At 37.9% G+C, this 144,179-nt stretch overlaps 6 protein-coding genes, 1 long non-coding RNA gene and 2 pseudogenes across 9 annotated transcripts; 4 read left to right on the top strand and 5 right to left on the bottom strand.

Moving 5' to 3' along the window:
- Nucleotides 1–13,510: 13,510 nt before the first annotated feature.
- Nucleotides 13,511–15,519, top strand: LOC145914246 (uncharacterized). Its single transcript, XM_083002047.1, has 4 exons — nucleotides 13,511–13,632; nucleotides 14,130–14,399; nucleotides 14,684–14,879; nucleotides 15,141–15,519. Exons 1-4 carry the CDS (start codon nucleotides 13,572–13,574, stop codon nucleotides 15,334–15,336), a joined length of 723 nt encoding a protein of 240 aa, XP_082858173.1. The 5' UTR covers nucleotides 13,511–13,571; the 3' UTR covers nucleotides 15,337–15,519.
- Nucleotides 15,520–29,400: 13,881 nt separating this feature from the next.
- LOC145913950 (uncharacterized) lies at nucleotides 29,401–30,114 on the bottom strand. The gene has a single exon (XM_083001720.1). The coding sequence runs from the start codon at nucleotides 30,112–30,114 to the stop codon at nucleotides 29,401–29,403; it is 714 nt and encodes a 237-aa protein (XP_082857846.1).
- A 3,397-nt stretch (nucleotides 30,115–33,511) lies between these two features.
- LOC145913689 (uncharacterized) lies at nucleotides 33,512–116,369 on the bottom strand. Of its 3 annotated transcripts, none has more exons than XM_083001433.1 (11): nucleotides 116,238–116,369; nucleotides 115,912–116,067; nucleotides 115,724–115,856; nucleotides 115,561–115,663; nucleotides 115,459–115,498; nucleotides 35,813–35,955; nucleotides 35,167–35,580; nucleotides 34,862–35,038; nucleotides 34,412–34,601; nucleotides 34,189–34,357; nucleotides 33,512–34,042 (listed from the first exon to the last, which is right to left on the bottom strand). In XM_083001433.1, the coding sequence occupies exons 2-11, from the start codon at nucleotides 116,033–116,035 to the stop codon at nucleotides 34,003–34,005; spliced, it is 1,533 nt and encodes a 510-aa protein (XP_082857559.1). In that variant the 5' UTR covers nucleotides 116,036–116,067; nucleotides 116,238–116,369; the 3' UTR covers nucleotides 33,512–34,002. The 3 variants fall into 3 exon arrangements, with proteins under 3 accessions (XP_082857559.1, XP_082857558.1, XP_082857560.1); XM_083001432.1 differs by having other exon boundaries at nucleotides 115,561–115,666; XM_083001434.1 differs by lacking the exons at nucleotides 115,459–115,498; nucleotides 115,561–115,663; nucleotides 115,724–115,856; nucleotides 115,912–116,067; nucleotides 116,238–116,369 and adding exons at nucleotides 36,732–36,830; nucleotides 37,150–37,290.
- LOC145914734 (uncharacterized) lies at nucleotides 80,367–80,843 on the top strand. Its single transcript, XR_014403394.1, has 3 exons — nucleotides 80,367–80,388; nucleotides 80,488–80,537; nucleotides 80,709–80,843. It is a non-coding gene; the product is annotated as an uncharacterized LOC145914734 (long non-coding RNA).
- LOC145913713 (uncharacterized) lies at nucleotides 88,026–89,708 on the top strand. The gene is made up of 6 exons (XM_083001461.1): nucleotides 88,026–88,242; nucleotides 88,507–88,740; nucleotides 88,865–89,011; nucleotides 89,077–89,209; nucleotides 89,400–89,434; nucleotides 89,512–89,708. Exons 1-6 carry the CDS (start codon nucleotides 88,026–88,028, stop codon nucleotides 89,706–89,708), a joined length of 963 nt encoding a protein of 320 aa, XP_082857587.1.
- LOC145913714 (uncharacterized) lies at nucleotides 99,788–102,907 on the bottom strand. Its single transcript, XM_083001462.1, has 6 exons — nucleotides 102,425–102,907; nucleotides 102,078–102,314; nucleotides 101,267–101,443; nucleotides 100,576–100,717; nucleotides 100,431–100,480; nucleotides 99,788–100,089 (listed from the first exon to the last, which is right to left on the bottom strand). The coding sequence occupies exons 2-6, from the start codon at nucleotides 102,169–102,171 to the stop codon at nucleotides 99,788–99,790; spliced, it is 765 nt and encodes a 254-aa protein (XP_082857588.1). The 5' UTR covers nucleotides 102,172–102,314; nucleotides 102,425–102,907.
- On the bottom strand, nucleotides 104,639–105,255 carry LOC145913715 (uncharacterized). Its single transcript, XM_083001463.1, has 3 exons — nucleotides 105,200–105,255; nucleotides 105,071–105,120; nucleotides 104,639–104,897 (listed from the first exon to the last, which is right to left on the bottom strand). The coding sequence occupies exons 1-3, from the start codon at nucleotides 105,253–105,255 to the stop codon at nucleotides 104,665–104,667; spliced, it is 339 nt and encodes a 112-aa protein (XP_082857589.1). The 3' UTR covers nucleotides 104,639–104,664.
- Nucleotides 116,370–128,815: 12,446 nt separating the features above from the next.
- On the bottom strand, nucleotides 128,816–129,405 carry LOC145913952 (uncharacterized; annotated as a pseudogene).
- Nucleotides 129,406–130,222: 817 nt separating this feature from the next.
- LOC145914404 (uncharacterized) lies at nucleotides 130,223–131,461 on the top strand (annotated as a pseudogene).
- The last annotated feature ends 12,718 nt before the right edge of the window (nucleotides 131,462–144,179 follow it).

The raw sequence follows: 144,179 nt of genomic DNA on the forward strand, positions 1-144,179 counted from the left end.
GGGTAAGTTTGTTAAACGTTAGAGTAGTCACGCTATACATTGCACTATGTCTATGATAGGTAAGTTTGTTAAACGTTAGAGTAGTCACACTATACCTTGCACTATGTCCATGATAGGTAAGTTTGTTAAACGTTAGAGTAGTCACGCTATACCTTGCACTATGTCCATGATGGGTAAGTTTGTTAAACGTTAGAGTAGTCACGCTATACCTTGCACTATGTCCATGATAGGTAAGTTTGTTAAACGTTAAGGTAGTCACGCTATACCTTACACTATGTCCATGGTAGGTAAGTTTGTTAAACGTTAAGGTAGTCACGCTATACCTTGCACTATGTCCGTGATGGGTAACTTTGTTAAACGTTGAACAATTAACGAACTTACCTATGATGGGCATAGTGCAAGGTATAGCGTGGCTAATCTAACGTTTAACAAACTTACCTATCATGGACATAGTGCAAGGTACAGCGTGACTACCTTAACAATTAAGAAACTTACCTATGATGGACATAGTGCAAGGTATACCGTGACTACCCCAACGTTTAACAAACTTACCTATCATGGACATAGTGCAAGGTATAGCGTGACTACCCTAACGTTTAACAAACTTACCTATCATGGACATAGTGCAAGGTATAGCGTGACTACCCTAACAATTAAGAAACTTACCTATCATGGACATAGTGCAAGGTATACCGTGACTACCCCAACGTTTAACAAACTTACCTATCATGGAAATAGTGCAAGGTATAGCGTGACTACCCTAACGTTTAACAAACTTACCTATCATGGACATAGTGCAAGGTATAGCGTGACTACCCTAACAATTAACAAACTTACCTATCATGGACATAGTGCAAGGTATACCGCGACTACCCCGACGTTTAACAAACTTAGCTATCATGGACATAGTGCAAGGTATAGCGTGACTACCCTAACGTTTAACAAACTTACCTATCATGGACATAGTGCAAGGTATAGCGTGACTACCCTAACGTTTAACAAACTTACCTATCATGGACATAGTGCAAGGTATAGCGTGACTACTCTAACGTTTAACAAACTTACCTATCATGGACATAGTGCAAGGTATAGCGTGACTACCCTAACGTTTAACAAACTTACCTATCATGGACATAGTGCAAGGTATAGCGTGACTACTCTAACGTTTAACAAACTTACCTATCATGGACATAGTGCAAGGTATAGCGTGACTACTCTAACGTTTAACAAACTTACCTATCATGGACATAGTGCAAGGTATAGCGTGACTACCCTAACGTTTAACAAACTTACCTATCATGGACATAGTGCAAGGTATAGCGTGACTACTCTAACGTTTAACAAACTTACCTATCATGGACATAGTGCAAGGTATAGCGTGACTACCCTAACGTTTAACAAACTTACCTATCATGGACATAGTGCAAGGTATAGCGTGACTACTCTAACGTTTAACAAACTTACCTATCATGGACATAGTGCAAGGTATACCGTGACTACCCCAACGTTTAACAAACTTACCTATCATGGACATAGTGCAAGGTATAGCGTGACTACTCTAACGTTTAACAAACTTACCTATCATGGACATAGTGCAAGGTATACCGTGACTACCCCAACGTTTAACAAACTTACCTATCATGGACATAGTGCAAGGTATAGCGTGACTACCCCAACGTTTAACAAACTTACCTATCATGGACATAGTGCAAGGTATAGCGTGACTACCCTAACGTTTAACAAACTTACCTATCATGGACATAGTGCAAGGTATAGCGTGACTACCCTAACGTTTAACAAACTTACCTATCATGGACATAGTGCAAGGTATAGCGTGACTACTCTAACGTTTAACAAACTTACCTATCATGGACATAGTGCAAGGTATAGCGTGACTACCCTAACGTTTAACAAACTTACCTATCATGGACATAGTGCAAGGTATAGCGTGACTACCCTAACGTTTAACAAACTTACCTATCATGGACATAGTGCAAGGTATAGCGTGACTACTCTAACGTTTAACAAACTTACCTATCATGGACATAGTGCAAGGTATAGCGTGACTACTCTAACGTTTAACAAACTTACCTATCATGGACATAGTGCAAGGTATAGCGTGACTACTCTAACGTTTAACAAACTTACCTATCATGGACATAGTGCAAGGTATAGCGTGACTACCCTAACGTTTAACAAACTTACCTATCATGGACATAGTGCAAGGTATAGCGTGACTACTCTAACGTTTAACAAACTTACCTATCATGGACATAGTGCAAGGTATAGCGTGACTACCCTAACAATTAACAAACTTACCTATCATGGACATAGTGCAAGGTATAGCGTGACTACCCCAACGTTTAACAAACTTACCTATCATGGACATAGTGCAAGGTATAGCGTGACTACCCCAACGTTTAACAAACTTACCTATCATGGACATAGTGCAAGGTATAGCGTGACTACCCTAACGTTTAACAAACTTACCTATCATGGACATAGTGCAAGGTATAGCGTGACTACTCTAACGTTTAACAAACTTACCTATCATGGACATAGTGCAAGGTATAGCGTGACTACTCTAACGTTTAACAAACTTACCCATCATGGACACAGTGCAAGGTATAGCGTGACTACCCTAACGTTTAACAAACTTACCTATCATGGACATAGTGCAAGGTATAGCGTGACTACTCTAACGTTTAACAAACTTACCTATCATGGACATAGTGCAAAGTATAGCGTGACTACTCTAACGTTTAACAAACTTACCTATCATGGACATAGTGCAAGGTATAGCGTGACTACCCTAACGTTTAACAAACTTACCTATCATGGACATAGTGCAAGGTATAGCGTGACTACTCTAACGTTTAACAAACTTACCTATCATGGACATAGTGCAAGGTATAGCGTGACTACTCTAACGTTTAACAAACTTACCTATGATGGACATAGTGCAAGGTATAGCGTGACTACTCTAACGTTTAACAAACTTACCCATCATGGACACAGTGCAAGGTATAGCGTGACTACCCTAACAATTAAGAAACTTACCTATCATGGACATAGTGCAAGGTATAGCGTGACTACTCTAAAGTTTAACAAACTTACCTATCATGGACACAGTGCAAGGTATAGCGTGATTCCCGTAACAATTAATGAAGTTACCTATCGATGACGCAGTACAGGTTAAATGATTTTAATTACTCCCCTTGGATGAAAATATGTACCCTCCCTGTTTTCCGCTGCAGTCACGTGTTTAGGTTACTGATTTTGTCCAATTTACTGATCTTGGACCCTTACCTATGTTAGCCGTAACGTTACAGCCCTATATGGTCTGAATGCTGCCACAATACCAGACCGCTACAATATACCGCACATTCAGGACTTTAGTTCTCGTCTTGATGGAGCAAAAGTGTTTTCAAAAATTGATTTGGTGCGTGGATACCATCAGGTGCCAGTTGCTAAAACCGACATTCCAAAGACAGCCGTCATCACCCCCTTTGGTTTATTTGAGTTTCTTCGCATGCCTTTTGGATTAAAGAACGCTGCTCAAGCTTTTCAAAGACCTATGGATTCTGTTTGTCAATCATTAGATTTCACCTTTGTTTACCTAGATGACATACTGGTTGCGAGTTCCTCGTTAAAGGTTCACCGCACACATCTCAAACAACTATTTCAACGACTTGCAGACAATGGCCTTGTCATTAACGTGAATAAATGCGTTTTCGGAAAAACGCAAATTGATTTTCTGGGACATCGAATCGATTGCAACGGTGCTCAGCCACTTCCTGACAAAGTTTTAGCCATTCAACGTTTTCCGCCACCAATTACGATTAAGAGCCTACAAGAGTTTGCTGGTATGATTAATTTTTATCATCGCTTCATTCCTGCGGCTGTTAAAATCATGTCCCCAATCTTTCAACAATTTTCTGGTAAAAATTTACAGCTGCAGTGGACACCTGAATTAAATGCCTCCTTTGAAAACACAAAAATGGCTCTGCAACGTGCAACCATTTTGTGCCATCCGCAACCACGGGCTCCAACGGCATTAACCATGGATGCGTCGGATAAAGCTATTGGCGCGGTATTGAAGCAGCAAATCAATGGAATTTGGAAGCCGTTGACTTTCTTTAGCAAGCATCTGCGACCCGCAGAAACAAAATACAGCACTTTTAATCGTGAGCTTTTGGCGTTGAATCTTTCTGTTCGCCACTTTCGAACTTTTCTTGAAGGTCGAACGTTCACCGCGTACACTGATCACAAGCCTTTAACGTTCGCTCTGAAGAAGCAGTCGGAACCTCTTTCTGCTCGACAGCAACGCCATTTAACTGCTGTATCCGAATTTACAACGGATGTTGGACACATAGAGGAAAAACAAAATGTTGTTGCAGATGCATTGGCCCGGTCGTTCATTGCCTCTGCAGATCAAGCATATATTGACCTTGATTACACGCCCTCGCTGCTGCTCAACAAGAAGTACAAGCATACCGCACAGCGCCTACCAAGTTAAAGCTTCAAGACATAAAGTTTGAACCTGGTTTAACGCTCTTATGTGACATGTCAACCGGTTCCCCTCGACCAATCATTCCACAACCATGGCAACGTCGTGTATTTGATGTGATTCACGGGTTGGCGCATCCTTCTGTTCGAACCACACATGATAGCCCGATTTGGCGTTCCATCTCAAGTTACCTCCGATAGAGGTTCGCAATTTACATCGGATCTGTTGGTGATTGTTACCAATGTTATTGGTATTAAGCGAAACTGCACAACAGCTTTCCGCCCTCAAGCAAATGGTCTTGTGGAACGTTTTCACCGACACTTAAAAAGTTCCTTAATGGCCAGACTGAACTCTTCAAATTGGATAGATGAGGTGCCATGGGTGTTGCTGGGAATCAGGGCCATGCCGAAAGATGATCTTCAATCCTCCAGCGCTGAGCTGGTATATGGCGAACTGATCACTGTACCGGGTGATTGCATTCCGCACACCACCACTGCCGTTAAACCCTAGCAATTTCTTAAAACGCTTCGCAGTTCCGTTTCCCGTGTTCTACCTGTACCAATGTCCCGCCATCGAACTTATCGTACTTTTGTTCCTGATTTGCTTTTTACTTGCGAGTATGTGTTTGTTCGGAAAGATGGATACCGTCCTCCTTTAAATTCACCATATCAGGGACCTTTTCATGTTGTAAACCAAAACGACAAATATTTTGTGTTAGATATTTTTGGAACTCGGCAAACAGTCTCCATTGATCGCCTTAAGCCGGCCTTTATTGATGCAACACAGCCAGTTACACAAAAGCCTAAAAAAAGAGGCCGACCTCCAAAAAGTGCAAAACCCGCTTCTGGGGGGGGGGGGGGAGTAATGTAGCGACATAATATGTTGTAAAGATGTACCGTCGCGGGTTGTGTAAGTTTTAGTGCGTGTTGTGTCACGCCATGTTCGAATCATTCGATTTACTACGAATAAGGAGCAAGCAAGCCACAATGCTATATTTAATTCATATACGTATACGGATAATACGCCCAAGTTAGGCAGGTTGGTAAGTTGTTCATAAGTTTATTAGTATAAAGCTTCGTGACACTGTATCACCGAAACCCAATGAAACGAATAAACTTCAAACAAAATCGTTACTAAAATACATATCTTGACAGACAGTCGTAAAAGTGACAACTAGTAAAAGACTTACTGCGATCAAACGCATGTCACCTTGCAAAAAAAATCACGCTAAAGGTAATTTTCTGTTAGTAATGTGCCGTTATGTGCGTAATTGCCGATTTATCTAAAGCTATTTAATAATTCATCAACATATTTTAGGTTTTCAAAACTCACAAAGGGACGCAACTAAAAACGTTTTGGCAATGCAGCGCTTTGTTTGGGAAAAACATGCAACGACCATTAACATGTCTAAAAAAGACTTATCGGTAGTGGCAACAATTCTACTAATCGTTCGGTAAGTTAATGTCTGCATGTGTTCATACAACATGCTTATGTAATGTTGACAATGTCAAGTTGAAACGACAAAATTAATCAAAAAACAACATCAAAGGGGAAACTGCTAACACGAGCATCCTGCTTTCATCACAGTTTCCTGTGATTGTGTGTTAACATACCGCGCTGCTACGTATACGCACAGTAAGTTGCTGCGGGCATGCAAAATATAAAACATGTGCAAATAACGACGTGTAGTTCATTGACATGGCACAAACGCCGTAACTGTGTACAAAGCTAATACAATGCCACTAGAATAAAAAACAATTACAAAATGACCCAACAAATGTTTCCATTGGTATCAATTTAAAGCATGGACATTTTCCTTTTTGAAAACTAAGATACACTAATCAAGTTTATTTATGAAAACACACTTTAATTAACAAAATCGAAGTTGCAACTTACGGTGATGTCGTATGCAACGTGCAACGTGTATTATTGAATTTGAAAACAATAACATTGCAAGCAATACGATAAAATTCCATGAGTAAATTCTGTTGTAGTAAGACATAATGTTTGTTGTTTCCTTACACTCGGGATATAACATCCATGCTTAATGACAAATAGTAAATCCACCACTTATTATCACTTAAAATTGTTACTTGTTTATTTACATGTTAACATCACATTACGGAACAGGTCCGCAACAAAACACATGTCCTTTAACGTAACAAGGGTTGTACATTGCAGTAAAAGGTGGACAAGGACCAGTTGTGTTTCCCCAGCTTGGCAGCTTGTTATACAACACAGAGTAACGCTCACAAAGTCTTGTTGAGTTCACTATGTTGTCATCACCAATTGACATCCAGTCGCCCACTTGGTCTCTAAAACGTTTTGTACAGGTAAATCGAAAAAAATATTTTAAGTACAAAAAAGGCCTGTATAAACCCACTTTTATATACAAGGAACTTTTCAACAAAGTTGTGTAGTTAAAATTTAATTGCACTATACGTCAAAGTGCAATAAGACCGTAGTGCGTGGATAAATTTGATAATTCACATTAACTTCACAGCCGAGACAATGCTGTATAATAAGATAAGTGTAATAGCTCTGATATTTTACACAGGGCAGCCATCATATACCTTACAGGTGTCCAATTGTTGCCAAAGGTGGTTTCAGTAATAAGGACTTTCTTGTTTTGGCAAATTTGTGTGCTGTTGCAAAGATCCCTTGTAGGTCTTGCATTACAAACAGCCCTTGCACTTTCCCATGTCAAGTTCTTGGCAATATAGTGGGAGTAGATTTTGTATGATCCGTAGGTTTCGTTTTTGCCCAAACCTATTAAAATCAATTTTTATTTTCAGAACATTAAAGATTGGAAATATTGGGAAATAATATGTTGAAACTTTACTTTGGCCACATGTAGCCGCTATTTTTAGGCATGGAATTAACGCCCAGTAACGGACGTGACTTCATCGGTTAAAATAACCTCTTAAATTATAGCTCTTTAAAAAACAAACACAGACGTACTGCCGTTAAAGTAACGCTTCCAATAGACATCAATAGATGTTTGATTCCACCCAGAAGTGCTATTCGTTCTTGTTATAGTGGCTTCAAAAGATTGAAGGTGAACTTCGAAGACGTAGATGTCAAGTTTCAGTGATGACGATTTGGTCGTGTTTGCTCTCGCATCCACGTGCTTTGCGATTTGTCTGAAGCATCTTTGATATGCTACAGTGACGTTGATGCTATTGGCCGTTGTACCAACGTCGAAAGTGGTTTTACGGCCTGAAGATGATGATCCAATTACTGTTTTGATTAACTAGATGCTTTGGCAATTTTGTAATTAGATCTAAATTATTATATTATGCTCTAAGGATGGTTCGTAAAAGTGTTGCGGTTGTGGTAATTACCCGGAATGGATTTCGTTGGTACGAATCATGACAATAGAACCGCAGACAGTTCAACTTGTGTCTACCCATGGTTTTAGTAACCTGCTGGCCAGATGAAAACAAATCCTCGAAGTGGTGACTGTGCAGTCACTGTCATTCCATTTTGGCATCATAACATTATAGGTACCAGCATCCGGAGACAAATAACGGTAGAATCCGCTCTGGGCAGCAGGTCAGTCAAACCGTTAGCAGTCACAATTTTGTATTTAAATTTGTAAACCATCTGTCGTTAATCTTATCTGAATCCAAGTAATAATTCCAACAACTACTTCCAGTTTACGTACCTTGACAGATGGTGGTCAAAGGGACAAAAAGCAAAATCTCAACCACATCCAAACGCATTGCTATCTTGTTATTCGTCAGTGACGGGTAACATAATGCCGTTGTCGATTGTTTGTGCAATTTACTCACGGCAAAACCAACTTCCGCTCATTTGCAACGCATAATCCCATGTTGACATATGCGAAATCCATGCTCTGTACTATAGGATAAATTGTTGTTAAGCTACAAAATTACAGAAAAACATTTCTAAGTTTTTCCATTATAGTAATTTCCAACAGTTCTGTTCAAGTATTTTTCAACTAACATGAGACATTTGATTGTGAAATTGAACGTAATTAGCGATTTGTCCAAGAGAAAATTTATTCTGTTTCGACCCTTGTGGCTTGTGAATTTCCATGGAACTATTAGATACCATAGCGTTGCTTGTTCCTGGAAGTTGGAACCAAACTGTATTGAGATGAATACACAGTGACCACAACTTGGAGTGGTTTTCATCTGGCCGTCATTTAACCGCATCCGTTGTTATGCAAATATTGCAATTTAAAGTGTTATGTTAAAAAAAATAAGCCAAAACTTATTCTTCAGTCAAACAAAATACAATATAAGACTCAATCATGTCATTTTTTTGCAATCATGTCATTTTCATTTGTCGTTTTTGTAATCAGTAAAACTGCCAACAAATAAAATGTTTTTGCAATATCGCCACACCAGTGGGTCGGTTTCAGATAACCAATTGCAGTTTTTACCGGCCCCTCGTTACTATCCAATCTGTTTCATTTATCATTTTTAACTCTGCGAAGTTTTCTGGTTTAGTTAAGCGGCAACGCTACAAGATGACAAGTATTCAGTGTACTCAATAATACTGTTTGGACTGTGTGAGCGGTCTCAAATTTGATTCATCGTTTCCGTAGATTGGCATACTGATTGAATGAGCTTTTTTGCCACATTTATGTCAAATTGTGTTTCGCTTATGGGAGTATTTTCTTTGGTGCTTCACGAAGCAAACAAACAGGTTTAAATTGGAAGTTTGTTCAGTCATCCTGGGATGTACAGTATTACGATAATGTGGAAGTCCGCTATGCTGTGATTGATTTACACCAACAATCGACAGCACCAATGCATTACCAGTCACTGGCGGTTTACAAGATAGCAATGCCTTTGGCTGTAGTCGGTATTTGGGTTCTTGGTCTTTTTCATCGTTTGCCAAGGTACGTAAATAAGTAATTGTTCTTAAAAATTATAAAAAGTGTAGTTCGATTGAGGTGATGTAGACAGAGACCATTGAAATACAAACAATGGTAATTAAGAACCAATTACTTTATGGTTAGGAATAATTACCGCCATCAATCAAATAAATCCATGGACCTATGCCAAAACGTTAAAACAGTACGTGTTTTTGTCTATTATCTACAGGTCGAACTCCTACGAGAAAAACCAGATTCGATGTTGGTACAACTGCCGATAGCATAAACGTCACTGTGCCATATCAAAGATGTGCAATTAAAGTCGCAAAGCACGTGGATGCGAGAGCAAGACCAAATAAACCGTCTTCACTAAAGTTTAATATTTTTGTCTTCGAAATTTACCTTCAGTCTTTTGAAGCCACAATAACAAGGGCGAATAGCAATTCAGGATGGAAGCAAAAGCCTATTACTGTTTCTTGGAAGCGTTACTACAACAGATGTAAGTTTGTGTTGGTGGTTTAAAGTAGACCCATAAGCTTAATAGAGTATTTGCATTACACCGTGTTCCATGAAACCAATATACGGTAACAAATTTAAACAGGAATTGGATTGTTTTAGACCAGAAGATCTTAACCTGCGGGAACTTTTCCACCAGTGTGAAATTATGGTGTTGTCGGCACCGAAATATACAAGAGTAGCTGAAAAAGAAATTTTATATTTTGTATTCACTGTGTTTCGTACCTTAATTTGCCAATTGGTCACGCAATGCGGCCTAAAAAGTTAAAAAACTATACCAGATAAGCGAAAATGCAATAATTAAATTCTCAGTTAAAATGTTTTAATACCAGTTGGAAAAAAGTGTTCCGTTTAAAATGAAAGTTAGAAATGAGATAAAAGGTTAGGAACCATTGTTTTAGACAAAGTCTAATTTACAAAAGGCTTCAAGAGCTTAGTAGTCCTTTAGTGGAATATATTTTGGTGGAGCAGTTAACTGTATTTTTTATCGATCAATTTTGTTCCAAAAAAAATCTTTAAATGTTTTTAGTTTTGCAGAAGAACCAAACATACGGATCATACAAACTACAATATTACCACCTTGGCTATAACTTGACATGGGATAGTGCCAGAGCTGTTTGCAAGTTGAAAAAGAAATTTAAACTTTGCAACAGCACACAAATTTGCCAAAACAAGAAAGTTCTTGTAACTGAAACCACTTTTTGCAACAATTGGACACCTGTAAAGTATGTGGTATCCAATAACTGATAGCAAACGTGCGAGATGTTCGCAATTATTGCAATCATTTTTGCGAAATCCTTCGAAACCTCTTAAGAATACAAGAAAGTTTTTTGGTTTCGTATGCTGCACATAACCTCGTATAATGGGAGGGGGGGTATTTTAAAAATTTGTAGTAATATATCATAATATACTATCAGTAATATAGTGGTACAACTTCCAAAAACTTTGTTTTAAAGGTAAGTGATATTAGTTCTAATGAGGTAGGATATTTTAAATTCGTCGATATCCTATTTGTTGCAACATGTCCAACACATGCATGGGTTTGGATGTTCATTACAGCAATTAATTTGAACTGTTATCTGAGTTGTTTTCAGGGATCTAGCGGGCGACTGGATATCAATTGGTGATGACAATGTAATCAACTATACAAGACTTTGTGAGCGTTACTCTGTGTTGTATAACAAGCTGCCAAGCTGGGGAAACACAACTGGTCCTTGTCCATCTTTTACTGCAATGTACAACCCTTGTTACATTAAAGGACACGTCTTTTGCTGTAAACCTAAAGCTTAAAAGTGTGAAAGTGTAAAAAGTGTGCATAGAACCGTCTGTCGTCTATTATTTTATATCAATGTTTTTTTATCGCGAATGAAAATCAGTTTCATATCCAAGCATTTCACAAACAACTGCGCTTATCAGAAATCTTCATCATCCATAAAATCTATGTTAATGTCCGCTGAGCATTCCTGGTAATGCCTAGAATTCGGTTAAGTGCGTTCGTATATTATAGGGATATGCTGGAACGTATTTGAATACGTAAAACGATTCAAAAACGACGAATTACGCATTGAATTGCATTAAGTGTGTTTAACTCGAATGTAAACTATGTTGCTTGCAATTGTACAACGTGTTCAGCGCTGAAAATTCTACAAACAATATCAACAATAACGAATATCAACAAGCGATAAGTGTGAAATATTACGTCATGGACGCGAAAGAAAACGGAACAAATTTTTTTTGAAACAACTTTGAAATCAAAACATACCAGCTTATTTTTAAGGTATCATTACGGACCCCTGAGAATTTATTGTGTCCTCCCAAGTCCCACGGACCCCGGTTTGGAACCCCTGTCATAGACAATGAACGTTGAATGCTGTTAGAAATGACTCTATTGCGTCACTGTGTCAACAACATAGGATATTATGTACAAGTAATAAACAGAACGTATATTACTTTTGGTGAGCTAGTTTCAACTTTCATGGGGTACACTAAACTAGCAGTATTCCTTTTATATGATATATAAAACCACCAAGAGCCAACTCATCTTCATTTGTTTTATAATTTTGCAAGACATCGTGTTGTTTTTCGACAGGTCGATATAATAGTGGACAGATTACCATCGACTACACAAAGTTTTTATTGAAAAATAATATCTCCATTTGATAACAATAGAGGTGTCGCCAAGCTGACACACGCCGTGAACCGAAAAATCTGAGGAAAACACTGCTTCAAAGTACAGTTCATTTAATAGTTCGATTGGTTGACAGTATTTTCGTCACAATGTCGTTTTTATGAAACCATTACTTAACATTATCTGCAAAGCATACCTTGACAAACTGACTTCAAAGCAATAACAAGAAATATTGCAATAAAAAGCGAACTCATGTCTATTTAGTGAAGCCGACAGCAACAAGTGTTGCCAAAAAGTTGCCGATTCCATGGATACACATACTTCCTGTTTATGAGAGTTCTCGAAAAAAAATGACCGTCTAATAGCAGTAATTTCCTCATCAAAACTTTATGGTTGCTTATTAAGACACACTGCAAATCGTAATTGCGCAGTTTTTGTCAAATAACCCCAAGCTATTGCACACTTGTGAAGACAAATGGTTTTACACAATAAAAACAACCAATTTTATCAGCAACCTTGTATTACAACGCTTATAAATGTTTTGCGTCGTGTTGGCCTTCAACGACTAATAACCGTTGTTTCAATGCATATCGTGTGCTTGATAGGGTTTCAGTGCCCCACACCAGTTATAAACTGTGCGCCCTGTAAAGTTTTTAACAATAAATTGGTATAATAATGCATAAAATTGTAAATCGGAACATGTTATGTTGGCAATACAAAATTATTTCGGCTTTTGGTTTTCTACGCAATCACGATTTGCAGTGTAAATGTGGATATACTGCGGTCTTTATGTTGCATGTTGAAGCTATAATTTATCGCAAAACGCTCAAGCAATCGATTTTGTAGATATCACCATTTTAGTATTTAAATCCACTGAATATACAAGAAAAGTGCCTCATAAGAAGTCCTATGCCGTGTCTTTGATGAACTAGACCTACATTAACATACTTTCTCGGACATAACAAAATCACTTTTTTATGCATACTTGCTGGGCCAAATAATGTAGCTGCAAAAAAACACTCGAAACATAACTAAAGGAAGTTCGTTGACACGAGACTGAATGTTATTGGAAGTGATCTTCAAACCCACGTATTGGAATATCTATAGTAAAAACAACGATGGTGGCTCCTGGCTACTACTTGTTACAGTGGGGAGAGCACGAAGCCAACCACAAGATCTTTATTGGTTGACATGTACATGATTTTTGTTGAAGTGAGTGTATCTAAATACGTCAATGTTTACCAATGGCTGTAATAAGTTGCAATAAAATCACTTCGCCGTCTACTGTGCCTGAATCTGCAGACTATATATATATAAATACATATATATAAAAGTTTTCAATTCTGTTTTACAAAGATGAAAACATTATTATTTTACACACTAATGCTTATGACTTTACCTTTAGGGCTGTTGGGTTACCATGTAGGAAACAACCGCAAAGTTTGATGAGGAAGTCACTGCTATTAGACAGTCATTTTATCTTAACTCTGATAAACAGGAAGTATGTGTATCCATGGTATAGACAACGTTTTAGCAAAACTAGTTGCTGTCATCTTCACTAAATAGACATGCTGAGTTGTCTTGTTATCGCAATATTTCTTGTTATTGCTTTGGAGTCAGTTTGTCAAGGTATGGTTTACAGTAAATGTTAAATAATATATCAGAATGAAAGTGTAAAAAAATACTATGTAAACGAATCGAACTATTAAATGGACTTTACTTTAAAGCAGTGTTTCCTCATATGGCTCGGTTCACTGCTGTGTGTCAGCTTGGCGACACCTCTATTGTTATCAAATCGAGATGTTATTTTGCACTCAAAACTTTATGTAGTCGACAGAAAACACTCCACCAAAAAAAGGGATTGTTTGTGCAGCGCCCTGCCTAATAAATACAAAAACATAATTATAATAATTGGCTACAGCTATGCGATCCAAAAGGGTGGGTTTAGTAGATTAGAGTTAACTGTTCTTGGACGGTACGTTTGGTGAGCTAGTACCAACTTTGATGGGATACACTTAAAAAACCGTATTCCTTTTATATCATATATAAAACCACAAAGAGTTTCAACACCAAATTATTTTCATTTGTATCATAATTTTGTAAGACATCGCGCTCTTTTTCGACAGGTCGATATAATGATGGAAAAAGTACCTTCGATATTGGCACAACCACAAATGCAATAAACGTCACAGTGGCCTTTGAAGCATGTTTTGGTTCAGTTCCTAAACATGTGGATGCGAAAGTGTCGACAACTATACAGTCTTCACTTCAGCTTGACATACACATCTACCAAGTTAATCAACTGTCTTTCGATACAACCATAGCACGTGTGAATAGTTCTGTTGGATGGAATCAAACTTCTATAACTGTCAAATGGAAGAATTATATGAACAACAGTAAGTCTATGAATAGTAATAAGTTATGTGTAATGCTTCAAAATACTTTGTATACAGCTTGGTAAGGAAATGGGGTTGAACAAATAATATGAATTGACCCCGTTAACCACACCTGAGTCAATTATCTTTCTTTGCAGATTTTCTCTGGTGCATATACAGTTTTTCATCAACCGACTAAATTAAAGATAAACTTTGAAAAGTGTGAAATTTAAAAACTAGGCTTCTCAAATAAAGTTATGTCAAAGTCGACATCTGTTTATACAACTATTTATTTTTTTTATCAGATCTTAGAAAGAATGAAAGCAACGGACTTTATCAACTTCGTTACATTTACCTTGGAGAGAACATTACTTGGGATAGCGCAAGAACTCGTTGCAAAAAATACACGAATAGAGACCTTTGCAACAGAAGCCAAATTTGCAAAAGCCAGAAAGTTTTTTCTACAAGAACCACTTGGGGAATTAATTGGACCCCTATAAAGCACGTGGTTTTACTTTCACGTTGACAATAGACCGATTAATTACATTGATCACTTATATAACTACAAACATATTTGTAATTTACGTCGTTACTTTTGTTTGGCGGTGGACAGTAATTTCAAATTAACAGTGATTTTCAAATGTTTCATTTAAGACTATCCATAAAATGGTGTTCTTAATTTAGAATTTTACAGTTACATCCAAAAATGTTTAGGAAGTTCATTAATTTCAACAATTTAAATCCGATTGCACCTACTTGCAGAGACCAAGTGGGCGAATGGATGTCCATTGGTGATGACAACATGGTGAACTCAACGAGACTTTGTGAGCGTTACTCTGTGTTGTATAACAAGCTGCCAAGCTGGGGAAACACAACTGGTCCTTGTCCACCTTTTACTGCAATGTACAACCCTTGTTACGTTAAAGGACACGTGTTTTGTTGTAAACCTGTAACTTAAATTCCAGTGTAAAAAGTGTGTATATAACCGCCTGTCATCTATTATTTTGTATAAATGTTTTTTTTTATCGCGAATGCAAACTATATTCAAGCATATTGACCGCGAATTATACATTGAAAAACATTAAGTGTGTTTAACTCAAATGTAAGATGTTGCTTGGAATCGTGCAATTTGTACTGGGATTTATACACGAAATTAAGATTGTGTATGGCCAATACTATGGGTTGGATCACTAAACTTATTAAATTATCTTTGTGTCTTTGTTACCTTATTGATAAATTGTGCCATTAGCATGTGATATTAAGCTGTTTGAGTTTATGAACATACAAAGTTGGTGGATTTTTACGGTACGTGAAAGTTTGTGACAATTGCCTTGTCAAATACATGACCACAGCGTCGACGAAGAACATGACAGACTTTTGCGTGTGGCAGTTGGAAGGTTCCCAGCTAAGGCATATAGTCATGAAAAATCACAATTCTTCGGCAACAAGTTGCTCCAAATTTAACCAAACATAGCTGAGCCGACCAAAATATTAGTTGACTCCCATTGGTCTTACAGGTTTGGTTTGTTGAAGTCACGTTACAACAAACACTAATTTTTTCGGCATGATTCTAGTACTGTTGTTTATTGCAAGAATTAAATATTGTAAACATAGTTACTCCTTCTTTTAAATCATTTTTATTATGTGCTTAACCGTACACTTGTAGTGGCAAGGTCATTTATGTCTGTCTCATCAGTGTGTTTGCACAGTACAGAAGCTTACCCTGGTTGGCTTAACCCTTTCATGATAGAACAGTGTATAGCATTTAGTTATTGTAAAAAATTAAACATTTTTTAACATAGCCAGAGGAGGATCTTTTATGGTTTTTAGATTTGCATTAGTACTTATTGTCTATAAAAAATACAGAAGCCTTTTAATCGCAATTATGAAATCTTTTGAAAAACAGCAGGTGTAATTAATTTGATTTGCAATTCTGTCCGAAGGGATGGATTGAGAAAGGTATACTTGTCCAGAAACATTCAAAAAGTTGGGCAAGTAATTCCAAGCAACGTATTACCTCGCAAAACAAGCACAAATTAAACTTACATATGGTGCAAATTACCATTTAAATAGTGAGTGATACATTTAAATAGTGTTTATTATTTGATTCCAAACTACTCTTTTGGTTAAAGTATTTAATTTTACATCCAACATAGGCTGAAAATTTAGGTTCTCATCAGAGCGAATTTGCACAACAAATAATTCTTATTCACATGGAAAGCATCTGAATTTACTGAGCGGGTTTGCAACAAAACACATGTCCTCAAACGTAGCAAGGGTTGTACATTGCCGAAAAAGGTGGACATGGACCAGTTGTGTTTCCCCAACTTGGCAGCTTGTTATACAACACAGAGTAACGCTCACAAAGTCTTGTTGAGTTTACTACGTTGTCATCACCAATTGACATCCATTCGCCCGCTTGGTTTCTGCAAAGAGCAGATTAAAATTATTTGTTGTGATTAAATGAACATATGAATTCCTGTATATACCCAAGGCACGGCAAACTTTAATACAAATCTATACCGGATGTCAAAAAACATAACGCGAACATCGATCAGTTATTACGTGGTTTTGGTAAACTGTAATCAGTGCATGTTTGTGTTTTCCGTTTTTCAAGAAAATCGAAATCATAATCACACGACGTACCCTATAGGTGTCCAATTGTTGCCAAATGTGGTTTTAGTTAGAAGAACTTCCTTGCTTTGGCAAATTTGTGTGCTGTTGCAAAGACCCCCTTCGGTTGCAAGTTGTTGCAAACAACCCTGGCGCTTTTCCACGTCAAGTTCTCGCCAAGGTAATAATAGTTAATATAGTAAGGTCCAAACGTATCCTTCCTGATAACTGAGAAAAATACAAAGAATCCTTTTGAAAAATTTAAGATAAAGTTCTGTGTAGTCGGTAGTGAGGTTGTAGCATATTATGTAATGCATTTTTTATAGCTTTTAATTGCTTTAACCAACATTCATTCATCAACGAACGCCTCTTTACGATACTCGTGCGATTTTAATCCGATAAGTTTATGAGTTTATTAGTAAGGCTTCGTGACACTGCATCACTAAAACCCAATAAATCAAATCACATTTAACTTCAAATAAAATTATTTCTAAAACTTATGCCTTGACAGACAGTCGTGAAAGTGACAACTAGTAAAAGACTTACTGCGGTTAAACGCACGTTACCTTGCAAAGCAGTCACCCAAAAAGTAATTCTATGTTTAATAATGTATCGTAATGTGCAGTGAATTCGTAAACGTAATAATTCATATACTTAATTTAAACTTTATTCCAGCTTTTATTTAAATCACCTATTCTGGTTAGACCCAACTGTTTGTGATTCGCAATTACTTTTTGGACGCAACTCAAAACATTTTGACAAGAGCACTTTGTTGGGGTAGCTGTATATAAAGCTAAAAATGTAAGAAGAAAAACAAGCAATGACGAAAATGTCACTAAAAAGGTTTTTATTGTAAAAATTTACAACATTTAAATATTCCTTTTCCAAGAAAATCAACATACTTTAAGGAAGTGAAAATTAATTATAAAAAATAGAGTTTGGTGCAAATACCTGGGGTCAGTCAAACCGTTGGCAGTAACAATTTTGTATTTAATCTTGTAAACCATCTGTCGTTATTCTTATCTCAGTCCAAGCAATAATTCCAAGAACTACTCCCAGTTTACGTACCTTGACAGATGGTGGTCAAATGGACAAGAAGCAAAATCCCAACCACAGCCAAACGCATTGCTATCTTGTTAATCGTCAGTGATGGGTAACATAATGCCGTTGTCGATTGTTATTGCAATTTACTCACGGCAAAACCGACTTCCGCTCGTTTGTAACGCATAATCCCATGCTGACACATGCGAAATCCATGCTCTGTACCATAGGATAAATTGTTTAAAATCCAAAAAATTACAGTAAAGCATTTGTAAGTTTTATCTCTTATATTAATTTTTAACAGCTCCATTTTACTAAAATGAGACAATGATTATGAAATTGGACGTGATTAGCGATTTATTTGAAGAGAACATTCACTTGTTTCGACCCTTAGCTTAATTATGACTTTCCACGGAACTATTGGATACTGCCGCGTTGTTTGTTCCTGGGAGTTGGTACCAAACTGTATTGAGATGACTGCACAGTGATTACAACGTGGAATCGTATTCAACTGACCATCATTACAACCAACCGCATCGGTTGCTATACAAATATAACAATTTAAAGTGCTACGTTAAAAATAACCCTAAAACTTGTTCTTCACTCAAACCAAATACAATATAAGAGCAAGGAAAGTAAATTACAAATCTTTCACTGTTTTGTCACCGTGCAATCTCATTTTTTCTTCAATATAAACAAGATGGCCCATACAATGGTGGAGAACCTCATACCGACGTTTCGATTGTTTTCTACAATTATTTTCAATCAAATCATTTACATAAACTCTCGAATATTATTGGCTATTTTTGTTTGTATTTAAGATTTACAAAACTGTCAGTTATGTCTATAGTTTTATTCTGAACCGAAAGCGTTTGACATTTTAATTTTTGTTGTGAAACCACCCAAAAGAATCACTCGAGATAAAACCAAACTGTTGTTAGGTCATCAAATAATTTGGACGTGGTTTTGCAGCAGTGAGTAGGTTTAATCTTACTCATGACAAAAGGTTGGCACGCTTCTTTTGGGCACTTGATATTTCATATACAGTAAAATACTGGTTGAAACGTTGCAAATACTGCTCCCACAATTTTTCAAATTTGGTTGCTATTCTCTATTGCACAGGTTGCACGTTATGAGTTGCCTTTAGAAGCTTCAGCATCAATTTTTGTTGCTTTGCGATCGACTGCATAATAGCTGTGACTTCGGCGTCGCTTGACATGTTGTTTCTGATTCCCTGTCACCACTGTTACGAATTTAGCCTTGTGTTGTTAGACTGTTTGATTGTGGCGGATAAGTTGTCAAGTCAACGTTTAATGCAAAGTATAACGTCCACACAGTTAGTTGCCACTCAAACATAGAATGAATCATGGACCAGGGTTTTCCAAACTTTTTTGGCCGCGGACCCCATTTTGTGAACCTGTTTTTTCTTGGACCTCCTGTCTTACGTCACATCATTTCGCAACGTATTCAGCGCTGAAATTTCTACAAACAATATCAACAATAACGAATATCAACAAGCGATAAGTGTGAAACCATACGTCATAGTCGCGTAGCGAAAGAAAGAAAAAATTTTTGAAACAACCTTAAAATCAAAACATACGAGTTTTTTTTGAGGTATTATTAAGGACCCCTGAGAACTTGTTGTGGACTCCCAATTTTGCAAGACATCGCGGTGTTTTTCGACAAGTCGATATAATACTGGACAGATTACCTTCGATATTGGCTCAACCGCAAATAAAATGAATGTCACAGTGGTCCTTAAAAATTGCTTTGGTTCATTTCCAAAACATGTGGATGCGAATGCGTCGACAACCTCATAGTCTGCGTAAAAAAGTGTGCATAGAACCGTCTGTCATTTATTATTTTGTATAAATGTTTTTTATCGCGAATGAAAATCAGTTTCATATCCAAGCATTTCACAATCAGATATCTTCATAATCCATAAAATCCTCGTTAATATCCGCTGAGCATTCCTGGTAATGCCTAGAATTCGGTTGAGCACATTCATATATATTATTTGGATATGCTGGAACGTATTGGAATATGGAAACCTAAAATATTGACCGTGAATTATATATTGAAATATATTAAGTGCGTTTAACTCGAATGTAATCTGTTGCTTGGAATTCGAGCATTATTCCATAGAATTTACGCATGAAAAATAGATAGCAAACACTATGGGTTGGATTACTGAAATTCTTTTTTAAGATATCTTTGTGTCTGTGCCACCTCATTGATAAATTGTGTCAATATTATGTAAAAATAGGCAGTTTAATTTCTGGACTTACAAAGTATATGCATGGCACAGAAGCTTATACCCTGTTTGGCTTAAAAGTAAAAAAATATTTTCAAGGTAGGACAGTTTTATAATGTTTGTTATTCGGGAAAGTTAAACATGTTGTGACTTTGCCAAAGGAAGATATTTTATGGTTTTCAGAATTGCATTAGCACTTATTGACTATATCCTAAAAATACAGAGGCTAATAAATCTCAATTATAGAATCTTCAAAAAAACAGTTTTAAATATTTTTATTTGCAATTCAGACCAAAGGGATTGATTAATTTGTAGAAAAAAAGCAACATATTACTTTGCAAATCATGAATATGTACAAATTGAACTTACAGATGGTGCAATTACCATTGACCAAACGGAGTAGTTTGGAATCAAATTATCACTCACTATTTTAAAGTGTTTGATTTTACATGAAACACAGACTGATAATTGAGGTTCTCGACAGAGTGCATTTCAAAAACAGATAATTCTTATTCACATGAAAAACATCTAAATTTACTGAGCAGGTCTGCAACAAAAAACATGTCCTTTAACGTAGCAAGGATTGTACATTGCCGTAAAAGGTGGACATGGACCAGTTGTGTTTCCCCAACTTGGCAGCTTGTTATACAACACAGAGTAACGCTCACAAAGTCTTGTCGAGTTTACTACGTTGTCATCACCAATTGACATCCAGTCGCCCACTTGGTTTCTGCAAAGAGTTTAGATTCAAATTAGATGTAGTGATTAAATGAACATCGAAACTCCTGCATGTGATGCCAACTAACATACGCACTGACAAAGCAAACCCCAAAAAATTCGATAAACAAATACAAGAATTTCGTACACCAACAGTCATAAGCACCTTTTACAAGAGAATTTTTCAGATTTGGTGGGATGCCCACATTACAATTCGATGGATATTAAAGTGAACCATCACACGACGTACCCAATAGGTGTCCAATTGTTGCCAAATGTGGTTTCAGTTACAAGAACTTCCTTGTTTTGGCAAATTTGTGTGGTGTTGCAAAGATCCCCTTTTGGTTGCAATTTGTTGCAAACAATCCTGGCGCTTTCCCATGTCAAGTTCTCGACAAGGTGATAATAGTAAATATAGTAAGACCCAAACGTATTCACTTTTTCAACTGAGAAAAATAAAAGATTGTTTTTGAAAGTTAAAGACAACGTTCAATGTAGTCTGTAGTGAAAATGTACTATATTGTGTAATGCATTTTTTATCGCTTTGATTTGTTTCAACCAACATTCATTCATCAACGCACGTCACTATGAAAATCGACTCCTCACGTATATAAAACGCGAACAAACTTACCGTGATTGACGTAACGCTTCCAAGAAACAGAAACAGACGTTTGATTCCATCCTGAAGTACTGTTCATCCTCACAATAGTGGCATCGAAAGAAAGTACGTTATTTTTATAGACATGGTTGTTAAACTTTATTGATGACGTTGGCGTTGTTCTTGCTATTGCATACATGTACTTCGCCGCTTTATTGTAACACTTTTCATAAACCACAGTTACGTTGATACTATTTGCAGTTGTTCCGAGATCAAGATACTTTTTCTCAAACGACGTCGGCCTGTTGAAACAGCAAGAAAAATCATGAGAAGATCTGGATTAGATTTATAGATCCTTCAGCCCATTGCTCTTCAAATGTATTGTTACGTATATATTGATGATCTTAAATAAATATATTTAATTGGGATAAAACTTGTTCACGGATAATATGCCAAGGTTAGGTAGCTCGGTAAGTTGTTAGAAAGTTTTATTAGTAAGGTTTCGTGACACTGCATCGCCAAAACCAAATAAATCACATTTAACAAAATTGTTACTAAAATACATACCTTGACAGACAGTCGTGAAAGTGACAACTAGTAAAAGACTTACTGCGATCAAACGCATGTTACCTTGTAAAACTATCCACTAAAAATAAATCTCTGTTAATATTGTACCGTAATGTGCAGTGAATACGTAATTGTCCGATTTATTTGAAGCTATCAAATAAATCATAAACATATTTTAGGTTTTCAAAACGCACAAAGTTATTTTGCGCCCAAAAGCACACAAAGTTGTATTCAAATACCTAATTTCAACAATTATTCCAGCTTTTGATTAAATCACACATTCTGGTAAGACCCAACTGTTTGTGACTAGCAAGTACTTATTGGACGCAACTCAAAACATTTTGACAATGTAGCAATTTTTTGGGGATAAACATGCAACGACCATTAACATGTTTCAAAAAGACTTGTCGGCAGTGGTACAAATTCTGCTATGGTATGTTTATGTGTGCTTGTGTTTATACAACATCCTAAAGCTGAGTATTTAGTTACTTGTTTAATGTTGACAATGTCAAGTTGTAAAGACAAAATGAATCAAAAAACAACATCAAATGGGAAACTGCTAACACGAACATCCTGTTTTCACCAGTTTCCTGTGATAGTGTGTTAACATACCGCGCTGCAGCAACGTATACGCACAGTAAGTTGCATGAATGCTGTAACTGGCTTGCAAAATATGAAAATGTGCAAATAACCCCGTGTAGTTTATTGACATGACACAAGTGCCGTAACTGCATGCAAAGTTCAAAGAAAGCCAGTGGAAAAATAAGCAATGACATAAGTGTCACAAAAACGTTTTATTGATATAAATTTAAACCATGGAAATCAAGGCAGTATAAATTAATTATAAATATACACATTAATCTGCAAAACCAAAGTTGTAACCTACGGTGATGTCGTGTGTAAAGTGCATCGCGTGTATTGTTGATTACAAAAACAATAACATTACAAACATACAATAAAATTCCATGAGTGAATTCTGTTCTAGTCAAACATATTATCCGTTGTCAGTTCAGACTCAGGGTTTAACATCCATGCCCGACATTCAGGACAGATATTCACTTTAAATTGTTTTCACTTGTTTATTTACATGTCAGCCTGAGACACATGACTTTACGGAGCAGGTGTGCAACAAAACACATGTCCTTTAACGTAACAAGGGTTGTACATTGCAGTAAAAGGTGGACATGGACCATTTGTGTTTCCCCAGCTTGGCAGCTTGTTATACAACACAAAGTAACGCTCACAAAGTCTTGTTGAGTTCACTATGTTGTCATCACCAATTGACATCCAGTCGCCCACTTGGTCTCTAAAAAGTCTTGTACATAGGTAAATCGGAAAAAACATTATTTCAAGTACAAAGAAAGCATACATAATCCCACTTTAAAATATAAAGAACGTTTGAAACAGAGATGTGTAGTTAAAATTTAAATGTGCACTATGACTGTAGCCATACCCGAAAAAATGCTGTATCGTTGAATTAATGTGACAACTGAGACTGCATGATATTTCTTTAAATATTTTACGCCAGGCAGTTAGCACATACCTGACAGGTGTCCAATTGTTGCCAAAAGTGGTTTCAGTAATAAAGACTTTCTTGTTTTGGCAAATTTGTGTGCTGTTGCAAAGATCCCCTTTTGATTGCAACTTGTTGCAAACAACCCTGGCGCTTTCCCATGTCAAGTTCTCGCCAAGGTAATAATAGTAAATATAGTAAGGCCCAAACGTATTCACCTTTAAAACTGAGAAAAATATAAAGATTGTTTTTTAAAGTTAAAGACAAAGTTCAATGTAGTCTGTAGTGAAAATGTACTATATTGTGTAATGCATTTTTTATCGCTTTGATTTGTTTCAACCAACATTCTTTCATCAACGCACGTCACTATAAAAATCGACTCCTCACGTATATAAAACGCGAACAAACTTACCGTGATTGACGTAACGGTTCCAAGAAACAGCAACAGACGTTTGATTCCATCCTAAAGTACTGTTCATCCTCACAATAGTGGCATCGAAAGAAAGTACGTTACTTTTATAGACATAAATGTTAAACTTTATTGATGACGTTGCAGTTGTGCTTGCTATTGCATATATGTACTTTGCCGCTCTATTGTAACATTTTTCATAAACCACAGTTACGTTGATACTATTTGCAGTTGTTCCGAGATCAAAGATACTTTTTCTCAAACGACGTCGGCCTGTTAAAATAGCAGGGAAAACCATATGGAGATTTTGATTAGATTTATAGATACTTTAACCCATTGCTCTTTAAATGTAGTGTTACGTATATATTGATGACATTATATGCTATAGCATGAATATATATATTTAATTGGCATAAAACTAGTTTACGGATAATATGCCAAGGTTAGATAGCTCGGTAAGTTGTTTAAAAGTTTATTAGTAAGATTTCGTGGCAGTGCATCACCAAAACCAAATAAAACAAAACACATTTAACAAAATCATTACTAAAATACATACCTTGACAGACAGTCGTGAAAGTGACAACTAGTAAAAGACTTACTGCGATCAAACGCATGTTACCTTTTAAAACTATCCCCTAAAATTAAATCTCTGTTAATATTGTACCATAATGTGCAGTGAATACGTAATTGTCCGATTTATTTGAAGCTATCAAATAAATCATTAACATATTTTAGGTTTTCAAAACGCACAAAGTTATTTTGCGCCCAAAAGCACACAAAGTTGTATTCAAATACCTAATTTCAACAATTATTCCAGCTTTTGATTATATCACACATTCTGGTTAGACCCAACTGTTTGTGACTAGCAAGTACTTTTTGGACGCAACTCAAAACATTTTGACAATGTAGCAGTTTTTTTGGGAAAAACATGCAACGACCATTAACATGTTTCAAACAGACTTGTCGGCAGTGGTACAAATTCGGCTATGGTATGTTTATGTGTGCTTGTGTTTATACAACATCCTTAAGCTGAGTATTTAGTTACTTGTTTATTGTTGACAATGTCAAGTTGTAAAGACGAAATTAATCAAAAAACTTCATCAAACTGCTAACACGAACATCCTGTTTTCACCAGTTTCCTGTGATTGTGTGTTAACATACCGCGCTGCAGCTACGTATACCCACAGTAAGTTGCATAAATGCTGTAACTGGCTCGCAAAATATGAAAATGTGCAAATAAGCCCGTGTAGTTTATTGACATGACACAAGTGCCGTAACTGCATGCAAAGTTCAAAGAAAGCCAGTAGAAAAATAAGCAATGACATAAGTGTCACAAAAAAGTTTTTATTGATATAATTTAAACCATGGACATTAAGGAAGTAGAAATTAAATACAAAATATACACATTAATCTGCAAAACCAAAGTTGTAACTTACGGTGATGTCGTATGTAAAGTACATCGCCTGTATTGTTGAATATAAAAACAATAACATTACAAACAATACGATAAGATTACTTGAGTGAGTTCTATTCTAGTGAAACATATTGTCTGTTGTCTGTTCAGACTCAGGGTTTAACATCCATACCCGACATTCAGGACAGATAGTCACTTTAAATTGTTTAAACTTGTTTATTTACATTTTAGCCTGAGACACATGACTTTACGGAGCAGGTGTGCAACAAAACACATGTCCTTTAACGTAACAAGGGTTGTACATTGCAGTAAAAGGTGGACAAGGACCAGTTGTGTTTCCCCAGCTTGGCAGCTTGTTATACAACACAGAGTAACGCTCACAAAGTCTCGTTGAGTTTACTATGTTGTCATCACCAATTGACATCCAGTCGCCCACTTGGTCTCTAAAAAGTGTTGTACAGGTAAATCGGAAAATCATTATCTTAAATACAAAGAAAGCATACATAAACCCACTTTAAAATATAAAGAACTTGTTTGAAACAGAGATGAGTTTTAAAAATTTAATTGTGCACTATGACTGTAGTCATACCCGAAAGAATGCTCTATCATTAGATTAATTTGATAACTGAGACTGCATGATATTTCTTCATATATTTTTCGCCAGGCAGTTAGCACATACCTGACAGGTGTCCAATTGTTGCCTAAAGTTGTTTCAGTAATAAGGACTTTCTTGTTTTGGCAAATTTGTGTGCTTTTGCAAAGATCCCTTGTCGGTTTTACTTTGCAAACAGCCCTTGCACTTTCCCATGTCAAGTTCTTGGCAATATAGTACGAGTAGATTTTGTATGATCCGTAGGTTTCGTTTTCCCTTAAACCTGTAAAAATCAATTATTATTTTCCGAACATTAAAGATTTAAATTATTGGTAAAAAATATGTTGAAGCCTTACTTGCCACATGTAGCCGCTAATTTTATGCATAGACTTAACGCCTTTTAAGGGCGAGACTGCAGTAAAATACTCTCATACTTTAGCGTTCTTAATAAACATAGACGTACTGCTGTTAAAGTAACGCTTCCAATAGACATCAATAGATATTTGATTCCACCCTGAAGTGCCATTCGTTCTTGTTATAGTGGCTTCAAAAGATTGAAGGTGAACTTCGAAGACGTAGATGCCAAGTTTCAGTGATGACGAAGTAGTAGTGTTTGCTCTCGCATCCACGTGCTTTGCGATTTGTCTGTAGCATCTTTGATAGTCTACAGTGACGTTGATGCTATTGGCCGTTGTACCAACGTCGAATGTGGTTATACGGCCTGTAGATGATAATTTTAATACTGTTATAATAAACTGGATGTAAATTACTATGCACTAAGGCAATGTATTTCAACCTGTTGGACTGTCCGCACTATTTCATTATGATAATTTGTTGTGTGTATGAGTGACATGGTGCGGATGAGTGCGGATGACAATTGCCCGATAAATAGTCTTTTAAGTTTCGTTTGAATCATGCCCGTTGATTTGATGCCATATTGTTAATTTAAGTTTATTGTAAGAGTTATTGGAGTAGTTGTAATTATTCTGGTGGGTTTATCAAGCTGATTCTTTTGTTTGTCTCGTTTCATTACAATGTCGAACAAAAAATAACTGTAATGTAAATCTAACATGCTTTTATAACTATAAATTATCACACAAAAATCACAAAAACACATACCTTGTGTAAAAGTCGTCAAAGCTGCAGAGAGGAAAATATTGACTGCAGTCAAGTCCATTGCTGCTAAGTTATACAAAAACCTTTAGCAATGCTTTTTATAGTAAAAGGACAACCACAGTCAAAGCTTCCGCCTTTTTTGCATTATCCTGCAAACACAAATGAATGATAATAAATCGACGAATGGTGTAAGTGGTGGATAATTAGTTTTGTAATTAATTCATGACGTATGTATTATTTGTGTTTTGTAATCTGTTACTTGTTTTTTAATGCCGAAACTAGAAGTATATTTTAGTAAAATCAATTGAATTTATAATTTATACAAAAAAAATGGCCAAGAGTTGTCTTGGATTATATCATTAGCAAAAGAATTGATCCAAATCTGAATAAGCATAATTTGCCTTTGTACTGCAAACTTCTCTTTCGTGTAAAAATATAAGATATTGCTTCACGAACCAGGTTGGAAATATGTTTGGTGCTACAATAAAGGATTCTAAGACTTCGCTTTTAAATACCTGGTCCCACAAACAAAATATGATAGGAATATGGCAAGGTAAGGTAAAGTTAACCATAATACTGATGGATTAAATCTGCTGACTACAAATGTAAAAAAGCCGAAAGAAATCCTTCCGGCAGGAATCAGGATCTGCATCTGTGGTTTCCACACCTTGGTTGGTCGAGAAATGAAACCACTGAGTTAGTTTGGGTTATACCGAATTTTTAAGGCTACGTTACATATGGTCCTGGTTTAGTGAACAAATTGCTTTGATTCGGGGCAACCTGCCGGCAATTACCTGGCTCTGAGTAATGTGCGATACAAAAGTTTTTTTAAATGATGCAAAAGCATGCAGTAAAAAAAGGGCTCCTCAAAATTTTTTTTTGATCAATGGTTGTGTTGAAAGTGACGATTTCACTTAATACTTAAAGTGAACATTTTTCTGTAAATTTTCCAAAATTTTGTTTTTTCCACAATGTTTAGTATAAAATTGATGCTTCACAATGTGTCATTGAATTTGGTCCAAAATAATGTTATTAGCTGCGTCGAGTTGAAGGTATTATTATGAAAATACATCAACTTAGCAAACAGTGATCTGCGTCACACGACAGAACAGCGTTCTGCTTTGGGACTATCCTGGTTTTGTGTTAGTGGCATTATGTCGTCATGCAAAGCTGCCAAATACTTTTGTAGAAGTCGCTGAGCGCTCAGCAATATATTTGGTTTCCGAATAAATGCAATCATATGACGTAATAAAGGTGAAAAATAGAAACAAACAAAAAACAGACAAGTTACACTGAAATGCAGTAATGTTTCATGCTGCCAACCATGCTATTGTATGAAACATTACTGCGTTGTCAGGTTATAGTGGTAGAGATGTCCTTCGTATATGTGAAGATCGCCTGGAAAGTTGTGCTCCATAGTGTACCTTGGCCACAATATACCCCTGCAAAGCCGCTGAGCTCTCGCACCGACTTGTCAGGAAAAAGTGGCTGATCCAGCTAGGATGCCACTTCTGTGCTGCGCAGCCAGAAAAATCAATTGAAATGAATACGAAAGCACGAAATACAAGTGATGAAGAAACACATGCAACTTTACACCGTAATGAATGTAAAATTATTAGGAATCCAAGTAAAAAATCACAACAATATGTGGTTTGATTGCAACGAATTAATAAAACTACTAAAAACTACAAAAAAATCAGTATAGTTACGGCATTCCAAGAACCGAGAATATAATCAAACCAAAAGCTGATTTTTCGCCTTTGTTTATTTGGTGCAATGTTACGTTCAATGCTTGAGAATTGATTCTGGGAATCATTTCCCATTCTGTTGCAATTTGGCCCTGAAGATTTCCACCTTATTATATATATAACAACTGTCTAGGAAACTTTCGTTTCAGGTTAAAATCTTTCAGTTTTCTTTAATTAGACATATATATTTCGCTTCGTTAAAAGCATCATCAGTGTCTATAAAAGCAAATTAAGAATTAGGTATAAATAAAATAAAGTAAAGGCTCTCCACTACCTCACAACACTCCCTTTACACAACTAAAAACCTGCCACATGCAACGGGTGGAAGCGTTGAGAAACCACGGATAAGATAAGGACACAGAAAAAAAAATAAAATAAAAACACGGGAAAGATAAAGAAACAGTATCTGCTTAAAGCAAAAAAATGTAAACAAAAAAACATCATTTGCACCGCGGTAAAATCATTTTTTGTATATTAATTTTAGCGTTTATTTTATTTAACCATTTATCTTCAGCCATGTCCAAATCTGCGGTGCGTGGTTGTTCAACGAAAGTGACTTCGTAACATTGTTCAATGGGTGGATGTTGAGAAAACGAGCGTGGATGGCAATCTTTAAAATGATGCAAAAGCGCTGTTCCATCGTTGCGCTGTGAAACGTCGAACTTGGACCATGTGGCACGGTGACCCGACCAACGAGTGGCAAACCTGTTTTTCGTTTGTCCCACGTATTGTTCCTTACATATGTTGCAAGTAGCAACGTATATACCACAACTTTTGCATGTTAAGTTTTGAATAGTCTTAACTGTGCCAGTTGGAGTTTGTAAACATGTTGATGGTTTAACCATGCTTGTTCTATGTCGACCGTGGTTGCCACATAAGGCACAATGCCCGCAGGGATATGATCCTGTTGCAGAGCTATCTGCAGATTTTCCAATGGCAATTTGCCTAGGGCGTATCAGAAGGTTTTGGAGAGATGGTGGTCTCTTGTATGTCACCATACAGTTTGGTTTAAGTTGTTTTTCTTTTTCTGAAAGTTGTAGTAGCGCTGGAAACTGCGAGGCCCAATTGATTTTCTTAATATTTGCCTTTGCCTCTAGTCCGTCAATGCTGTTGTTATAATCGATTTGTAGCTGATTGAGGTATCTCAATCTCATTGTTGGGTGGTGTGATGTTGCATTGAGGTACAATCGATTAAAGCTAGTTGGCTTAGTGTAACTACACGTCACAAATCGAAACGGATGCAATGGTGTAGTTCTATGGAGCACATCCAAAAATTCCAGGCTTTTGTTTTCTTCCCTTGTGTTCAACGAGCGCCAGGTTAACTTTAGTCCGAAGCGTGCAAATTGCTTTATAAGCTCTTTGGTGATTTGCTCGGACAAAGTTTTGCCAATGCAGATAAAAATGATATCATCAATAAATCTCTTGAACATTTCGGCCTGACGTAACACATGTGCCACTCCGGAAACAACATGATGTATTGCTATATTTGCAATAGCAACTGAGTGGTTGTCACCACATTGGTTAACGCTTAAAACCTGTCACATTGGTCAAACAAAGAATACCAGAGATGGCAAAAGATATAGAAACAGGAAAAAGTTATCAATGCGCCTTAACAAACAGCAGGTAGCTGAAGCTTCGGTGCTCAACAAATCAGACATTATGCTGACATCGACAGACAAGGTTTTACTGGCTCGTGGTTTAAACTTTGTTCCCACGCCACGCTGGACAGCTTCGTTGGAATCAACTGAATGGCTGGAGGCGCTAAAACATGTGAGGAGGGTTAAATGGGACTTCATTTTTTCCGGAAAAGAATATGAGGAATCAAAACACATCTTTTCAGGCAAGCTTGCAATTCCACATTTTTCGAGACTAAATACTGAATGCTTAGATGAACAGACAAAGACATACACGGAATCAAAATTTGCTAAACTACGTAATCTGGAAGTAAAGGTGCAGCAATTGTTCAAAAGAAAAAACAATCTTTCCTATGACCTCCGGTGCAGTTTACGGAAAATTTTAAGTTTGGTAATGAACAATGATATTGTGATATGCAAATCCGATAAAGACGGCAAAGTGGTAGTTCTCAACGAAGCATCGTACTTTGCGATTATGGAAAGAGAGCTACAGCAATTGCACAGGTTAGACTTAAACCAACAGTCTATCAAACCTCATTTAGAAAATATCAAAAGCAAGTGTGAAGAATGGATGACAAGTCTCCACCGATCTGGTGCGATAGACGATGCAACGCTGAAACATGTAACAGGTATGAAGATTGTGGATGGAAACTACCAACATATTCCTGGTTATATTGCCAAATTTTTTGCTTGTCAAGAACCTGCCTATACCTATCCGCTTTTTAAAACTCATAAGCTGGAAGCAACACAGCTAAACCCTACGCAAATTGAAGATATACCGGTCAGACTGACTGCAGGAAACATAACCACAACACGTGTTACTGCGTTTCTCCAGTACATTCTGCAGCCCATAAGTGAAGATTTTTGTCGCACTACTGTAAATGAATTTTGTAAGGATAGCAGACAATACATCAGCAATCTGCTTGAATGGGAAGAGGCCAACGTTAACACCTTACCAGCGCAGTTGGAAGCACACCCGCTGTATATTGTTGCGGCTGACGTTGTGTCGCTGTATCCGAATATACAACACTCCCTAATAAAATCTTCACTAAAAAACGCGCTTGATCATCACTCTAAATATTCACCAAAAGTAAAGCGTATCATCATCCAACTCACGATTTTCACGGTTGGAAATGTTGTCACACAGTTCAAGGAAAGGTTTTATGAAATAACCAATGGTATAGCAACTGGTGACAACCACTCAGTTGCTATTGCAAATATAGCAATGCATCATGTTGTTTCCGGGGTGGCACATGTGTTATGTCAGGCCGAAATTTTCAAGAGATTTATTGATGATATCATTTTTATCTGCATTGGCAAAACTTTGTCCAAGCAAATAACCAAAGAGCTTACAAAGCAATTTGCACGCTTCGGGCTAAAGTTAACCTGCCGCTCGTTGAACACAAGGGAAGAAAACAAAAGCCTGGAATTTTTGGATGTGCTCCATAGAACTACACCATTGCATCCGTTTCGATTTGTAAAGTGTAGTTACACTAAGCCAACTAGCTTTAATCGATTGTACCTCAATGGAACATCACACCACCCAACTGCCATTTTCAAGTCCATTGTGCTCTCTGAAGCAATGAGATTGAGATACCTCAATCAGATACAAATCGATTATAACAACAGCATTGACAGACTAGAGGCAAAGGCAAATATTAAGAAAATCACTTGGGCCTCGCAGTTTCCAGCGCTACTACAACTTTCAGAAAAAGAAAAACAACTTAAACCAAACTGTATGGTGACATACAAGAGACCACCATCTCTCCAAGACCGTCTGATACGCCCTAGGCAAATTGCCATTGGAAAATCTGCAGATAGCTCTGCAACAGGATCATATCCCTGCGGGCATTGTGCCTTATGTGGCAACCACGGTCGACATAGAACAAGCATGGTTAAACCATCAACATGTTTACAAACTCCAACTGGCACAGTTAAGATTATTCAAAACTTAGCATGCAAAAGTTGTGGTATATACGTTGCTACTTGCAACATATGTAAGGAACAATACGTGGGACAAACGAAAAACAGGTTTGCCACTCGTTGGTCGGGTCACCGTGCCACATGGTCCAAGTTCGACGTTTCACAGCGCAACAATGGAACAGCGCTTTTGCATCATTTTAAAGATTGCCATCCACGCTCGTTTTCTCAACATCCACCCATTGAACAATGTTACGAAGTCACTAATTCTTAATTTGCTTTTATAGACACTGATGATGCTTTTAACGAAGCGAAATATATATGTCTAATTAAAGAAGACTGAAAAATTTTAACCTGAAACGGAAGTTTCCTATACAGATGTTACGTTCAATTTAGAAATATGCTGCGATAACTAAGATAGCCGTAGTTGTGAGAAGATCAAAAATTTTTCGCTGGGCTGAACAAATGTTATTCATTGTAAGATTCAAACAAATGTATACTTTATTGCCTAGCAAAACTGAACTCATGCCATGAAATTTGGTTGTCGATTTGGTTTCGGGTTGCGATCTCCAGTTTTCAAAACCCTGGTACATGGTATGTGGCTTTTAGGGCGTAGACTTTACTCACATATTGGTTATCCGAATGCTGAGTACGATTACGCAAATGGCAGTCACTGTTGGTTCATTGGAAAACAAGGCGCACGGCAGTTTTTGGTTTAGATTGAAAAACCAAGCGGTCAAAAGTGCGACAGTAGGATGGTTTATCAGTGTTCAGGATGGTAATCATGGGGTCTGCTGTTACTGTTAACGGATTTTGATCTCTTTAATTTCGTTTTACACGTACTTCTGGAATATGCAAAGAACAAACCTAAACTTCCATCCACGGGAAATTATAAAAATACGGAAGAAGCAAAATTCATACTTTTCATAGAAACAGGTGACAGGCTTCATTACATTTTTCTACATGTATTATACTATATATATATATTTAAACACCGATATTGACAAACAGAGTTAAAGCAATTAGTAAGTGAATGGAAGCAATAAGCCAGTACATTATAGCAAGAAAAATGCATTGAGAACGTAAAGTAAACATAAGTTAAGTGCATGCGACAATGGTACGAATAAACACTTCAAAAAACACAGTGCTTGATTCAAACCAATGCATGTTTCATACAAAGTAAGATTAGACACGGTGCTTGTTCGTAAGATTAGGCAATAAAAGTTCTTTAATCATAGCATAAAATAATTACCTTAAAATTTTTGTTTTTATAAATTGCGGCAACAATATAAAACATACGATTACAAAGATTTAAGGACGGTTTTCCAATTTAACACCTCCAGGATAGGTGGCGTTCCCAGCAATGTTGCAGTTGGTACAATTATATATTTCACGAAAAACACAGTGCTTGATACAAAACCATGTATAATCATAGAAAGTATGTACATGCGATTAGAGCATAAAATCTCTTTAGCCTTCGATCCTTGACTATTTTCTTGAAACCTGATTTTTCTCCTTCACTGTCAATCTGCCACCACAAAACAAATATATTAAGTTATTTTGAACTAGTTTGAAACCATGTTGTTGTGTGTTGTTTTCATTATTTTAACCACAAATGTGTTGTTGAAGTCAGCTTGTTAGGTCATCGGCAGCTTAATGCGTGTTTTAGCTTACCTGTCTTTGATTATCCGGAACTTTCTCTTTTCAGTTTTACCATAAACCACAACCAACACTGAATGGAGCATGACATCAGGATTCTCTTTCAAAAAGTCTTCGCGAGTTTTACCTTTGAGACCATCAAGGGATGTTTTAGCCGCTTCCCGATCATCGTCACAAAATATGTCTAAAAAGAAAGGATGTTTTAACCTAATTCTAAGGTGAGTTTATCACCAAATACCGTTGTACGTGGTACTTTTGTACGCCCTTTTCTTGGAGCTAATCAGGCAAACCTTGCCAGGTCCTATGTTTGCAAAAATTCTCTCCAATTCACTTGTCGATGTCTCCCCTACCTTCTTTCCAACATCTCTGAATCCTTGAATTTTCACAAGCGGCCTAGTGTATTCATTACGTTCGTGGCTTTCGTTTCTCTACAACAGATTTGTCGGTCTTTTGATTAAGGGTATTATATTAATCAAATTCAATTCCGGATAGAGTTGTGTTGCTTTAGTGCGGCTTCGGTGAATTAAACAAAAAATATCTTATTAAGTCAATAGCCAAGCAAGACTTCATATTTGTGGTGACTATGCTGCCGCAGTAAACATTTAACTACTAAACTAGATGCTTATTGCACTGATTTGTCATATTTTTATTACAAATTCTTTCATTGTGTAAAACATAGCAGCCATACCTTTCCAATAAAAGGATATTGATCGGAGCTATTGATTTTGTTTTCCTTGATAAACTTACACGCCTCTTCTGGGTACGACCGTTTTTCATCTTTAAGATGCAAATCAACCAATTGCTGCTTGGAAAGTCCAATAGGTTGTTTTGTACGAATATATCGATATGATTCAACCGCTCCAACCTACAATCACATGAACGTAAAAGGATAAAAAAATTACTTCAAAATATTGCAACACGCCTCGAAAACTGTTTGCTAAGCCACCCACACACCACGCGCAGAGGAATTAAGAAACCCACACTGGCACTTACCGCACTGAATATCCAACAAGTAGGCAAAGGTCTTTGATCTTCTACATCTGTCACGTAACCATCTTTGTGCCAATCCACACTCCTCTCCACTCCCTCTCCCTGTCCTGGTTCCTGTCCACCTCCCAATCCTTGTCTTCGTCCAGGCCTCCCAGCCGAACCCTCTAATGGTGCCCAATTCATTCCCTGTCCTCGACCCTGTCCCTGACCCCCGCTCTGTCTCCGCCCACGTCTGTGTCCAGGATTTCTTCCAGGTCCCCGTGTTTTTCCCAATCTTCCATCCTCGTACTCTCCGAGTTCCTCATCCCGACCATCGCAGCTTCCTCCGTCCTCATCCTCGTCCCCGCTCTCATCCCGACCATCTACGTCCATTTCCTCATCATCTGATTCATTGCCTGAAGCAAAATCGACGCCATTCTGCAAAAGCATTTTTGTACTTCAAAGACAAATATAAACCAGCAATGAGCCAATAATGATCAGTGAGCTGCAGACAGTTGTGCTTCGACCAATCAGGTCTCATCAATGCAGCTTAACTGATGACAAAAACAAATATAATTTAAGAACCATTTTCAGAATCAAAACAAATCAATTCAAATTTAAAATGAGCATTAATTTCCGGTTAAAAGATTAAAAATAAGGTAATTCTCGCCTGGTCGCTGAACGGAGTCAAACCAATACTGAAGGTAAACCCTCCGTTCGCATATTTTATATTGTGTTCAGCAACTTTCATTTTGTTTTCCTCCCAAATTTCCTCCCGCCTTTCTTCCTCTTTTCCATCCACGTACAATTTTTCTGCAATGAATGAATACTGACATGTAGCGGTTTGTGGTAACGGTAATAACGAAGTTTTGACACTACAACCACCGTATATTTCTCACCTCCTGGTAGGTCGTCAACTAATTGTTGGCTCGAAAGTTTTACCAAGTTATCATTTATGAGAGGGGAAAAAGTTTCGCTGATTTTAATTTTCTAATATAAAATATTTGTGGTAAACATTGCAGTGTATGTGGGGATTATTAAAGAATTCCCACTATATCAAAATCTAACATTTTCGTTGACATATTCTGCTAACTAAAAACATAGTGTCGTACACGTTTAAACTGGGCAGACTTGTTTCTTGGTTCTTGCTCAACTTTCGGACTCATCAAAAGACAGTGACAAGGAAAACTATGCATAACACTGGTGCTCTGAGATCTTTTAAATTATAAGCGAAAATGCACCACATGCATTGTAAGGTAACAAACGTTTCATAAACATATTATTTCATATCGGATGAAAGCTTTGCTATCTCCTAGCTTGCGACTTATTGTTTTAAATTGAATCACGAGAATGGAAAACTTTAAACGCAAAGAATGTTTACCGTCACTGCGGCCAAATAATCGTTTGAGCGTGGAAAAAAATTAACTGTTCCTACAATTCTAACTGATAACGTTTCTCGTATCTCGATCGTAAAATTTTATCTTCTCGTTAAACCCGTCGTTCAACTAGTTGCCGTTCCACCTTCCTAACTATTCTATTCCCCTCTCTTGGTTTCTACGAGTTTTCTATTTTAACTTGGATGGACATACCTTCACTGTAGTAGTTTTGGGTTATGTTGACATTTATTTGAACTCCAGCAATGCTGTCAGATATGCTTGTCCCCTGTGCTGCTATTTGCTGCGAAGGACCTCGAAAAATAAAAACTTTTTTACTTAGCTTAAAAATAAGTTTTTTTTTATATTTGCTGCCAAAAGAGCTTGGAATTCATTAGTCTAATAATATTCACCAGCATACAGGGAAAATTACAGAGATTTCATATTTCAGTGTTTTCTATTTTGGTTTCTGATCATAGCAATAATGTAAAAGAAAAAATATAAAAGTTTTGCCAAAGAGCTGTGTTTATTACTGCCAGCTTATTGAATTTAAGTGTTGTTTGAACTACTTGCAATATGCCAACCAAACAACGTTGAATGTGTTTTTAGATGTGGATATCAAAACTCTTCCTACCTGGTTTCTGTTTCTTAATTTGAGAATCATTCTGACATTTTGTGTCAGACGTTTTTTTCATCTTGCTTTCTCTGTTGATACTTGTTGGTTTTAAGCTTCTCTCAGAAAGAAAATCACAATTTAACAAAAAGTAACAAACAATTCAACTGTCAACAAAATCACATCACTGTAAAGGTTTAGTCAAACAATGTCTATATAAATCCTAATGCTGTACAGATTAGGTCAACAAGGTCATGGACACACTTTGCCAAACATATTAACATGTCAGGACCCTTTAATAGGTTTTATCGGTTGCCATGTCATTATTGTTTTGAAATATTCGCTTCGTATTTTTTATGTTTATTCCTGAAAATCAAAATAATTTCATTATTTCCTGGCCTTGTGTTTTTGATGACCATGCGGAAAACATGTGGCGACCCAGGGCATTGGTCGGTTTGCAGTAGTTCTGAGCGCATGGTGAATTCTACTATGAATTATATTTTTGCGGAAATAAATGAAAAATGCAGAAAAAATTATACAAACACGTTTATGCAAAAGAAAATTGCATTCGTCAAATGGTTTTCATTTAAGCGTTGTGCATCAAGCTAGGGAAAATGTCATAAATGGCCACAAAATTCAGCCTGTGCCTGTGCAAGTCAGATCAAGCACTGGCTGCTGATCATCTGTTGTTCTCTTTTAAGTTTCCGGAATGGTGTGCATTAATACAGGTATGTCAGCTCTTAGCTATTATATTCTTTATTTGACGGAGTAAGCATAAGCGGAATAATTAGGCTACCGCAAAAAAGACAAACAACAATATGCGTTTCCTATGCTGTATTTTGGGTAAGGTACACTCCATCCAACATATGACTGTGAGCACGAACATGCGGAGATACATTGAACACAAAGAAACAGTGGAGATACTCTCAACACTAAGCCCAAAAAACAGTGGAGATACTCTCAACACTAAACGAAAAAAACAGTGGAGATACTCTCAACACTAAACGCAAAAAACAGTGGAGTTACTCTCAACACTAAGCCTAAAAAAACAGTGGAGATACTCTCAACACTAAACGCAAAAAACAGTGGAGATACTCTCAACACTAAACGCAAAAAACAGTGGAGTTACTCTCAACACTAAACGCAAATAACAGTGGAGATACTCTCAACACTAAACGCAAAAAACAGTGGAGTTACTCTCAACACTAAACGCAAAAAACAGTGGAGATACTCTCAACACCAAACGCAAAAAACAGTGGAGATACTCTCAACACTAAACGCAAGAAACAGTGGAGATACTCTCAACACTAAAAGCAAAAAACAGTGGAGATACTCTCAACACTAAACGCAAAAAACAGTGGAGTTACTCTCAACACTAAACGCAAAAAACAGTGGAGATACTCTCAACACCAAGCGCAAAAAACAGTGGAGATACTCTCAACACTAAACGCAAAAAACACAGTGGAGTTACTCTCAACACTAAACGCAAAAAAACAGTGGAGATACTCACATCAGTAAACGCAAAAAACAGTGGAGATACTCTCAACACTAAACCCAATAAAACAGTGGAAATACTCTCAACACTAAACGCAAAAAAAACAGTGGAGATACTCACAACACTAAACGCAAAAAAACAGTGGAGATACTCTCAACACTAAACCCAATAAAACAGTGGAGATACTCTCAACACTAAACGCAAAAAACAGTGGAGTTACTCTCAACACTAAGCCCAAAAAACAGTGGAGATACTCTCAACACTAAACGCAAAAAAACTGTAGAGATACTTTCAACACTAAACGCAAAAAAACAGTGGAGATACTCTCAACACTAAGCCCAAAAAACAGTGGAGATACTCTCAACACTAAACGCAAAAAACAGTGGAGATACTCTCAACACTAAACGGAAAAAACAGTGGAGATACTCTCAACAGTAAACGCAAAAAACGGTGGAGATACTCTCAACACTAAATGCAAAAAACAGTGGAGATACTCTCAGCAATAAGCCCAAAAAACAGTGGAGATACTCTCAACACTAAACGCAAAAAAACAGTGGAGATACTCTCAACACTAAACGCAAAAAACAGTGGAGCTACTCTCAGCACTAAGCCCAAAAAACAGTGGAGATACTCTCAACACTAAACGCAAAAAACAGTGGAGATACTTTCAACACTAAACGCAAAAAACAGTGGAGATACTCTCAACACTAAACGCAAAAAACAGTGGAGATACTCTCAACACTAAACGCAAAAAACAGTGGAGATACTCTCAGCACTAAGCCCAAAAAACAGTGGAGATACTCTCAACACTAAACGCAAAAAACAGTGGAGATACTCCCAACACTAAACGCAAAAAAACAGTGGAGATACTCTCAACACTCAGCCCAAAAAACAGTGGAGATACTCTCAACACTAAACGGAAAAAACAGTGGAGATACTCTCAACACTAAACGCAAAAAACAGTGGAGATACTCTCAACACTAAACGCAAAAAACAGTGGAGTTACTCTCAACACTAAACGCAAAAAACAGTGGAGATACTCTCAACACTAAACGCAAAAAACAGTGGAGATACTCTCAACACTAAACGCAAAAAACAGTGGAGATACTCCCAACACTAAACGCAAAAAAACAGTGGAGATACTCTCAACACTCAGCCCAAAAAACAGTGGAGATACTCTCAACACTAAACGGAAAAAACAGTGGAGATACTCTCAACACTAAACGCAAAAAACAGTGGAGATACTCTCAACACTAAACGCAAAAAACAGTGGAGTTACTCTCAACACTAAACGCAAAAAACAGTGGAGATACTCTCAACACTAAACGCAAAAAACAGTGGAGATACTCTCAACACTAAACGCAAAAAAACAGTGGAGATACTCTCAACACTAAGCCCAAAAAACAGTGGAGATACTCTCAACACTAAACGCAAAAAACAGTGGAGATACTCTCAACACTAAACGCAAAAAACAGTGGAGATACTCTCAACACTAAACGCAAAAAACAGTGGAGATACTCTCAGCACTAAGCCCAAAAAACAGTGGAGATACTCTCAACACTAAACGCAAAAAAACTGTAGAGATACTTTCAACACTAAACGCAAAAAACAGTGGAGATACTCTCAACACTAAGCCCAAAAAACAGTGGAGATACTCTCAACACTAAACGGAAAAAACAGTGGAGATACTCTCAACACTAAACGCAAAAAAACAGTGGAGATACTCTCAACAGTAAACGCAAAAAAACAGTGGAGTTACTCTCAACACTAAGCCCAAAAAACAGTGGAGATACTCTCAACACTAAACGCAAAAAAACAGTGGAGATACTCTCAACACTAAACCCCAAAAAACAGTGGAGATACTCTCAACACTAAACGCAAAAAAACAGTGGAGATACTTTCAACACTAAACGCAAAAAACAGTGGAGTTACTCTCAACACTAAGCCCAAAAAACAGTGGAGATACTCTCAACACTAAACGGAAAAAAACAGTGGAGATACTCTCAACACTAAACGCAAAAAACAGTGGAGATACTCTCAACACTAAACGCAAAAAACAGTGGAGATACTCTCAACACTAAACGCAAAAAACAGTGGAGATACTCTCAGCACTAAGCCCAAAAAACAGTGGAGATACTCTCAACACTAAACGCAAAAAAACTGTAGAGATACTTTCAACACTAAACGCAAAAAACAGTGGAGATACTCTCAACACTAAGCCCAAAAAACAGTGGAGATACTCTCAACACTAAACGGAAAAAACAGTGGAGATACTCTCAACACTAAACGCAAAAAAACAGTGGAGATACTCTCAACAGTAAACGCAAAAAAACAGTGGAGTTACTCTCAACACTAAGCCCAAAAAACAGTGGAGATACTCTCAACACTAAACGCAAAAAAACAGTGGAGATACTCTCAACACTAAACCCCAAAAAACAGTGGAGATACTCTCAACACTAAACGCAAAAAAACAGTGGAGATACTTTCAACACTAAACGCAAAAAACAGTGGAGTTACTCTCAACACTAAGCCCAAAAAACAGTGGAGATACTCTCAACACTAAACGGAAAAAAACAGTGGAGATACTCTCAACACTAAACGCAAAAAACAGTGGAGATACTCTCAACACTAAACGCAAAAAACAGTGGAGATACTCTCAAGAGATACTTTCAACACTAAAGAGATACTTTCAACACTAAACGCAAAAAACAGTGGAGATACTCTCAACACTAAGCCCAAAAAACAGTGGAGATACTCTCAACACTAAACGGAAAAAACAGTGGAGTTACTCTCAACACTAAGCCCAAAAAACAGTGGAGATACTCTCAACACTAAACGGAAAAAAACAGTGGAGTTACTCTCAACACTAAACGCAAAAAACAGTGGAGATACTCTCAACACTAAACGCAAAAAACAGTGGAGATACTCTCAACACTAAACGCAAAAAACAGTGGAGATACTCTCAACACTAAACGGAAAAAACAGTGGAGATACTCTCAACAGTAAACGCAAAAAACGGTGGAGATACTCTCAACACTAAATGCAAAAAACAGTGGAGATACTCTCAGCAATAAGCCCAAAAAACAGTGGAGATACTCTCAACACTAAACGCAAAAAAACAGTGGAGATACTCTCAACACTAAACGCAAAAAACAGTGGAGATACTCTCAGCACTAAGCCCAAAAAACAGTGGAGATACTCTCAACACTAAACGCAAAAAACAGTGGAGATACTCTCAACACTAAACGGAAAAAACAGTGGAGATACTCTCAACACTAAACGCAAAAAACAGTGGAGATACTCTCAACACTAAACGCAAAAAACAGTGGAGATACTCTCAGCACTAAGCCCAAAAAACAGTGGAGATACTCTCAACACTAAACGCAAAAAACAGTGGAGATACTCCCAACACTAAACGCAAAAAAACAGTGGAGATACTCTCAACACTCAGCCCAAAAAACAGTGGAGATACTCTCAACACTAAACGGAAAAAACAGTGGAGATACTCTCAACACTAAACGCAAAAAACAGTGGAGATACTCTCAACACTAAACGTAAAAAACAGTGGAGTTACTCTCAACACTAAACGCAAAAAACAGTGGAGATACTCTCAACACTAAACGCAAAAAACAGTGGAGATACTCTCAACACTAAACGCAAAAAACAGTGGAGATACTCCCAACACTAAACGCAAAAAAACAGTGGAGATACTCTCAACACTCAGCCCAAAAAACAGTGGAGATACTCTCAACACTAAACGGAAAAAACAGTGGAGATACTCTCAACACTAAACGCAAAAAACAGTGGAGATACTCTCAACACTAAACGCAAAAAACAGTGGAGTTACTCTCAACACTAAAGGCAAAAAACAGTGGAGATACTCTCAACACTAAACGCAAAAAACAGTGGAGATACTCTCAACACTAAACGCAAAAAACAGTGGAGTTACTCTCAACACTAAGCCCAAAAAACAGTGGAGATACTCTCAACACTAAACGCAAAAAAACAGTGGAGATACTTTCAACACTAAACGCAAAAAACAGTGGAGTTACTCTCAACACTAAAGGCAAAAAACAGTGGAGATACTCTCAACACTAAACGCAAAAAACAGTGGAGATACTCTCAACACTAAACGCAAAAAACTGTGGAGATACTCTCAACACTAAACGCAAAAAAACAGTGGAGATACTCTCAACACTAAACCCCAAAAAACAGTGGAGATACTCTCAACACTAAACGCAAAAAAACAGTGGAGATACTTTCAACACTAAACGCAAAAAACAGTGGAGTTACTCTCAACACTAAGCCCAAAAAACAGTGGAGATACTCTCAACACTAAACGGAAAAAAACAGTGGAGATACTCTCAACACTAAACGCAAAAAACAGTGGAGATACTCTCAACACTAAACGCAAAAAACAGTGGAGATACTCTCAAGAGATACTTTCAACACTAAACGCAAAAAACAGTGGAGTTACTCTCAACACTAAGCCCAAAAAACAGTGGAGATACTCTCAACACTAAACGGAAAAAAACAGTGGAGATACTCTCAACACTAAACGCAAAAAACAGTGGAGATACTCTCAACACTAAACGCAAAAAACAGTGGAGATACTCTCAGCACTAAGCCCAAAAAACAGTGGAGATACTCTCAACACTAAACGCAAAAAACAGTGGAGATACTCCCAACACTAAACGCAAAAAAACAGTGGAGATACTCTCAACACTCAGCCCAAAAAACAGTGGAGATACTCTCAACACTAAACGGAAAAAACAGTGGAGATACTCTCAACACTAAACGGAAAAAACAGTGGAGATACTCTCAACACTAAACGTAAAAAACAGTGGAGATACTCTCAACACTAAACGCAAAAAACAGTGGAGATACTCTCAACACTAAACGCAAAAAACAGTGGAGATACTCTCAACACTAAACGCAAAAAACAGTGGAGATACTCCCAACACTAAACGCAAAAAAACAGTGGAGATACTCTCAACACTCAGCCCAAAAAACAGTGGCGATACTCTCAACACTAAACGGAAAAAACAGTGGAGATACTCTCAACACTAAACGCAAAAAACAGTGGAGATACTCTCAACACTAAACGCAAAAAACAGTGGAGTTACTCTCAACACTAAAGGCAAAAAACAGTGGAGATACTCTCAACACTAAACGCAAAAAACAGTGGAGATACTCTCAACACTAAACGCAAAAAACAGTGGAGTTACTCTCAACACTAAGCCCAAAAAACAGTGGAGATACTCTCAACACTAAACGCAAAAAAACAGTGGAGATACTTTCAACACTAAACGCAAAAAACAGTGGAGTTACTCTCAACACTAAAGGCAAAAAACAGTGGAGATACTCTCAACACTAAACGCAAAAAACAGTGGAGATACTCTCAACACTAAACGCAAAAAACAGTGGAGTTACTCTCAACACTAAAGGCAAAAAACAGTGGAGATACTCTCAACACTAAACGCAAAAAACAGTGGAGATACTCTCAACACTAAACGCAAAAAAACAGTGGAGTTACTCTCAACACTAAGCCCAAAAAACAGTGGAGATACTCTCAACACTAAACGCAAAAAAACAGTGGAGATACTTTCAACACTAAACGCAAAAAACAGTGGAGTTACTCTCAACACTAAGCCCAAAAAACAGTGGAGATACTCTCAACACTAAACGGAAAAAAACAGTGGAGATACTCTCAACACTAAACGCAAAAAACAGTGGAGATACTCTCAACACTAAACGCAAAAAACAGTGGAGATACTCTCAAGAGATACTTTCAACACTAAAGAGATACTTTCAACACTAAACGCAAAAAACAGTGGAGATACTCTCAACACTAAGCCCAAAAAACAGTGGAGATACTCTCAACACTAAACGGAAAAAACAGTGGAGTTACTCTCAACACTAAGCCCCAAAAACAGTGGAGATACTCTCAACACTAAACGGAAAAAAACAGTGGAGTTACCCTCAACACTAAACGCAAAAAACAGTGGAGATACTCTCAACACTAAACGCAAAAAACAGTGGAGATACTCTCAACACTAAACGCAAAAAACCGTGGAGATACTCTCAACACTAAACGGAAAAAACAGTGGAGATACTCTCAACAGTAAACGTAAAAAACGGTGGAGATACTCTCAACACTAAATGCAAAAAACAGTGGAGATACTCTCAGCAATAAGCCCAAAAAACAGTGGAGATACTCTCAACACTAAACGGAAAAAAACAGTGGAGTTACTCTCAACACTAAGCCCAAAAAACAGTGGAGATACTTTCAACACTAAACGCAAAAAACAGTGGAGATACTCTCAACACTAAGCCCAAAAAACAGTGGAGATACTCTCAACACTAAACGCAAAAAAACAGTGGAGATACTCTCAACAGTAAACGCAAAAAAACAGTGGAGTTACTCTCAACACTAAGCCCAAAAAACTGTGGAGATACTCTCAACACTAAACGCAAAAAAACAGTGGAGATACTCTCAACACTAAACCCCAAAAAACAGTGGAGATACTCTCAACACTAAACGCAAAAAAACAGTGGAGATACTTTCAACACTAAACGCAAAAAACAGTGGAGTTACTCTCAACACTAAGCCCAAAAAACAGTGGAGATACTCTCAACACTAAACGGAAAAAAACAGTGGAGATACTCTCAACACTAAACGCAAAAAACAGTGGAGATACTCTCAACACTAAACGCAAAAAACAGTGGAGATACTCTCAACACTAAACGCAAAAAACAGTGGAGATACTCTCAACACTAAACGCAAAAAACAGTGGAGATACTCTCAGCACTAAGCCCAAAAAACAGTGGAGATACTCTCAACACTAAACGCAAAAAACAGTGGAGATACTCCCAACACTAAACGCAAAAAAACAGTGGAGATACTCTCAACACTCAGCCCAAAAAACAGTGGAGATACTCTCAACACTAAACGGAAAAAACAGTGGAGATACTCTCAACACTAAACGCAAAAAACAGTGGAGATACTCTCAACACTAAACGTAAAAAACAGTGGAGTTACTCTCAACACTAAACGCAAAAAACAGTGGAGATACTCTCAACACTAAACGCAAAAAACAGTGGAGATACTCTCAACACTAAACGCAAAAAACAGTGGAGATACTCCCAACACTAAACGCAAAAAAACAGTGGAGATACTCTCAACACTCAGCCCAAAAAACAGTGGAGATACTCTCAACACTAAACGGAAAAAACAGTGGAGATACTCTCAACACTAAACGCAAAAAACAGTGGAGATACTCTCAACACTAAACGCAAAAAACAGTGGAGTTACTCTCAACACTAAAGGCAAAAAACAGTGGAGATACTCTCAACACTAAACGCAAAAAACAGTGGAGATACTCTCAACACTAAACGCAAAAAACAGTGGAGTTACTCTCAACACTAAGCCCAAAAAACAGTGGAGATACTCTCAACACTAAACGCAAAAAAACAGTGGAGATACTTTCAACACTAAACGCAAAAAACAGTGGAGTTACTCTCAACACTAAAGGCAAAAAACAGTGGAGATACTCTCAACACTAAACGCAAAAAACAGTGGAGATACTCTCAACACTAAACGCAAAAAACTGTGGAGATACTCTCAACACTAAACGCAAAAAAACAGTGGAGATACTCTCAACACTAAACCCCAAAAAACAGTGGAGATACTCTCAACACTAAACGCAAAAAAACAGTGGAGATACTTTCAACACTAAACGCAAAAAACAGTGGAGTTACTCTCAACACTAAGCCCAAAAAACAGTGGAGATACTCTCAACACTAAACGGAAAAAAACAGTGGAGATACTCTCAACACTAAACGCAAAAAACAGTGGAGATACTCTCAACACTAAACGCAAAAAACAGTGGAGATACTCTCAAGAGATACTTTCAACACTAAACGCAAAAAACAGTGGAGTTACTCTCAACACTAAGCCCAAAAAACAGTGGAGATACTCTCAACACTAAACGGAAAAAAACAGTGGAGATACTCTCAACACTAAACGCAAAAAACAGTGGAGATACTCTCAACACTAAACGCAAAAAACAGTGGAGATACTCTCAGCACTATGCCCAAAAAACAGTGGAGATACTCTCAACACTAAACGCAAAAAACAGTGGAGATACTCCCAACACTAAACGCAAAAAAACAGTGGAGATACTCTCAACACTCAGCCCAAAAAACAGTGGAGATACTCTCAACACTAAACGGAAAAAACAGTGGAGATACTCTCAACACTAAACGGAAAAAACAGTGGAGATACTCTCAACACTAAACGTAAAAAACAGTGGAGATACTCTCAACACTAAACGCAAAAAACAGTGGAGATACTCTCAACACTAAACGCAAAAAACAGTGGAGATACTCTCAACACTAAACGCAAAAAACAGTGGAGATACTCCCAACACTAAACGCAAAAAAACAGTGGAGATACTCTCAACACTCAGCCCAAAAAACAGTGGCGATACTCTCAACACTAAACGGAAAAAACAGTGGAGATACTCTCAACACTAAACGCAAAAAACAGTGGAGATACTCTCAACACTAAACGCAAAAAACAGTGGAGTTACTCTCAACACTAAAGGCAAAAAACAGTGGAGATACTCTCAACACTAAACGCAAAAAACAGTGGAGATACTCTCAACACTAAACGCAAAAAACAGTGGAGTTACTCTCAACACTAAGCCCAAAAAACAGTGGAGATACTCTCAACACTAAACGCAAAAAAACAGTGGAGATACTTTCAACACTAAACGCAAAAAACAGTGGAGTTACTCTCAACACTAAAGGCAAAAAACAGTGGAGATACTCTCAACACTAAACGCAAAAAACAGTGGAGATACTCTCAACACTAAACGCAAAAAACAGTGGAGTTACTCTCAACACTAAAGGCAAAAAACAGTGGAGATACTCTCAACACTAAACGCAAAAAACAGTGGAGATACTCTCAACACTAAACGCAAAAAACAGTGGAGTTACTCTCAACACTAAGCCCAAAAAACAGTGGAGATACTCTCAACACTAAACGCAAAAAAACAGTGGAGATACTTTCAACACTAAACGCAAAAAACAGTGGAGTTACTCTCAACACTAAGCCCAAAAAACAGTGGAGATACTCTCAACACTAAACGGAAAAAAACAGTGGAGATACTCTCAACACTAAACGCAAAAAACAGTGGAGATACTCTCAACACTAAACGCAAAAAACAGTGGAGATACTCTCAAGAGATACTTTCAACACTAAAGAGATACTTTCAACACTAAACGCAAAAAACAGTGGAGATACTCTCAACACTAAGCCCAAAAAACAGTGGAGATACTCTCAACACTAAACGGAAAAAACAGTGGAGTTACTCTCAACACTAAGCCCCAAAAACAGTGGAGATACTCTCAACACTAAACGGAAAAAAACAGTGGAGTTACCCTCAACACTAAACGCAAAAAACAGTGGAGATACTCTCAACACTAAACGCAAAAAACAGTGGAGATACTCTCAACACTAAACGCAAAAAACCGTGGAGATACTCTCAACACTAAACGGAAAAAACAGTGGAGATACTCTCAACAGTAAACGTAAAAAACGGTGGAGATACTCTCAACACTAAATGCAAAAAACAGTGGAGATACTCTCAGCAATAAGCCCAAAAAACAGTGGAGATACTCTCAACACTAAACGGAAAAAAACAGTGGAGTTACTCTCAACACTAAGCCCAAAAAACAGTGGAGATACTTTCAACACTAAACGCAAAAAACAGTGGAGATACTCTCAACACTAAGCCCAAAAAACAGTGGAGATACTCTCAACACTAAACGCAAAAAAACAGTGGAGATACTCTCAACAGTAAACGCAAAAAAACAGTGGAGTTACTCTCAACACTAAGCCCAAAAAACTGTGGAGATACTCTCAACACTAAACGCAAAAAAACAGTGGAGATACTCTCAACACTAAACCCCAAAAAACAGTGGAGATACTCTCAACACTAAACGCAAAAAAACAGTGGAGATACTCTCAAGAGATACTTTCAACACTAAAGAGATACTTTCAACACTAAACGCAAAAAACAGTGGAGTTACTCTCAACACTAAGCCCAAAAAACAGTGGAGATACTCTCAACACTAAACGGAAAAAAACAGTGGAGATACTCTCAACACTAAACGCAAAAAACAGTGGAGATACTCTCAACAGTAAACGCAAAAAACGGTGGAGATACTCTCAACACAAAATGCAAAAAACAGTGGAGATACTCTCAGCAATAAGCCCAAAAAACAGTGGAGATACTCTTAACACTAAACGCAAAAAAACAGTGGAGATACTCTCAACACTAAACGCAAAAAACAGTGGAGATACTCTCAGCACTAAGCCCAAAAAACAGTGGAGATACTCTCAACACTAAACGCAAAAAACAGTGGAGATACTATCAACACTAAACGCAAAAAACAGTGGAGATACTCTCAACACTAAACGCAAAAAACAGTGGAGATACTCTCAACACTAAACGCAAAAAACAGTGGAGATACTCTCAGCACTAAGCCCAAAAAACAGTGGAGATACTCTCAACACTAAACGCAAAAAAAACAGTGGAGATACTCTCAACACTAAACGCAAAAAACAGTGGAGATACTCCCAACACTAAACGCAAAAAAACAGTGGAGATACTCTCAACACTCAGCCCAAAAAACAGTGGAGATACTCTCAACACTAAACGGAAAAAACAGTGGAGATACTCTCAACACTAAACGGAAAAAACAGTGGAGATACTCTCAACACTAAACGCAAAAAACAGTGGAGTTACTCTCAAAACTAAACGCAAAAAACAGTGGAGATACTCTCAACACTAAACGCAAAAAACAGTGGAGATACTCTCAACACTAAACGCAAAAAACAGTGGAGATACTCCCAACACTAAACGCAAAAAAACAGTGGAGATACTCTCAACACTCAGCCCAAAAAACAGTGGAGATACTCTCAACACTAAACGGAAAAAACAGTGGAGATACTCTCAACACTAAACGCAAAAAAACAGTGGAGATACTCTCAACACTAAACGCAAAAAACAGTGGAGTTACTCTCAACACTAAACGCAAAAAACAGTGGAGATACTCTCAGCACTAAGCCCAAAAAACAGTGGAGATACTCTCAACACTAAACGCAAAAATCAGTGGAGATACTCTCAACATTAAACGGAAAAAACAGTGGAGATACTCTCAACACTAAACGCAAAAAACAGTGGAGATACTCTCAACACTAAACGCAAAAAACAGTGGAGATACTCTCAGCACTAAGCCCAAAAAACAGTGGAGATACTCTCAACACTGAACGCAAAAAAAACAGTGGAGATACTCTCAACACTAAACGCAAAAAACAGTGGAGATACTCCCAACACTAAACGCAAAAAAACAGTGGAGATACTCTCAACACTCAGCCCAAAAAACAGTGGAGATACTCTCAACACTAAACGGAAAAAACAGTGGAGATACTCTCAACACTAAACGCAAAAAACAGTGGAGATACTCTCAACACTAAACGCAAAAAACAGTGGAGTTACTCTCAACACTAAACGCAAAAAACAGTGGAGATACTCTCAACACTAAACGCAAAAAACAGTGAAGATAAACGCAAAAAACAGTGGAGATACTCTCAGCACTAAGCCCAAAAAACAGTGGAGATACTCTCAACACTAAGCCCAAAAAACTGTAGAGATACTTTCAACACTAAACGCAAAAAACAGTGGAGATACTCTCAACACTAAGCCCAAAAAACAGTGGAGATACTCTCAACACTAAACGGAAAAAACAGTGGAGATACTCTCAACACTAAACGCAAAAAACAGTGGAGATACTCTCAACACTAAACGCAAAAAAAACAGTGGAGATACTCACAACACTAAACGCAAAAAAACAGTGGAGATACTCACAACATTAAACGCAAAAAACAGTGGAGTTACTCACAACACTAGACGGAAAAAACAGTGGAGATACTCTCAACACTAAACGCAAAAAACAGTGGAGATACTCTCAACACTAAACGCAAAAAACAGTGGAGATACTCTCAACACTAAACGCAAAAAACAGTGGAGTTACTCTCAACACTAAACTCAAAAAACAGTGGAGATACTCTCAACACTAAATGCAAAAAACAGTGGAGATACTCTCAGCAATAAGCCCAAAAAACAGAGTTACTCTCAACACTAAACGCAAAAAACAGTGGAGATACTCTCAACACTAAACGCAAAAAACAGTGGAGATACTCTCAACACCAAACGCAAAAAACAGTGGAGATACTCTCAACACTAAAGGCAAAAAACAGTGGAGATACTCTCAACACTAAACGCAAAAAACAGTGGAGATACTCCCAACACTAAACGCAAAAAACAGTGGAGATACTCCCAACACTAAACGCAAAAAAACAGTGGAGATACTCTCAACACTCAGCCCAAAAAACAGTGGAGATACTCTCAACACTAAATGCAAAAAACAGTGGAGATACTCTCAGCAATAAGCCCAAAAAACAGAGTTACTCTCAACACTAAACGCAAAAAACTGTGGAGATACTCTCAACACTAAACGCAAAAAACAGTGGAGATACTCTCAACACTAAACGCAAAAAACAGTGGAGATACTCTCAACACTAAACGCAAAAAACAGTGGAGATACTCCCAACACTAAACGCAAAAAAACAGTGGAGATACTCTCAACACTCAGCCCAAAAAACAGTGGAGATACTCTCAACACTAAACGGAAAAAACAGTGGAGATACTCTCAACACTAAACGGAAAAAACAGTGGAGATACTCTCAACACTAAACGCAAAAAACAGTGGAGATACTCTCAACACTAAACGCAAAAAACAGTGGAGTTACTCTCAACACTAAAGGCAAAAAACAGTGGAGATACTCTCAACACTAAACGCAAAAAACAGTGGAGATACTCTCAACACTAAACGCAAAAAAACAGTGGAGATACTCTCAACACTAAGCCCAAAAAACAGTGGAGATACTCTCAACACTAAACGCAAAAAACAGTGGAGATACTCTCAACACTAAACGCAAAAAACAGTGGAGATACTCTCAACACTAAACGCAAAAAACAGTGGAGATACTCTCAGCACTAAGCCCAAAAAACAGTGGAGATACTCTCAACACTAAACGCAAAAAAACTGTAGAGATACTCTCAACACTAAACGCAAAAATAACAGTGGAGATACTCACAACACTAAACGCAAAAAAACAGTGGAGATACTCACAACACTAAACGGAAAAAACAGTGGAGATACTCTCAACACTAAACGCAAAAAACAGTGGAGTTACTCTCAACACTAAGCCCAAAAAACAGTGGAGATACTCTCAACACTAAACGCAAAAAAACAGTGGAGATACTTTCAACACTAAACGCAAAAAACAGTGGAGTTACTCTCAACACTAAGCCCAAAAAACAGTGGAGATACTCTCAACACTAAACGGAAAAAAACAGTGGAGATACTCTCAACACTAAACGCAAAAAACAGTGGAGATACTCTCAACACTAAACGCAAAAAACAGTGGAGATACTCTCAAGAGATACTTTCAACACTAAAGAGATACTTTCAACACTAAACGCAAAAAACAGTGGAGATACTCTCAACACTAAGCCCAAAAAACAGTGGAGATACTCTCAACACTAAACGGAAAAAACAGTGGAGTTACTTTCAACACTAAGCCCCAAAAACAGTGGAGATACTCTCAACACTAAACGGAAAAAAACAGTGGAGTTACTCTCAACACTAAACGCAAAAAACAGTGGAGATACTCTCAACACTAAACGCAAAAAACAGTGGAGATACTCTCAACACTAAACGCAAAAAACCGTGGAGATACTCTCAACACTAAACGGAAAAAACAGTGGAGATACTCTCAACAGTAAACGTAAAAAACGGTGGAGATACTCTCAACACTAAATGCAAAAAACAGTGGAGATACTCTCAGCAATAAGCCCAAAAAACAGTGGAGATACTCTCAACACTAAACGGAAAAAAACAGTGGAGTTACTCTCAACACTAAGCCCAAAAAACAGTGGAGATACTTTCAACACTAAACGCAAAAAACAGTGGAGATACTCTCAACACTAAGCCCAAAAAACAGTGGAGATACTCTCAACACTAAACGCAAAAAAACAGTGGAGATACTCTCAACAGTAAACGCAAAAAAAAGTGGAGATACTCTCAACACTAAACGCAAAAAACAGTGGAGATACTCTCAACACTAAACGCAAAAAACAGTGGAGATACTCCCAACACTAAACGCAAAAAACAGTGGAGATACTCTCAACACTAAACGCAAAAAACAGTGGAGATACTCTCAACACTAAACGCAAAAAACAGTGGAGATACTCTCAACACTAAACGCAAAAAACAGTGGAGATACTCCCAACACTAAACGCAAAAAAACAGTGGAGATACTCTCAACACTCAGCCCAAAAAACAGTGGAGATACTCTCAACACTAAACGGAAAAAACAGTGGAGATACTCTCAACACTAAACGCAAAAAACAGTGGAGATACTCTCAACACTAAACGCAAAAAACAGTGGAGTTACTCTCAACACTAAACGCAAAAAACAGTGGAGATACTCTCAACACTAAACGCAAAAAACAGTGGAGATACTCTCAACACTAAACGCAAAAAAACAGTGGAGATACTCTCAACACTAAGCCCAAAAAACAGTGGAGATACTCTCAACACTAAACGCAAAAAACAGTGGAGATACTCTCAACACTAAACGCAAAAAACAGTGGAGATACTCTCAACACTAAACGCAAAAAACAGTGGAGATACTCTCAGCACTAAGCCCAAAAAACAGTGGAGATACTCTCAACACTAAACGCAAAAAAACTGTAGAGATACTTTCAACACTAAACGCAAAAAACAGTGGAGATACTCTCAACACTAAGCCCAAAAAACAGTGGAGATACTCTCAACACTAAACGGAAAAAACAGTGGAGATACTCTCAACACTAAACGCAAAAAACAGTGGAGATACTCTCAACACTAAACGCAAAAAAAACAGTGGAGATACTCACAACACTAAACGCAAAAAAACAGTGGAGATACTCACAACACTAAACGGAAAAAACAGTGGAGATACTCTCAACACTAAACGCAAAAAACAGTGGAGTTACTCTCAACACTAAGCCCAAAAAACAGTGGAGATACTCTCAACACTAAACGCAAAAAAACAGTGGAGATACTTTCAACACTAAACGCAAAAAACAGTGGAGTTACTCTCAACACTAAGCCCAAAAAACAGTGGAGATACTCTCAACACTAAACGGAAAAAAACAGTGGAGATACTCTCAACACTAAACGCAAAAAACAGTGGAGATACTCTCAACACTAAACGCAAAAAACAGTGGAGATACTCTCAAGAGATACTTTCAACACTAAAGAGATACTTTCAACACTAAACGCAAAAAACAGTGGAGATACTCTCAACACTAAGCCCAAAAAACAGTGGAGATACTCTCAACACTAAACGGAAAAAACAGTGGAGTTACTCTCAACACTAAGCCCCAAAAACAGTGGAGATACTCTCAACACTAAACGGAAAAAAACAGTGGAGTTACTCTCAACACTAAACGCAAAAAACAGTGGAGATACTCTCAACACTAAACGCAAAAAACAGTGGAGATACTCTCAACACTAAACGCAAAAAACCGTGGAGATACTCTCAACACTAAACGGAAAAAACAGTGGAGATACTCTCAACAGTAAACGTAAAAAACGGTGGAGATACTCTCAACACTAAATGCAAAAAACAGTGGAGATACTCTCAGCAATAAGCCCAAAAAACAGTGGAGATACTCTCAACACTAAATGGAAAAAAACAGTGGAGTTACTCTCAACACTAAGCCCAAAAAACAGTGGAGATACTTTCAACACTAAACGCAAAAAACAGTGGAGATACTCTCAACACTAAGCCCAAAAAACAGTGGAGATACTCTCAACACTAAACGCAAAAAACAGTGGAGATACTCTCAACACTAAACGCAAAAAACAGTGGAGATACTCTCAAGAGATACTTTCAACACTAAAGAGATACTTTCAACACTAAACGCAAAAAACAGTGGAGATACTCTCAACACTAAGCCCAAAAAACAGTGGAGATACTCTCAACACTAAACGGAAAAAACAGTGGAGTTACTCTCAACACTAAGCCCCAAAAACAGTGGAGATACTCTCAACACTAAACGGAAAAAAACAGTGGAGTTACTCTCAACACTAAACGCAAAAAACAGTGGAGATACTCTCAACACTAAACGCAAAAAACAGTGGAGATACTCTCAACACTAAACGCAAAAAAACGTGGAGATACTCTCAACACTAAACGGAAAAAACAGTGGAGATACTCTCAACAGTAAACGTAAAAAACGGTGGAGATACTCTCAACACTAAATGCAAAAAACAGTGGAGATACTCTCAGCAATAAGCCCAAAAAACAGTGGAGATACTCTCAACACTAAACGGAAAAAAACAGTGGAGTTACTCTCAACACTAAGCCCAAAAAACAGTGGAGATACTTTCAACACTAAACGCAAAAAACAGTGGAGATACTCTCAACACTAAGCCCAAAAAACAGTGGAGATACTCTCAACACTAAACGCAAAAAAACAGTGGAGATACTCTCAACAGTAAACGCAAAAAAAAGTGGAGATACTCTCAACACTAAACGCAAAAAACAGTGGAGATACTCCCAACACTAAACGCAAAAAACAGTGGAGATACTCTCAACACTCAGCCCAAAAAACAGTGGAGATACTCTCAACACTAAACGGAAAAAACAGTGGAGATACTCTCAACACTAAACGCAAAATACAGTGGAGATACTCTCAACACTAAACGCAAAAAACAGTGGAGTTACTCTCAACACTAAACGCAAAAAACAGTGGAGATACTCTCAACACTAAACGCAAAAAACAGTGGAGATACTCTCAACACTAAACGCAAAAAAACAGTGGAGATACTCTCAACACTAAGCCCAAAAAACAGTGGAGATACTCTCAACACTAAACGCAAAAAACAGTGGAGATACTCTCAACACTAAACGCAAAAAACAGTGGAGATACTCTCAACACTAAACGCAAAAAACAGTGGAGATACTCTCAGCACTAAGCCCAAAAAACAGTGGAGATACTCTCAACACTAAACGCAAAAAAACTGTAGAGATACTTTCAACACTAAACGCAAAAAACAGTGGAGATACTCTCAACACTAAGCCCAAAAAACAGTGGAGATACTCTCAACACTAAACGGAAAAAACAGTGGAGATACTCTCAACACTAAACGCAAAAAACAGTGGAGATACTCTCAACACTAAACGCAAAAAAAACAGTGGAGATACTCACAACACTAAACGCAAAAAAACAGTGGAGATACTCACAACACTAAACGCAAAAAAACAGTGGAGATACTCACAACACTAAACGGAAAAAACAGTGGAGATACTCTCAACACTAAACGCAAAAAACAGTGGAGTTACTCTCAACACTAAACGCAAAAAAACAGTGGAGATACTCACAACACTAAACGGAAAAAACAGTGGAGATACTCTCAACACTAAACGCAAAAAACAGTGGAGTTACTCTCAACACTAAGCCCAAAAAACAGTGGAGATACTCTCAACACTAAACGCAAAAAAACAGTGGAGATACTTTCAACACTAAACGCAAAAAACAGTGGAGATACTCTCAACACTAAGCCCAAAAAACAGTGGAGATACTCTCAAAAATAAACGGAAAAAACAGTGGAGATACTCTCAACACTAAACGCAAAAAACAGTGGAGATACTCTCAACACTAAACGCAAAAAAAACAGTGGAGATACTCACAACACTAAACGCAAAAAAACAGTGGAGATACTCACAACATTAAACGCAAAAAACAGTGGAGTTACTCACAACACTAGACGGAAAAAACAGTGGAGATACTCTCAACACTAAACGCAAAAAACAGTGGAGATACTCTCAACACTAAACGCAAAAAACAGTGGAGATACTCTCAACACTAAACGCAAAAAACAGTGGAGTTACTCTCAACACTAAACTCAAAAAACAGTGGAGATACTCTCAACACTAAATGCAAAAAACAGTGGAGATACTCTCAGCAATAAGCCCAAAAAACAGAGCTACTCTCAACACTAAACGCAAAAAACAGTGGAGATACTCTCAACACTAAACGCAAAAAACAGTGGAGATACTCTCAACACCAAACGCAAAAATACAGTGGAGATACTCTCAACAATAAGCCCAAAAAACAGTGGAGATACTCTCAACACTAAACGCAAAAAACAGTGGAGATACTCTCAACACTAAACGCAAAAAACAGTGGAGTTACTCTCAACACTAAGCCCAAAAAACAGTGGAGATACTCTCAACACTAAACGGAAAAAACAGTGGAGATACTCTCAACACTAAACACAAAAAACAGTGGAGATACTCTCAACACTAAACGCAAAAAAACAGTGGAGATACTCTCAACACTAAACGCAAAAAACAGTGGAGATACTCTCAACACTAAACGCAAAAAACAGTGGAGATACTCTCAACACTAAACGCAAAAAACAGTGGAGTTACTCTCAACACCAAACTCAAAAAACAGTGGAGATACTCTCAACACTAAACGCAAAAAACAGTGGAGTTACTCTCAACACCAAACTCAAAAAACAGTGGAGATACTCTCAACACTAAACGCAAAAAACAGTGGAGTTACTCTCAACACCAAACTCAAAAAACAGTGGAGTTACTCTCAACACTAAACGCAAAAAACAGTGGAGATACTCTCAACACTAAACGCAAAAAACAGTGGAGATACTCTCAGCACTAAGCCCAAAAAACAGTGGAGATACTCTCAACACTAAACGCAAAAAACAGTGGAGATACTCTCAACACTAAACGCAAAAATCAGTGGAGATACTCTCAACACTAAGCCCCAAAAACAGTGGAGATACTCTCAACACTAAACGGAAAAAAACAGTGGAGTTACTCTCAACACTAAACGCAAAAAACAGTGGAGATACTCTCAACACTAAACGCAAAAAACAGTGGAGATACTCTCAACACTAAACGCAAAAAACCGTGGAGATACTCTCAACACTAAACGGAAAAAACAGTGGAGATACTCTCAACAGTAAACGTAAAAAACGGTGGAGATACTCTCAACACTAAATGCAAAAAACAGTGGAGATACTCTCAGCAATAAGCCCAAAAAACAGTGGAGATACTCTCAACACTAAATGGAAAAAAACAGTGGAGTTACTCTCAACACTAAGCCCAAAAAACAGTGGAGATACTTTCAACACTAAACGCAAAAAACAGTGGAGATACTCTCAACACTAAGCCCAAAAAACAGTGGAGATACTCTCAACACTAAACGCAAAAAACAGTGGAGATACTCTCAACACTAAACGCAAAAAACAGTGGAGATACTCTCAAGAGATACTTTCAACACTAAAGAGATACTTTCAACACTAAACGCAAAAAACAGTGGAGATACTCTCAACACTAAGCCCAAAAAACAGTGGAGATACTCTCAACACTAAACGGAAAAAACAGTGGAGTTACTCTCAACACTAAGCCCCAAAAACAGTGGAGATACTCTCAACACTAAACGGAAAAAAACAGTGGAGTTACTCTCAACACTAAACGCAAAAAACAGTGGAGATACTCTCAACACTAAACGCAAAAAACAGTGGAGATACTCTCAACACTAAACGCAAAAAAACGTGGAGATACTCTCAACACTAAACGGAAAAAACAGTGGAGATACTCTCAACAGTAAACGTAAAAAACGGTGGAGATACTCTCAACACTAAATGCAAAAAACAGTGGAGATACTCTCAGCAATAAGCCCAAAAAACAGTGGAGATACTCTCAACACTAAACGGAAAAAAACAGTGGAGTTACTCTCAACACTAAGCCCAAAAAACAGTGGAGATACTTTCAACACTAAACGCAAAAAACAGTGGAGATACTCTCAACACTAAGCCCAAAAAACAGTGGAGATACTCTCAACACTAAACGCAAAAAAACAGTGGAGATACTCTCAACAGTAAACGCAAAAAAAAGTGGAGATACTCTCAACACTAAACGCAAAAAACAGTGGAGATACTCCCAACACTAAACGCAAAAAACAGTGGAGATACTCTCAACACTCAGCCCAAAAAACAGTGGAGATACTCTCAACACTAAACGGAAAAAACAGTGGAGATACTCTCAACACTAAACGCAAAATACAGTGGAGATACTCTCAACACTAAACGCAAAAAACAGTGGAGTTACTCTCAACACTAAACGCAAAAAACAGTGGAGATACTCTCAACACTAAACGCAAAAAACAGTGGAGATACTCTCAACACTAAACGCAAAAAAACAGTGGAGATACTCTCAACACTAAGCCCAAAAAACAGTGGAGATACTCTCAACACTAAACGCAAAAAACAGTGGAGATACTCTCAACACTAAACGCAAAAAACAGTGGAGATACTCTCAACACTAAACGCAAAAAACAGTGGAGATACTCTCAGCACTAAGCCCAAAAAACAGTGGAGATACTCTCAACACTAAACGCAAAAAAACTGTAGAGATACTTTCAACACTAAACGCAAAAAACAGTGGAGATACTCTCAACACTAAGCCCAAAAAACAGTGGAGATACTCTCAACACTAAACGGAAAAAACAGTGGAGATACTCTCAACACTAAACGCAAAAAACAGTGGAGATACTCTCAACACTAAACGCAAAAAAAACAGTGGAGATACTCACAACACTAAACGCAAAAAAACAGTGGAGATACTCACAACACTAAACGCAAAAAAACAGTGGAGATACTCACAACACTAAACGGAAAAAACAGTGGAGATACTCTCAACACTAAACGCAAAAAACAGTGGAGTTACTCTCAACACTAAACGCAAAAAAACAGTGGAGATACTCACAACACTAAACGGAAAAAACAGTGGAGATACTCTCAACACTAAACGCAAAAAACAGTGGAGTTACTCTCAACACTAAGCCCAAAAAACAGTGGAGATACTCTCAACACTAAACGCAAAAAAACAGTGGAGATACTTTCAACACTAAACGCAAAAAACAGTGGAGATACTCTCAACACTAAGCCCAAAAAACAGTGGAGATACTCTCAAAAATAAACGGAAAAAACAGTGGAGATACTCTCAACACTAAACGCAAAAAACAGTGGAGATACTCTCAACACTAAACGCAAAAAAAACAGTGGAGATACTCACAACACTAAACGCAAAAAAACAGTGGAGATACTCACAACATTAAACGCAAAAAACAGTGGAGTTACTCACAACACTAGACGGAAAAAACAGTGGAGATACTCTCAACACTAAACGCAAAAAACAGTGGAGATACTCTCAACACTAAACGCAAAAAACAGTGGAGATACTCTCAACACTAAACGCAAAAAACAGTGGAGTTACTCTCAACACTAAACTCAAAAAACAGTGGAGATACTCTCAACACTAAATGCAAAAAACAGTGGAGATACTCTCAGCAATAAGCCCAAAAAACAGAGCTACTCTCAACACTAAACGCAAAAAACAGTGGAGATACTCTCAACACTAAACGCAAAAAACAGTGGAGATACTCTCAACACCAAACGCAAAAATACAGTGGAGATACTCTCAACAATAAGCCCAAAAAACAGTGGAGATACTCTCAACACTAAACGCAAAAAACAGTGGAGATACTCTCAACACTAAACGCAAAAAACAGTGGAGTTACTCTCAACACTAAGCCCAAAAAACAGTGGAGATACTCTCAACACTAAACGGAAAAAACAGTGGAGATACTCTCAACACTAAACACAAAAAACAGTGGAGATACTCTCAACACTAAACGCAAAAAAACAGTGGAGATACTCTCAACACTAAACGCAAAAAACAGTGGAGATACTCTCAACACTAAACGCAAAAAACAGTGGAGATACTCTCAACACTAAACGCAAAAAACAGTGGAGTTACTCTCAACACCAAACTCAAAAAACAGTGGAGATACTCTCAACACTAAACGCAAAAAACAGTGGAGTTACTCTCAACACCAAACTCAAAAAACAGTGGAGATACTCTCAACACTAAACGCAAAAAACAGTGGAGTTACTCTCAACACCAAACTCAAAAAACAGTGGAGTTACTCTCAACACTAAACGCAAAAAACAGTGGAGATACTCTCAACACTAAACGCAAAAAACAGTGGAGATACTCTCAGCACTAAGCCCAAAAAACAGTGGAGATACTCTCAACACTAAACGCAAAAAACAGTGGAGATACTCTCAACACTAAACGCAAAAATCAGTGGAGATACTCTCAACACTAAACGGAAAAAACAGTGGAGATACTCTCAACACTAAACGGAAAAAACAGTGGAGATACTCTCAACACTAAACGCAAAAAACAGTGGAGATACTCTCAACACTAAACGCAAAAAACAGTGGAGATACTCTCAACACTAAACGCAAAAAACAGTGGAGATACTCTCAACACCAAACGCAAAAATACAGTGGAGATACTCTCAACAATAAGCCCAAAAAACTGTGGAGATACTCTCAACACTAAACGCAAAAAACAGTGGAGATACTCTCAACACTAAACGCAAAAAACAGTGGAGTTACTCTCAACACTAAGCCCAAAAAACAGTGGAGATACTCTCAACACTAAACGGAAAAAACAGTGGAGATACTCTCAACACTAAACACAAAAAACAGTGGAGATACTCTCAACACTAAACGCAAAAAAACAGTGGAGATACTCTCAACACTAAACGCAAAAAACAGTGGAGATACTCTCAACACTAAACGCAAAAAACAGTGGAGTTACTCTCAACACCAAACTCAAAAAACAGTGGAGATACTCTCAACACTAAACGCAAAAAACAGTGGAGATACTCTCAACACTAAACGCAAAAAACAGTGGAGTTACTCTCAACACCAAACTCAAAAAACAGTGGAGATACTCTCAACACTAAACGCAAAAAACAGTGGAGATACTCTCAACACTAAACGCAAAAAACAGTTGAGATACTCTCAGCACTAAGCCCAAAAAACAGTGGAGATACTCTCAACACTAAACGCAAAAAACAGTGGAGATACTCTCAACACTAAACGCAAAAAACAGTGGAGATACTCTCAACACTAAACGCAAAAAACAGTGGAGATACTCTCAACACTAAACGCAAAAAAACAGTGGAGATACTCTCAACAATAAGCCCAAAAAACAGTGGAGATACTCTCAACACTAAACGCAAAAAACAGTGGAGTTACTCTCAACACTAAACGCAAAAAACAGTGGAGATACTCTCAACACTAAACGCAAAAAACAGTGGAGATACTCTCAACACTAAACGCAAAAAACAGTGGAGATAAACGCAAAAAACAGTGGAGATACTCTCAGCACTAAGCCCAAAAAACAGTGGAGATACTCTCAACACTAAACGCAAAAAAACTGTAGAGATACTTTCAACACTAAACGCAAAAATCTGTGGAGATACTCTCAACACTAAGCCCAAAAAACAGTGGAGATACTCTCAACACTAAACGGAAAAAACAGTGGAGATACTCTCAACACTAAACGCAAAAAACAGTGGAGATACTCTCAACACTAAACGCAAAAAAAACAGTGGAGATACTCACAACACTAAACGCAAAAAAACAGTGGAGATACTCACAACATTAAACGCAAAAAACAGTGGAGTTACTCACAACACTAAACGCAAAAAACAGTGGAGATACTCTCAACACTAAACGCAAAAAACAGTGGAGTTACTCTCAACACTAAGCCCAAAAAACAGTGGAGATACTCACAACACTAAACGCAAAAAAACAGTGGAGATACTCACAACATTAAACGCAAAAAACAGTGGAGATACTCTCAACACTAAACGCAAAAAACAGTGGAGATACTCTCAACACTAAACGCAAAAAAACAGTGGAGTTACTCTCAACACTAAGCCCAAAAAACAGTGGAGATACTCTCAACACTAAACGGAAAAAACAGTGGAGATACTCTCAACACTAAACACAAAAAACAGTGGAGATACTCTCAACACTAAACGCAAAAAAACAGTGGAGATACTCTCAACACTAAACGCAAAAAACAGTGGAGATACTCTCAACACTAAACGCAAAAAACAGTGGAGATACTCTCAACACTAAACGCAAAAAACAGTGGAGTTACTCTCAACACCAAACTCAAAAAACAGTGGAGATACTCTCAACACTAAACGCAAAAAACAGTGGAGTTACTCTCAACACCAAACTCAAAAAACAGTGGAGATACTCTCAACACTAAACGCAAAAAACAGTGGAGTTACTCTCAACACCAAACTCAAAAAACAGTGGAGTTACTCTCAACACTAAACGCAAAAAACAGTGGAGATACTCTCAACACTAAACGCAAAAAACAGTGGAGATACTCTCAGCACTAAGCCCAAAAAACAGTGGAGATACTCTCAACACTAAACGCAAAAAACAGTGGAGATACTCTCAACACTAAACGCAAAAATCAGTGGAGATACTCTCAACACTAAACGGAAAAAACAGTGGAGATACTCTCAACACTAAACGCAAAAAACAGTGGAGATACTCTCAACACTAAACGCAAAAAACAGTGGAGATACTCTCAACACTAAACGCAAAAAACAGTGGAGATACTCTCAACACCAAACGCAAAAATACAGTGGAGATACTCTCAACAATAAGCCCAAAAAACTGTGGAGATACTCTCAACACTAAACGCAAAAAACAGTGGAGATACTCTCAACACTAAACGCAAAAAACAGTGGAGTTACTCTCAACACTAAGCCCAAAAAACAGTGGAGATACTCTCAACACTAAACGGAAAAAACAGTGGAGATACTCTCAACACTAAACACAAAAAACAGTGGAGATACTCTCAACACTAAACGCAAAAAAACAGTGGAGATACTCTCAACACTAAACGCAAAAAACAGTGGAGATACTCTCAACACTAAACGCAAAAAACAGTGGAGATACTCTCAACACTAAACGCAAAAAACAGTGGAGTTACTCTCAACACCAAACTCAAAAAACAGTGGAGATACTCTCAACACTAAACGCAAAAAACAGTGGAGATACTCTCAACACTAAACGCAAAAAACAGTGGAGTTACTCTCAACACCAAACTCAAAAAACAGTGGAGATACTCTCAACACTAAACGCAAAAAACAGTGGAGATACTCTCAACACTAAACGCAAAAAACAGTTGAGATACTCTCAGCACTAAGCCCAAAAAACAGTGGAGATACTCTCAACACTAAACGCAAAAAACAGTGGAGATACTCTCAACACTAAACGCAAAAAACAGTGGAGATACTCTCAACACTAAACGCAAAAAACAGTGGAGATACTCTCAACACTAAACGCAAAAAAACAGTGGAGATACTCTCAACAATAAGCCCAAAAAACAGTGGAGATACTCTCAACACTAAACGCAAAAAACAGTGGAGTTACTCTCAACACTAAACGCAAAAAACAGTGGAGATACTCTCAACACTAAACGCAAAAAACAGTGGAGATACTCTCAACACTAAACGCAAAAAACAGTGGAGATAAACGCAAAAAACAGTGGAGATACTCTCAGCACTAAGCCCAAAAAACAGTGGAGATACTCTCAACACTAAACGCAAAAAAACTGTAGAGATACTTTCAACACTAAACGCAAAAATCTGTGGAGATACTCTCAACACTAAGCCCAAAAAACAGTGGAGATACTCTCAACACTAAACGGAAAAAACAGTGGAGATACTCTCAACACTAAACGCAAAAAACAGTGGAGATACTCTCAACACTAAACGCAAAAAAAACAGTGGAGATACTCACAACACTAAACGCAAAAAAACAGTGGAGATACTCACAACATTAAACGCAAAAAACAGTGGAGTTACTCACAACACTAGACGGAAAAAACAGTGGAGATACTCTCAACACTAAACGCAAAAAACAGTGGAGATACTCTCAACACTAAACGCAAAAAACAGTGGAGATACTCTCAACACTAAACGCAAAAAACAGTGGAGTTACTCTCAACACTAAACTCAAAAAACAGTGGAGATACTCTCAACACTAAATGCAAAAAACAGTGGAGATACTCTCAGCAATAAGCCCAAAAAACAGAGTTACTCTCAACACTAAACGCAAAAAACAGTGGAGATACTCTCAACACTAAACGCAAAAAACAGTGGAGATACTCTCAACACCAAACGCAAAAATACAGTGGAGATACTCTCAACAATAAGCCCAAAAAACAGTGGAGATACTCTCAACACTAAACGCAAAAAACAGTGGAGATACTCTCAACACTAAACGCAAAAAACAGTGGAGTTACTCTCAACACTAAGCCCAAAAAACAGTGGAGATACTCTCAACACTAAACGGAAAAAACAGTGGAGATACTCTCAACACTAAACACAAAAAACAGTGGAGATACTCTCAACACTAAACGCAAAAAAACAGTGGAGATACTCTCAACACTAAACGCAAAAAACAGTGGAGATACTCTCAACACTAAACGCAAAAAACAGTGGAGATACTCTCAACACTAAACGCAAAAAACAGTGGAGTTACTCTCAACACCAAACTCAAAAAACAGTGGAGATACTCTCAACACTAAACGCAAAAAACAGTGGAGATACTCTCAACACTAAACGCAAAAAACAGTGGAGTTACTCTCAACACCAAACTCAAAAAACAGTGGAGATACTCTCAACACTAAACGCAAAAAACAGTGGAGATACTCTCAACACTAAACGCAAAAAACAGTTGAGATACTCTCAGCACTAAGCCCAAAAAACAGTGGAGATACTCTCAACACTAAACGCAAAAAACAGTGGAGATACTCTCAACACTAAACGCAAAAAACAGTGGAGATACTCTCAACACTAAACGCAAAAAACAGTGGAGATACTCTCAACACTAAACGCAAAAAAACAGTGGAGATACTCTCAACAATAAGCCCAAAAAACAGTGGAGATACTCTCAACACTAAACGCAAAAAACAGTGGAGATACTCTCAACACTAAACGCAAAAAAACAGTGGAGATACTCTCAACAATAAGCCCAAAAAACAGTGGAGATACTCTCAACACTAAACGCAAAAAACAGTGGAGATACTCTCAACACTAAACGCAAAAAAACAGTGGAGATACTCTCAACAATAAGCCCAAAAAACAGTGGAGATACTCTCAACACTAAACGCAAAAAACAGTGGAGATACTCTCAACACTAAACGCAAAAAAACAGTGGAGATACTCTCAACAATAAGCCCAAAAAACAGTGGAGATACTCTCAACACCAAACGCAAAAAACAGTGGAGATACTCTCAACACTAAACGCAAAAAAACAGTGGAGATACTCTCAACAATAAGCCCAAAAAACAGTGGAGATACTCTCAACACTAAACGCAAAAAAACAGTGGAGATACTCTCAACACTAAACGCAAAAAACAGTGGAGATACTCTCAACACTAAACGCAAAAAACAGTGGAGATACTCTCAGCACTAAGCCCAAAAAACAGTGGAGATACTCTCAACACTAAACGCAAAAAAACTGTAGAGATACTTTCAACACTAAACGCAAAAAACAGTGGAGATACTCTCAACACTAAGCCCAAAAAACAGTGGAGATACTCTCAACACTAAACGGAAAAAACAGTGGAGATACTCTCAACACTAAACGCAAAAAACAGTGGAGATACTCTCAACACTAAACGCAAAAATCAGTGGAGATACTCTCAACACTAAACGCCAAAAACAGTGGAGATACTCTCAACACTAAACGCAAAAAACAGTGGAGTTACTCTCAACACCAAACTCAAAAAACAGTGGAGATACTCTCAACACTAAACGCAAAAAACAGTGGAGATACTCTCAACACTCAGCCCAAAAAACAGTGGAGATACTCTCAACACTAAACGGAAAAAAGCAGTGGAGATACTCTCAACACTAAACGCAAAAAACAGTGGAGATACTCTCAACACTAAACGCAAAAAACAGTGGAGATACTCTCAGCACTAAGCCCATAAAACAGTTGAGATACTCTCAACAGTAAACGCAAAAAAACTGTGGAGATACTTTCAACACTAAACCCAAATAACAGTGGAGATACTCTCAACACTAAGCCCAAAAAACAGTGGAGATACTCTCAACACTAAACGGAAAAAACAGTGGAGATACTCTCAACACTAAACGCAAAAAACAGTGGAGATACTCTCAACACTAAACGCAAAAAACAGTGGAGATACTCTCAACACTAAACGGAAAAAAACAGTGGAGATACTCACAACACTAAACGCAAAAAACAGTGGAGTTACTCACAACACTAAACGGAAAAAACAGTGGAGATACTCTCAACACTAAACGCAAAAAACAGTGGAGATACTCTCAACACTAAACGCAAAAAACAGTGAAGATACTCTCAACACTAAACGCAAAAAACAGTGGAGTTACTCTCAACACTAAACGCAAAAAACAGTGGAGATACTCTCAACACTAAACGCAAAAAAACTGTGGAGATACTTTCAACACTAAACGCAGAAAACAGTGGAGTTACTCTCAACACTAAGCCCCAAAAACAGTGGAGATACTCTCAACACTAAACGGAAAAAACAGTGGAGATACTCTCAACACTAAACGCAAAAAACAGTGGAGATACTCTCAACACTAAACGCAAAAAACAGTGGAGATACTCTCAGCACTAAGCCCAAAAAACAGTGGAGATACTCTCAACACTAAACGCAAAAAAAACAGTGGAGATACTCTCAACACTAAACGCAAAAAACAGTGAAGATACTCTCAACACTAAACGCAAAAAAACAGTGGAGATACTCTCAACACTCAGCCCAAAAAACAGTGGAGATACTCTCAACACTAAACGGAAAAAAACAGTGGAGATACTCTCAACACTAAACGCAAAAAACAGTGGAGATACTCTCAACACTAAACGCAAAAAACAGTGGAGTTACTCTCAACACTAAACGCAAAAAACAGTGGAGATACTCTCAACACTAAACGCAAAAAACAGTGGAGATACTCTCAACACTAAACACAAAAAAACAGTGGAGATACTCTCAACAATAAGCCCAAAAAACAGTGGAGATACTCTCAACACTAAACGCAAAAAAACAGTGGAGATACTCTCAACACTAAACGCAAAAAACAGTGGAGATACTCTCAACACTAAACGCAAAAAACAGTGGAGATACTCTCAGCACTAAGCCCAAAAAACAGTGGAGATACTCTCAACACTAAACGCAAAAAAACTGTAGAGATACTTTCAACACTAAACGCAAAAAACAGTGGAGATACTCTCAACACTAAGCCCAAAAAACAGTGGAGATACTCTCAACACTAAACGGAAAAAACAGTGGAGATACTCTCAACACTAAACGGAAAAATCAGTGGAGATACTCTCAACACTAAACGCAAAAAACAGTGGAGATACTCTCAACACTAAACGCAAAAAAAACAGTGGAGATACTCACAACACTAAACGCAAAAAAACAGTGGAGATACTCACAACACTAAACGCAAAAAACAGTGGAGTTACTCACAACACTAAACGGAAAAAACAGTGGAGATACTCTCAACACTAAACGCAAAAAACAGTGGAGATACTCTCAACACTAAACGCAAAAAACAGTGGAGATACTCTCAACACTAAACGCAAAAAACAGTGGAGTTTCTCTCAACACTAAACTCAAAAAACAGTGGAGATACTCTCAACACTAAACGCAAAAAAACTGTGGAGATACTTTCAACACTAAACGCAAAAAACAGTGGAGTTACTCTCAACACTAAGCCCAAAAATCAGTGGAGATACTCTCAACACTAAACGCAAAAAACAGTGGAGATACTCTCAACACTAAACGCAAAAAACAGTGGAGATACTCTCAACACTAAACGCAAAAAAAACAGTGGAGATACTCACAACACTAAACGCAAAAAAACAGTGGAGATACTCACAACACTAAACGCAAAAAAACAGTGGAGTTACTCTCAACACTAAGCCCAAAAAACTGTGGAGATACTCTCAACACTAAACCCAAAAAAACAGTGGAGATACTCTCAACACTAAACCCAAAAAAACAGTGGAGATACTCTCAACACTAAACGCAAAAAAACAGTGGAGATACTCTCAACACTAAGCCCAAAAAACAGTGGAGATACTCTCAACACTAAACGCAAAAAACAGTGGAGATACTCTCAACACTAAACGCAAAAAACAGTGGAGATACTCTCAACACTAAGCCCAAAAAACAGTGGAGATACTTTCAGCACTAAGCCCACAAAACAGTGGAGATACTCTCAACAGTAAACGCAAAAAAACTGTGGAGATACTTTCAACACTAAACCCAAAAAACAGTGGAGATACTCTCAACACTAAGCCCAAAAAACAGTGGAGATACTCTCAACACTAAACGGAAAAAACAGTGGAGATACTCTCAACACTAAACGCAAAAAACAGTGGAGATACTCTCAACACTAAACGCAAAAAACAGTGGAGATACTCTCAACACTAAACGGAAAAAAAACAGTGGAGATACTCACAACACTAAACGCAAAAAAACAGTGGAGATACTCACAACACTAAACGCAAAAAACAGTGGAGTTACTCACAACACTAAACGGAAAAAACAGTGGAGATACTCTCAACACTAAACGCAAAAAACAGTGGAGATACTCTCAACACTAAACGCAAAAAACAGTGGAGATACTCTCAACACTAAACGCAAAAAACAGTGGAGTTACTCTCAACACTAAACGCAAAAAACAGTGGAGATACTCTCAACACTAAACGCAAAAAAACTGTGGAGATACTTTCAACACTAAACGCAAAAAACAGTGGAGTTACTCTCAACACTAAGCCCAAAAAACTGTGGAGATACTCTCAACACTAAACGGAAAAAACAGTGGAGATACTCTCAACACTAAACGCAAAAAACAGTGGAGATACTCTCAACACTAAACGGAAAAAACAGTGGAGATACTCTCAACACTAAACGCAAAAAACAGTGGAGATACTCTCAACACTAAACGCAAAAAACAGTGGAGATACTCTCAACACTAAACGCAAAAAAAACAGTGGAGATACTCACAACACTAAACGCAAAAAAACAGTGGAGATACTCACAACACTAAACGCAAAAAAACAGTGGAGTTACTCTCAACACTAAGCCCAAAAAACTGTGGAGATACTCTCAACACTAAACCCAAAAAAACAGTGGAGATACTCTCAACACGAAACCCAAAAAAACAGTGGAGATACTCTCAACACTAAACGCAAAAAAACAGTGGAGATACTTTCAACACTAAACGCAAAAAACAGTGGAGTTACTCTCAACACTAAGCCCAAAAAACAGTGGAGTACTCTCAACAGTAAACGGAAAAAACAGTGGAGATACTCTCAACACTAACCGAAAAAAACAGTTGAGATACTCTCAACACTAAACGCAAAAAACAGTGGAGATACTCTCAACACTAAACGCAAAAAACAGTGGAGTTACTCTCAACACTAAGCCCAAAAAACAGTGGAGTACTCTCAACACTAAACGCAAAAAAACAGTGGAGATACTTTCAACACTAAACGCAAAAAACAGTGGAGTTACTCTCAACACTAAGCCCAAAAAACAGTGGAGTACTCTCAACACTAAACGGAAAAAACAGTGGAGATACTCACAACACTAAACGCAAAAAAACAGTGGAGATACTCACAACACTAGACTCAAAAAACAGTGGAGATACTCACAACACTAGACGCAAAAACAGTGGAGATACTCACAACACTAAACGCAAAAAACAGTGGAGATACTCTCAACACTAAACGCCTAAAAACAGTGGAGATACTCTCAACACTAAACGCAAAAAACAGTGGAGATACTCTTAACACTAAACCCAAAAAAATAGTGGAGATACTCTCAACACTAAACCCAAAAAATAGTGGAGATACTCTCAACACTAAACGCAAAAAAACAGTGGAGATACTCTCAACACTAAACGCAAAAATGTTGAAAGTCCCGGACCAAGTCTAACTATGGATTACTATAGCAACGACCAATAACTAAGATTCCATTTTCGTGAGAGACAAAATATCGGTCATTGCTTAATACTCACGACATTTAGAAATATGTCACCTCATTTAAATAATGCTATAAAAAACATAATTTAAATGACGAATTTTTCTAAATAAAACAGTGAAGTAACTGCCAGTTTTTGACACAAGTGCTCTGAAACAAATTGTGCCTAATCTGTCGTTCCAAAACTTACTAAAAAAATGATGAGTGAAAGCTAAATCTCATTATTGTATTGAACACAGAATCAGCCTTGAATGTTGAAAGTTACAGACGCCTGCTTGAATAACTCTTTTCCTGTGTTGCTTTCTGATGGCACAACACTTTGCTGTCTGTCTGTCATATTTCTTAAGGAGATGCTCTATATCGTTAAAGACTAAGTTAATCACGTCAATATATGTTTAACTCTTTACAAAAACATCAATATATTATATTTGGGTGACCTCACTAACTTTGCGAAACACTGGAACACTAGACTTGTTACATGTTTACCTATTAGTATGAGCACAATAAGTTAAACGAAGTTTGCGTCTTTCAGCAAATTACCAAGGCCTCCATCATGCAGTCATCCACGACTTTTAACATTCAATTCATTGCACGTTGCTCGCAAAAACCCTGAGCTGGCTCCACGTAGGCTATCATCCGTAAACCACTCCATTCAACCACTAACCCTGCGTTCAACGAAATTGCGGAACCAAACAAAGGCACCCATGATACATGATACGACTAAACTAGCTCAGGGTTGTTTTGAGGCAGAGTCAGACTTTGATATTAAAAGTTACGGTTGACTGCTTGAATGAAACGTCGCCTGTGTTACCTTTGTCTGCTGTGCGTTTGCTTAACGCCGTCGTCACGTCCGCGCAACAAAAATAAGATAGCGCAACATGTCGCTGTCTGTCACGAATCCAGATATATTGTAGAAACTGTTTTCTTTAAGATATGCTTTATAACGTTTACAAACCATTATTTACGTCCATGTATGTTTGACTCTTTACAAAACAATATACTGTATTAGTACTTTACATTTGGTTGTCCTTTGTGAATTACTGGATGGCGAGACTTGTTGCATGTTTACCCTGGCAAAGGATATTTTAACTTGTGATTGCTGGTTTACAGTGATGAACACAATCTTGGTTTAATCATAGAAAGGTTAAAGCTTGTTGTTCATATTTACAGAACTGGTCACCAAACCAACCATGGGATAGGGACCAGACCCATTGGTAAGTGAGGATATTTTGTTGGGAAACTAACATAAAACCTCCAGGTTATATCGTGTGGTTTAAAGTTAATGTTACAGAGGATAGAGATGTAACGTACATAGTTCCACAAACCATTCCATCAACCAACCAACACCAACCTATAAACAACCAACACAAACCACCCAGAAACACCAACCACGACTATGACGTCATAAAGCAAAATGAATACGTAAACAAGAATGTGGGAAACACTTCCATGACTGGGGGTGAAAGTTCGTACATGAAAGTCGAATAATTTGTTGCCATTCTTTTAATCAATATATATTAAAAAAAACATCTTGGTTGGATGATCAAGTAGCAATCTAGGCCAGTCCTAGGTATCACTTTTTTAAGCTGTATTTACGTACTAAGGTTTTGTATATGGGCACCCTGCTCAACTATAAATAAATAATTTTGTCGAATTATTTATAAATGAGCAAGGTGCCCACAGTTGTTGTATACTCTGTCCCCGACGTTGTTTGTTATGTCCTGGTTTCTTGTTCGTATTTCTGGTTATGTTATGTAAGTTACTTGTATATCCACGAACTTCTATGTCGCTTTGTAACATCAGGAAATATCAATTATCGTATATAAGGTTGTGGGTGTGTGATGTTGTTATCTTGTGATGTTGTGATTACAAGATAGGGTGGAAATCAATTGATGTGATAATAACTACACTGATAGACTTGATCCAACTTGTACATCTACATGGCGTGTTATTGCATTGGGAACAGTTTGCCAAAGAAAACTGCTTTCCCAAATAACAATAGCAGAAAGCACCTTGTGACGAAACAAGTGGTAATAAAGGTACAAAGAATCTGCTTGGGATTGACAATAAAGAATAGCAATAACAGAAAGTTACACACACCGCCACCAACCGACTGATCAATACCACGGAACCAGAGGAAGATGAACCAGCAACAACCAGGTTACACAAGCAGTCATTTCGGCTTACCATGGCTTGTATCAGTCTGCGGAGACCGTGAATATCAAACGAAGTCCATGAATACAATAGATTGACTTCACACTAAAGAATTTCTACCGCAAATACTATTTTGTTTCACCTATAATTCCATGTGATCTCCAAAACGCATTTTTTCTACTTAAGGGCACTCTCAGCAACTGTGTATGTGTTTGTTTGCACAAAAATTTCCACCACAAATAAATGGTACTTCACATTACTCAACTCTAGACCACCTCCACCACACAAACTCACGCGAACAAACTTATAACACGGAAGCACGTGGGTACAACAATGACGTAGAAGCACCACGTCATACTAACTGTAATGGTGCTCAACAATTATCAAAACATCACGTGACTGCATTAGTGCAGAAAATAACGCCTACCCAGGTCTTTAGGACGCGTCACTAATCACGTGACGCCTACTACCACGACTGTTGATTCACAACTTGGTTTATTTGGTGAAAACAATCATCCAAAAATAACAGAAGGTCACCTGATCGCCCTCTAATGTTGGTTTTAAACATTGCTCTATGAGCTAAAAAGAATGGAGAGTCATCTCATTGTCCAACCATAATCATCTGAGAGGAGCGAAACGAGAGAAGATGGCGCTAGGATTTAAATTCAACATGCGGTCATTTAGTCCCCCCTGAACCATGAAGCGCGGCATATCACAACACGTGGACACTTAAGACAGGTGAAAGAACTAAAAATAAAGGGAAAGTGTCGAACAATATTGAGCTGCATATGGTGTGCATTGATCGTCATATATGGTCTCATTCACCACCTGGATTGATGAGATCTGATTCGACGAAACACTCTACATTACTGATTGCAGTAGAATGATAATTTTATGGGTCTATGTCTTCTGGTTGTAAGATTGAACTAAATTATTTATAAAACTGTGACCATCCAGGATATTCATCTATAGATTAATTTACAAAATGAAAACTTCGACAACTAATTATGTCCAAAGTACGTAAATATGGATTTAATTCACGGTTGAAGAACGCAAGGCGGTTGCGTCAGTGTTCGCCTCAGCGCAAAAACAGCGACATTTTGTTGCCAAATTATGTTTTACGGTAGTTACAACAGCATAAGCATCTACATCAATTCCATCCTAAATAAATACAATATATAAAAGTATCCCAATTAATGACTTATAAGTAAAAAGGAATTTAGGATGATTTCAGACCCGAAACCCAAGCTCATTGTCGTTACAATCGCATACAACAGTCGTGTGATGACAACACTACGTGATAAGAACTCCCACATGTTACTCATATCCGTACAAAGTTGGTTTGTGGCAAATATTGCGTTCCAGTGCTGCATCATCCAGTTTTAGGAAGTGTTAGGTCTGCTGCTTACAATCGGGTGCGGACAACAAGGATTGTCCAAATCGTGTATTTGATCAGTAAAATTATGATTGTTCAATCAGCAATAATAATATATTACAGCAGTGTCAAGTTGGCAAAAAGCAAATTAGGTTATTTGGGAACAAATTAGTAAATATTAACGAATCTATGTGGTTTGTGAGCCGACATCCGTAAATCATAATTGTTTAGTGCAAAGATTTCTCAACAATTGGGTTTGCAATACTCTTTAAACCTACCCTGATATTGTGTATGGTGAATCATGGTCAAATAAAGGACAGATGGACCGAAACCCACAGGAGATAAATTCACGCAATGGTTTGTTGAGTTGTTACATTACGAGAAAAGGCAGATTGTTAAAAGACAGTTGTAAATCTTTTGCAAGTAAGCTTTCAAGGATAGTAATTCTTGCTGTTTTTAGTTTTGTTTGGATTTAAATACGTAGTTGCAAAACCACGTACGTTTAACCATAGTTGCACTGCTTCTTTCTATCAACAGGAACTTTGCAACATGAGACTGTTCACGGTGTCGTTTTTAATTTGCTTTCCTGTTACTTTGTCCCAGACCTGGCACTCACCAACTTTCATTAACTTCGAATATTTATTCGGTCAATCAGTGAATTCGTATCAAGATGCTGAAAACGCATGCGCTAACCATGCAGCACAGGTTGCTCATGTCAAACCACCTTTAAACACAAACACAGCAAAATCAGCCCTTTTTCAATTTCTTGTCGGAAAAGATAAAGTCGTTCACAGGTGCTTGAGAATTGATTTTGGGAATCATTTCCTATTCTGTTGCAAGTGGCCCTGACGATTTCTATCTTATTTTAATTATGTCCACTATCTAAGAAACTTTAGTTTCAAGCTGAAATATGTCAATTTTGTTCAATTAGACAAATATATTTTGCCTTGTTTAAAGCATCATCAGTGTCTATAAAAGCAAAGCAAGAATTAGGTTCAAATAAAAGAAAGGCTCTCCACTACATCACAACAAGCTAAGCTTAACATGCAAAAGTTGCGGTATATTTATTGCCACATGCTACATATGTAAGAAACAATATGTGGGACAAACGAAAAACAGGTTTGCCACACGTTGGTCGGGTGCCAAGTTCGACATTTCGCAACGATGGAACAGCGCTCTTGCATCATAATAAAGATTGTCATCCACGCTCGTTTTCTCAACATCCACCCATTGAACAATGTTACGAAGTCACTTTCGTTAAACAACCACGTACCGCAAATTTGGACATGGCTGAAGATAAATAGTTAAACAAAACAAACGCAAAAAATAATATACAAAAAATGATTTCACCGCGGTGCAATGTTGTGTTTTTTTGTTCACATTGCTTCAAGCAGATATTGTTTCTTTATCTTTCCCGTGTTTATCATCACCGTGTTTTTACTTTTTTCCTGTGTCCTTATCTTTTCCGTGGTTTCTCAACGCTTCCACCCGTTGCATGTGGCAGGTTTTTAGTTGTGTAAAGGGCGTGTTGTGAGGTAGTGGAGAGCCTTTCTTTTATTTGAACCTAATTCTTGCTTTGCTTTTTTGGACACTGATGAAGCTTTTAACAAGGCGAAATATATTTGTCTAATTGAACAAAATTGACAGATTTCAGCTTGAAACTAAAGTTTCTGAGATAGTGGTCTTTGCAGTTATTCGAAATTAGTATAGGCCTCGTTTAGTAGAGCAAAGAAACATACAGACAGTTCACGAATGTTTGTGATAATCTGGATATTCGCTTTAGCAATATTTAGGGAGCAAAACTGGTTGTTATAATCCATAAAAACGACACTTCAGTATATTAATGCTGGACAAAAACTTGTTAGATTATGACACAAATATATTTCGTATTTGAAGACCCCCCATACTCGTTCTACATCGGAGCAAAACGAGGTGCAGGAACAAACATATATAAGTGGACAGAGAAAATATTGACAATGGACAGTGGGCAACAGGGGAAACGATCGCAACAGGAGAAAAGTATTGTGTGATAATGGGTTCATTAACCAACAATTGATTCAACATACAAGTGGAGAAGTACCGAATGCAATGTTGCTTCGGGATATATTTGTGAGCGTAGTGCATATGGTAAGTTAAGAATTGGGATATCATCAAACGATTGTTGGGATAAACATGTAACTCATTTGGTATAAAAGTGCGACGACAAAAACAATATTAATCGATCAATTTCCTGTGTTTAAGCCACCACAACTACTAAACCAAGTTTAACCACAAGCACAACAAGAACCACCCATTTTCCCACCACAACCAGTTCCACACAAACCACCATCACAATGGAACCAACCACCAGCGAATCTGAACCAACCACTTTTACCACCACTTCCATACGTGAGTAAATCGCATTTTTATGTCAAATATTTGCATCACATTCAAACTTGATTCTTTGTTTCAACAGCAATCTACAATCGTTCATCGGACGAAATTAACAACAACATTTTAAGGATAGTTACTGTATTGGTCGTACTTGTGGTCATCGTCATCGTATTGATTATCGCCATGATTTTCTTCTATAACCGGACAAAACACCAGTAAGCAGCCATGTAAAAACTGTTATCACTAAAACATGTTTTCAACATTTGTCTTAGATTTAGAGTTTTATGTTTTAATAATTTTTAACTTCGTTTTTATGTCTGCTGGCTTTTTGTGAGGAAAGTAATCTTACAGAGTTCACTCATAGAAAGGTTAAAGCTTGTTGTTCATATTCGCAGAGCTGGTCACCAAACCAACCATGGGATAGGGACCAGATCTATTGGTAAGTGAGGATATTTTGTTGGGAAACTAACATAAAACCTCCAGGTTATATCGCGTGGTATAAAGTGAATGTTACAGAGGATGGAGATGAAACGTACATAGTTCCACAAACCACTCCATCAACCAACCAACACCAACCTACAAACAACCAACACAAACCACCCAGAAACACCAACCACGACTATGACATCATAAAGCAAAATGAATACGTAAACAAGAATGTGGGAAACACTTCCATGACTGGGGGTGAAAGTTCTTACATGAAAGTCGAATAATTTGTTGCCATTCTTTTAATCAATGGTGGTTGAGCCAAATTGTATTTAAACTGTGGGCATCCTGCTTATTTATAAATAAATGTACAAAATTATTTATTTGTAGTTGAGCATGTACAAAACCTCAATACGTAAACCCGGCTTAAAATACACGGGTAAAGAATACATGGCGTGTTGAGAGAGGGTTTGCAAAGATATAAGTTGGATGAAATCTTCACATACAAACATTTGTATTTCTTTGTTGAATAAACGACGGTCCCGAAGTTTTCTGTCAATTTCATTGCTCCTTGTTTGTGCTTCTAGTTGTGTTTCAGTAAGTTACTTGTTTATCCACGTGCGTCTATGACGCTTTGTAACATCAGGAAATATAAATTATCACATAGTAGGTTGTGGGTGTGTGATGTTGTTATCTCGTGTTGTTGTGTTTACGAGATCGGGTGGAAATCGTTTAATGTGATACACTGGTGAGATTAATCCAACAAGCACAAAAAAGGTAGTCCAGGAAATCAAAGCAACCAGATGAGCGAAGGTTCCCTTAAACTCGTATGTGGACGTGGGAGAAGGGAATTATTCCCCCATACTAAATCGTGAGTTATCTAAATAAAAGAAATCATGTATTTCCGGTGTTCACATCCCGAGATAGAACTCCCACACATCGATTCATATCCGTACACATAACCATGCAAGTTGGCATGTCTAATATGTGGTTCAGCAAGGAAACAAAAGTAATGATGAAACAAACGATATATTTGCCCGGGCCTCAATTTAGTTTTCTTAACATTTTGTCATCATTCCTTTATATAACGTCATAACCTATGTAAATGACGTCACACCTTTCTTCAACAGTCACAACAGTTTTCTTGCAGCTAAATTACGTTCGTCGAGATCAGTGTTTCCAAACTTTTTTGTCTGCGGAACACAACAACGTTATTAAAGATGACAGGAAACAAATTGAGAAACACCAAATACGTCAGAACCGTCAAGTAGTAATTTTGATTCTAAAAGTTTGAAAAAGTCACAAGAAAAACAGTTACGAGGGACTTGAAGCTATTCGTGAAGTCATTCGTATTTCAGGCACCACATTTTCATGTGTGGTCGCTACACCTGTGCGAATTATTTCGATGACAACTACGTCATTAGAATCCCCACATGTTTTTCAATTTACTCATTTCCGTGCAGAGGAAGACGGTTTGTTTCTGCGTTAGAGGCGATGTTGTGATTCCTTTAGTCAACATTGACCAGTTCAGGAAGTATTGCGGTTGCTTCTGTGTTCGCCTCAGTGGAAGAACAGCCACCTTGTGCTGCTAAGTTATGTTTAACAACGGTCAATTGTTCAGTCATCTATAATAATTACAGCAGTGTCAAGTTGGCAAAAAGCAAATTAGGTTATTTGGGAACAAATCAGTAAATATTAACGAATCTATGTGGTTTGTGAGCCGACATCCGTAAATCATAAAGGTTTAGTGCACAGATTTCGCAATAATTGGGTTAACATCACTTTATAAACCTACCATGATATTATTTGCGACGAATCATAGTCGATTAAGAAATTAAAAATTTGAAACAGACAGTTGCGAAAAATAAACTACAGATGGACCGAAACCCACTGGAGATAATTTGTTCACGCAATGGTTTGTTGAGTTATCACATTACGAGAAAAGGCAGATTGTTAAAAGCCGGTTGCAAATCTTTTGCAAGTAAGCATTCAAGGATAATAATTCTTGCTGTTTTTAGTTTTGTTTGTATTTAAATACGTAGTTTGCAAAACCACGTACGTTCAACCATAGTGGCACTGCTTCTTTCTATCAACAGGAACTTTGCAACATGAGGCTGTTCACGGTGTCGTTTTTAATTTGCTTTCCTGTCACTTTGTCCCAAACCTGGCACTCACCAACTTTCATTGACTTCGAATATTTATTCGGTCAATCAGTGAATTCGTATCAGGATGCCGAAAACGCATGCGCTAACCATGGAGCACAGGTTGCTCATGTCAAACCACTTTTAAAGACAAACATAGCAAAATCAGCTCTTTTCAATTTCTTGTCGGAAAAGATAAGGTCTTTAACAGGTACTTGAAATTAGTATAGGCCACGTTTAGTAGAGCAAAGAAACATACAGATTCAGTCTATTACAACTGGAAAAAAATTGTTAGATTGTGTCACAAATATATTTCTTATTTGAAGATCCACCATATTCGTACTACATCGGAGCGAAACGAGCTGCAGGAACAAAAAACTATAAGTGGACGTATGGAGCAGATGCTGTCAATGGACAGTGGGCTGCAGGGGAACCGGATACAACAGGAGAAAAGTATTGTGTGATAATGGGTTCATTAACTTCACTTGATTCAACATACAAATGGAGAAGTACGGAATGCAATGTTACATCAGGATATATTTGTCAACGGATATCGGGAGGTTAGTGCTTATATTAAATATGTAGACTATTGACATTGCGTCGTCCACTTCGGAAATATAGTATAGTACCGCGTAATATGGTTTCTAACTTCAGCTGCGAGCATATCATCATCTACAATAACAAGCAAAACATCAACATTGGTGACAACAACCCACGCCAAAGACACATTTCTATCAACAACCAACAAGAAAGGTAAAATCATTTTGTTTGCCAAGCATATTTATGTAAACGTTGCCTATATTTTGCCAGAAGGCCAAGCGACAAAGCACAAGAAAAATAGCTACAATGGTGCCCAGGGTGTGATTATAACTCTTCGGGTTTCAATGCCAATAAATTCCTTTGTTTTAAATATTATTTCTCTTGTCAAAAACGGTTGATTAAATGCCGCAGTCAAAAAATTAAATGGAGATTATTTAAATCGATATTTTTCAGTCACTTCTTCAACAACAGTTGATGTAAATTCACCATCAAACGTCATGGATTCTTCATCTATCGTTGGTGCAGTTGTTGGGGTTGTGATCGTCATCTTCTTATTAATCCTCGCCACTGGATTGGTTTTATGGAGGAAACGCAGGTAAAGTTATCAGTATGACGTAATAATGGGTTGCAGAATGTTTTTCAGTTCCAAAACAACCGACTCAAGTAAACCGTGTTGTGTTTCCGATTTAAGCAGAGCCGACAACCAGCAGTTTGTCAACGGGACAAGGGAAGGAGAAGAGCCAGGTAAGCAATCAGTTTGCGCGGTTGTTTTGGTTTCGTGCTTTAACAAAAGGTTTCTTTCTACGGAAACAATGTAACTTAACGTCGTTTCTTGGTATTGGAGATCACAACATCCTCAAACTATCATAACTACAGTGTTTGCACAACTGCTACTTTCAACGTTTGTTTCCCAAGCACAAGAAACCTCCCCAACCCCAACCACAACACCAGCACAACCGATCTACGCAACCGCAAAACCACGAAAGAAGAAAAACCAACCAAAAGCAGGAACCTCATCCAGGGTTGAATCTACCAACGAAGCGGTTTACGACCAAGTTAATAATGATGAGGATTGTGACACGTACGACCACCTCCAACACACAAGCTTACATGCACAAACTTATAACACGGAAGCACATGGGTACAACGATGACGTAGATACATCACGGGACTGCAATGATGCGGAACAAACTTATGCGATTGTCAGGAAAGGAAACGAATAAGAAGTAATAATGGGACATTATGTCAAGATTTAAGTCGCATTGCGTTGTTTCTTCCGCATTTTTATTTCAGAATCCCATGAATGACGTCACAATCTCTGTGTGGATGACGTCACAAATTTATTCAACAACTTTCACCGCTGTGGTTATTATGTCTGTAACTAGGTATTTATTTAGTGTTTTTCTGTGATGGTTATGTTATGACGTATGTGTTCAAAAATGTATTACTGTGTTTAGTTTTGAAGTAAAAACATATTTACTTTACTATGCGTGTTTACATATTTTCGTTCGCTAAGACAGAAGCGATGACGTCAGTTTGCTTTTCCTTCGTGTTACATACAACTGTTATTCAACTGTGTACTAGGCAAAGCTGTTGATATCTGGAAGTTTCATAAAGTAATCAACAGTGTGGAATTAGTGTTGCCCGCAAAACTATAGTATCTCTGCAACATACGGTGTTACATGATGCAAATGACAACGACATTGCTGACGTCACGTTTATACACCGATCGTCAACGTAGCACATTCCCAGTTTCCTCTGGGTAAAAATTACGTAATTCAGGATTTTACGTTGCGGAGCTTTAAGGAAATTCGATTGATTTTAAAATTTCACTGACACAGAAAAACTCAGCACTGTAGTCACACGAATGGAAAACACGCACGAAATAGTCCCTGAATATAAAGCAAAGTAATCAGCTCATATCTGTACAAGGAAGATGTGAGGACGTGGGTTTCCTTCTTCCAGATATAACACGGTACAACGTGGGTGATGACGTATAGGAATATCACGTGACTGCAATGTTGGTACAGAACAAACTTAACCTCACGCTGGAGAAACATCAAAAGTAAAATGGAATGTTGCTGGAAGCACTTAAAATCTCTTCAGCGTATCGAAAACATGTTGTTGATTTGAAGTATTTCCCGGTATATCATGTTTAAAGTGTGAAGGCGTGTTTGTGTTCCCAAGATAGAACTCCCACCCACACATCGATTCATGTAAGCACACATAACCATGCAAGCTAGTATATCTAATATGCGGTCCAAATAAAGTTACCTTTTAACAAGAGAAATATATAAAAGTTAGAAATCAGATTGTGGACGGAGAAACAGGAAGGAGTTTATTTCGTTAAGAAACGGGAGATCTATCTTGGAGAAACACTACATTCGCTTTGAGGCGATTATGAGATTGTAGCGCGCACATTACCGCATTTTAGCGAAGCGGATTAATTGCCTTTTTCGCCGCGTTTCTCTTTTGCTGTTGTTGCGTTGACTCGTTGAGTCATTCTTAACTTTGCAACGGAATAAAGCTGTGTTACGCGTTAGTGGTGACCCCGACGAGTCAGAAACGTATATTTCTTGACATAAATTTCTAGTTAAGATGGATGGTAGTGATCAAAACGCTGTGGCTATTAAACTCCCCACATTTTGGATGTCACAGCCACGTGTTTGGTTCCAGCAAGCGGAAGCTCAATTTGCTTTGAAGAAAGTGACAGCTGACGAAACCAAGTACTTTTACGTTGTGTCAGCTCTCGATCAGAATACAGCTAGTCGTTTGATTGATTTACTTGAACAACCGCCGCATGAAGACAAGTATGCAGCAATTAAGGAGCGATTGCTGACTACTTTTACTTTAAAACCGTCACAAAGAGCTCAACAATTACTCCACATGCCAACTTTGGGTGACCGGCTGCCAACTGCCCTAATGGACGAAATGCTGGCGTTGCTTGGGAGTGAGGAACCTTGTTTTTTGTTCAAAGAATTATTCCTGGAGAAGATGCCCGCTGCCGTACGCACGGGTTTGGCTGGAAAGGATTTTCCTTGTGCTCGCGTTTTAGCGCAACAGGCGGATGCTCTGCTCTTGGCTAGTAGAAAAGACGAGGAATACGAGGTATTAAAGGTGCGACGCTCGAGGTTCAGTTCTACTCCACCACAACAAGTAAGAAACGCTCAAAAATTTTGCTTTTACCACCGTCGTTTCGGTAAAAACGCACGTCAGTGTTGTCCTCCATGTGCGTTTCGGGGAAACGAGCAAGCCGACCGTCTTTAGCTGCTGCGACGGCCGGCAAAACGAGCAGCCTCTTTTTTTTAATGGACCGCATATCTGGGCGTAATTTTCTTGTCGACACGGGGGCAGAAATCAGCGTTTTTCCACCGACTCGCTTTGAGCGCCACACAAACAGGCCCGGAAAAACCCTTGTGGCTGCGAACGGCAGCAGTATTCGGACGTACGGCTCACGTCTGATCTCGCTTCATTTGCCCGCTGGGAAGTTTAAATGGAATTTTGTTTTGGCGGATGTCTCCAGGCCACTGCTCGGCGCCGACTTCTTGAGAGCACATTCTTTGTTAGTTGATCTTCAACGACAGCGTTTGGTCAGCGCACAAACGTTTGCAAGTTTTCCTATTCAAAAAGCCGGATCTTTCTTTCAACGCATAAATGTTCTCACCTCAGACAAGTGTGATTACGCGCGTTTGCTGGCCGCATTTCCCGCAGTTACAGCGCCTCACTTCTCTGAATTGCTCCCCAGGCACGGAGTGCAGCATTTCATAACAACAAGTGGACCTCCAGTTCACGCGCGTGCTCGGCGCCTTCCTCCTGAGAAACTCACTTTGGCAAGAAATGAGTTCGCCAATATGTTAAAAATGGGGATTGTCAGACTCTTGTCCAGCCCCTGGGCTTCGCCGCTACACATGGTTCCAAAATCTACAAGCGGTTGGAGGCCGTGTGGAGATTACAGGCGATTAAATGCTGCTACTCTGCCAGATCGTTATTCTATTCCTCACATTCAGGACTTTTCAGCAAGTTTGGCAGGATCTACCATTTTTTCCAAAATCGACCTTGTGCGTGGCTACCACCAAGTTTCAGTTACCCCCGCGGATGTTGCCAAAACGGCGGTAATTACACCTTTCGGTCTTTTTGAATTTCTGCGCATGCCATTTGGGTTAAAAAATGCCGCCCAAACATTTCAACGTTTAATGGACACAGTTTGCCAGTCTCTTGATTTTGTATTTGTGTACCTAGATGACATCTTAGTAGCAAGCAAAACACCTGCTGATCACTACAACCATTTAAAACGACTTTTTACACGGTTGGCAGATCATGGTCTGGTCATCAACGTAGCCAAATGCCAGTTTGGCGTCGACCAAATTGATTTCCTCGGTCACAGAGTAAATATGCATGGTGCGTGTCCGTTGCCTCACAAAGTGAAAGCAATCCAGCAGTTTCCTCGTCCTACAACCATCAAGGGCCTTCAGGAATTCGCGGGTATGATAAATTTCTACCACAGGTTCATACCAAACGCAGCACGAATCATGTCCCCAATCTATGAGGCGTTTTCGGGCAAAGCAACACAATTCGTCTGGAGCAATCGCCTGACTTCAGCATTTGAAAATGCGAAGGCAGCACTTGTGCGCGCGACGCTTTTACACCACCCTCTGCCTCAAGCGCCAACTGCCCTCACTACTGACGCGTCACAAACATCGGTTGGAGCAGTGTTGCAGCAATTCATTGATGGTGTCTGGCGACCGTTAGCATTTTTCAGTAAACGTCTTCGACCACCAGAAGTAAAGTATAGTGCATTTGACAGAGAACTTCTCGCTTTGCATTTGTCCATCAGACATTTTCGCTACTTTCTGGAAGGTCGCTGTTTTGCGGCTTACACTGACCACAAACCGTTGATTTTTGCCTTCACCAAAGTTTCCCAACCTTGGTCTGCGCGACAACAACGTCACTTGACCGCCATTTCCGAGTTCACTACCGATGTGCGATACATCAAAGGAAAGCAAAATCAGGTCGCAGATGCTCTATCCCGCGCCTCCATCGACTCCATTGAATTTCCTTTGGATTTGGATTACTCCGCTTTAGCAACCGCTCAGCTTGATCCGGAAGTTCAAGCATACCGCACGGCTGTGACCAATCTCAAGTTGCAAGACATACAGTATGGTATTTCCGACAACACCATACTCTGTGATGTCTCTAAACACGTCCCACGCCCCATTGTACCCAAGTCTTGGCAGCGTAAAATTTTTGAAATTGTGCATGGTTTGTCGCACCCATCTATTCGAGCCACCCGCCAGCTAATTGCTTCCAAATTCGTGTGGCATGGGATGAAACAACAGGTTGGACTATGGACACGGAACTGCATGCAATGTCAAAAATCGAAAATCCAACAACATGTACGTTCACCGCTCGAAAACTACCCGCCTCCACGGGCTCGTTTTGCTCATGTTAATGTGGACATAGTCGGTCCACTTCCGTCTTCACAGGGCAATACCTATTTGTTTACAATGGTCGACCGCTTTACGAGATGGCCAGAAGCTGTGCCTCTTCCTGATGCTACCACGCCAACGTGTGCTAGGGCATTTGTTTACCACTGGGTGTCGCGTTTTGGTGTACATTTGGACATTTCCTTCGACCGTGGTCCACAATTCACGTCTGATTTATGGACATCTTTCAATAGGTTTCTTGGTGTAAAGCTTCATCGCACGACGGCTTATCATGCCCAATCAAATGGTCTGGTCGAACGTTTCCATCGCCACTTGAAGAGTGCCCTTATGGCTCGGCTCACCGACAGCAATTGGATGGACGCGCTGCCCTGGGTTATGCTTGGAATCCGCACCGCTCCAAAAGAAGATCTCGGAACATCGTCTGCCGAGCTCGTTTACGGTTCACCGTTGACTGTACCTGGCGATTTCATTGGTTCAACACCCACTGAACCATCCCCGCGTCAACTTTTGCCCGCTTTGCGGTCGGCTGTTGGCAGGTTCCTGCCGACACCAATGTCGCGTCACTCACATCCGCATGAAAATGTTCCAAAGTCATTGGACACTAGCGCTTATGTATTCTTGCGCACAGACAAACATCGCCCGCCTTTGACACCTCCGTATGAAGGGCCATACCGGGTCATAGCAAGAACACACAAAAGTTTCACGCTGGACTTCGGTGGACGCCAACAGACAGTTTCTGTTGACCGTTTGAAACCTGCCCACGTCGACCTGACACAATCGGTCCAAACGGCTTAACCACCGCGTCGAGGAAGGCCTTGCAAACAGGGTCGAGTTCCATCCAACGGGCAACCAACATTATCACCCGACTCTATTCAACGCACGCGCTCTGGTCGCATTACTCGCCCTCCTGCCAGTTTTTGTTTGTAAATTTTGTTGTCCGCTTCTGGCGGGGGGTTATGTAGCGCGCACATTACCGCATTTTAGCGAAGCGGATTAATTGCCTTTTTCGCCGCGTTTCTCTTTTGCCGCTGTTGCGTTGACTCGTTGAGTCATTCTTAACTTTGCAACGGAATAAAGCTGTGTAACGCTTTAAGATTCTGTTATGCATTTGCCGACTGTGCCAACAATGCTGGGTATATCAGATACCTTAGGGTCGGGAAACTTTCAAGTGTAAAGTTCTTTTGTGCGGGACTTTTTGTTTAATTGTGGAAAAGGAAAATATCGCCTCCGATGAAGATGATGATTAAAATAACGTGGAAGATTTCGCTAAAAAAACAAAATCATCGCTAAAAAAGCAACATAGTTTAAACAAAAATAAGGAAAAATACACAGACTTTTTGATACTGACGATGCCAATAAAGTCAAAGATATATTTTAGCGATAACAAAACCTTGTTAACGGCAAAAGACACTGGGTTATAAGCTTAATATAAACAGCAACAACTTTTACACATTGTCCAAATGCACATGTTTAAAAATCCAATTACATGCTTAACGTTTTTGGTTTGTTTATCTTTTGTGAAACACTGAATATCTTTTGTAGCAGCTTTGACAAACAACAACAGTTCGTCTCGTCGGTTGTTACCGGGGCAGTGATCGGAATATTCATGTTCATAATCATCTGTGTTGTTGTTGTTTTCCTATGGTGGAAAAAACACAACAGGTGAATAAACGCTCGTGATTTAATTTAAACGTGAATTTGGAGCGTTTAAAACTATCTGTGCATTTAAATTTGTTTACAGAAGCAACCAAGAAACCAGTGATGAGCAGGCAGATGACAAACAAGCTGGTGGTATGGAAGCAAATATTATAAAATATTCCTTAGACAATTATTTTCCTTCTGTTCCATACAGAGATACTTTGTGGGATAATTGCGTCTAAGGTTCCTCAACTTTCAACTCGACAACAATATAGAAATATATTGGATTCATTCTCAAACGATTTACAACCTATGTTGTTCAAGCAGAAGAAGCCAATGGTGACCCCAATGAACCGACTTACGCCACCGCTAAACCACGAAAGAATAGAAACCAACCCGACTCTATGGCGCCACCACACGACAAAGTTTACAGTCGCGTGGGAGAGGAACGACGTGAGAATGATGATAACGATACTCTGCACTGCTCTGGATCGATTGAAACGTGACCAGATGTAACTTATTGTAATATTTACAACTTCAAGTGAAATGTTTAAGTTGATTCAACAAGCTTTCATCGCCACTGTAGGCGGACATCACAACCATGATACATAGAAATACAATGCGAAATATTTTCTAATTTAAGATCTCAGCAATACCAATGTAGTAAAACGTGCTAGGAGTTTACTGTGGGTTTACCCACGTGCTTTTTGTTGTGTGTGTTTTATTGAATGTCGTATTCAAATTATCTGATACGCCTGATGATTTCGACACTAATATTTTTATGATCAAACCAAACAAAACTACATAACATGAAAGCCAGAAAACAACATCAGTCTGGTTCCATAGAGATCGTCACTATAAGACAGCAGATGTGTGGGGACATGAGTCGTTGTGAAAATAAACTCCCACGTTTAACAAACATTGATCCACATCCGTGTATTGTGTGGTTGTGTCTGATGGGAAGGTTGGTAACACAATGATAAACAAGGTTTGAATTTTACGATGCAGGATACAGAAGTTATAAAGAAAAACGCAGTGAACTAATACAGTGTAAACTTACGTTTCCTGGGAACGAAACAAGGCACAGGTTTTTCCAACAATGAATCTCATTTATTCAACGTTTATTTTCACACCTATTCAGACCGAGGTCATGGAGTTTCAAGTCGTTTTAAGTTTACTTTTGTTTCCTTGTTGTTTCGCACAAACTTGGCACGAATTCGACGAAGTGAAGCATTATTTGATCGGACCTCGAGTTAACTCATACACAGAAGCTGAAACAGCATGCAGTGGAAAGGGAGGAGGTCTCGCCGATGTAAAAACAACAGATATATTTAACTTTCTGGTGGGAAAGATTGGAACAGTATCAGGTGAGTGCAGTGAGAATGGGCAACAATCACATGTGTGTGAATCTAACACTTTTTTGGTAATTTTATTCAAGCGAACCCAGTATTGAATCACCTTCCACCTCCAAATGACGTAGAATAAAAGCCAGTAATGAAGTCGAGATTATTAAAATTTGGATTGAATGCAGAGGGGGAGCCTTTAACTACGAAAAACATCAATGCTGATTACAAAGTTAGAGCAAATTGAATTAATTTTTTCTGATGGTGGTTTTTGTGTACGTTTTACAGCCTCCCCATATTCAGTCTACATCGGAGCAAAACGAGATGCAGGAACAAACAACTATAAGTGGACGGATGGAAAAGATGTTGACAATGGACAGTGGGTAACAGGGGAACCGATCGCAACAGGATCCAAGTATTGTGTGATAATGAGTTCATTAACTTCACTTGATTCAACATACAAGTGGAGAAGTACGGAATGCAATGTTACTTCGGGATATATTTGTCAACGTATCGTAAAAGGTAAGTTGGCGTCGAGGCTGCTTTAAAACGTAATCATATAACAACTGTGGGGCTAAAGATATATTTTATTTTGTATCAAAATGTAACAACAATAATAATAATCGGTCTATTCCGTATGTTTAAGCTTCATCAATTTCTACATCGCCTTCAACCACAAGCACAACAACAACCACTCATTTTCCAACCACAACCAGTTCCACACAAACCACCATCACAATGGAACCAACCACCAGAGAATCTGAACCAACCACTTTTACCACCAATTACATACGTGAGCAAATCGCATTCTTTGTGAAATATTTGCATCACTTTTAAAGTTGATCCTTTGTTCAACAGCAATCTACAATCGTTCATCGGACGAAATCAACAACATTTTAAGGATATTTACTGTATTAGTCGTACTTGTGGTCATCGTCATCGTATTGAATATCGCCTCTATGATTTTCCTCTACAACCGGACAAAACACCAGTAAGCAGCCACATAAAACCTGCTTATATCGACAAAATTGTTTGAGTATAAACATTACCACAAACATTTCGACGAAGTTTCAACGATAAAAAGGCAAAAACGTTGTTCCTTTACCTTGTGATTGCTGGTTTTCAGTGATGAAAATAACGTTTATTATAGAAAGGTTAAAACTTATTGTTCACATTCGCAGAGCTGGTCACCATGGGATAGGGACCAAACCTATTGGTAAGTGAGGATATTTTGTTGGGAAACTAACATAAAAACCCCAGGTTATATCGCATGGTTTAAAATGAATGTTACAGAGGATGGAGATGAAACGTACATAGTTCCACAAACCATTCCATCAACCAACCAACACCGACCTATAAACAACCAACACAAACCACCCAAAAACACCAAACATGACTATGACGTCATAAAGCAAAATGAATACGTAAACAAGAATGTGGGAAACACTTCCATGACTGGGGGTGAAAGTTCGTACATGAAAGTCGAATAATTTGTTGCCATTCTTTTAATCAATGGTGGTTGAACTAAATTATATTAAAACTGTAGGCATCCTGCTTATTTATAAATAAATTTGCAAAATTAACAATCTTCGAATGTCCAAACTGCAACACGGCTTAAAATACACGGGTGAAGAACGCAAGGCGTGTTGAGACAGGGTTTGCAAAGATATAAGTTGGATGAAATCTTCACATACAAACATTTGTTGTCCTTTGCATAATTCTGTGTGTTAGTGAAGTGTTGAATAAACAACGGCCCCGACGTTTTCTCTTAATCTCATTGCTCCTTGTTCGTGTTTCTAGTGTTTCAGTAAGTTGGTTGTCCACGTATCTCTATGTCGCTTTGTAACATCAGGAAATATAAATTATCGTACGAGGTTGGGGATTTGTAATACCATTATCTTGAAGTGTTGTGATTACGAGGTCGGGTGAAAATCGTTTAACGTGATACAATGGTGAGCTTGATCCAACAAGCACAAAAAAGATAACCCAGTAAATCAAAGCAACCAGTTGAGCGACGGTTCCTTTAATTTCGTATCTGGACGTGGGAGGTGGATATTATTTCCCCATACTAAATCGTGTGTTGTCTAAATAAAAGCGCACATAAGTATAAGAAATGGTTTTCATGTCTCAAGTGTGAAGGCGTCTTTGTGTTCCCAAGATAGAACTCCCACACACCGATTCATATCCGTACATATAACCATGCAAGTTGGTATGTATAATATGCGGTTCTGCAAGGAAACAAAAGTAATAATGGAACAAACAATATATTTGCCCGAGCCTTCTTAATTTAGTGTTTTTTTACATTTTGTCATAATTCCTTTATATGACGTCATAACCTATGTAAATGACGTCACACCTTTATTCAACAACTTTTAGTAGGTCGATCGTTTTCACCGCTGACGCGCAGTTGAAATGTCAGAAGTTCCCCAAATAAGCAGACTTTTTAAACATAAAGGATAGAAAATGCGCATGTGACTTACAACAGTTACAACAGTTTTCCTGCAGCTAAATTACATTTGTCGAGATCAGTGTTTCCAAACTGTTTTGTCTGCGGAACACAATAACGTTATTTAAGTTGACAGGAAACAAATTGAGAAACACCAAATACGTCAGAACCGTCAAATATTAATTTCGGTTTTAAAAATTTAAGAAAGTCACAAGAAAAACATTTACGAGGAACCTGAAGCCATTCGAGAAGTCATTCGTATTTCAGGCACCACATCTTCATGTATGGTCGCTACAACCTGTGAGAATTAGTTCGATGACAATACTACGTCATTGGAATCCCCACACGTTTTACAATTTACTCATTTCCGTGCAGAGAAAGAAGGTTTGTTTCTGCGTCAGAGGCGATGTTGTGATTCCTTCAGTCAGCATTCACCAGTTCAGGAAGTATTGCGGTTGCTTCAGTGTTCACCTCAGCGCAAAAACAGCCACGTTTTGCTGCCTAATTATGTTTTACAACGGTAGTTACTGAATACATTATGGTGAATGAGCAATAAGTTAATTAAAGTGGACAAACCAACAGGTTTTTGGGCAACAAACGAACAACAGCCAGTTTGAATCGCGTGTGAGCAATATTGTACAGCTACGTACGTGTATTGTTTGGATGTTTCTTATCTTTGTTGATTGTGAATTATTTCCTTGAAAAAATATCGCACTTCTATGCTCGGCATTCTGGCCTGAACATCGCATTGTCACCAACGCCCATGTTATTTTGTTCCGCGTCACCACCAACCAAACCTGGTGCAAGTTGCACTCCCTCAGCCTCACACAGAATCTGAAACAAATCTTGTATCCAAAATATCTAATTAATTTCAAATCAGGAGATATTTCCAGGTGTTAAGACAACACATGAGAGTTCTGATTATGATGTTTCACTTCCTGTTGTTGCTGCTTAAACTTGGGTTAAGTTGGATGGCCAAAGGGATAAATTATTCGAACCTCATTCATACTTAACCAACATAAGGGCAATACTTATAATGGTTTAAAAATGGGATTAGTTGTAGAGCCAACGCTCAAATAAAACTCCGTATTACATTTTCAGATCATGTAGCCACCACAGCAGTTATGTATGAGCCTTGTGATGACAACACTACGTGATTAGAATTCCCACACAATTTACTCATATCCGTACAAAGAAAGCTTAGGGATGCGTTCATTTTTTGCACATCTAGTAATGGTCAGAGATAACGCATTGATGCAACAACTGTAGCAGCTTTTTAGATAGTTTAGTACTTCAGTCTGATCAACAACATTATAATTCTTATCTTTTTTTCGTTGCAAAGTTCGTTTTAATTCTAACATAAGATAATACTTTAACTGGTAAGAATACATTGTCAAGATCGTCAAAAGAAAAATCCAGAATGGCAAGAAACAAATCAATGAAAGTTCGCCATCAATTTCTTTTTCTATTTACACACGGACAATGAACAAAATTTATTGTTTAAAATTATTCTGAGATGGCTTCTAATTTCAGGTTTAAGTTTGATAAGATGAAAATATTGACCATAATACTTGGGTTCATGTTTTCTGTTGTTTTTGGACAAACTTGGCACCAAGATGATGACTATCATGAATATTTGATCGGACCTCAAGTTAATTCATACCAAGATGCTGAAACTGCATGCAGTTCGCATAATGCGGGTCTTGGCAATGCCTACAAAGCCTTCGTCGCCCAGCCTAAAACAACAGCTATATTTAACTTTCTGGTGGGAAAGATTGGAACAGTAACAGGTATTTGAAACGTAATGAAATTGTTTGTTGTCTGTGATATTGTAGCGAAAATAACATCAACAACGTCCCCAATGTTTGTGGCTCACGTTCTATGCTTAACTGCTTAAGGATTGCAAAGTAATTATTTCTGTATATTTTCACGTCCCATAACGCCCCGTATGGTACGTAAGGGTATAATGTAGGTTGTTAAAAAATGGCGACACTGGGTTTTATCATAATCGGAATCACATTAACATATTTCGCCCATTCAGTGGAACCAGTGACCGGTATAAGTCCTTAGAGCAGGTCCATGGCCCTTTCTCTATTGGGGATGCAGTGTTCGCATCATATTTGATTCTCTAGTCATTTAACAAAGCTACAAAAGTTTATTTGAGTCAAACATCTGCTACAAGTTAAACTTAAAGAAAGTTTGCGTGTGCATCAACAAATTTTGCCCATTTTTCTGGTTGCCTGGACTACAGGTGGTTTAGATCTAAATTATTTAATGTTTTGTTCGTAACTCTAAATTACACACTGTGTTCACAAATCAAAAAAAGGTTAAATAATTTTTTTGAAAGTATTTTTTGTTTTTGTGTTATTATGCCTTACGTAAAATATCGGAAAATAACATGGAAATATGCAAATAAGGTATAAAGAATCTTCTGATGTTGCTTTTAGCCAAGCCAAACTCGTTCTACATTGGAGCGAAACGAGCTGCAGGAACAAACATCTATAAGTGGACGGATGGATCAAATATTGACAATGGACAGTGGGCAACAGGGGAACCGATCGCAACAGGAGAAAAGTATTGTGTGATAATGGGTTCATTAACTTCAAGTGATCCAACTAACAAGTGGAGAAGTACGGAATGCAATGTTACTTCGAGATATATTTGTCAACGAAAGCCGGAAGGTAAATCTCATAAAACGAACAAAAAAACCTAATTAAGATCTTCTTAGATGAAATCTTGGTTCGCATTATTTTTTCTGATCGAATCCCTCTTTAACTAGATCACGTTTTGTGTTTGTACTGTTTTCACGGTTTGAACAATTCCACTACAAACGCAAACTTCAGTGAAGGCCAAAAGCTGAGGAACGAATAATTTTTAAAATATTCATAAAGATGTGTGCGTACACAATAATATTAATTACATCCCTTAAACCAGTGGTTCCAAACCTTTATTCCTAACCTTTATCATTATCATCTTTTGTAGGCCATTCTTTCGCTTCGAGAAATATGTGAGACCACTATGGATGTGAAACTATGTAGATTTGCTTTTAAAGTAAACAACTTCTTGCATTACCTCGGGATCTTAATGGCCACAGACTGTAGTACGCATCACTTAGGTTGACTAAAGACGTAATGTTTTTGTTTTCCAACCTGTTTCTGGTTGAAAAGGTCAGAACCTTTTCCGTTTAACAGTTATGAGAAAAAGAACAACCGTGTGAGTGCGTCATAAACACTTGTAACTAGAATGCGGGTAAAATTGTCATGCAATAATGCGCATTGTGAGGTCTGAAGTCGTTGTAAATAATGTTAATTTAAATTGTTACTGACGCTGCCAGGCATATCTATTGCTGAATACTGCCCTTCTAGCAAACTTGATTTTATTGACGTTTCTCAGCCTTTATGAAGGCTGCTGCATAACAGCCGAAACGTTGAGAAACGTCAATAAAATAAAGTTTGCCAGAAGGGCAGTATTCAGCAATGTTAATTTAGTTGTGTAAGATTTAGGGGTGTGTTTGTTGTTTGTTGATTACGTGTTCAGCTGCGGCTGCGTTTCCCTGACTCCTGACTTCTCATTGGTAGCGAACCAGACTTTGGTTAGTTTGTTTATTTGTCTCCAGGATACGAACGAAATACTTGTGCAGGATAGCAGACGGCGATTCTACACAATTGCAAGCCAAAATGTATAATAATATTTCACCACAAAACTACCGATTATATACCACTAAAGGTATTCGATCGCGTGAGACCACGATACAATAATTACATCTTACGAGCCATTCTCCTATGCCGTTCCAGGAACGGGAGTTATCTCCTAGCGTAAAAAAACTGGAAGTCACTCCATTACCTCATGAAAAGTTAATTTGAGCATTACATCATAGCATAAAACGTTACAGTTGCTCGCGTACCAGAAACACTTCGAGCCTAAAGTTACTAAAATCAATAAAAACGCGAATCTAAAATGTTGTTTAGTTACAAACACAAAGAAAACCACAACTCAACATAGCTCCATGGCCACACCACCAAGCACAATAACAACAACAACAACAACAACAACAACAACAACAACAACAACACTACATTCGAGCAATGGAATATCAAACGTCACCGTTCATAATGTTGGGGTCAATAGTTCAAGTAAACCAGGTAAAATAGTACAGTAATGTTTGCAAGTTGCATGGACTGCCGACTACGAAAAACTACAATGTTCGAACAACAATACTATCCACTCCAATTCCCATACGGAAAAAAAGTTTCGTTTTAAACAGTTTGGTTTTATCAATTTATGCCCGCACGGTTTCGCAGAAGTTTCCAAATGTTCATTATTTTCAGTCACTTTCCCAACTACAGTTGATGTGAATTTACCATTAAACATTACGGATTCATCATCTATCGTTGGTGCAGTTGTTGGGGTTGTGATCGTCATCATCTTATTAATCCTCGCCACTGGACTGGTTTTATGGAGGAAACGCAGGTAAAGTTATCAGTATGACGTAACAATGGGGTACAGAAAGTTTTTAAGTTCCGACACAACTGACCGAAGTAAACCGTGTTGTGTTTCCGATTCAAGAAGAGCTGACAACCAGCAGATTGTCAACGAGACAAGGGAAGGAGAAGAGCAAGGTAAGCAATCAGTTTGCGCGCCTGTGTTGGTTTCGTGCTTTAAACAAAAGGTTTCTTTCAACGGAAACAAAATAACTTAATGTCGTTTTTTAGTATTAGGAAACAACACACCAGCAAACTATCATAACCACAAATATGTTGTAGTGAATTATGCACAACTACTACTTTTAACGTTTGTTTTCTAAGCACAAGAAACCTCCCAAACCCCAACCCCGATCTACGCAACCGCAAAACCACGAAAGAAGAAAAACCAACCAAAAGCAGGAACCTCATCCAGGGTTGAATCTACCAACGAAGCGGTTTACGACCAAGTTAATAATAATGAGGATTGTGACACGTACGACCACCTCCACCACACAAGCTTACATGCACAAACTTATAACACGGAAGCACGTGGGTACAACGATGACGTAGATACACCACGTGACTGCAATGGTGCGGAACAAACTTATGCGATGGTCAGGAAAGGAAAGAAATAAGAAGTAATTATGGGACAATTGTGTCAAGCTTCATGTCGTTTTGTGCTGTATCCTCCGGAGTTTTATCTCACATTCCTATGAATGACGTCACAATCTCTGTGTTGATGACGTCACATTTAAAACTGTGGTTATTATGTCTGTATTCGGATATTTAGTTAGTGTTTTTCTGTGATGTTTATGATCTGATGCATGTGTTCAAAAATATATTACTGTGTTTAGTTGAAGTAAAAATTATTTACTTTGTTATGCGTGTTTATGTCTTCGTTTGTGAAGACAGAATCAATGACGTCAGTTTACTTTTCCTTTGTGTTACAGACAACTGTTGTTCCTCGTGTACTTGTAGGCAAATCTGTTGGTTTCTGGAAGTTTCAAAAACTAATAAACAGTGTGGAATTAGTGTTGCCGGAAAACATCACGTGACTGCAATGTTGGTACAGAACAAACTTAACCTCACGAATGACAAAAACAAAATTAAATTTTGATGTTGCTTGGAACCACTTAATCATAGGTGGTTTTACAACGAAATAAAACTGAAGAAAAATAATAAAAATAAAAGTGTCTAAATCATCAGAAGTATCAGATAGTTTGAATACGACAATGTTTAAACTTAACAAACCCATACAACAAAACACACACAACAAAAAGCACGTGGGTAAACCCACACTAAACTCCTAGCACGTTTTACTACATTGGTAGTGCTGAGATCTTAAATTAAAAAATATTTCGCATTGTATTTCTATGTATCATGGTTGTGATGTCCGCCTACAGTGGCGATGAAAGCTTCTTGTTGAATCAACTTAAACATTTCACTTGAAGTTGTAAATATTATACCATAAGTTACATCTGGTCACGTTTCAATCGACCCAGAGCAGTGCAGAGTATCGTTATCATCATCCTCACGTCGTTCCTCTTCCACGCGACTGTAAACTTCGTCGTGTGGTGGCGCCACAGAGTCGGGTTGGTTTCTATTCTTTCGTGGTTTAGCGGTTGCGTAAGTCGGTTCATCGGGGTCACCATTGGCTTCTTCTGCTTGAACAACATAGGTTGTAAATCGTATGAGAACGAATCCAATGTATTTCTATCTTGTTGTCGAGTTGAAAGTTGAGGAACCCTAGACGCAATTATCACACTATGGAACAGAAGGACAATAAATGTCTAAGGAATATTTTATAATATTTGCTTCCATACCATCAACCTGTTTGTCATCTGTCTGCTCGTCACTGGTTTCTTGGTTGCTTCTGTAAACAAGTTGAAATGCACAGATCGTTTTAAACGCTCCAAATTCACGTTTAAACTAAATAACGAACGTTTATTCACCTGTTGTGTTTTTTCCACCATAGGAAGGCAACAACAACACAGATGAATATGAACATGATTATTCCGATAACTGCTCCGGTAACAGCCGACGAACTGTTGTTGTTTGTTGGAGCTGCTACAAAAGATATTCGTGATTTACAAAAGATAAACAAACCATAAACGTTAAGTAAGTAATTATTTTTTTAAACATGTGCATTCGGAGATGACGATGCCTGGATTATATATCAGTGAAAACAAACACATTGTTATTGACAAACAACTTAGGGGTTATGATATAACGGTTCATATAAAAGTCCTTGTCGGCCGTAAGACTGACTGTGAAACTTTTCTTTCTGACAAATAATTTAACCTGGTGAAGTGATTGGTTGGGGGCACCCGTGGTTGTATTCACACTGGTTAATGTTGATTTACCTGAGCTGGTTAAAGTTGTACTTTTGGTGTTTTTTACAATTGTGGTCGTTGTTGTAGCAGCTAAATTGTACAAAGAAGACAGAATTTAAACATTTATTTTCTGTGTCGTTTATATGGAATATACTGCGAGTTACCATTCGGTATTCGTTGGCAAATATATCTCGATGTCACATTGCACTCAGTACTTCTCCACTTGTATGTTGAATCAAGTGAAGTTAATGAACCCATTATCACACAATACTTTTCTCCTGATGCGATCGGTTCCCCTGTTGACCACTGTCCATTGACAGCATCTGCTCCATACGTCCACTTATAGTTGTATGTTCCTGCAGCTCGTGTTGCTCCGATGTAAAAGGAATATGGTGAACCTCAAACAAGCAGGAGAATCGAAAAAATACAATTTAGAAACACGGAAGATTTACAGCTGCTAAACATAACTTTTATCACACAAGCAAACAATCTGCTTTGTTGAAAGTCGATACTCAAACCAAATTCAAGAGCATATTTTAAAAAGACGAACTGCAATATCTGTTGTTAACGTTTTTTTACATAACAAAATACTAACCAACAACCAACTGCAACTAATTTCCTTTTAGTTTCAAGCATTGCAAATACCTGGAACTGTTCCAATTTTTCCCACCAGGAAGTTGAATTCATTTGTTGTTTTGACATCAGCTGGATGTGCGTTTATTGCACTGCATGCAGTTTCAGCTTCTGTGTATGAATTAACTTGAGGTCCGATCAAATATTCGTGGTAGTCATCCAACTTGTACCAAGTTTGTGCCAGAATGCCAGGAAAGCCAAGCAAACACAACGCAATCACAAGCATTGCAATAACTCTCTAACACTTGTTAACCTAAACACAGCCAACGTGAAGCAGGAATACTTGGAGCAATTTATTGTAGTTGATAAAATACGTGTTATAGTTTAATCGGTTCCAAAAATCTTCCACGTTATGTTAATATTATCTTTATCAGAGGCGATATTTTCCTTTCCCACAAATAAACAAAAAGTCCCGCACAAAAGAACTTTGCACTTGAAAGTTTCCCGACCCTAAGGTATCTGTTATACCCGTAATGTTAGCACAGTCGGCTAATGCATAACAGAAACTCAAAATCGCCTCAATGCAAATGTCGTGTTTCTCCCAGGTAGTTCCCCCGCTTGCTACAGAAATAAACTCCTCCCTATTTCTCCTTCCGTTCACAAACTGATTTCTAACTGATATATATTTCTACTGCTGTTTCTATATTTCTATTGTTATAAGGTAACTCTTGTCAAACCGCGCATATTATACATACCACCTTGCATGGTTATGTGTACGGATATGAATCGGTGTGTGGGAATTCTATCTTGGGAACACAAACATGCCTTCACACTTGAAACATGATATACCGGGAAATATTTCATATCGAAACGACGAAGCGATATTTTTAAAAGGTTCCAGAAACACCACAATTTACTTTTGATGTTTATCCAACGTGAGGTTCAGTTTGTTCTGTACCAACATTGAAGTCACGTGATGTTTCTGGACGTCATCACCCACGTTGTACACAGTGTTATATCTGGAAGAAGGAAACCCACGTCATTATCATCCATATACGAGAGGAAGGAAGTCAAAAAGCTAATAACTTTGCTTTATATTCAGGGACCATTTCGTGCTTGTTCTCTATTGGTGTGTTGAGTTTTTTGCTGTTAATTTGTCAAAACGGGTTGGGGAAATTTTCAAAACCATTCAAGGATTTCCCTAAAAACGTAAATTCTTGATTTACATAATTTTTAACCACTGGAAACTGGGAAAGTTGACGAAGATTTGGGTAAAAGGTTTTTCGTCACTATTGTCGTTGTCGTTTACATCATGTAGCAAAATATGTTACAGATCAACTATACTGTATTGCCGGCAACACTATTTCCACACTGTTGATTACTTTTTGAAACTTCCAGAAACCTACAGCTTTGCCTACAAGTACATGAGGAACAACAGTTGTCTGTAACACGAAGAAAAAGCAAACTGACGTCATCGCTTCTGTCTTTAGGAACGAAGACATAAACACGCATTTTACTTTATTATTAAACACAGTAAAACACTAAACACATGCATCAAACCGTAAACATCACAGAAAAACAATAAATAAATGCCTAATTATAGACAAAAACCCAAAGCGGTAAAAGATGCTGAATAAATTTGTGATGTCATCCTCACAAAGATTGTGACGTCATTCATAGGAATGTGAAATTAAAATACAGAAGAAATAACACAAAGCCACTCAAAGCTTGACAAAATTGTCCATTATTACTTCTTATTCGTTTCCTTTCTTAACAATCGCATAAGTTTGTTCCGCACCATTGCTGTCACGTGATGTATCTACGTCATCGTTGTACCCACGTGCTTCCGTGTTATAAGTTTGTGCATGTAAGCTTGTGTGTTGGAGGTGGTCGTACGTGTCACAATCCTCATTATTATTAACTTGGTCGTAAACAGCTTCGTTGGTAGATTCATCCCTGGATGAGGTTCCTGCTTTTGGTTGGTTTTTCTTCTTTCGTGGTTTTGCGGTTGCGTAGATCGGTTCTGCTTGGGTTGGGGTTGGGGAGTTTTCTTGTGCTTGGAAGCAAAATATAGCAGTGTTGGGTGCGGAATATTTTGTAATAAAGTTTGCATTTGTGTTAACGGGTAGAGTGCACACCCGTTGGGGAAATGCATTTGTTTTGTGCAAAGTACATTTTTATGTTAAATCCAGAAGGTTTACTGGCATTGCAGCTAAGTTGGTTCAACCACTTTTTCTCCGAAGTCGAAATGAGCTCCAGGTAAGGTTTGAACTCACGACCTATCAGGCGGTTGCACAAAACGTTTCTATGTTAAATCTATTTAGAAAATTTATCCCAACGAAGCATTGACAAATGCACGAAATCATTCAATGACAAACTACAATGACCTCCGCTTACCTGCGGCTTCTCCGTCCATTGTGGTTTTTCCAATCTGTTTGTTCCGAGCTCTGGTAAAATAAACAAAATAAGGTTTTAAGATCGCACAAGAACAAATGGCGCCAACAACATGTAACCCATTGTTACGTCATACTGATAACTTCACCTGCGTTTCCTCCATAAAACCAATCCAGTGGCGAGGAACAATAAGATGATGACGATCACAACCCCAACAACTGCACCAACGATAGATGAAGGACCCGTGACGTTTGATGGTGAATTCACATCAACTGTTGTTGGAGAAGTTTCTGAAAAATTGGGCCACAGCCCGCATTATTTGGTTAGAACTGAGCCCCGTCAAATTGTTTTATATACTGTAGCGACAGAATATGTTGTAAAGATGTACCGTCGCGGTTTGCGTTAGTTTCAGTGCGTGTTGCTTTTTTCTTGCGATTCTCTCACGTGTCATGTGTCACGCCATGTTCGCATCATTCGATTTACTACGAATAAAGAGCAAGCACGCCACAATACCAAGACTGATAGATTTTAACCCCAAAATTATCGCTTCTGTGATTGTGGTATAATCATGAATCTTATATTTATTTAAGTTATTTTAAACCAGGTTAATATTTTCGCTGCAAAAGCTTAGAAATAGAAAATGTTATTAAATTTATCCAATAGAGACATGTTTAAGACGGTTTTAATCGCCTTTCATTCCAATTGGACAATGTCTACTAAACATACGGTATATTGTATAGGCTACTAACTTCTGTATGCTCGATGATACTAAGTTGGCAGTTGATTAAATCTCATACAAGACTTTCAATATTAGGTTTTAAAAACAGCAAAAAAAAAACCTGATATGGTTGAAGTGTTGACTCTGTCATTATGAGTGGAAACTATTATGTTTGTTTCGTCTTTACCCTGTAGAGTGGTTCTAGTTACACTTGTAGTTGGAGGAAATACTGTTGTTGTCGTTTTTATTGTTGTAATTGTTTTCTTTGTAGAAGTTGTTGTAGAGGATGTGCTCGGGGCTGCAATTCACAACACATCTTCTCGTTACTCTCCAGTATTGCTTCAATGTATACTCAATGCAAATTTATAAGCAAATTAAACGATGTCTGTGCTGCAGCGTACCAAATGATTCGTGTCGACTGCTATGCTGAATCTAAAGTCTGCTTGTGTGTTCTTGTTGTAGACTACTGAATTTAAAATTCCATGAACAGACTTATTTATCAATAAAAACACACGTTTGCAATACCAGGTGGCGTAAAGTTTAATTTCCAAGCGCGTTTAACTAGAGTTTAGCACGTGACTGAATTGCAGCGAATTACTATAAAAAGAACGTGCGAACGTCACAGCGCGATGGCGAGAATATTAGGCTCGAGAGAAACTGTCGAAGGATTACGAAATGGGCGTTTTATAACGAAGTGTCAGAATAAATGTTTTGTCCAGCAGGATGCCAGAAATTGTGGAAATTCTTGCAGGAAAGCTTAACTATGCTTGCGCCCTTTCCGTCTGGTGTTCTAGTGTTGAGTTTCAGGAAACATGCGGCGTGGTCAGAGCTAGGCCAGGGAAAACATGCGTGTTGCCACAGTGCGGTGCGCATTTTAAAGAATTTTGTTTTCACAAACTAATGACGTTCTTTCAAGTTTTTTTATAACTTACCTTCCGGTTTTTGTTGACAAATATATCCCGAAGTAACATTGCATTCCGTACTTCTCCACTTGTATGTTGAATCAAGTGAAGTTAATGAACCCATTATCACACAATACTTTTCATCTGCTGCGATCGGTTCCCCTGTTGCCCACTGTCCATTGACAATATTTGCTTCACCCCACGTCCACTTATAAATGTTTGTTCCTAAATCTCGTTTTGCTCCGATGTAGAACGAGTATGGTGGACCTTGTAACAAGTAAGTGAGAATCACCAATTACATTATTTGCCCGTTTTTAGTACGTTATTGTAGCAAAAAAAGTATAAAAAAAAGCAAAATGAACAGTCTGGCGACCCACCATAAATGTTTTCCGAACCAGAATTTGCGGACAACTGGTTAACACAGAAAAGAAACTCTCGAAAATATTGGCGAATGTTCAAGCCTGTGATGAATACTTATGCGTTATCTGTTGCTGTTATTATATCATATTTCAACTATAGTTGACGGTCAGCAAGTATCAAAAATAGCAAATATTCCAAGCGCAATACTTTACATATCCTGCTTATACCTGTAACATTCCCAATCTTTCCCACCAGGTAGTTAAATATATCTGTTGTTCCAACATTGGCGAGAAATGCATTGTGTGCACTGCATGCTGCTTCAGCTACTGTGTGTGAATTAACTTGAGGTCCGATCATATATTCCCTAAAGTCGTACTTGTACCAAGTTTGTCCAAAAACAACACCAGAAGACCAAATAACACAGAGCGCAATCGTAATCAGCATCACGGCTCATTTGCAGTAGATTTACACGTTCTTAAAACAAAAGCTTGAGACTTAAACATATTATTTGAATCTGATCTAGCTTGCGGACAAAACAAATCGTTACAAACGCATCAGCAATCAACCTCACTCTACACGGGATGTGAGGTAATTGTGAAATGTGTGGGAATTCTAATCACGAAGGTGTAACATATTGTCTGAAGACATAATGTTACAAATGACCTGCGCAGGGGTTTTGAATAACACGATTGACAACTTTTGCATAACGTTGTCTTTGTTTAGTCGACAGTGCATGAGAACTTGTATTCTTTGAAATAGGCTGATAATTTCCATAGCATTTAACGCCACCGAACTCGTCATTATGTGGAAAAATAACATAATTGAACGACAAACCATGCTCCAAACATGGTTTCTTAAACTTTTATGTTCCACAACCGGATATGAATCGATGTGTGGGAGTTCTATCTTGGGAACACAAACACGCCTTTACACTTGAAACATGATATACTGGGAAATACTTCATATCAACAACATGATTTTAAAACGACGAAGGGATATTTAAGTGGTTCCGGCAACATCACAATTTACTTTTGTGTTTCTTAAAGGACTTTTCACCAGGAAGTTGAATTCTGTTGTTGTTTTAACATTGGCCGGATATGCATTTTGTCCACTGCATGCTGTTTAGCTTTTAGGTATGAGTTAACTTGAGGTCCGATCAAGTATTCGTGATGAGGATCAGACTCGTACCAAGTTTGAGAAATAACAACAGGAAGCAAGAATCCAAATACCATGATCAATAATTTCATGTTTCCAATGTACCAGCACTACACACATTCACACATATATAAAAACAATCTGTGATAATTTTAAATTACGTAATTGCGCACAATTCAAATTTATATTTGCTGTACAATGCACAAGTTCTCAGGGTTTTTAAAGATAAATGTTAACCAAAATTTGAATAGCAGATTTACGTCACAATTACTCATATGTAAAAATAACTCCTATGACATCAATGTAATAGGCGGACCTATTAGAGCCTATTGGAATTGGCTTTAAATAAAACAACCCCAAATTAAAATAAAGCACCCAAAGTTGCTTGTTCATGAAAAAAACTACATAACAATTATTTGTGTTACTAAACATTCCACAAACTCCTGCTAAAATCTCTGAAAATCTACTTTCTTTAATGTGCCCACAAATAGCGAATTACACCGGTAAACTTTCAAACACAACATAAACTTGTACATCTTGTAAAACTCACTATGCTGTGAACGATTTTGCACCTAAACTTACTGAACCTCTGTCATAGAGTCACCACAAACGGCTACGTAAGAATATACGTTGTTTGGTTTCACCACAGCGTTATTGACGCAACACCGCCCACATTCGCGTGGTTCTGATTGATAATCGAAACGCGTCACACATCGGAGAGAAGACGCGTAACTACAGTGAAAACCATTCTATAAAGGAAGCATATGACGTCTGATATTTATTTGTGGTGATGGGAGACGCATTTTTATTCCATACGGAGCACAAATTGTTTGTTAATTAATAATTACCTAATATTATTTTATTTGTAACTTTCCTGTTTTTATGGTGAAATGACAGCAAATAAGTTAACACACAAATTCACTAACTTGTATTCCAAATCACGACAGTTTTACCAACTTAGAAACCAGTCTTTGGTCAAGCTGCGATTCTACTTTAACCTAATATTAACAAAAACATACTACGGTTTCAACCTAATATTAACAAACACATGCGATAAGGATATGGTTTTACCGGAGAATAACAAACTTCTTGTTGAATCAAACTAACTTACAATAACCATGAATGTATTGGAAATGTTACATCTGATGACGTTTCTATCGTCGAGATTCAGAGCAGTGCAGAGTATCGTAATCATCATCCCCACGTCATTCCTCTCCCACCTCTCTCTCTTGGAAACTTCGTCGTGTGATGGCGCCACAGAGTCGGGTTGGTTTCTATTCGTTCGTGGTTTAGCGGTTGCGTAAGTCGGTTCATCGGGGTCACCATTGGCTTCTTCTGCTTGAACAACATAAGGTTGTCAATCGTATGAGAATGAATCCAATGTATTTCTATATTGTTGTCGAGTTGAAAGTTGAGGAACCCAAGACGCAATTATCCCACAAAGTATCTCAGTATGGAACAGAAGGACAATAACTCTAAGGAATATTTTATAATATTTGCTTCCGTACCATCAACTTGTTTGTCATCTGTCTGCTCGTCACTGGTTTCTTGGTTGCTTCTGTAAACAAGTTGAAATGCTCAGATAGTTTTAAACGCTCCAAATTCACGTTTAAATTAAATCACGAACGTTTATTCACCTGTTGTGTTTTTTCCACCATAGGAAGGCAACAACAACACAGATGATTATGAACATGATTATTCCTATCACTGCCCCGGTAACAGCCGACGAACTGTTGTTGTTTGTTGAAGTTGCTACAAAATGCAACAAAGAACGTACGTCAGTGATTTGTGTTTTAAAATAAGTGCATTTAGAAAATGTTGTTAAAGTTGTTATTGTTTATATGGAGCTAAAAACCCTAATTCTTTTTTTTATCGCTGCAATATTTCTTTGACTTTCTTGGCATCGTCAGCATTAAAAAGTCTGTATATTTTTACTTTTGTTTAAACTGCGTTGCATTTTTAGCGATGATGACGATGCCTGGAAATATACATCAGTGAAAACAAACACATTGTTATTGACAAACAACTTAGGGTTATGATATAAAGGTTCATATAAAAGTAGTCAAAAGTAAACTTAATTGTTTGTCGGCCGTAAGACTGACTGTGAATGTTTTCTTTATAACAAATAATAATTTAACCTGGTTAAGTGATTGGTTGGGAACCCGTGGTTGTCTTCACACCGGTTGATGTTGATTTACTTGATCTGGTTAAAGTTATACTTTTGGTGTTTTTTACAATTGTGGTCGTTGTTGTAGCAGCTAAAAGGTACAAAGAAGACAGAATTTCAACATTTATTTTCTGTGTCGTTTATATGGAATATACTGCGAGTTACCATTCGGTATTCGTTGGCAAATATATCTCGATGTTACATTGCATTCCGTACTTCTCCACTTGTATGTTGAATCAAGTGAAGTTAATGAACCCATTATCACACAATACTTTTCCCCTGTTGCGACTGGTTCCATTAATGCCCACTGTCCATTGACAATATTCGATCCATCCGTCCACTTATAGATGTTTGTTCCTGCAGCTCGTTTTGCTCCGATGTAAAAGGAATTTTGTGGAACTCGAAGAAGAAGAAAAATCGAAAAAAATACAATTTGAAAACACGGAAGATTTACAGCTGCTCAGCGAAACTTTCATCACACAAGCAAACAAACTGCTTTGTTGAAAGTCGATACTCAAACCAAATTCAAGGGCATATTTTAAATGGACGAACTGTAATAACTGTTTTCGAACGTTTTTAAGGTTGCAAAATACCCAACAATCAACTACAATTAATTTACTATTGGTTCCAAGCATTGCAAATACCTGTAACAGTTCCAATCTTCCCCTTCAGGAAGTTGAATTCTGTTGTTGTTTTAACATTGGCGAGAAATGCAATGTGTGCACCGCATGTTGTTTCAGCTTCTGGGTATGAATTAACTTGAGGTCCGATCAAATATTCGTGGTAGTCATTCAACTTGTGCCAAGTTTGTGCCAGAATGCCAGGAAAGCCAAGCAAACACAACGCAATCACAAGCATTGCAACAACTCTCTAACATTTGTCAACCTAAACACAGCTAACGTGAAGCAGGAATACTTGGAGCAATTTATTGTAGTTGAGAAAATACATGGAAACGAATAAGAAGTAATAATGGAACAATTTTGTCAAACTTTGATTGGCTTTGTGTTGTTTCTTCCGCATTTTCATTTCACATTCCTATGAGGATGACGTCACAATCTTTGTGAGAATGACATCACAAATTTATTCAGCATCTTTTACCGCTTTGGGTTTATGTCTATAATTAGGCATTTATGTATTGCTTTTCTGTGATGTTTATGGTTTGATGCATGTGTTTAGTGTTTTACTGTGTTTAATAATAATGTAAAAACATATTTACTTTGTTATGCGTGTTTATATCTTCGTTCCTAAAGACAGAAGCAATGACGTCGGTTTGCTTTTTCCTTCGTGTTACAAACAACTGTTGTTCCTCGTGTACTTGTAGGCAAAGCTGTTGTGTTCTGGAAGTTTTACAAAGTAATCACCAGTGTGGAATTAGTGTTGCCGGCAAAACAGCATAGTTGATTGTGAACGGAAGGAGAAACAGGGTGGAGTTTTTTCTCGTTAAAGAGGCGGGGGATCTACCTGGAAGAAACACGAAATTCGCATTGAGGCGATTATGAGATTCTGTTATGCATTAGCCGGCTGTGTCAACATTGTGAGTAGAACAGATACCTCAGGGTTGCTTTTTCCTTTGTGTTACAGACAATTGTTGTTCCTCGTGTACTTAGGTAAAAGCTGTTGGGTTCTGGAAGTTTCACAAAGTAATCAACAGTGTGCAATTAGTGTTGCCGGCAGAACAGTATAGTTGAAATGTAACATATTTTGCTACATGATGTAAACGACAACGACAATGGTGACGGAAAACCTTTTACCCAAATCTTCGCCAACTTTTCCAGTTTCCAATGGTTAAAAATTATGTAATTCAAGACGTTTTTAGGGAAATCCTTGAATGGTTTTGAAAATTTCCCCAACCCAGCTTGCCAAATTAATTAACAAGCAAAAAACTCAGCTCACGAATAAAGAACAAGCACGAAATGGTCCCTGAATATGAAGCAAAGTAATTAGTTTATTGACCTCCTCATACCCCTATCTGGGTGGTCAGGACGTAGGTTTCCTTCTTCCAGATATTACACAGTACAACGTGGGTGATGACGTATAACAACATCACGTGACTGCAATGTTGTTACAGAACAAACTTAACCTCACGTTGGAGAAACATCAAAAGTAAATTGTGATGTTGCTGGAGCCGCTCAAATATCGTTTTGTCGTTTCGAAATCATGTTGTCGATATGAAGTATTTCCCGGTATATCGTGTTTAAAGTGTGAAGTCGTGTTTATATTCCCATCCAAGATAGAACTCCCACACATTGATTCATATCCGTACACATAACCATGCAAGCTGGTTGGTATAATATGCGGTTGAAGAGTTAGTGATATCTTAGAGTAGTGAGTCCCAACCTTTTGGGGAACACTGCCTTAGAGCAATCGAAGTATTTAACAGCCAGATTGTGAGCGGAAGGAGATATAAGGTCCCAATCTTTTTGTTAAGAGGCGGGGGAACTACCTGGGAGAAACACGAAATTCGCATTGAGGCGATTACGAGATTCTGTTATGCATTAGCCGACTGTGTCAACAATGCTGGGTACATCAGATACCTTAGGGTCGGGAAACTTGTGCAAAAGTTCTTTTGAGGCATTTTGTTTAATTGTGGAAAAGGAAAATATCTCCCCCGATGAAGATGATGATTAAAATAACGTGGAAGATTTTTTCAACAGAAAAAAACGATTAAACCATAACCAATTAATATGAGCACAGTAAGTTAAACGAAGTTTGCGTCGTTCAGCAAACTACCAAGGCCTCCGTCAAGCATTTATCCACGACTTTTAACATTCAAGTCATTGCACGTTGGCCACAAAAACCTGAGCAGGCTCCACTCAAGCGAGTCGTACTCTATTCAGTTACTACCTTGCGTTCAACGAAATTGCGGAACCAAACAGACACAACGCATGAAGGCAACCTGCTGCAACTTACGTGTTAAGTGGGGTTAATGTTTTATTTAATAGCGAAGTGTGCATTGTTTGCAAAGGAAAAGTGCCTTATATTGTAGATATCGAATGGTTTTAAACATAGGAGGACCCCCAAATTACGTTACCATGAAGGTCAGGGCAAGCTTTGACATCATACAAAATTGTGTCACTGTGACATCACAAGCCAAAAGCTTTTTGTTTTTGATTATTAGCAAACCAAAAGATACAGCAGCAACGATACTACTCTTTACTTCGATGAGACGGGGATGGTGCGTCCCTTCGTTCAGTGACATTACATGGCGTCATTTTAGGTATGAAGTCATAACTTTAACCTCATCTGATTATTCTAATATGTGTAATTTCGAACCATGTTGCGAAAAATATGTTAGTGGTTGATTGTGGCCAAGTACACTGGTGCGCAAGCGCACGACTTGCCAGGCAACATTCACATATACGTAGGGGATCTCCACCACCGCAATCAGACAACGCACTAATGTTTTTTTCAATGGCATGATTGGCAGGATCGCCCCACTGCGCAGGTCCTTACTTGGCGATCACAGCTATCGTATCGCGATCATTAGGATTACAGGCTTGACACCCCAGGCATTGCAGCGGAATGGATCAGACACAATTAAGTGATAACCCAAAATTACAATTTTGTTTGTTCGCGTTCTTGGAAAATGCTTTACAAAGTTTGCAACCCATGTTCTTAACTTGTAAATATTATATTCAACTATTCGACGACATTCATACATTTACATGCCTTCCACAATGTAGTGATAGTATAGGAAAGCGGACTACAAGATGTGGGCAATGCTCTCAAATAGTGGTTGTGGTTCTCAACTAGAAGAAAACACATTTAGACGAAGTTTTATCGCTCAGGAAAGTAACGAATTCATAGTCAGACGGTCATCCATTACCCACGCCATTTAAATGCTCACCCAACTTACAACAAAATGGCGGAACCGAACTAAGGCAGCAACCAAAGCAGCTGCGTGTGGAATGTGTTTAGTTGTATGTGTGCCAACATTTTACCCTAGAAATGGAAAAGTATTTAACAGCGCAGTTAACGGTAATAACACAATACATAAAGTTTAATATATAATAACCTAATACATAAAGTTTAATATATAATAACCTAACACATAAAGTTTAATATACAATAACCTACTGCATGAAGATGTAACCTATCGAAGTAAGTACAAAACAAATACCTTTTTGGTAACGTATTTTCCCCGGGCTGAAATCCACCTTTCAAAGAAATATGGACCAAAGTGTTCACACGCGTGTTTTTCACAACAAATCCACAAATCGACAAAAACTATTTGCCATTACCTTACCATAAATTATATATTTTCTGATAAGCAATGTGGAGCCAATAATATGAATTTGTGTATAAGCTGTATAGTCACCACAAAGTGGAAGTCTTTGCTTGGCCGTTTGGTCAGCAAAGTCGTCTTATAGTCACACCAGCTGCACTGATGAGACCTTTTAGGTCGAAACAGTGGCCATCTGTCTGCAGCTTATACACAAATATATATTTTCTGCTCAACAACAAAAACAAAGGATTATACTTTGCTTCAAAGGGAACCAGCAAGGTTTTTAAAATAAGATTTGACTAAAAGCGTTGCGTAGAGCAAGCTCATGATTCGTACAATAAAGTTTCCCAACGACAAATACCAACGGTGCGTAGAACAACAGGGTATTTGTGAGACAGAAGCATTGAATGTTGAAAGTCCCGGACCCAGTCTAAATATGGATTACCATAGCAACGATAAATAACTGTGATTCTACTTTCATGAGAGACAAAAATTCGGTCATTGCTTGAACACACGACATTTAGAAATACATAACCTCATTTAAATAATGCTATAAAAAAACATACTTTAAATAAACCGATTTGTCAAAAGTCCTTCTGCAAACAACCAAGGCCTCCATCAAGCAGTCATTCACGACTTTTAACATTCAAGTCATTGCTGTTTTCTCACAAAACCCTGAGCTAGCTCCACGTAGGCAGTCATCCGTAACCGCACTCATTCAATTCTCACTCTGCGTTCAACGAAATTGTGGAACCAAACAAAGATAACCCATGAAGGCAACCTGCTGCAACTTACGTGATAAAAGGAGAAATTTACTCTCCATTTTGTGTGCGACAAACCGGTAGCATGTTTGGACAATGTGAAGAATATATTTATAGAGTATACAATCTATTTATTAATATGCAGATGATGCTGGTGCAGATAACAACGTGGTGAATAGCGGAAAGAGGAAATTCATGACATGACAACGCAATCATAAAATAAAAAACTTCTCTGCAATTCAGTTAAGTTTTCCCTACCCCATCTAACGCGCAGTAGAGTTGCCTTGAAATACTAAAGTCTTTGCCAGGCAGTCATGCGTGACCACCTCCAGCATCAGACAGCAACCAAGGCAACATTTAACATCATAGAGGTGAAGTTTATACCGAGTTTCATTCATTTCAATTTGATTTCTATTAAATAAGGGAATTGAGGATATGACCTTCCGAAGAAAATATAAAGCACAATAATTGACATAAATTCGCTATCGGCTCAACTTTTTCTATTCCGAGATTTGTTATAATCCATTCCTTGATAATAAAATGTTCGTTTACATGTTCAGTCGAAAACAAATCGAATTAGCAGGAATTAAGATAAATTGCCTCGAAATGAGACGTTGGCAACAACACAGACAGGGTCCAACCTGTTTTTTTTTCAAATCTCGATACGAACAAAAATTAATGATGCGTGAAGCCCAGGGTTTTTGCGAACACTCGAGTCAGACTTGGATGTTGAAAGTCACAGATGACTGCTTGAATGAGACGGCGGCATTTTGTTGGCGACAAAGGAAACCCCGTATATTACTTTGTCTTGTTGGTAACTCGGTCGTCGTCACGTCCATTCAACAAAATTATGACGGCGCAACAGTTTGTTGACTGTCATGATATCATATATATTGCAGAAGCACCAATTAATATTTTTATTTATTTTTTTGGGGAAATGCTGTTTAACGTAATGTTTAAACACACGTCCATATATGTCTAATTCATTACGCAACAGAACTTTTGGATAAATTTAAATCTTTTAGTTTGCAATAAATGTCGTGCAAAATTGATGGCATAATCTGTACCTAACTTTACCTTTGTCAAGCAATTTATCTGGTGAAATCCAACAAACTAACCGCACAAAAACAAAACGCTCAAATTGAATCAAAAACGAAGCAAATTTTATTTAATACACATTAATTTTTTGACCACACCGGGATTCAAACCCACAACATCCTGACCACGAATCTCGATCAGGTTTTCTTCATGGTAAATGGGTCGGGCGCTAGACTGATGCTGCCAAACCGAAATAAACGAACCTTTACGGATTGAACGCTCTGGCGTTTTTCTGTGGTAAATGTTGTCTGGGTTGTTTACCACAAGCTGTCGCCCCGGTAGCAGCATTGTGGTTAAACTCACAAAAGGCGCTCGATTGGCAACATCGATCAAACGCCCGACCCATATGCCTGGGAGAAGGACTGATCGGGATTCGTGCCCGGGAAATCCTGGGTTCGAATCCCGGCGTGATAAAAAAACAGGCGCTCGAGCCAGACACCAAGAGGATAACTTGATCGGGATTCCTGACTGGGATAAACAGGATTCGGCTTCTACGCGAAATCAAGCAAAGTTTTCACTAGTATTTACAAAGACATCACAAACCAATCAGCTCTTTCTTGATTGTTGAATTCAAGAGAGAAATTCACTTAATGAATATTTATCATCACGAACCCAATATCTACTCAGCAATCTGCTTTAATTTATATTTTCCATGCTCTTGTTGTGTTCTTTAAGTTTGGAAACAATTACGCTCGTCTGAAGAAATAGCATCACGGTCGTGGTGATAAACGTGATTAAAGGAGTCCAAACTTCTGTAATGCAGACTTGTACTTACAATTTCAAAACCTATCCGTTTAAGCATTTCCGACCCAATTTCTTGGGACCCTCGTACCAAATCATTTTTAACCACTTTTTGCTTTTTTAAACCAACATAGTTAGTTAGCATTTTCTAACACCTCGAAGCACCTAAAAATGTTTTGGCTTGTTTCACCAAAGTAACACCAATATTAGGTGTGTATATTCACCTGAAGTGCCAGGTTTGTATGCTTACTATGCTACAGCCTCCAGACATAACGCAGCCGTTCGCCTTTTTGAAATTTAGAACTACAAGGTGTTAAAAAAACTAAACTAAATTTGTCAGCCTTGCCAGTTACAGATCTTGCGAATCTTCGTAAATATTTGGCTTTGCGGAATTTAACGCAAAACAAGCCTGACCTGTGTAGATGAATCAAATCAAATCATTTGTATTTTGCGTAAAAACAACTACGCCGATGGACAACAGATAAAAATAGAATAGCATGGGTACCGATAAAACTATAAAGGACCACGTTCAGACCATAATTTGGTCGGAATAATTGTCTGCGCAAGTCGCAAAGCCTTCGTAACAAAAATTACCGCTTTCGGCAATGTTTAAATTCACTGCCTTTGACTGCAAAATATCTCATTATTACACGGGCTTCAGCACTACTGGAAGGACATAGATTTAAAGGAAACATTAGTTGATGAGAAAATAGCTGTTGAGTGATTTGTTGTTGTAAGAAGTTAAGGTGACGTTTTTCAACATACATAAATACAATAGGAAATTTATTAAAACAACAAAACACAACGTTGCTGTTATTTTTCCAACAAGCTGACACCTACAGGATAGGTGGCTCTCCCAGCAATGTTGCAGTTGTTACCTCTATCCTTGGCTACTTTCTTGAAACCGGATTTCTTGCCTTTTCCAGTAATTTTGCCCAAACTTTTAAATTGGTGCAATTTAAGCTAGGAATAGAAAAAACCACAACAAAAAAGAAAACTCTATAGGTTACCTGTCTTTGACAATCCAGTATTGTCTTCACCAGGTGGTTTGCTCTGATCTTTTCCATAACCAACAACCAACACTGCATGACGTAGATAGTTTTGATTTTTTGGATGGTCACGAGCTTTTTCCCAATTAGCATCATAAAATATCGCTAAAAATAAGAAATGCTATTAGAGCTCGTTCAGGATCTTCATAGGCCCTAAAGTAACCTTTAAAGCCTAACAAAGGGTTTGGTATGTTTCACATGCCTAACAACAAAAGTTTTGTTTTTTTCACAGGCACTCAAACCAGGTGCCAATTCCATTTATATTAGTACAGCACAACCAATGTTTCCATAATACATGAATACAAATATTGTGCTGTACAAACACCGTCATCCGTTGGACACCAAACTAAGAGAGTCCTTACGGAGATAACAAAGTGGAAACAATATGTCCAAGCAAAAGCTAAACCATCAGTCCGGTCAGGCCCCGTGTCACAATAAATCGTATGCGCAAGCTATATGGAGTCAATATTTTGAATTATTCGTCTTGCATCCAGATTTTACCGGGTGCACAGACAGAAGACCAACATATATGAGCAATAGAGCCACAATAATATATGAGAGCTGCAGACAGGTGTACATACTGTTTCGACATAATGGGTCTCATCAGTCCTACTGTTCCAAAAGCTAGCCCAGGGCCACAGTCACCAGCTGTACTGAAGGGACCTTATAAGTCAAAACAGTGTGCAGCTCGCAAACCAAATTAGTTAGTCAGCATTTTCTAACTCCTTAATGCACTTTAAAACGTTTTGGCATGTTCTACCCAAGTAACACCCATTTTAATGGGTTTATATCCACTGTAAGTGGGCCAGATTTGTATGCTTACTATTCTACAGCCGCCAGACAAAACGCCATCCGTTCGCCTTTTTCGCATATTGTTGATCAATAAAGCGTAAAAACAAACGCGAGAAAAAGGCAGCCTCCGCGTTATTTTATCCTTAAGCATCCGACGGGTGAACAATTTGACTAGTTTGCCAGTTACGGAAACTAAAGCTTGCAAATCTCAGGAAATATTTGGCTTTGCAGATTAACACAGGAAAAATTAATCAAATGAAATCATGTGCAGTTTTCGCAAAAAAAACAACTACGCCGATAAACCATAGACAAAACATAAAATGTATTGGCCCCCCCACCAACATACCTGCATACCTATTACATTCAACGCCAGTTGTTAGAACTTACATAGTTAATTATGGTTGCTGTTAACACAAAATCAATTTTATTGTAATGGCTATACACACGGTGAAAAACAAAACCTCCCAAAAGTGATTCCATTCTTTTTCCATTCAGCGGGGTGACATATGTGATCTCATGTATACAAAAAACCTCAAAACTTTTCTAGGTGCTGAGTGCTGTTGGTCTGCCCCATGTGGTTGTTTTTAAAATGTGGAGATATTATTTTGCGACACGTCTATTAAAAACGCGAATCTTTTCATTTCAGCACAGCACTTTGTACAGCTTGTTGACCATCTTTATGCCAATCTTTATTTACACGATTGTCTCTCTCAACTCCTGACGAAAAAAACCAGTTTAATTTAAGGACTATTTTCAGGTCCAAAAAAATCGATTCATTTGATATTTGAAATTTGCCAATTTTAAAGTTTAAAATTTGCTTTAATATCCAGTGATATAAAAAGGTTAAAAATGTGGTAATTCTTGCCTGGTCGCTGAACTGAGTGAAACAAACACTGAAGGTAAACTTCTTATTGTGTTCAGCAACTTTCATCTTATTTTCCTCCCAAATTCCCTTTCGCCTTTCTTCCTCTTTTTCATCCACGTAAAATTTTTCTGCAATGAATCAATACTGACATGTTGCGGTATTTGTGGTGACGCTGACGAGTTTTGACGATAAAATTACTGTATATTTCTTTCCATGCTTCCCAAGTTGGTCCACAGCCCTAAATAATAAACATTGTTACAATGTTTTTCAAAAACAGTAAACAACGGTTTTTTCTCTTACCACAGGGTACATCGCATTCCCAGCAATGTTGCAGTTGTTTCCTCGATGTCTTGCAATTTTCCTGTAACCTGAATGTTGATTGTTTCTGGCATTGTGTCCGCAACTGCTAAAATCGTTGATACAATTAGTTATGTTGTTAAAAATGCATTGTGATAAACTTCACCTATCTTTGACAAACCAGTACTTGTCTTTTTCTTTTGGTTTCGAAGAATCTCTTCCATATCCAACAATTAACACTGCGTGCGCCAGAGAGTTTTCATTTGATTCGTCGTATTCGCCAGAGTCATAGAAAATATCTGAGTTCCAAGTAGTGTTACAATGGAGTTTTAAACACAACGAGTATAGCGTTACCTTTGTAGTTTGTGTGGTTTCGATATTTAAATTTGTCAGAAACCAAAAACTTGCAGCGACCGGACCAACTTGTGAAACAACTGTTTCCAATTCTTCCTCGTTTGCATAAGGAATCGATTCCCATCCTTGTATTTCAACTTTGGATTTGCGTTTTTTCTTCAAAACACATTAAGTTTGCAGTGTTAAGGATAAACTCATAAGTAGGGATTTCTGTATGTTCTGCACTTTAGTATTTGACCTCTGCCTCATAAAACTCGTGGAAAAACATGTACTTTGTTACATGTTGCTCAAGTAAACTACATAATAATAATAATTTGCAACGATACCTTCCCAACGAACGAATATTCTTGCTCTGTGCACAATCCCTTATCTTGAATATATTGAAAAGCCAATCCTATGTCACCTCGTCCATCACCTCCAGGTAGGTCGTCAACCAATTGTTGTTTTGAAAGTTTAAGCAAGGTATAATTCGTGATCATGTAATGAGATTCAACGGCTTCCACCTAAAACACATTTATTTCTTTTGATTGGTATCACATTGACAATGCAAAAGCATTATTTTATATTTATACTTGTACCTGATAAAAAATACTGCTGTTGTTTTGATTATTTGAAGCCCCTTCTCAAAAATTTTAGAACTTACTGATATCCAGCTGGAGGAGAATTTCCCTCGATCGTCAATTGACGTCAAACAACCTTTGTCGCGCCAATCTTTATTTTCAGGATGTTGTTTATTTCGAACAACAACACATTCTGTTTGAAAGTTTGCTCCAAATTGTTTCACTCGTGTCACAGTTGCTGAATTTAAACTATTCATCGAGGCGAAACTTCTATTCTTCTGTGCAAAAGAAATAAATCTGGATAAACTGTATGTTATTTGTTTTTGCCTGACAATCAGGCCCAGCGACACCTTGTTTAACTTTGCTTTAGTATTACGAGGATGGTTTACCTTCTTTGGCATCTTTCTACAACAGGTTGAGGTTCATCATTGCATTTATCTAAAAGCAAAAAAAGACACCAATGTAAAATAACTCAGTATACGTTTTAGCACACACAATGATGCTATCAACCTGGTACCAAAGAAGACCTTATAGGTCGAACTCTTACCGGTTTGTTTTAGTGTCTTCCGTTTTTTTTTTGTGTGCTGCGTAGTGTTGGTCTGTCACATGAGCTGTCACGTGATGTGGTCGGAAACTCATGACAACCTGAAAATTTACACAATGTTAGTTGTAGAGTTCGTCTGTGAAGCACATTCGGTTTTAAGATATATAGGACTGTGAACCACCAAGCGACGCGTTTTCTTTTACGTCTTTTGTTACGAGATTGATGAAACAGTTTAGGGAGTTGGACTACGCACAATGCTTGGCACGCCAAGATGACCACAAAAGAAACGCTATTAAAATAAACGAAATTTGCAACTTCATTTGACAAACCTGCATCGAATTTTTTTTCAAATTAATAACGATATTTTCTGGCCATCTTGGCGTCCCAAACATTGTGTGTAGTCCAACTCCCTAACAGAATTATGTGACGACTAGCGTTAGCATCGTATGCTTGTTTACAAAATGGTTACAACAGTAACTCTATACATTTTTATGTTGCTTGAGGCAGGGAACAGCTTTGAATAACTTTAAAATAAACAAAATTAACAACTTCATTTGACGTTTTTTTAAATTTATTTCAAGTGAAGGTGATAATTTGGTGAGAATTCAATCGTCACATACTTGTCACATAAAGTTGCTCAATCTCAGTTTGTTTTTATTTACCTTCCAGTTCTTCAAACTTTTTTGAAAATGATGAACTTGCAACTGCTGCCATAATCGACCTAATATTTTAAGTGTGCAAAGTTTACACGAATGTTAAGGTGTTTCTTATATATGCTCTTGGCGAAACTTTCATGTTATTAACAAATGAAGAAAATTTCACAACAAAGTGAAATATAGGAATTATGTTTGAAAGTTTGTTTCGAACCTTCTCCCGCGTGTTAAAATTGTTGAATTTAAGCTATTCGTCGAGACGAAACTTCTATCTTTCTGTGCAAAAGAAATAAATCGGAATAACTGTATGTTATTTGTTTTTGCCTAACAACAAGGCTCAGCGCCACCTTGTTTAACTTACTGTAGTGATACGAGGATGGTTTACCTTCTTTGGCATCTTTCTACACTTCTCAACAGGTTGAGGTTCATCATTGCATTTATCTAAAAGCAACAAAAAAAAAACAAATGTAAAATAACTCAGTATACGTTTTAGCACACACAATGATGCTATCAACCTGGTACCATAGAAGACCTTGTTGGTCGAACTCTTACCGGTTTGTTTTGATGTCTTCCGTTTTTTTGTGTGCTGCGTAGTGTTGGTCTGTCACATGAGCTGTCACGTGATGTGGTCGGAAACTCATGACAACCTGAAAATTTACACAATGTTCTTTGTAGAGTTCGTCTTTGAAGCACATTCGAGTTTAAGATATATAGGACTGTGAACCACCAAGCGACTCGTTTTCTTTTACTTCTTTTGTTACGGGATTAATGAAATGCAGTTTTGGGAGTTGGACAACGCACAACGTTTAGACGCCAAGATGGCCAAAAAAGAAACGCTATTAAAATAAACCAAATTTGCAACTGCATTTGACAAATATTTTTTTAATTTATATCTAGTAAAGGTGATAATTTGGTGGGAATTCAATCGTCACATGCTTGTCACATAAAGTTGATCAATCTCAGTTTGTTTTTATTTACCTTCCAGTTCTTCAAACTTTTTAGAAAATGATGAACTTGCAACTGCTTCCATGATCAACCTAAGATTTTAAGCGTGCAAAGTTTACACGAATGTTAAGGTGTTTCTTATATATGCTATTGGCGAAACTTTTGTGTTAAAAAATTCTATCTGTATTTAGGAAAATGAAAAGGGTTCCACCTGTCTGAAATTTCTGGTATCCGTAATCTCAATAAATACCTGCTTTTCAGTATACAATTTACGCGTTGGTTGTTGCAAAAATTGCATTAGCATTTTTAAAAAAAGCTAAAATAAATCAAGTTTCGGGTTTCTTGTAGTATGCAATATGTAAAGTGTTGGCATAGGATAAAACCACTACAATGCAACACATGAAAGCGCTGAGTTCGTTTGGCAGTTTATTGTTTGTTGCCTGAATGTCCCCATTAGATTACTTTATTTACACAATATGTTGGTGCGCGACTCTTGTACCGTTCGCTTTAAATCAGGGACCATGCGTTAACAAGTTGCCTAGGTTATTTCGTACCCCTGTCGTAAAAACTCCTCGTCAAACCTTCGAGCACGGTTGACGCGTTTCGCGGAACAAAACGTTTTGTTTTCCAGCTCGTAATAATTTAAAACCCATTGTCCGTAAAAGCTCATTGTTCTCCGTTTCTACCCGCTTGCTATCTCAGCGAGAAAAACTTTCTAATTCATTTTTAACAAATGACAATCTACACAATCATATTGAGGCATGGTGAGTAAATTTAAATTAAACAAAAGAATGATGCCCTGATTTGATTGGACACTTTCATATGTGACTGCTATAAGCGGTTTCAAGGGTCAATTTCACCAAAGTATATCGGCGATATTTTGTTTATTAATCCATTCTTTATACCCTTATGAAGTTTACATTAGATGTGGTTATACGGAGAACACAAGTTGTTTGTGTTATATATTTTATATGTTGTATTTTCAGCAGAAGAACGAACAATTTAGCACATAAACTGTGAAAGGGAAATATAAATTCATGCCAAGCCCACTTTCTAAGTCCTTCAACTGCCTGCATTTTGCTTTTAAAGACGAACTATTGGAGGTGGTCCAACTCAATAACAGGCATATTAAAGATAAACCTACAGGTGATAGTATGCACTTTGCAACTGTTCAGTAAAAAAGAAACTAACACGAGAATTTGTTTTGTAACATTTTCAGACACCATTGAGTTTGTCGCAAACAGCTACACAAACCTGCAGCTCAAACAGAACGCTACAATTAACAATGAAAAACGCTTTTGGTGAGTTGCAAAAGAGTGTCATTTCTATTTTCCTAGCAAGTTGTTTTACCTTTTTCTGCTTGTTTTTATCTTTTACTATTTTACCAAATCGTAGCAGGAATGTTAACCATTTGTGGTTTCTTTCGCGGTGTGATAAAAAGGCAACTAAAAAAGAGAATCAATTCCCCATGGAAACGAGGAAGTATTGGAAACATTTTTTTCACAAGTTGCAACTTCCTTTTTTTTAATGTTTAAAGGCCACTCAAACAATCCAGATTAACTTTCACTTTCCCAAAATAAACATAATATCCGATTTAAGGCAAGCATTCCACAGCAGTGGCAGTAACATTTAACCCAAACATGCCCTTTTGTATTCAAATCTGTGGGCAAGCAAACACGAAACGTTCAGACACGTTTTGAAGCCAAAGTTCAGACACGCCATAGCACAACATGTTTGTGTCACGAGCTGGCTTGTAAATGCGTCACCTTTCTTTTTATGCTCAATGAATTGCTTTTTACAACTTACGATTTTATTGCCTTGCTTTTACGACTCAAACATTATTTCGCAAGATTTATTGATGAACATGTCTGAGTTAAGTATCTGCAAGCCAAACGCACCAAAGTCTCACACACAAAAATGCAACGCTTTTAGCCGCTGGAAGGTAAAGTTCTGTGATGATGATTATCATTCTTGTTTTATTAAAGTTATTACGATAAAAAAATATAATAAAAAAAATAACAACTGTCGGTATTTTCTTCCATGATTTATAGCGATTTTGGGATCACAAGAACGGATGCAATCGGGCAGAATGTTCGTTGAGCACTCTCCCAGCACGTATTCCTCATCTTATCCAAAGCGCTCAGATCCGAACGTTCTTTATTTTTAATTAAAGTTATGAAGTAATACCAAAAAGCAAAATAGTTTTTTATTGCTAACATAATGCGTTTCGATTTACAATTTTACACAATATTATTGCAATTTATTGGTGAAAACGTTACACGGCGCACAGTTTATAACTCATGGTTTAAGCAGTGTGGGGCACTGAAATGCTATGAAGCGCACGATATACATTGAAAAAAAAAAGGTTATTAAGCGTTGAAGGCAACACGACGTAAATCATCTACTTTACGTGTTATAATACAAGGCTGTTGATAATACTGGTTGCTTTTATTTCATAGAATTCGTTTTATATGATATACAAAACCACAAAGAGGTTCAACACCAAATCAAATTCATTTGTTTTACAATTTTGCAAGACATCGCGTTGTTTTTCGACAGGTCGATATAATTATGGACAAATTACCTTCGATATTGGCACAATTGCAAATAAAATAAATGTCACAGTGGCCTTTGAAAAATGCTTTTCCTAAACATGTGGAAGCGAGAGCGTCGACAACCTTACAGTCTTCACTACAGTTCGGCATACACATCTACCAAGTTAATCAACCGTCTTTCGATACCACAATAGAACGTGTGAATAGTTCTGTTGGGTGGAATTCTATTACTTATATTACTGTCAAATAGAAGAATTATATAAACAGCAGTAAGTCTATGAATAGGAATAAATGTTTAGTGTAATGCTTCAAAATTATTTGTCTATATAGCTTGGTAAGGAAACAGGGTTTGCGATAAAAAATTAATATGACCTAATCCCGCTAACCACACCTAAGTCGATTATATTCCTTTGCTGTTTTTTTCCAGTACATATATAGTTATTGGTTATTTTTATCAATTTCATCAATTTTATCACATTTCAAATCAAATTATGTTAAAGTCAACATTTGTTTAAATAACCATTTAAAGAGATCTTTCCAATAGAACCAAAATTTGCAAAATCCAAAAAATTTTTTCAATCGGTGTCACCTGAGGAATTATTTGGACCCCCATAAAGCGCGTGGTTTCACTTTTACAACTACTTGCAGATAAAAAGATTGGATGTCAATTGGTGATTACAACATAGTAAACTCAACAAGACTTTGCGAGCGTTTCTCTGTGTTGTATAACAAGCTGCCAAGCTGGGGAAATACAACTGGTCCTTGTCCACCTTTTACTGCAATGTGCAACCCTTGTTACGGGACACGTGTTTTGCTGCAAACATATAGCTTAATGTAAATGTTAATAGTGTGCATATAACCGTCTGTCATATATTATTTTGTATCAATGTTTTTAACGCGAATGAAATTCAGTTTCATATGCAAGCATTTCACAAACAACTGCGCTTGTCAAAAATCTTCATCATCCCTAAAATTAAGGGTAATATGCGCTGAATTCGGTTAAGTACATGCATATATATTATTTGTATATGCTGGTGTTTAACTCGAATGTAATCTGTTGCTTGGAATCGAGCAGCTTTCTGTCGGATTTACGCATGAAAAATAGATGGCAAACACTATGGGTTGGATTACTTAAATTCTTTTTTTAGATATCTATGTGTTTGTTGTAACAACACGCATGTTTCCCTAACTTATTTTTTACACATTTGAAACACATACGGACCGAAGGCTGCAGACGGTGTTAAGTTTTCCTGCAGGAGCTCCCACAAGCTTTCTGGCATCCTGCTGGACAACACATTTTTTGACACGTTATAAAACGCCATTTCGTAATCCTTCGACAGTCTAGTCTAGTCTAGTCTAGTCTACTCTCGCTCGTACTCTCTCGGCCCTGTCGGTTTTATCGCCATCGCGCTGTAACGTTTACACGTTCTTTCGTTAGTTAATTCGCTGCAGTTCAGTCACGTGTTAAACTCTTGTTAAATGGGCTTGACACAAATTAAACTTAAGGCACCTGGTATTGCAATCGTGTCTTTCAATTAATAAACAAGTCTGCCACGGAGTTTCAAATCAAGTAGTCTTCAGCAAGAACACGCAAGCAGACTTAGCTTCAGCGAAGCAGCGACTGGGAATCCTATTGGTACGCTGCACTGTGCCACCTCATTGGTAAATTGTGTCAATATCGTGTAAAAATGAGCAGTTTGATTTCTGGACTTACAAAGTTTTTGCATGGCGCAGAAGTTTACCCTGTTTGGCTTAAAAGTAAAATATATTTTCATGGTAGAACAGTTGTTTTGCATTTTTTTATTCGGTAAACGTTTTGTAACATAGTCAGACAAAGATATACTTATTGTTTATTATAAAATACAGAGGCCTTATAAATTTCACTTTCAAAATCTTTAAAAAACAGGTGTAAATATTTTTATTTGCAATTCAGTCCAAAGGGAATGATTAAATCATAGGGAAAAAAGCAATATATCATTTTGCAAAACATGAATATGTACAAATTGAATTTACAGATTGTGCAATTAAATTTACTGAGCAGGTCTACAACAAAACACATGTCCTATAACATAGCAAGGGTTGTAGAGTGATGTAAAAGGTGGACAAGGACCAGTTGTGTTTCCCCAGCTTGGCAGCTTGTTGTACAACACAGAGTAACGCACACAAAGTCTTGTTGAGTTCACTATGTTGTCATCACCAATGGACATCCAATCGCCCACTTGGTCTTTAAAAAGTGTTGTGCAGGTAAATCGGAAAAAAAATTCAAGTACTGTAACGTGCTGTGATGTAATTTGTACTTCACACTTATGTGACGAAAATGATGTAATGAATGACTTGCAGTTCGGCACTGCCCAGGTAAACACTAGTAATGCACCGAAACAGCTTATTTATATATTCGGCCGAAACTACGGTTTAAATTCGGCAAACCGAACTTTCAGTGCATCCGTATAGTAAACACCTCCGTACTGTCCGAGATAAGTAAATTTGACAATTGATTGTGATAGCATCGTGGCCCCTGCGATTGCATACTTGCTATATGTAGATTCTTGTATATATTCTGTGGTTTTTGTGGGGAGAATCAATCTACATTTGGATCGACTTTGCGTAGAATCATCGTCTGTATTCTGCACGATATTTCGTTTCTATCTTTGGTGTCAACTGAATAAACAAACTAACCCAAGTTTGGTTTGTTTAGTGAAGCGGAGTTTGGAAACGCAGTCGCAGCAAAACACGCAAACAACCAATAAACATCTTATTCTCTACAAAACAAAGCACATGTAAAAACACAATAAAATATCCGGAACTTTTTTGTAATAGATTTTTGTGGTTAAAATTTAATTGAGCACTATAACTATAGTGTGTGGGCAAATTTAATAATTCACTTATAATTTCACACCCGAGATAATGATATATTATTAGATTAGTGTGATCACTCTGACTGCATGATAAACTTGCAAATATTTTACACAAGGTACCACATTTCTTACAGGTGTCCAATTGTTTCCAAAAATGGTTTCAATTACAAGGACTTTCTTGTTTTGGCAAATTTGTGGGCGACAGAATTAGCAAAATACACCGCGTGCGTTTCACACGGTTCGCATTTGACATTTCGGCACCATCCAAACGGCTTTATATGACGGGTTCGGCAAACTCATATCATTTGAGGGTGGTAACGTAATTGTGACGTTACATTTCGTAAGAAGCCGCTTCGCCTTTGAACATGACTCATCACATACCGTACAACGTCGAGGCCGACTTCAGGGATTACGAGAACTATTATCACTGCCATGCCGGCCGCGGCTTACCGCATTTCGCTGGCTCGCTCTCGATGCGCGGACATGGGCTCGGTAACCTGTTCGCCAGTTTAGGCCGCACCGTGTTACCGGTGCTAAAATCGGGCGCACGACAAGTGGGAAAGCAGTTTCTGGAATCGGTTTCGCAAGTAAAGTCACGCCGGACATGCTCACGAAAGGCGGCTATAAAGAGATTGCGACAGGCGGGTCGCCGGTTATTGGCCACTGCGAGTCGGAACTTGACGTTGCCACCTGGCGAACCGACGAAGAAGCGTAAATGCAAGAAACCGACAGGCAAACGCAAACGCAGTTAGTTAGTAATTGTCTGGTCTAGTTGGGTGGCAAAGTGAATAACATAAAATGTGTTAACGGTTTTTGACTAGTTACAATGAGGAAAAGGTCTGTCGTCGAGCCGGATGCCAGAAGACTGTGATAGTTCTGCAGGAAATCCTAACACCGTGTACGATTCCAAGCAACATAGTTTACATTCGAGTTAAAAAAACTTAATGTAATTCAATGTGTAATTCGCCGTTTTTAAATCGTTTTCCGTATTCAAATACGTTCCAGCATATCCCTATAATATATTAACGCACTTAACCGAATTCTAGACATTACCAGGAATGCTCGGAGGACATTAACATGGATTTTATGGATGATGAAGATTTCTGATAAGCGCAGTTGTTTGTGAAATGCAGGATATGAAACTAATTTTCATTCCCGACAAAAACATTGATATAAAATAATAGATGACAGACGGTTATATGCACACTTTTTACAATTTTATTTAAGCTTTAGGTTTACAGCAAAAGACGTGTCCTTTAATGTAACAAGGGTTGTACATTGCAGTAAAAGGTGGACAAGGACCAGTTGTGTTTCCCCAGCTTGGTAGCTTGTTATACAACACAGAGTAACGCTCACAAAGTCTAGTAGATTTGATTACATTGTCATCACCAATTGACATCCAGTCGCCCGCTAGATCTCTGAAAACAGTTCAGATAACAGTTCAAATTAATTGCTGTAATTTAATTAACATGCAAACCAATGTATGTGTTGGACATGTTGCAACAAATAGGATATCGACAAATTTAAAATATCCTACCTCATTAGAACTAATATCACTTACCTTTAAAACAAAGTTTTTAGAAGTTGTGCCACTATGTTACTGATAGTATATTATGATATATTACTATAAATTTTTAAAATACCCCCCTCCCATTATACGAGGTTATGTGCAGCATACGGAACCAAAAAACTTTCTTGTATTCTTAAGAGGTTTCGAAGGATTTCGCAAAATTGATTTCAATATTGCTAACATCTAGCAAGTTTGCTATCATTTATTGGAAACGACATACTTTACAGGTGTCCAATTGTCGCCAAAAGTGGTTTCAGTTACAAGAACTTTCTTGTTTTGGCAAATTTGTGTGCTGTTGCAAAGTTCCCATTTTTTTTCAACTTGCAAACAGCTCTGGCGCTATCCCAAGTCAAGTTATAGCCAAGGTGGTAATATTGTAGTTTGTATGATCCGTATGTTTGGATCTTCTGCAAAACTAAGAACATTTAAAGATTTATTTTGAAACAAAATGTATCCATGAAAAAAAAAATACAGTTAATTGCTCCACCAAAATACATTCCACTAAAGGACTACTTAAAGCCTTTTGTAAATTAGACTTTGTCTAAAGAAGCGATTCCTAACCTTTTATCTCAAATACTTTTTCCAACTAGTATTAAAATCTTTTAACTGGGAATTTAATTATTGCATTTTCGCTGTATCTGGTATACTTTTTTAACTTTTTAGGCCGCATTGCGTGATCAATTGGCAAATTAGGGTACGAAACACAGTGATACTGAATAAAATATTTCTCTTTCAGCTACTTTTGTATATTTCGGTGCCGACCACACCATAATTTCACACTGGTGGGAAAGTTCCCGCCAGTTAAGATCTTCTGGTCTAAAACAATCCAATTCCTGTTTAATTTTGTCACCGTATATTGGTTTCATGGAACACGGTGTAATGCAAATACTCTATTAAGCTTATGGGTGTACTTTAAACCACCAACACAAACTTACATCTATTGTTGTAACGCTTCCAAGAAACAGTAATAGGCTTTTGCTTCCATCCTGAATTGCTATTCGTCCCTGTTATTGTTAAATTTCGAAGACGAAAATATTAAACTTTAGTGAAGACTGTTTATTTGGTCTTGCTCTCGCATCCACGTGCTTTGCGACTTTAACTGCACATCTTTGATATGGCACAGTGACGTTTATGCTATCGGCAGTTGTACCAACATCGAATCTGGTTTTTCTCGTAAGAGTTCGACCTGTAGATAATAGACAAAAACATGTACTACTTTAACGTTTTGGCATAGGTCCATGGATTTATTTGATTAAAGGCGGTAATTATTCCTAACTTTCAAAAGTAATTGCTTGTTAGTGACCATTATTTGTATTCCAATGGTCTCTGCCTACATTACCTCAATCTAACTACACTTTTTATAATTTTTAAGAACAATTACTTATTCACGTACCTTGGTAAACGACGACAAAAAGACCAAGAACCCAAATACCGATAACAGCCAAAGACATTGCTATCTTGTAAACCGCCAGTGACTGGTAATGCATTGGTGCTGTCGATTGTGGGTGTAAATTAATCACAGCATAGCGGACTTCCACAATATTGTAATACTGTTCATCCCAGGATGGCAGAACAAACTTCTACTTTAAACCTGTTTGTTTGCATCGTGAAGCACCAAAGAAAATACTATCCTAAGCGAAATACAATTTGACATAAAAAGGTCACATTCAATCAGTATGCCAATCTACGGGAACGACGAGTCGAATTTGAGACCGCCCACTCAGTCCAAACAGTATTACGGAGTACATTGCATATTTGTCATCGTGTAACGTTGCCGCTTAACTATAAACCAGGAGGCAGAGTTAAAAATTATAAATGAAACAGATTGGATAGTGACGAGGGGCCGGTAAAAACTGCCATTGGTTATCTGAAACCGACCCTCTGGTGTGGCGATATTGCAAAAAATTTTTTATTTGTTTTACTGATTACAAAAACGACAAATGACAATTATTTTGCAAAAATCACATGATTGCGTCTTATATTGTGTTTTGTTTGACCGAAGAACAAGTTTTTGGCTTATTTTTAACATAACACTTTAAATTGCAATATTTGTATAACAACGGATGCGGTTGGTTGAAATGATGGTCAGATGAAAACCACTCCAAGTTGTGATCACTGTGTATTCATCTCAATACAGTTTGGTACAAACTTCCAGGAACAAGCAACGCTATGGTATCTAATAGTTCCATGGAAATTCACAAGCTACAAGGGTCGAAACAGAATGAATTTTCTCTTGGACAAATCGCTAATTACGTTCAATTTCACAATCAAATGTCTCATGTTAGTTGAAAGATACGTAAACAGGACTGTTGGAAATTACTTTGAGGGAAACACTTAGAAATTCTTTTCTGTTATTTTGTAACTTATCAACAATTTATCCTATAGTATAGAGCATGGGTTGCGCATGTGTCAACATGGGATTATGCGTTACAAACGAGCGGAAGTCCGTTTTGCCGTGAGGAAATTGCACAAACAATCGACAACGGCATTATGTCACCCATCACTGACGATTAACAAGATAGCAATGCGTTTGGCTGTGGTTGGGATTTTGCTTCTTGTCCATTTGACCACCATCTGTCAAGGTACGTAAACTGGAAGTAGTTGTTGGAATTATTACTTGGACTGAGAAAAGATTAACCACAGATGGTTTACAAATTTAAATACAAAATTGTTACTGCCAATGGTTTGAATGACCTGTTGCCCATAGTGGATTCTACCATTGTTTGTCTCTGCAACATGGTTTGTCTCTGCAAGACCTATGATATTATGGTGCCAAACTGAGGTGACAGTGAATGCACAGTCACCACTTCGAGGATTCGTTTTCATATGGCCAGCAGGTTACTAAAACCATGGGTAGACACAGGTTGTATCAACGAAATCCATTCAGGGGAATTACTGCAACTGCAACACGTTTACGAACCAACCTTAGAGCGTAATAATTTAGATCTAGTTAGAAAATTAACAAAACATCTTGCTAATCAAAACTACACTTAATGTAATTCAATAGAAAAAAAAACGTCAGAAATTTGACTGCAGGATTCAGCCTTTGCAGGTCTGTAACCGACAGATCTGTCTTTGCAAATCAATATAACATTTCTAGAGCTCCAAAAGGAGTAAAATACGAGGGAAGTGACGTAGAACTGCGATAAGGCGATAACGCACACAGAATACAGAAACAGTGACGGAAAAGAGGACAAATAGGATAGGAGAGCGCAAAGATGGTCATTTTATGCGGGGCAAAATCATAGCCTGAATGTTTATTGACGCCCTGAGATCGTTTAGCCATTTGTCTTCACAAATATGTAAAAGAACCATGGGAGGTTGTTGGACGAAAATTACCGTAAAACAATGTGCAATGTCTGGTTTGTTTTTCAAAAAGATGGGGTGTTTATTTCGATAGTGTTTTGCCAACGCCATCTTGCCCCTTTGGCACCTTTAAAACAACCTGCTCGGCATGTGGAATGGTATGAATTCCACCTCGTGCTTAAACGTTTTTTTGTTTGGCCAACATATTGTTCTTTGCATGTTGTGCAGGTAGCCACGTAGATACCATGACTCCTGCAAGTAAGTTTTTGTCGTAAAGGGATGGTGTGCTGGAAAGGGGTGGTGATACCAGTGGCAGAGTAAACCATTGTCTTGAAATTCTTTCGGGCGCCGCATATTGAACCTTTTCCGCAAGGCCGAGAATACCCATCAGTCTGTGTGTTTCCAAGTGCAAGGGCACTGTGGTTTGTCAAAATGGCGCCAAGTGTTTTTGGTCGCTTAAAAGTGACGGAAGCTGCAGGTTTAAGAGCTCTTTCCTTTGTGGAGAGTTATATCTCCCTTTGTGGAGAGTTGTAATATGTTTGGAAATGCAGTGGCCAATACTACCCTTTTACCTGTTGTTTGGGTATACAAGCATTTGTCGAATTGGGTAACAACATTTTCCAGACAGTACATTGTAAGATGGACAAGTAGGCCCCGGCCTGCGGCACTGTACCTGGTATGTGCTTGCAGTGCATGTTTCTTATGCGAGACTGACAAGGATGGTAAAATTATGGTTTTAGATCATTCTGACTACTATACCATAATGCGCAAGGAGCGAAGTTGTTTTGAAAAATCTCCACAGGGCCTGCGTCATAGACAACGACATGTTATACCACACAGCGGGACTAAAGTCCACCGGCAACGATTATCACCATGTCTCAGGCCCGTCATCGAAGTTTTTTACTGACAGTCGACCTGCCTTTGCCTATCCCTTATTCAAAACACACAAACTCGCACCTGAATAAATGCAACTGGCGAAGTGTCTGGATATACCGTCGCGACTCGTACATGCTCCGGGTAATACTACGCTGTCACGCATCACAGCACTTCTAGAGCACCTTTTAAAACCTGTTAGCGTGCTTTTCTGTCAAAGCACAGTGGACGAACTCTGCAAAGACAGCAAACACTTACTAGCACTCGAAAAGTGTAAATCGGAGTACTTATTACGTGGCCTCCCAAAAAATCTGGTAATCGTGGCTGCAGATGTACAGGCCCTTTACCCGAGCCTTGACCGAGGTTTAACAGAAAAAGGCAGTGGAACATGCACTGCAAGCACATACCAGGTACAGTGCCGCAGGCCGGGGCCTACTTGTCCATCTTACAATGTACTGTCTGGAAAATGTTGTTACCCAATTCGACAATTGCTTGTATACCCAAACATCAGCTATAATTACCATTGATAATCACTCGGTATCTGTGGCAAACATTGCTTTGCATTATATCATTCAACTATGCGCTATACCATTCATAAACACGCAATACTGATAAAAAGATTTATTGACGACATAATCTTGGTCTCTACAAGTCCAGGTGATGCCAAAGTAGTGCAGGGGAAACTCAAAAAGACATTTGCCAGATTCAACCTGTTGCTCACGTTTCGACAAGCGTGCACAGCCCAATCTGGAGGAGTCCTGGAATTCCTAGACGTCCTCCATGTGACTTCGGTTGACACTGAAAAAGGTTTCGTCACAAAAGACTTTGTGAAACCGACGGCCTTGGGAAGACGGTTCTTAAACGGGTTATCGCACTAACCCCCTTGTGTGTTTAAATCAATTGTTTTCGCAGAAGCAGTACGTATGCGCCGCCTAAACGAGGTAGACAGGGACTTCATGCACAGCCCTGAACGGTTGAAGCAGAAATGTCTACGATCTCATTTCCCCAAGAAGATGACATCAGATGTCGTAGTAACAGCGGCCAACTGGAAACAACGGTTTGGCTCCGCAACACGATACAGAAGTCCCACAAAAGGGTAGTATGGGCCACTGCATTTCCAAACATATTACAACTCTCCACAAAGGAAAGAGCTCTTAAACCTGCAGCTTCCCAAAATCACTTGGCGCCATTTTGACAAACCACAGTGCCCTTGCACTTGGAAACACACAGACTGATGGGTATTCTCGGCCTTGCGGAAAAGGTGCAACCGAAAGAATTTCAAGACAATTGTTTACTCTGCCACTGGTATCACCACCCCTTTCCAGCACACCATCCCTTTACGACAAAAACTTACTTGCAGGAGTTATGGTATCTACGTGGCTACCTGCACAACATGCAAAGAACAATATGTTGGCCAAACAAAAAAACGTTTTAGCACGAGGTGGAATTCACATCGTTCCACATGCCGAGCAGGTTGTTTCAAAGATGCCAAGATGGCGTCCGGCAAGACACTATCGAAATAAACACCCCATCTTATTTAAAAACAAACCAGACATTGCACATTGTTTTACGGTAATTTTCGTCGAAGAACCTCCCATGGTTCTTTTAGATATTTGTGATGACAAAGAGCTAAACGACCGCAGGGCATCAATAACCATTCAGGCTATTAATTTGCCCCGCATAAAATGACCATCTTTGCGCTCTCCCATCCTTTTTCTCCGCTTTTCCGTCACTGTTTCTGTATTCTGTGTGCGTTATCGCCTTATCGCAGTTCTACGTCACTGCCCTTGCTCCCCCCCACCTTCGTTTGCGTTTGGCTACTTACAGTTTTAGTGAAGTCTCTCTTCGCTTCTCTTGCTACCACAGCGGCTTGTCGCAGAAAACAGTTTTTATCGTTCTAATCGCTTTGTTTTTTTTTGTCGTGGCAGTCCCGAAAGTGTTTTTTAATTATTTAATTTAATTTTTTATTGCTATTCTGTTTTCAGACAGAAACTGAAGATGCCAATAGGCGAAAGTAATATTTCTTTAATAAAGATCTTATACTGATGTGATCGTCTTTTACTCCTTTTGGAGCTCTAGGAATGTTAATGTAATTCAATGCATAATTCGCAGTTTTTGATTCGTTTTCCATATATTCAAGTACGTTTCAGCATATCCCTATAACATATGAACGCTCTTCAAAGATTTCTAGGCATTACCAGGAATACTCTGCACACATTAGCGTGGATTTTATGGATGACGAAGATTTTTGATAAGCGCAGTTGTTTGTGAAATGCTTGGACATGAATCTGATTTTCATTCGCGATAAAAAACATAGATAAAAAATAATAGATGACAGGCGGTTATATGAACACTTTTTACATTTGCATTAAGCGATATGTTTGCAGCAAAACACGTGTCCCGTAACAAGGGTTGTACATTGCAGTAAAAGGTGGACAAGGACCAGTTGTGTTTCCCCAGCTTGGCAGCTTGTTCTTGCGCTGTTCCAAGTAATATTCTCTCCAAGGTAAATGTAACGAAGTTGATAATGCTTTCATTCTTTCTAAAATCGGATAAAATTTAAATAATGATAATGTATTACCTTGCAATGTGGCCAATATCAACAGGTGCTTAATTTGAAAAGCCTAGTTTTTAAATTTTAACTTTACAAAGCTTTTCTTAGGCAGTTGAACAACGAAAAATAACTGTATATGAACCAGAGAAAATCAAGAAAGACACTAATTTTTCAACAAAGACACCATTTCCTTACCAAGCTGTTTCGAAAGTTTTATGAAACATTGGACTAAACATTTATTCCTATTCATTGACTTACTGCTGTTTATGTAATTCTTCCATTTGACAGTAATGGAAGTTTGATTCCATCCAACAGAACTATTCACACGTTCTATGGTTGTATCGAAAGATAGTTGATTGACTTGTTAGATGTGTATGCCAAGCTGAAGTGAAGACAGAATGGTTGTAGACGCTCTCGCTTCCACATGTTTAGGAATTGAACTGAAGCATTTTTCAAAGGCTACTGTGACATTTATTGTATTTGCGGTTGTGCCAATATCGAAGATACTTTTTCCAGTATTTTGTCGACCTGACGAAAAACAAAACAATACCTCAAAAAATTATAACACTGATGATTTGGAAGTTTAGTGTTTAACCTCTTGGTGATATTATATATTTGTTGCGACCTATATACCAAAATTATGCCTCAATCTGGGTCTTAACAATATTATTTATGATCAATGGGAAATCCTATTTTATTAACGCATTTGACATAAGATCGCACGGGAGTTCTAATTGTTATTTTTTCCTAACCTGACTTTAATCGAAAACTCGACGCACACGGAAAGTTACATTATTTACATTGGAGAGAAACAAAGCGAACGAAGCGTTGTGAAAAGAAAGACGATGAAAGAAAAGTGAGGTCAGCGGACATTAAAGAAAGGTCGGTTACTGAAAGACGATAAAGGGCAGTCACATGGGAAAACTTAAAGTCTCTAAGCCACCAAATCACTTGAGCCAAACAGCTGTTAAACCATATCACACAAACGACAACAAAGACACAAATCACATGGAATGAATAGCTGTTGCCATCGCTACATTCTGAAATGAAACACGCTTGCCAAAACTACGTAAAATACCGTTACCCGTAACCCAGTTGAGAGAGAAACTCCGAGCAATGACAAACTGGCCATGCAACCTAAGTCCATAAATGCAACCATTGACATGTAACATAAATTATGCTACAATATTGTATAACTGCTGGTTAGTGTATTCCATCAAAGTTGAAACTAGCTCACCAAAATAAGTGTCCAAGAAGAGTTATCTCTAAACCACTTATTTCGAAACCAACCTTTTGGATTTAGCCGTTTATTGTAATTATATTTTTGTATCGATAAGACAGGGCGCTGTACAAACAATTTCTTTCTGTGGTGGAATTTCCCAACGACTTCATTAAGGTTTTAGTGAAAAATAACTATGATATCTCGATTTGATAACAATAGAGGTGTCGCCAAGCTGACACACGGCCTTGAACCGAAAAATATGGGGAAAACACTGCTTTAAAGTACAGTCCATTTAATAGTTCGATTGGTTGACAGTATTTTCGTCACAGTGTCATTCTTACGTAACCATTACTTAAGATTATCTGCAAACCATACCCTGGAAAACTGACTTCAAGACAATAACAAGAAATATTGCGATAAAAAGCGAACTCATGTCTATTTAGTGAAGCTGACAGAAACTGGTGTTGCCAAAAAGTTGCCTGTACAATGGTTGCGCAGACTTCCTGTTTATGAGAGTTCTCGAGGAAATGACCGTCCAATAGCAGTTATTTCCTCATCAAAATTTTATGGTTGCTTATTAAGACACACTGCAAATCGTAATTGCGCAGTTTTTGTCAAATAACCCCATGTCAAGCTATTGCACACTTGTGAAGACAAATGGTTTTACAAAATAAAAACAACCAATTTGATCAGTAACCTTGTATTACAACGCTTATAAATGTTTTGCGTCGTGTTGGCCTTCAACGACTAATAACCGTTGTTACGCAATCACGATTTGCAGTGTAAGTGTGGTGATATACTGCGGTCTTCATGTTTCGTGTTGAAGCTATAATTTATCGCAAAACGCTCAAGCAATGGATTTCGTAGATATCACCATTTTGGTATTTAAATCCACTGAATATACAAGAAAAGTGCCTCATAAGAAGTCCAATGCCGTGTCTTGGATAAACATTTAACATACTTTCTCGAACATAACAAAATCACTTTTTTATAAGTTGCTGGGACAAATAATGTGGCTGCAAAGAACACTCGAAACATAACTCAAGGAAGTTCGTTGACACGAGACTGAATGTTATAGGAAGTCATCTTCAAACCCACGCATTGAAATATCTGTAGTGAAAACAACGATGGTGGCTCCTGTATGGTTACTACTTGTTACAGTGGGGAGAGAACGAAGTCGAACACATGATCTTTCTCGGTTGACATGTACATAATATTTGTTGAAGTAAGTGTACCTTAATACGTCAATGTTAACCTATGGCCGTAATAAGTTGCAATAAAATCACTTCGCCGTCTACTGTGCCTGAATCTGCAGACTATACATATGTAAATACATACATATATAAGTTTTCAATTCTGTTTTACAAAGATGCAATCAACATAATTTTACACACCGATGCTTATGACTTTATCTTTAGGGGTATTGGGTTACCATGTAGAAAACAACCGCAAAGTTTGATGAGGAAATCACTGCTATTAGACAGTCATTTTATAGTAACTCTCATAAACAGGAAGTCTGTGTAACCATGGTATAGACAACGTTTTAGCAAAACTAGTTGCTGTCATCTTCACCAAGTAGACATGCTGAGTTGTCTTGTAATCGCAATATTTCTTGTTATTGCTTTGGAGTCAGTTTGTCAAGGTATGGTTTACAGGTAATGTTAAATAATATATCAGAATGAAGTTGTAAAAAAATACTATGTGAACGAATCGAACTATTAAATGGACTTTACTTTAAAGCAGTGTTTCCTCATATGTCTCGGTTCACTGCCGTGTGTCAGCTTGACACCTCTATTGTTATCAAATCAAGATGTTATTTTTCACTCAAAACTTTATGTGGTTGATAGGAAACACTCCATCAGAAAAAAGGATTAATTGTGCAGCGCCCTGCCTAATAAACACAAAAACATAATTATAATAATCGGCTACAGTTATGCGATCCAAAATGGTGAGTTTAGTAGATTAGAGTTATCTCTTCTTGGACAGTACGTTTGGTGAGCTAGTTTCAACTTTGATGGGATACAATTAAACAGCAGTTTTCCTTTTATATCATATATAAAACCACAAAGAGTTTCAACACCAAATCATTTTCATTTGTATCGTAATTTTGTAAGACATCGCGCTCTTTTTCGACAGGTCGATATAACTATGGAGAAAGTACCTTCGATATTGGCACAACCGCAAATGCAATAAACGTCACAGTGGCCTTTGAAGCATGTTTTGCTTCAATTCCTAAACATGTGGATGCGAAAGTGTCGACAACCTTACTGTCTTCACTTCAGCTTGGCATACACATATACCAAATCAATCAACTGTCTTTCGATACCACCATAGAACGTCTGAATAGTTCTGATGGATGGAATCAAACTTCTATTACTGTCAAATGGAAGAATTATATAAACAGCAGTAAGTCTGTATATGACGTCACATTTCTCGTATGTTATGTTGTGTTTACGTGGCATCTGTATTTTTATTAACGTCGAGTAATACGCCACGAACCCATTTCAACATACGGCGGATAACACGCTGTTTATTGTATGCACGGAAGACAGCTAATTATCCGGCTATTCAAATTACGTGACCCTTCCATCAACACAGCTGTCATTTCAAATGAGTCACGTATCAGTCCGAACCCAAACGACCCTGTATGCGTTTTCTATATAAGCCACACCACTTTGGGTAAAACATGGGGAGAGAAATATAGAGTCACGGAGTGTCGCATAGAGTCATTCTAAGTCAAGACATTAAGTCGATAATTTTCAAGCCAAACAGACATACATTTTAGTACACGTGATTTGTAACGTTTTATTGTAATATTCGTGCGACTGTTATTTATGCATTAAACCGACAGATTGACTTTGGGTTAGATAGTAGCCTTTTTATCAGGAGTCAGATATACGGCAGTGTTAGTATTTTGTGTAGACGTTTTAAAGAACGCCCTACATAAATTTGGTGCCACCCAACGACGTGATATTTGAATGGGCATTTAAACCTTCTGATTAATAATCTGCGCAAATTATAGAACTAACTGCAAATATGGGTAATTCCTTGTGTCTAAAAATTAACATTTGTACTAACCATAGATTTTTAACCATGTCAAACAAGTTTTTCAGACATTTCTCGATGTTCTCCATCAAGGACAAAGCTCGAAACAAACATTTCGAACAATAATAAGGTATGACGTTTGTTTTTCCCTTTGATTTTATGCGCCTGATTGTGTAAGAAAATGCCAAACTGCTGTTAAGTATGTTTTGTCAAATGTCTAACCGTTTTTATAGTTATAAGCATAAGCCTGACCGTAGTGGTTATGTCAATCTCATTTTCGTTGATATTATAATGTTGTAATAACGCTTGCATCTCAATAAGTTTACGTCACACGCGAATTCACCTTGAGAAGTGTTTTTTAGATTTAATTAAATCATGTCCGAAACGTTAGATTATTTTCTTTAACATACGTCACTGCTGGCAACTTAGGGTTGATTGTGGAAAAATGGTTATAACATTGTCTGCTTAGAAAGTCCTCACGGAGGCATGACGTCAGCTAAGGGGCCTGACACGTTATTTCTTACATTGCGCAAACGAGGTCGCCCAGCCTGCATGCATTTTTTACTCATTTTATTTTGTCCCTCATTAGGAGAAACCCTCGTGCTAGTTTAGGGGTTGTTATGGCTATTCGAAGCAAGAGATTACTAATTAACAGCTTTCATGTATGATTTTTCGGCCCATTTATTAATTGACATGAGCTTAATGCAAATCTAAATCACCACCGTTTACGTCTGTAAACACAAACATTTCATTCATGTGAGGTAGCTGTAACGATATATCGATTTGCAACGAACCGCCTGACTTTACCTTGTGTCCCTTGTAAGTAACTGCCAGAATCGTTGAAGGAAATTGTATAACAGTTATTCTAGATTCGACATGGCTACGTGTTTCCAAAACGTTAATGTTATTTAATTTTTGAACTTGCTGTAGGAAAATAGCAGGAGAAATGCACAAAATGACGCGAAATTGGTGTTATAATGCAATAGCATTTGGGCAAGCGCGACATCTCGCGACCGTGTCCCCTCGACACAGACTGAATCTTTTTTTATTCACCGAGCAAAGACTCGAAGAGCATATAATTGCTAGTCGCAAGGCACATTAACACGCCACATTTTTCGCAAGTGATCAGACGTTACAAACTTGATTACTGAGCACTGAAGCCAGGCTTGGGAGCCGTAGGTGAAAAAATAATTCGCAGTGATTAACCTACGAAGTTCCAAATGCACTGGTAAAATTAAAAAAGCGACTTATTTTACAGACCGCAGAAGGCATTCATCACTCTCTAAATACTGCGTGTCTATACAATGCAATGTGGGAGATTTGTGCATACGGCCAAGGCGCAAGTTACATTTCACATTTGCAAATCCTTTTTAGCCCACACTGACCGTCAAACTTTGCCAACTCTGCTCAGTACAAAAGCTTGTTCGTTTAACTAATTGGAATTTTTGAACACGCGCCTCATGTCGAACCTATCTGTATTGGTATGCACGACCTTAACGGACAGTATAGTTACTTACAAGTTATGATAATCGTGTTGAATAATTTTTTCGCTGTGACGATATTAGCGCTATAGTGACCTCACATGGCAGCATTAAAGTCCTTATATGACTCGTAAACACGAGCAATTCAATGTCACTCATTCATGTCCCCTGCGCGTCAAAGTAAACAACAGCGACTCTTGATGTACATTATTATATCCTTGTTTGTGTGTTATAACTTTTATCTGTTATGTTTTGTGTTAACATTAGGCCTAGATATAACGGCAGGATGTTCGAGTTTTTTTTTGACAGATACGAGCAGATCATTATACGTTGATGATTACGTTCGAGTGTTCACAGCATGGACATCTCAATATGTACGTTTGACAACTCAACAATTTCCGACGGTTTCCGGAGTTCGATTGACGCATATTTCGACGGCGTATGCAAACTTTCAACTTTCAACGATCACCACCGTCTATACTCGTGCGGGAGTAACAACTGCGATCTATATACGAGTACAACCAGGAGTTGAACAAGGAAATCACATCAAAAGATATGGACAATTCGCAACAAGAACAAATATTCAATCTATCAAAGGACAACATTAATGTTGAGGAACCATAAACACTCCGGAAAACATTTACGAGGACGGGAGTTTTTATGTATATGACGTCACATTTCTCGTATGTTATGTTGTGTTTACGTGGCATCTGTATTTTTATTAACGTCGAGTAATACGCCACGAACCCATTTCAACATACGGCGGATAACACGCTGTTTATTGTATGCACGGAAGACAGCTAATTATCCGGCTATTCAAATTACGTGACCCTTCCATCAACACAGCTGTCATTTCAAATGAGTCACGTATCAGTCCGAACCCAAACGACCCTGTATGCGTTTTCTATATAAGCCACACCACTTTGGGTAAAACATGGGGAGAGAAATATAGAGTCACGGAGTGTCGCATAGAGTCATTCTAAGTCAAGACATTAAGTCGATAATTTTCAAGCCAAACAGACATACATTTTAGTACACGTGATTTGTAACGTTTTATTGTAATATTCGTGCGACTGTTATTTATGCATTAAACCGACAGATTGACTTTGGGTTAGATAGTAGCCTTTTTATCAGGAGTCAGATATACGGCAGTGTTAGTATTTTGTGTAGACGTTTTAAAGAACGCCCTACAAGTCTATGAATAGTAATAAATGATGTGTAATGCTTCAAAATACTTTGTATACAGCTTGGTAAGGAAATGGGGTTGAAAAAATAATATGAATTGATCCCGTTACTCACACCTAAGTCGATTATCTTTCTTTGCAGGTTTTCTCAGGTGTATATAGTTATTTTCATCAACTGCCTAAATGTAAGATAAACTTTAAAAAGTGTAAAATTAAAAAACTCAGCTTCTCGAATTAAATTATGTCAAAGTCAACATCTGTTTATACAACTATTTATTTTTTTGTCAGATGTTAGAAAGAACGAAAGCAACGTACTTTACAATCTTCGTTACTTTTACCTTGGAAAGAATATTACTTGGGACAGCGCAAGAACTCATTGCAAAAAAAATAGGAATAGAGATCTTTGCAATAGAACCCAAATTTGCAAAAGTCAGAAAATTTTTTCAACAGGAACCACTTGGGGAATTAATTGGACCCCTATAAAGCACGTGGTTTCACTTTCACTTTGACAATAGACCGATTAATTACATTGATTACTTATATAACTACAAACATATTTGTAATTTACATCGTTACTTCTGTTTGGCGGTGGACCGTAGTTTCAAATGAACAGTGATTTTCAAATGTTTCATTTAAGACTATCCATAAAATGGTGTTCTTAATTTAGAATTTTACAGTTACATCCAAAAATTTTGGGTCATATATTTATTTCAACAATTTAAATCCGATTGCACCTACTTGCAGAGACCAAGTGGGCGAATGGATGTCAATTGGTGATGACAACATGGTGAACTCAACAAGACTTTGTGAGCGTTACTCTGTGTTGTATAACAAGCTACCAAGCTGGGGAAACACAACAAGTCCTTGTCCACCTTTTACTGCAATGTACAACCCTTGTTACGTTAAAGGACACGTGTTTTGTTGTAAACCTGTAACTTAAATTCCAGTGTAAAAAGTGTGCATATAACCGCCTGTCATCTCTTATTTTGTATAAATGTTTTTTTATTGCGAATGCAAATTATATCCAAGCATATTGACCGCGAATTATACAGTGAAATATATTAAGTGTGTTAAACTCAAATGTAAGATGTTGCTTGGAATCGTGGAATTTTTATTGGGACTTATGCACGAAATTAAGATTGTGTATGGCAAACACTATGGGTTGGATCACTGAACTTAGTAAATTATCTTTGTGTCTGTGTTACCTTATTGATAAATTGTGCCAATATCATGCAAAACTAAGCTGTTTGAGTTTATGAACATACAAATTTGGTGGATTTTTATTGTACGTGAAAGTTTGTGACAATTGCCTTGTCAAATACATGACCACAGAGTCGACCAAGAACATGACAGACTTTCGCGTGTGGCAGTTGGAAGGTTACCAGTTCAGGCATATAGTCATAAAAATTCAAAACTCTACAACAAAAACAACAGGTTGAATTAATTTTATTTGCAATTCAGTCCAAAGGGATGGATTGAGAAACGTATACTTGCCCAGAAACATTCAAGAAGTTGGGCAAGTATGTCCTCGGAAAGCAAGCAACGTATTACCTCGCAAAACAAAAAAAATACAAATTCAACTTACAGATGGTGCAAATTACCATTTAAATACTGAGTGATACATTTAAATAGTGTTTAATATTTGATTCTAAACTACTCTTTTGGTTAAAGTATATAATTTTACATCCAACACAGGCTGAAAATTTAGGTTTTTAGCAGAGCGAATTTGCACAACAAATTATTCTTATTCACATTGAAAACATCTGAATTTACTGAGCAGGTCTACAACAAAACACATGTCCTTTAACGTAACAAGGGTTGTACATTGCAGTAAAAGGTGGACAAGGACCAGTTGTGTTTCCCCAGCTTGGTAGCTTGTTATACAACACAGAGTAACGCTCACAAAGTCTTGTTGAGTTCACTATGTTGTCATCACCAATCGACATCCAGTCGCCCGCTTGGTTTCTGCAAAGAGTTCATATTCAAATTAGATGTTGTGGTTAAATGAAAATCCAAACTCCTGTATGCGATGCGAACTGACAAACGCATTGGCTAAGTCAACCCCAAAAAATTCGATAAAAAAATACCAGAAATACGTACACCAACAGTAATAAGCACATTTTACAACATAATTTTTCAGATTTGTTGGGATGCCCACATTACAATTCGATGGATAACAAAGTTAACCAGGCACAAACTGAATACAAATTGAAATCATAATCACACGACATACCCTATAGGTGTCCAATTGTTGCCAAATGTGGTTTCAGTTACAAGAACTTCCTTGTTTTGGCAAATTTGTGTGGTGTTGCAAAGATCCCCTTTTGATTGCAACTTGTTGCAAACAACCCTGGCGCTTTCCCACGTCAAGTTCTCGCCAAGGTAATAATAGTTAATATAGTAAGGCCCAAACGTATTCCTCTTTTCAACCGAGAAAAATATAAAGATGGTTTTTGAAAGTTAAAGACAAAGTTCAATGTAGTCTGTAGTGAAAATGTACTATATTGTGTAATGCATTTTTTATCGCTTTGATTTGTTTCAACCAACATTCTTTCATCTACGCACGGCACTATAAAAATCGACTCCTCGCGTATATAAAACGCGAACAAACTTACTGTGATTGACGTAACGCTTCCAAGAAACAGCAACAGACGTTTGATTCCATCCTAAAGTACTGTTCATCCTCACAATAGTGGCATCGAAAGAAAGTACGTTACTTTTATAGACATGAATGGTAAACTTTATTGCTGACTTTGCAGTTGTTCTTGCTATTGCATATATGTACTTTGCCGCTTTATTATAACATTTTTCATAAGCCACAGTTACGTTGATACTATTAGCAGTTGTTCCGAGATCAAAGATACTTTTTCTCAAACGACGTCGGCCTGTTGAAACAACAAGGAAAACCATGAGGAGATCTGGATTAGATTTATTGACAGTTTTCCGATCGTTCAACCCCTTGCTGTTTAGATGTTTTTGTTTACGAATATATTGGTGATATAATATGCCATAGCATAAATATGTATATTTAATTGGGATAAAACTTGTTTACGGATAATATGCCAAGGTTAGATAGCTTGGTAAGTTGTTTAAAAGTTTATTAGTAAGGTTTCGTGACACTGCATCACCAAAACCAAATAAAACGAAACACATTTAACAAAATCGTTACTAAAATACAACATACCTTGACAGACAGTCGGGAAAGTGACAACTAGTAAAAGACTTACTGCGATCAAACGCATGTTACCTTTCAAAACTGTCCCCAAAGAATAAATCTCTGTTTATAAGGTACCGTAATGTGCAGTGAATTCGTAAACGTAAAAATTCAAATACTTAGTTTCAACATTATTCAAGCTTTTAATTAGATCACACATCCTGGTTAGACCCAACTGTTTGTGATTAGCAAGTACTTTTTAGACGCAACTCAAAACATTTTGACAATGTAGCACTTTGTTGGGGAAAAACAACGTCTATTGACATGTTTAGAAAAGACTTGTCGGCAGTGGTACCCATACTACTAACCGTTTCGTAAGTTTTTGTGTGCTTATATTTATATCACATGAATAAGCTGAGTATTTTGTTACTTGTTTAATGTTGACAATGTCAAGTTGTAAAGACAAAACTAATCAAAGAACAACATCAAATGGGAAACTGTTAACACGAACGTCCTGCTTTCATCAGAGTTTCCTGTGATTGTGTGTTAACATACCGCGCTGCAGCTACGTATACGCACAGTAAGTTGCATGAATGCTGTAACAGGCTTGCAAAATATGAAAATGTGCAAATAACCCCGTGCAGTTAATGGACATGACACAAGCGCCGTAACTGCATGCAAAGTTCAAAAAAGCCAGTAGAAAAATAAGCAATGACATAAGTGTCACAAAAATGTTTAATTGATATAAATTTAAGCCATGGACATTAAGGCAGTAGAAACTAAATACAAAATATACACATTAATCTGCAAAACCAAAGTTGTAACTTACGGTGATGTTGTGTGTAAAGTGCATCGCCTGTATTGTTGAATATAAAAACAATAACATTACAAACATACGATAAGATTGCTTGAGTGGATTCTATTCTAGTGAAACATATTGTCTGTTGTCTGTTTACACTCAGGGTTTAACATCCATGACCGACATTCAGGACAGATATTTACTTTAAATTGTTTTCAGTTGTTTATGTACATGTCAGCCTGAGACAAATGAATTTGCGGAGCATGTCCGCAACAAAACACATGTCCTTTAACGTAACAAGTGTTGTACATTGCAGTAAAAGGTGGACAAGGACCAGTTGTGTTTCCCCAGCTTGGCAGCTTGTTATACAACACAGAGTAACGCTCACAAAGTCTTGTTGAGTTTACTATGTTGTCATCACCAATTGACATCCAGTCGCCCACTTGGTCTCTAAAAAGTGTTGTACATAGGTAAATCGAAAAAAAAACATTATTTCAAATACAAAGAAAGCATACATCAACCCACTTTAAAAGATAAAGAACGTTTGAAACAGAGATGTGTAGTTAAAATTTAATTGTGCATTATGACTGTAGTCATACCCGCAAAAAATGCTGTATCATTAGAATAATGTGATAACTGAGACTGAATGATATTTCTTCGTATATTTTACGCCAGGCAGTTAGCACATACCTGACAGGTGTCCAATTGTTGCCAAAAGTGGTTTCAGTAATAAGGACTTTCTTTTTTTGGCAAATTTGTGTGCTTTTGCAAAGATCCCTTGTCGGTTTTGCTTTGCAAACAGCCCTTGCACTTTCCCATGTCAAGTTCTTGGCAATATAGTACGAGTAGATTTTGTATGATCCATAGGTTTTGTTTTCCCTTAAACCTGCTAAAATCAATTATTATTTTCCGAATATTAAAGATTTAAATTATTGGGAAAAAATATGTTAGAGCCCTACTTGCCACAT

This window comes from Ascidia mentula, chromosome 9 (assembly GCF_947561715.1).
Source record: "Ascidia mentula chromosome 9, kaAscMent1.1, whole genome shotgun sequence".
Lineage (NCBI taxonomy): Eukaryota > Metazoa > Chordata > Ascidiacea > Phlebobranchia > Ascidiidae > Ascidia > Ascidia mentula.

Bases quoted from the DNA above. Each gene is read 5' to 3' on its own strand.
- LOC145914246 (XM_083002047.1), top strand. From the start codon at position 13,572: ATGCTGAGTTGTCTTGTTATCGCAATATTTCTTGTTATTGCTTTGGAG. The intron at 13,633-14,129 runs GTATGGTTTACA...CTTTTTCGACAG, and splicing joins TTTGGAGTCAGTTTGTCAAG to GTCGATATAATGATGGAAAA. The intron at 14,880-15,140 runs GCACGTGGTTTT...ACCTACTTGCAG, and splicing joins ATTAATTGGACCCCTATAAA to AGACCAAGTGGGCGAATGGA.
- LOC145913950 (XM_083001720.1), bottom strand. From the start codon at position 30,114: ATGAGATTGAGATACCTCAATCAGCTACAAATCGATTATAACAACAGC.
- LOC145913713 (XM_083001461.1), top strand. From the start codon at position 88,026: ATGGAGTTTCAAGTCGTTTTAAGTTTACTTTTGTTTCCTTGTTGTTTC. The intron at 88,243-88,506 runs GTGAGTGCAGTG...TACGTTTTACAG, and splicing joins AAAGATTGGAACAGTATCAG to CCTCCCCATATTCAGTCTAC. The intron at 88,741-88,864 runs GTAAGTTGGCGT...CGTATGTTTAAG, and splicing joins TTGTCAACGTATCGTAAAAG to CTTCATCAATTTCTACATCG.
- LOC145913714 (XM_083001462.1), bottom strand. From the start codon at position 102,171: ATGGGTTCATTAACTTCACTTGATTCAACATACAAGTGGAGAAGTACG. The intron at 100,481-100,575 runs GTGAAGTTATCA...TTATTTTACCAG, and splicing joins GTTTTATGGAGGAAACGCAG to AGCTCGGAACAAACAGATTG. The intron at 100,090-100,430 runs GTAAGCGGAGGT...TTTGCTTCCAAG, and splicing joins AATGGACGGAGAAGCCGCAG to CACAAGAAAACTCCCCAACC.
- LOC145913715 (XM_083001463.1), bottom strand. From the start codon at position 105,255: ATGTTCATAATCATCTGTGTTGTTGTTGCCTTCCTATGGTGGAAAAAA. The intron at 105,121-105,199 runs GTGAATAAACGT...ACTTGTTTACAG, and splicing joins TGGTGGAAAAAACACAACAG to AAGCAACCAAGAAACCAGTG. The intron at 104,898-105,070 runs GTACGGAAGCAA...TTGTTCAAGCAG, and splicing joins AGATGACAAACAAGTTGATG to AAGAAGCCAATGGTGACCCC.
- LOC145913689 (XM_083001432.1), bottom strand. From the start codon at position 116,035: ATGGGAATCGATTCCTTATGCAAACGAGGAAGAATTGGAAACAGTTGT. The intron at 34,358-34,411 runs GTATTTGGTGAT...CTTTCTTTTTAG, and splicing joins CAAAAGTACCACGTACAACG to ACATATTTTGTGACGATGAT. The intron at 34,043-34,188 runs GTAAGCTAAAAC...TTGTGGTGGCAG, and splicing joins TTCCGGATAATCAAAGACAG to ATTGACAGTGAAGGAGAAAA.